Source organism: Hyposmocoma kahamanoa, unplaced genomic scaffold (genome assembly GCF_003589595.1).
Source record: "Hyposmocoma kahamanoa isolate Upper Pololo Valley unplaced genomic scaffold, ASM358959v1 192, whole genome shotgun sequence".
In the NCBI taxonomy this organism is placed as follows: domain Eukaryota; kingdom Metazoa; phylum Arthropoda; class Insecta; order Lepidoptera; family Cosmopterigidae; genus Hyposmocoma; species Hyposmocoma kahamanoa.
The window spans coordinates 2,339,560-2,483,738 of NW_020653719.1; the positions used below are offsets into that span (position 1 = coordinate 2,339,560).

Below are 144,179 nucleotides of genomic sequence, written 5' to 3' on the forward strand. Positions count from 1 at the left end.
TATTCCCTTCAACTTTCTCCCGTGACCTTACGTTTCAGTGCAAAATAATAATATTTATAATAGCGTACTATCTATATTATGTATAGGCGACAATTAGGTGTGCTGTGCACTAATAAATATCTATATTTCACAAAATTCATATTGCTAAAATATATTCTTATATACATAAAATAACATTGTTTATATTATTTATTGAGATTTCTTCACTATTCTTTGGTAATTGACAGGACTTATTCCAAATTATTTCTTATTATAACAAAACTATTCGAAAGTACATAAGGTACTGGAGGTGAGAAGTATAATTTTAACCTTTGAACTTGGATTGGCGTCGTGTCATATTATTCGGTCTTTTTCTTAATTTTCAGATCATCATACTCACCAGTGATATATAGTGGTTATTAAATACGTCAAACTTACTTGTAAGACTTTATAGACGCCAGGGTCAGAACTCCTAACACATATAAGTTGATTGGTCTGTTCTATAACCAGCAACCAACTTTGCTTGGCAATGGATTTGCGAGGGTGAGAAAACAAATGGACAAATGGACGTCGGGTCTAATACAAAAACCACGAAAAAAATGTCCGAAGTTAACCTATACAAACGTAGTGTAATGAAAAATAAAAAACTCTCTCGGTCGGATATCTTTCCATCTGTTGCGCATGCAATGTGTAGAAAAAAGACAGTTAGCTATTTGATTATTTTGTTTGCTTTTGTAATTTATATTTACGATTAATTTAAAATTAAATACTATACGACTGTACAAAATAACACTTTTAAATGATAACTAGATAACACAATATATTCGTTTAGTGAAAATATGACACAAAATCCTGTTTTTACACTTTACTGCAGTAATTTTTACAAGTTATTATTATATAGTACTGCATGACTGACAACCGCACTGTCGGTAGAACAAACGAAGACTGTTGCACGATTGACACTCTGTATGCGATTTTAACGCCCTATAAGCGCGGACACTGTTCACGACACGACTGTGACACGACGTCTATTTGTTGGTAGGTCAATGCCATGCAGCGAATTTTCTAGAAGGTTGCTTTTTATATTGTCCAATAATTTCAATCGCACTAAATTAGTTTTTATAGGCTTCTGCCAATCCTATACATAGTTCGCTCACTAGATGGCGTTGTAACTCATATATTGTGTAAGTATAATATGTGTATTCATACGCCCACTAGAAATGGCGGTGTAACTATCAAAATAATTGTGAAATATTAATAAATGGGTTCACTACTATGACATTATTGGCAGTTAATATGATGATACATTGCTATACATATTACACTCTTTTTTATAGTAATGAATTTTATTACACCTTCAATTGGACTTGAAGGAGTAAAGACTATTTTAATATATTAAATCCATATCAATTACCAAAGAAAATAAGTAACAAATGTAAAAAAGACAAATAAATTTGGCACATAGCTTAAATTAAATTATATATCGTCGGTTAGCAAACAATATCGCTTAAGTAATTTTATAGGAAAGTGAAAATCCTGCATATATTATTGTATACAAGATTTTTTTTACCTATAGTAATAGGTTCATTTATGGATAACAAATAATTGCATGTGTTGGTGACAATATTTTTATTGATATTCGCGTTTTATTTTGACTTGTGTAACGTTCAATAGTAAAAACCGACAATTTTTGACTTAAGCGATGTTGTTTGCTAAGCATTTGCTAAGCAACGATATGTTGATAGCTAAAGCAAATAATTTAATTCCTTATGATATGACCTACACTTAACTTTTTAGGCCTTCATTTCAATTTTACGGACATTCTCTTACACATACATACCTTGCATAATACTAAAAAATGGGCAAGTATGTTGACATTTTTTACAGATGTTTTGGAAAGAGAGAATTGAAATTTTAGGGGCGTATTAAAATGATCACGAACATGTTTTCACCTTCAATGAAACAGTGAACTGAATACATTTTTCAAAAAGTGTAAAACGTAAATTACTTTATATTCTTGATAACAAAGGACCCTTAAAATTATATTTTCACTTTTTTAAAATATCTGTGTAGGACTATCTACCATACAGTATTGTGACATTTTAAACTCGTTTGCACTTTAGTGAGGCAGATGCAATGTTTGCTATTTCTCTGTCACTCCGCCGCCAAGTATCAGGGGGAAATTCATGACAAAAAAATAGCACCAATAGCACCATTGCTACCTAAGGTGCGTACCAGCCTAAACTGTTAGATGGGAAAATACAGACGACAGAATTCCTACTCTAAAAATTAAAGTAAAATTCATTGCCACGAATCGAGGAAACGTACTACTCAAAGATTATTGCATCAACGTGTTATAATTAAACCTTTACAAGCATTTCCTCTTCAATGCTGTCTACATATTCTTACATGACAATTGCTAAACGTACCCACTTCAAGTTTTTAATAAGTTAAAGTTGTTTTTTAGAACAACATTTAGAGGATTTTTCGAAAATCACAAATTCATTAACATATTTTATAGCGACAAACCTGTGATTCGAATAGATCATGACTTTTTGTATCTTATTTATGCGTGTATACGTTTGGCATTATCATATTACCGAAAACATCTGAAGGTAAATGACGTGCTTAAGATTTGAGCAGCTTGTTTGCCCTCTGGTTTGCCACCGCTATGCGCGTCTCGTTGCTCTCGCCCTATTGGACATAACAAATCAAATTGTTACACAAATGTTCACTAATAAAGTTGACTTTGAATTTATTGCAACTTAACATGGAATATTGTACGAATGTTTGAATGGAGCTAAGATTGCGTATAAAGGTCAAATGTAAATACTTCAATTGTCATAGTAGGAAATAAGACTTTTTTTTAATTTCAGCATTTAAAAAAATAAAGAGAAATTAATTTATCTTAAGCCGAGTTTTCACATTACATTACACTCGGTGCGAGCGCGCTCGTACGAGTTATGTCATATAGGAGTGTACTTGGAAAGTAGTTGACACGTTCAATCGAGTATCATTTGTCTCCTTCTATCATTACACCCAACACATCCGTGAACACGCGAATCACGTGTTTATATGATCTGAGTAACAGGTATCCGGAGCAGGTATCTGAGCGAACTCGGTTCGAGCGCGCTCGTAACGTGACAACTGGGCTTAAGTCTAGTGAATATGAACAATGATGATAGAGTCACCAGTTCAGGGTTCAAAATTAACATGTTAGTCTTTAATAGTTAAATCTTTGTTATAAAGTTGCCATAAATCCAAATATCTAAATGTAAAATGTGAGTTTATTTTTTAATGATTTTATATTATGTTATTTGAAGAATAATTAGAGACAGGTTATAAAAAAGTAAATAGAAACCATCACAATGGAATGTAGACATTGAAGACAGAAGTAAAAACAAAATATTCCCAAAAATAAATAATAAAGGAAAAAAAGAAAACAATATTACATAAAGAATAAAGAAAGTCAAAAGAACAAAGAATAAAAAAGACAAAGCAATAAAATAAAAACCCTAATTTAAATATTTACATTTTGTATTTATCAATTAAAGGCTTACAAGTATTGACCCTCGTGAAGTTGCGTTTTTTTGTAAGAAACATCGAATATTGATATAAAAAGTTAATATCGCCGTCATTTCAGGGCGCAAAGAAGCCAGCCTTTAAATGAATTAATTAATTTCGGAACGGAGGAGAACATAGGAACGATTAAATATAAGTTAACTGTAAAAAGTGGCAAAGTGCCGGTTATTATTTATTAGGCCGAAACCTTTTAACACGGGCATTGCTATTATTAAAACTAAACCGCCTCTAAAAAAATCATATTTATTATTTCCCAAACAAATCCCTTAACAGCTATACAGGTTTACTTTTAAAATACTAACAATCTCGCAGTCCTATATTACTAATATCATAAACAACAACTTATATTCCACGACTTTTTACAGAACATAACAAATTGACTAAAAATAAAACTTTTAAGTTTTTGTTGTACTATCTGGCACTTTTTGGATCTGTTTTTTAGCAAACCCTACCTCGTGCTGTCATATCATATTCATAAAAGTAATTTTGGTAGTGGGTCCTTTTTTTTGCTACCGCACAGAATTATCACCGATTAGGGCGAGCTATTTTAATATTTTTGTATGAAAGTAAAATTTGATGAATTGTTAAAAGTGATGGAGCAAAAGTTATTGTTCATGATGTATATATTACTAATACTTCAGCGAAATTGTTAGTGCTTTACAAATTTCCCTGTATGTGGAAAATTTTAGTTTTAAATTTTTTTTTGTTTTAAATTGTAGAAATAAATTTGTTTATTTTAAATATATGAATGCCGTATTTAGAGCTTTGGTTTAATAAAAAATAACTGCTTAAAAGATCTAAGAAGATGTAGGAACGTATTACAATAGAGAATTTGCAAGTTTCAAGGTAAATACGGGGTGGGGCTAACTTATACTTCATCGTAACATATTTTTAAATATAAAATTTCGACTTTGATAAAAAAATCACACTTAAGCTTCGTTTAATAGGCCGGAAGCCGTGCCAAAATATTCAAAGTGTGTTTAGCCAATTATCAAAAACCATTTGAAAGCGAAGTATGTGCGTTAATTATTTTTGCATAGTATCTGCGATATGCGTTCGCTTTACAAGTTGAATAAATTCTCATTTTTGTGGTTAAAAATTGTGAAAGAAATACCTAATCCAGAGTGCAACGTACAATGGATTAGAATAGAACATTTAGTGTATCAACAATCCTTATAATATGATGTTCACCACAAACTAAAAGGTTCACATACCTCGTTACCTAATAGGATTTACAAGATAGTAAGTTCCATAAAAAAAAGTGTTCTATTCACTTCCTAAATGTTTTAGGAAGTATATTGATTGTTTAATGAAACAAAGATACTATAACTTTTAACCACAAAAATGAATTTCCAGTCTTCCGATTTGGACGTCAATAACCCACTTATAAAAAAAAAGCATACTCACGGTTGACGCCGATGTATTGTGTGTTCTGTTAGTGTGGGAGTGTAAGTCTCGTGGTGTGGTATGATGGTATATATGCCATTTTAAACACTGTCTACAGGGACTTACGTCCGCGAGTAAGGGCGACGGAGATTGGTGGAGCCAGGTGGAAGCAGCACATTAATGCCGCGAAATGTAGCAAAAAATGAATGAGGCCGTTCAAACACGTGTCAGTGACATAAATTATCATAATGCAGAAAATGACGTCCCTGTTGTTCTTTTTTAAAACTCTATTTGCTTAGGGGCTTTGAACATTACTGAACACGTCAGCCCCATTAGAACAAACAATACATAAAAAAATAACACCTATAGCCTTCGCAAACTTCGCAATAAATGTATCAATGTATATTAATTTATAATGTGACGCGCGGCGATGCTCCAATATCGCTCAGACGTGACGGGAAGTGGGATAAAAGTAATGAACTAGGTCGGTTTTTAACTGCGGTTTTTATCCAAAGTGCCGAGTTTTAACCCATTTCTTCTTAAATATGTGGGCGGAAATGACAAATACGGAATGTGGTATAAATTCCATACCTATTACAAATTTCGATGTAAAGAATCTTTTTTAGGCGAAAAAGAGGCAACTCAACACAGTACCCACCTTGCAATCCTGTGGATTCTGACCATTAAGGGTGCAGACAACGATTTGATTTTTATGAAGATCGATTGAAGTGTATACGATCTAACGACTTTTTGTATCGATTTATTTCAATATGTCTTTCAATAAAAAGGCAAATCAAATCGTCTAGAACAGAAAGCAATAAACATTTTATGCTAATATCATTAAATTTAAACAAAACTTAACAACAAATTATATATTTAATTGTAAAAGCGTTTGCCGCCGATTTCTGGCGTTAATGAGTATTAACCCGATTTAAACCAAGCGTTAACAAAGCGCCGTTTTAAAACCTGAGCTCTTTTCCCATTTCTCGTCTCAGATTATTGCAATTTATTCCTATGTCAATTGAAATAGGATAAAATATAAACATTGATAAATTTAATGTTTATACCTTTTCGTCCGCCGGTTTGCGCTGGCCCTTTATAGAATCCAAATAAATAAATGAAAATATTACCTAACCAAACATACTGTGTACAAAATCTTCCCGGCACTATTGGCTCTGACGGATTGAAACCACTTAACATCACTAACGTGTATAAAGCACCTCAAAAAGTGTAGCATAGTTTAATTTATTATGGTATTAATATTGTTCAGGAATTACCAATAAAAAACATGTTCTTATCGATCACGTAAAAACCAAATATTTTTTCTAACACGTTTGTTCTTTATCTTCAAGATTATTAATGGAATTAATTTGTTGTTACGTAATAAAGTTTTTTTTTTTGGAAACATAGGTTTCATGTAATGCAATTTTTATTTTAAGTTTACATAATTTTGAGATAATTTACTTTTTGTTACATACAGGTTGTATTCGATGTTGAGTACATGTAGAGAGAGAAATAATATTACTTATCATATTTATTACTTAAAGTATATTTAGTAATTTCACTACTTATTGCATTGTTTTATACATTGCTCTTAATTTGAATATGTAACTCTAATATAAAATACTTTTAATATAAATTATATATTGATTTTTCATACAAAAACGAACATAAAGTTATCACAAGCAGCAATAGGGTAAAGAAAAATTATTATAAAATTAAAATATTTTATTTTCTAAATAAAACGATATAAATAATAAAACTTTATACCTATTATAATAATTAGCTAAGAGTTTATAAATACTCATTATATGCAGACTATTTCATAGAAGCAGATATGTTTATTGTAAAGATATGTGCAATATATATTTAGATGCCATATATAATAGCTATTAGTTACTACGATCGACCTCCTTTTCCAATTTCTGATTTAACACAAGTCCGTAGAACTTTTGGCGTAATTCAAAAACCAATTTAGCTGAGATCTCTATACGACAGATTTGAGGGCATCGGGTCATTTTACTTTTGTCTTTCTTTACAAATTGTTCTTCAGCTGTTGTCTGCGTGTATTATACTTCTATTCCTCATCAAACTGGTTTAAACAAAAGAACTGTTTTAAGCAGTTTCTTATAAATCCTTTAGTCCTAAACAGTATTATAAGGAAGACCTTAAAGACTCCTACAGTTTGAGTAGATGATTTTTATCTATGCAATTTCACGGTCACTTTCACACAGAGTGCGTGAGTCAACCTATATATCATAAATGTTTAAAATAGAATATAGCTTACTTCTAAGGGCATTGAAAAATGTTACTAAGTTTCGACATAAAAAAAGATTATAAATATAGTGATAAATGGTCATAGTATATACGTCCCTTCGTTCAAAAACATAAATGCTCCTATGAAATGTTAAAAATCAACGATGAGCTCTGATGCAATTCAGATTTCAATGTTCTCGTAGATTTGTCAATAGATGACGCTAATCTCTTATTTCCGAACTATTATCACATAATCTTATATCTTTCGCTCCAAGCAAATTCACCATTTATACGTCCTCTTATTATAATACCTATTTCATCGAATAATTAACACCGAATGAGTCGCGCGAAAAGAAAATGTGTGGCATAAATATGCATTTTTTTAAAATGCCTGCAATAACAAATTTGAAAACAATAACACATTATATTATTAAGCAATATATTTTTAACATTTTCGTGTTTTCTAGCAATATTAACAGTTACATTATATTGTTAACAATGGGTAAATGCAATTTCTCAAAATAAACAATCTCATCGCTTTAAACGTCCTATGAATCTAGTTATAAGTAAAAAGTATCAATAAGAGATTAAGAATATTATAATATGAGACGGTTGTCACTAAAAGATATTTTTTGTCACATTTCTACTGCACAAAATGAGCACCAAAGAACTGTCTGGATTTACTTACTTTTTTAATAGAACCTAAGGAATCTTGAGCGATTTTTAGAATTAAAAGAGACAAGGGAAGGTATCTACTCAAGATTTTTCAAAGCATAGTGTTCACTTAATACAGTAGCATGCTTATAGTGTGGTGAAAAGATCTTAAATATACATTTTGAATAAGTATATCTCAAAGTCTATGAGACACTAAGCGAAATACAGGAATTGTTAAAGATATTAAAGATAAATATCTCCGGTTGCGCTGTCCTTATTAGTACAATGATAAGCTAGCATACTGGCTACAAAAGTATGATGCACCTAATCAAACGCAATTGCGTAGTAATGGAAGAGGTTATATGGACATTGCAACCGGTGGACTTTGGAGGGCGCCGGCGATCCCTCGCTAACGTATCTTAATTTCCAACCTGCGTTGCTGGTTTATACATAATGTTTCTAATTGGAAAACGTAATAAAGTAAAACATATAAATTTCTGTACATTAAAATTTGATGTTATACATTATTGATGAAAAGCACCTGTTTTATTTGTAAACTGCTTGTAAAGCTTGATAAAAAAAATTAAGCCACAAAGTTACTAATCAACAAGAAAAGAGAGTGTTCTTCAATGAGTTATTTTTATCCAATTTTTATTAATAGCCGATTGCTAGAGTGATGTTGAATTACAGAAAACTTAACATATAAGAGAGTAATAGGACATCGCAGGAAAGGTCAGTGGGTCCACTGCCGGCGGGCTACCCGCGACCACGAGACCGTGTATGTGTGGTGTGGGTGTGTGTGCCGGAGTCGTTTACTTCAGCAGCTGGTGGGCGCGCTCGTTCGCCTGCTTTATCCTCATATCGTTCGATTCCCCCTAAGATACAGAACACCGATATTGTTTCCTTGTTCAATCCGCAGCGACTGTACAATGTGTGTGAAGTAAGTCAGTACAGACGCTGTCAGTTGAAACGTATGACACATGTTATGCGACAATGGTTGGTCATGTAGGTGATGAACTCAAGAAGGACCCTTAGTCCGATGGATGACATCTATTTTGTCATTCGGTACAGATGACCGTGTTTGTGTACTGGATTGTCAGTGGACATGTATGAAGTTTCAAAGTAGGACAACATTTAGAGGATACAACAATAAATTCTACCCGCATTCACTACAAAGGATAAAGGAAAAGATCATGCGGCTGGAGAGGAGAAAAACTATGGAATATTGAAGGTAAGCAAGTGACCGCGAATCGAAGGCCAGTAAGCAGAAAATAGGACAGTGAGACACATAGAATAAAGAAACAAGGACAATTCTAACACTTCACTGCTAATTTGTCGGGCATAAACCATGGTGGAATGGTAATGAAACAGAATAATATGCCAAAATGTTGATTGGCACAGTCTCCACACAAAATCGACAAATATTGAAATCAAAACTGAGATCAATATTCAAAATTCCAATATCAACATTAATTACTTATATATTGTAAACATAGTCAACATAAAGTGCAGGTCCATTTTGGGTCAAGATACATTGAACTGGAATTTAAAATTTGATCTCAAAGTCTGAAAAACAATCATTAGTTAGTAAATTTTTAAAATCAATCACAAAGCAAGCAAGTCCGTTGACCTACTTTGTTAAATTCCTGCGAATTATTTTATAATTTATTATTCTCATCCAATCTCACTAATGCACAGAAGACCGTTATTCAAGATCAAAGACTTGTTGCCACACTCGCTATTAAGAGAATCAAGCTTTTGTTTGTATGTATTATACCGGTTATTTATACGTACTCGTATGTATAATACCACCGTGTACAATCTGTACAAGTAACTTTGACACTATTTTATCTTTTCTTTGCGATTAATGTCGAGATATAGAAAAGAGCAACGACAAAGCCTCAAGTTCACTTTAACAGGATATACGTATCACTCTTGTTAGTGGATACATATTAATATTTGTACACGTGATGTCAAAAACGAGAATAAACGTGATACGGTCTTTCTTACGCTAACTTAAAGCCCATTCTGGTCTTTGAAGTAGCGAACATATTAAAATTGTAAAGTTCAAAGTCGTTTCTTGAAGACTGCCAAATCAAAACGGGTAAAACTATCCGATAGTCTTTTGTTTGTATTTGTTATTTGGACCAGGGGTCAACGAACTCACGCGCCAATCATCCAAACCTCCTGTATAAATGAGACGTACCTTGCGGTTGATGCGATCGACCTGCCGGTTCTGGTTCTCCAATTCGGAGCCCATGTCCAACGCCATGTTACGCAGATTGCCGATCATCGTGTTCACCTGACCCATGTTCTCTTCCATCTCGTCTTCGCGCGCATCGTTAGTTATTCTGGAAACCAAGTTTGAAACAATGAAAACTAGTGCGTTACAATATCTTTCCTGCAGGAGCACAACGCCTTTGATGTTCTTCGATGCCCCGCCCGTGTAGGTTTTTTTATGATACCTAGTGATGGGACGAACGAGTTGTGCGCCCGGTGGTAAACAACACGCATGTCCATGGCAGGTGCAGTGCCACTAGAGCTTTAAATTGCACACATATGTGGGACAATGCCACTGCGCCCGTCACACTGAGACATAAGTTGAAAGTCCTTTTTTTACTTCTCGCCGGTTGAGTCGGCGCCGTGGGATCGGTGAACATTCACCACGACGAATGGCAGTACTTCCCTGGACGAACTCTTTCCCAAGAAGTTCTAGTGCTACTAAAAACTTGTGTCACATAATCTCAGTACAGAGTACTAAAAAAACCGACCTCCAAAGTTCGTGGAATTACATCTATTTGCCAAGTTTTATAGAAATCGGTTACTAGAAAGTGCGTGAAACCGGATTCATCCTTAGTTTGCCACCTTTAGAGGTGGAAAATTTTTTGTTCAAATTTAAATGGGACCTATACTGATGTACCCACTTTCCAACAAAAAAAATCATCAAAATCAGTTGGCCGAGTTATCGCGTAACATACATAAAAAAGTACAGTCGAATTGAGAATCGTCTCCTTATTTTAAATTGATTAAAGATAGAAAAAAAGTGATTATTATTGTACGGTTAATACCGCACATTAAATATGACACCGCGTTAGTCATTTCTACACATTTGCAATCAAGGCATTGTCATAAACTAAAATGTCAAAAAGATTCTTTACTTGTTAACATCATTATCAGGATAGTTTGTGTAGCAAGATCAAGACGCAAACAATTATTAAAACGTAATCATTCATTAACAATAAGTGACACCTATCAATACTTATTAATATTTAGTAATAAAGTAGTGTTCCACTGCCAAATATTTACGTGAGTCTTTATTTTCAGGCGTTTCCAGTTTCTATTATTCTTAACTGTAATTAGTATATAAACATTGAACAATTATTAGTCATAAAATGGAGGGAACACGAGCATGACCGTGATTTAAAATCTGGTTACAGATCTTTTATATTCGGTTTTTTCAGCTTTTATCGCCGCGTTATAGTCCGTCCAACCCTTAGAGGATGAAAAAAAAGTAAAGGAAAGGAGCTGCCCTATCTACGGAATAAACGTACCTACTCTAAACCAAAATTGGACCACACTTATGGCGGATTTAGTGTTGTACCATAATCATAGATAAGTCAATATCGACATGCAAAAGTATGGCTTGAATGTTGAAACTGTTTTATGTTTGCAAATTTGTATAGTTTACTGTAATCAAAGTATGATTAATGCTAGGCTATTATTACTAGGCAAGTAATGAGGCATTTTAATCAAAATTAAATATAAAGTTATTTACCAATAAATGTAACGATGGAATTGCATTATCATGTAATCTAGTTACATTCAAAGTACTATTAAAATTTGACTCTTCAAAACGGAGCGAACAAACGAAGATGGTATTTGATCCAATGTTTATGTTCGGCATTCCTATAATTTCCAACCATTCTTTCTTTCTTTCTTTTTTTTTCATTTGTAAGTAAACTTTAAAAATAAAAATAATAATAATGAAAAAATAAAAACCTCGCAGTGAATCGTGTTAATAACAGAATGTCGATAATATGTCTGCTTACTAGAACAACACTATCTCAAAAGTTTCGTTATCAACAATCATCAAAATATACTAACAAACAGGCAATGTGAAGTAACCAAAGCAAAATTCGGCAAGACTTATGAATAAACTACTTAAATGAGTCCAATTACATGAGTTATTTGGGCTACTGTATGATGTATAGACAAAAAATAACACATGCAGGCACGTGTAATGTAACATTCGGTTGATTTCCGCTTTTTCTATTGCCGCACCCCTTAATGCTGCAGCGACGCATTTTTATCAATATTTAATTGTTCTCATTGTCATTATTTTTGTCCATTTCATTACCATTCATGGGAATAATTCACTAAAACATTTGACCAAACATTGGTTTTGACATTTGATGTACTTCCCTTTGATAACCGGAAACAGTTATCAAAGGGTACTACAAAATGGCAAAATGAGGACAGTTGGCATTTAAGATGATGTTACGTATTTTCGATTCCCGTGTTTGACATAAATTAATGTAGTGCCATCTCTTTTGGCTTACGATGTCACGCAGTAGTTAAACTGCATGCAACGTCTAAATGCATCATATACATATAAGGTGTGATTTATATATGTCAATATAACATGTCCTTTTGTTTCCATATTCTAAGGTCCAACCATTTATTTAAATTTGACAGCTCGAATTCTAATCAATTAGTGATGTCCTAATGCGTTTCCGATTCGATTTTTTTATAATAATCGATTTTATTTATGAAGAAGTTCTAATTGCGAATGTGAGCGGGTTCCAAAAAGAAGATACTGTCTGATTGGAATCGTGATGTCGCATGTGACAATTTGTGTACTCAAGAATACATAATAATGTTAATGAGGATTCAAGTGATAATTCCCGTTCATATGGAGAAAAATCCGACAATTTATTATAATAAACAAAACAAAATTAATTATAATTATTTATAATTTATTTAATTTCATTATAACTTATTAGACAGGTCACAAAATTTATCAACTTGAATAATCTTCGTTATATAATCTGTTGGCACGATAAATATCAGAGCTAAAGAGCACGTCGCTTCACTAAAATTAAAAAATATAAAAGTCCAAAGGAAGTATTGCATTTTGTTCATGCAATACGCATTTTGTTCGTCCCATCACTTGATATTAAAAAAAAATAATGCCATCGCTGCCGTTGAGATTCAACTGCCATTCCAACTAGATTTTAGCAGAATAACAAATATTATCATAATTGCAATATGATCTCATGTGGGACAAAGCATCATATATTCAAACCATATTTGTATTGCAAAAACGAGCGATTCGTTCTATTTACCGTTTAGGCTCTCGGGTTTCTCTCAGAGAAAAGTTTATGGTTTATCGTATCATGACTGTGGCATCAAAGTACATTTTACTCAAATATTTCATATGCCTGTAAAAATATACATAATTTCAATAAGAAAGGAGATATCTCTAATGTTAACCTTAGAGCTAAGTCCAAACTCATGGTACCACGATTTCGTTTAACCAAGGTAAACGATTCTTTTATGGGGAACAGTATACGTTTTTACAATAAAATTCCTGAGTATATTAAGATTATCATTTCCTAAGTTTAAAAAGTACATTAAAAATATTTTGATATAAAAGTCATATTACAAAATTGAAGACTACGTGTTAGATAAAGATGTATGGAAAGACGACATGGCTCCAAAATCCACACAAATTTGATTCAAATTGTATTTCATTTAAGTTTATTTGAAAAGAGCAATCTCTAGGGTTTCTTGCTCGTTTTTCTCAGGGAAGTCAGCGTAGTGAGTGAGCAGTAGCTTATGTGACGTTTTCAAGTGTAAATTTATTTTACTTATGAAATAAATTATTCTTTGATTTTGATTTAATGCAGTCTTAATAGAATACAACCACCATTGACCTACCAATAAATAGACGTCGGGTTCGCGTTAAAAAGTGTCCGCACCTGTAGGGCGTTAAAATCGCATACAGAGCGTCAATCGCGCAACAGTCTCCGTTTGTTCGACTGACAGCGCGGTTGTCAATCATGCAGTACCATTTAATAATAACTTGTAAAAATTGCAGTAAAGTGTAAAAACAGGATTTTGTATCATATTTTCACTAAACAAATATATTGTGTTATCATAGTTCTCATTTAAGAGTGTTATTTTATTCAGTTTTATAGTATTTAATTTATATGTAAATGACACGTAAATATAAATTACAAAAACACACAAAATAATCAAATAGCTAACTGTCCTTTTTCTACACATTGCATGCGCAAGAGATGGAAAGGGGTCTCTTTCGTCATTACGTCAATTTAAAGAAGCTTATACAAACTTCTTGGTCATTTGATTGAATGATTTTTTTATTAAACGTTAGCAATAACTAACAAAACATTGTTGTACTCGTTTCACGGCTAGCTTTTACTATTACCTATCAGAAGTCAGAAAATACATTTGCCCGAAATAACGTTAGCTCGAGTCTTAGACTATGGAAACTTTCCATCCTCTAAGGCTCGAGTTTTCATAATGTCAAATGTATTTTTTTAGGAATATTAAAAAACAAAAGCTAATTTTGGCTTTGTGAGATGCATCAAAATTACTTCAAAACGTAACGGTTTTATTATAAATCGGTTTTCGGAATTACGGATATTTGAGTTTACGTTTAGTTGGAATATCGGTACATTTGTTATAGTACACGCTTATTTTCACATTTGTAGTAATATTTGTAGCTATGTATCTGCCCAACTCTTTGTTATATCTTTAAGTGAATTTGTACAAAATTCGACATAATAATATATATAATAATTAATTAATATTTAGGAGAAAGGCTACTCCATTACTCTTGTGTTCAAGTAATTTTCAGTCGAAGCTAAATATGGTGCATTTTGTTAAGTTTCCAGGAGAAGCTGTATATGGTGTTTTTGGGCCCTTAAATTGTTGCAAACAAAATTAGGCAGTACTGCAATGACGTTACAATTTAAATTAAATGTTTTAGATTTTTATATTTCCTTACATGTCACTACGTTTATATAGGTTAAATTCGGATATTTTTTTCGTAGTTTTTGTATTAGACCCGATGTCCATTTGTTGGTAGGTCAATGACAACCACCGATGGTTTAAGAAAATTAGCACATTTGGGGTCCTGAAATGTTGTCATTTTGCAGATGTGGCCTTATTACCTACACTAGAGGCGCGAATTATACAATGATACCAACCTGCCAATGTACCCGGCCTGTGGTCCAATGCCGTTACGTTCATCCATCACCCTTTGCGGCTGGTTGTTCACCACTTTGCCGTCATCATTGCCTTTCCATGTCCCATCGTCTTCCTTGAAAGAGGCTCCCCTGGAATAACACGACTTAAATTAAAACCTTTGCCATGATTAGAACCTATATTTAGTTATAGGTTCCAATCAATTAAGCAATTAGACAACCCGATAAAACTAATTAAATAAATATTAGACAATATCACATATGTTACTCCGATCCCAAATAAAGTAGCTAAAGCACTTATGTCATGGAAATCGGAAACAACGACGGTATCACAAGCACCACACTCCGGGTCAATACACAAAAGTTAGTTTTCTACATTGACCGACCGAGGATCGAACCCAGGACCTCAGAGATGGCGACACCATGAAAACCGGTGTGCAAGGCACTCGACTATAGTATATAGTGTAGTTTGAATAATCAAAGGTTTTGTCCGCTTCGTTATACAGAACTTGGAAAACGAATTTTTCTATAACTATAACCATATATTTAGCGGAACACTAATAAAATCCTCAAAGTTATATACACTACACTATACACTATTTTTAGCAGACTTCATAAAAAGGAGTAGGTGCTTAATTCGACTGTTTGTTTTTGTATGTATGTTAGGTTTATGAACCGATTTCGATGATTCTTTTTTGTTGGAAAGGGGTACTAAAATTGAGGTACCAATAGTGGTCCCATTTAAATTTGAAGAAAATATTCCACTTCTAAGGCTGACAAACTATGAGATGAATCTGGTTTCGCCCACTTTCCGGTAATCGATTTCAATAAAACTTGGCTAATAGATGTAATTCCACAAACTTTTGAGGTCGGTTTTTTTAGTACTCTGCACTGAGATTACTAATTTCAAAAGGCTCTGGCCGGTTTTTTTTTTAATTTCAGGTCAGGTCTAATAAAAAATTAATCGACTGGCATTTTTTTCGAGTTGTTCGAGATTGTATTTTGGTTCTTGTAAATTTCGTAAACGTTGGATACAAAAGTTTTTTTTAAGTTTAAGTTTTGATTTAATCAATGTTAAACTGTCACATTTTTCAAAATTTGTTTAAATAAATCTAGACGTTAACATTTTATAACCAAATTTCTTTTTGTTTCGTTAAATGTGACGGAGTGTGTGTATGTACATACATATTGAGTGTGCCGAGTAGTGCTCTCAAAATTAATTTTGTTGCTCTGGTATTTAGTTTGCGATCAGATTGATGATAATTTGGTACATTTATTTATCAAAGTTTGATTTACACCCAGCAGCTGAATTGGTTTATTCCCAGTAGTTCCACGTACTCAGTTCCACATGGAGTAATATTGTAGCCCAAAAGTTCCACGCATGGGACTAGTGGGAACAAATTTAATGTTTTTATCTTTATTCCCATATTTCCATACAATCATGGTTGTTTTTACTATCTCATATGCAATTGAAACACTTTTTAAAAATAATTCACGTTACACCGTATTAAGTGACCGCACTGAGTCCCGAGTTGAGCCTTTCAAATAACAAACACAACAAATGTACACATTTTATTAAAATTCATAATCAAATCTCTCGTTAATTTCGGAATTATTACCAAAAGTTGTAAAAATTTAAATGAAAAATAGTCTAATTTAAAAAATTGCGAATTTTTGTTGTTGTGTTAATTTATGTAAATACTTTTTCACTTCCTTTTTTTTCTAAATATAATTTGAAAAGTTTTAGATCTACAATAAACTTATATACGTCGATGTCTTTATACAAATAACGCAGTATTGCAGAATACGACGATTTTGCACTTAGCATACAGCAACGAGCAGACTTTAATGTGAATGAAGCACCGATTGATTGTAGATGATTGGTGCTTCTTCATATTTTAAAGTTTTACTACATTATAGTATAAAGGCATATTAAGTATGGTTTGAATGCGAAAGAGTCGAAACATAGAGCACGTTTTTATCGATGTAACGGTTTTAACCGTGCACCAGGCAGAGCTCAGTTAGAGCCCAGAAGGTGTAGTACGAAGCATCCATGAATCCTTCGGTATCCGAGCAGTATCCTACACGTTAATTGGCTAATTCAGGTTTGGAATTAGCGAATCGCGATCCAGCTATTCGTACATGTAAACTACTATTTACTTACTTATTGCAGGGCAACACGCAGATGCCGCAGCATTTCTCCATCCCCGACAGATTCTTCTCGGCCTCGCGCATATCCGCGTTGATCTGGTCCATGCCCTCCTCAATCCTGTCCAATTGCTCTGTCCACACACACCAACACACGCTTTACATACGCCCTTTAAAAACCACTAACTCACGTGTATAAGCGCCTACTTTTTGAAATACGCGATTTTTTTTTGTTACTTTATCTTCAAATGTTAATTTACTGTAAATTCTCAACGCTCTCGACAATAACCAGAATAAGTGTAAGACCATTGAAATATCTGTATGATTTACATTTTATTGTAACTAGTTATAGCCCCATGCAAATTCCATTTATAGCTTTCTATCCATAACATCTATTACTCAAAGCGTCTAATGTTTATCTGAATGACGTTACACTAAATGATATCTTTAGTTAAGTCTTACACTTGATCTGGTTGCTTGTAAAAAAATATAATCTTTACCTTTGATTACATGATGTATGTGCAGAGACTAAGTGAGTACAACATTATAAAGATATTCCAAATGACTAACATTTAGATTATTAAAAAAATACAAATATTAAAAATTCATGCGTTAACAGCAAGATTGAAGTAGGTCGTGCACAGCTAGAATGCGTGAGATAAACAAAACAAAAAAGTTACGTGTAAACTCAATGATGTTAGCTGTTGAGATCTCAGTGTCCAATTTCGGTGCGCGAGTAGGACCAGAGAAATCATTTATGCAGTTTATTGTCTAGTTTTAAAATATGATCGTGAACATTTTTACCTTCATTTTTTATCCATTTAAACATACCGTTAGCATATTTCAACCGACATTAAGTTAAAAATCATTGCCATTCCACAAATTGTCACAAGATATCGGGACCGGCATTTCAGACAAAAGCTGTACTAAATGTGAATGATGTATATATAACTACTGGATGCTTACCGCCCTGTTCATCCAGCATGACCAGGGTTTTCATGCCCACCTCGTGACTCTACAACACAATAATGATGTCACTATAGCTCGCCAGGTGCGGTGAGGAGTCGCGAGTGGCATTGCGTGGGGCTAGTGCGCCTCGCGGCTCCCTACTCAACATAACTGAACTTAACTAAAAGGAAACAAAAAGTAAATGAATGATAGCGCGTCGCCAAGGCAGACTCGCTCACACGTTAAATGGATTAAATAAAAACAATTTAGCAAATGAGCGTACCACAAAGCCATTCCTAAATGAAAAGTGATGTAGCAAAATATTGATGTAGACGAAGATAGAAATGAACAAACTAATATGTGTGGCGAGGGGCGAGACCTCGCAGACACAACGCTCGAGCTAACAGTGACAGACCTACGTCTAACATTTAAACGCGCTAGCCATGGAGATGAGGCGTATACTCTATACGTCCAACAAATACACTCGGTAAACGCGCATTCATTTCAATACCGCAATGTCATTAGAGAAGAGAACAGTAGATTGGGAAAGATAAATAAATACACCTATAAAAAGCGTTCCGATCAATAATATCAACGGAAGAACTAAACAGTTGCGCAGCTCATACAAATTAAATCTTCAGCAAAAGATAGAGTGATAGTCTTTTGCGACAATCAGCAACGAACGGCCATCGGGCGCTATTTACACTATGTTTTCAAGTCATCCCCATCGAACATAGAAACACACGCAACATCGATCTCAGATAGGTCTTTATCAAGAGAAACGTCAAAGAAAAACAAAGAGATCAATCGATTAATCAACTGCACATTCAACACAGACGTTCTCACGGCTCGACTACCCACGTGTCAGTTTAACTCTTACCGCCCTGGTGACTCAACATATGAAGCGCTTGCCCCCCGGCGTCCTCGCTCTATACATAAAATACAAATCAAAACAATATATCGTAGGGAGTATCGGGGTGTGGGTGGGGGCGCACCGGCGAGGGTGCGCGGGCGTCGCGTGCGGTGCGCGGGCTGACGTGCGTGCGCGTGCGTGCGGCGGGCACGGGGCCCTATAGGCTGCGTGCAACGCGGTGGCGTGCGAACGAGCGGCGGCCGGCGCCGGCGCCGCCGCCTCATGCTGGCTGGGCTCGGCGCCGGCGCCGCCCGAGCCGCTCGCCGCTAACACACACTACTCGGTCAACAACGACATGCATGCAGTGAAGCTTGCAAGTAAACCAGATTCAGTTTCATCTGTGCTCAGTTTCATATGATTTATGATTTTTCTGTGTGATGTTAGGAGTCGTGCGTTGAGGAGAAGCGTTTCGAATTTACTTCGATCCGAGTAAATTTATTTCATTTCGTTTATATGTGATTAAGTAAAGATGTTAAATTTTAGAGTCGAGTACAGACATCTGAAATGCAAAATGTATAAGTATACGTAGTACGGTGCACTCGATATAATCGTTTGTATGAATCGTCCGACTTGCTTGATGCCGTCGGCTATATCGCTCGCTGTCGAGTTGTGCAAAGTGGTGTATATTAGCTACATAAAGTACAGAATAGATTTACAAAGATGTGGGTTTTCCGTGATCTCGGTGTGTGGAGTTGAAAATATGTCGAGAGTCTTAGAGGACGCCCGCACCTTTGCATTGATCCAGCAGCAGTGAAGAAATTTAAGTACATAATCGACGCTATACCCCCTAGTGTCTTCTACGTCGACAGACCCGTCTTCAGGTCCGCTGAAAACCCTATGCTCTAACAAGTTAATGAAAAGGTGAAATATATAAAATTGTAAATAACGTAGTGTTGCAAATCTTGCATATCACTCACCTCCCTGGTCGTCTAGAGCGACCAGAGTACGAATGCCGGCCTCCTTGCTCTACACCAGCCGCAGAAACAAAAAGTCAGAGAGCATGTTAGTTGTGAGAGATACAGTGGAGTAGTGGAAGGTGTCCGTTGCCGGCGAATGCGACGGGCGAGCACGAAAGCCGCTCGCCGCGCCGCTGTCGCCAGCACGCGACTCTTTGAGTGCATGACGTATTCAGAGTAGGTACATGTCAATCGTATACATTGGTTATTTACAGTGTCACACGAGAGGACATTTCGTTTGAACGCATTTCTAGTTTTATAATAAAAATAAATTACTTCAATGAATTGTCCTCTTGTGAGTAGATCTGTGTTTGGAATGTACGGAGTCTGTAGTGCGTGTCCAATTGGAATATTTGGTGAAGTCATGGTTACATCACTTGCGAAAGATAAGACTGACGTGGAATTCGTTGTTTGTAAAAATTTATGTATAAAACACATCTCGATCACAATAATTGTTGTAAAAATCAAAACTATATGAAATTAAACTAAAAGAATGTCGACGAAAATATAAAATTAAAATAAAACTTAACATAAATTATGTAAATACAGATAATAAATTGGTCTGTATTTGTCGTGAGAGTTTAGATAAGGTGTAGCTCGATATATTTGTTGGAGTTCAGTGGCAGGTACGGGGTGTGTTCACGCCCACATATTGACAGTATTGTGAATGTTCGAGAAGGCATGAAATCATACAACATAATAGATTACAGTCAACAACAGAGAGCAGCCACTACACAGAGACCTACATAGATACAGACAAAGTTAAATAAAACAGAAAAAATATAACGGATATACACTGACCATATTAGATCCAAGACATAAGTATAGTTTGGTGTCAGGGTCTCAGCGAAAGTTATAAATAAAGGAATTGATAGGGCACAACAAAATTGAACATGAGATTAAATTGGAGACAAGAGAGGACTAAACAGCGGAAAGGAAGATTTAAAACGAAAGAGTGCATTAAAGGAAGGCAGCCTTGTAGGCAGACATTAGTTGAGAGAAGAGTTGGCTTCCAAGTCGTACAAGGGTTTATTTCAAGCAAGCCCAAGCACAATGGATAAGACTATCAATTGGACGGAAAAGCGCATATTGGATCGTCAATGCTAAAGGAAACACTAACGTTAGAGAAGTATTCATCGCTATTGTGGGCCTGGAGACGTTCTAATTTAACAGTGGGGTTCATGCTTTGAAACCAAAAACAGCGCATCAGAGCTGATTTGTTGAGGAGCCGACGGTTAATTTTTGAGACAAACATTATTTTTCGGTTCAACTTCATACACAAACTTCATAAAAAACTTGTCACACAAAGTTTTTTGTAAGATAACCTGATTAACCGTCGGCACCATGTTCCGATTCGACCAGTAGATTATCATTATTCACTCAAAATATACAATTACTACAAACAACACAAAGGGCTATAGAGGTCTCTAACACTGTCGGACACAGTAAGGCACGGATCATGCAACACATATATATATATATATATGATTATAACAAAATATATCACATAAATCTGCAGAAGGATGTAAATAAAATAAAAAATAAGGATTCAACAGACGGCTACGAATATACATACATAGACATTGATAGGAGAAACAAAATAAAATGTAGCGACATCGATACACAACAGCCAGGGATAGCGAAGGCTGCGCCCTAAGGGTAACGGGAGACGGGCGTCGGAGACCAAACCGAGCTCGGGGCTATCCAAGACACTTCCGCTACACCCCTCACTCCCTCGCATCGAGAACACCTCTCTCACAGATGATCACAAATAATCATATAACCAACAAAACTAAACATAAACAAACTATGGGGAACATAAATTCCAACAACTGAAACGCGTCTACGAACGAATCCGCACAGTTCTATAGTCTAAATTCTAAGTTAGCATTTATATGGAGACTCCAATTCTCGAACGCTTGCAAAATGAAATTTTATTAACACACATTTGGGTCCAAAACCGAATTAACATATTAATCGATATGCCAAAATCGTTTTGAAAAGGGACAGACAGGGTCCTTTGAAATTCTTATGAAACCATACAATAAGAAGTTGGTAATAAAAATTAAATACATGGGGATATTATCATGATCAAATTGAATATTCTTTATAAAAGAATTTAGGAGGTATTCTCGACATTATTTTTATGTCACTCCCAGTAAGTACAATTAGACATATTTAATTATATATTTAAAATTAAGAACTACCATAATATGCCTTTAGATATATACACCGAATTCGATCTTACGGAAAATCTTAAATCAAGATATGATTTCATAATGAATCATGTTTGTGAGTGCGTCGGTGTAGAGGTAATATGATGGTAGTTAACGATTCTTATAATTAGATCTTAACATGACTAGCGTCATCAGAATGATAATTCGATCTCACCTCCTCGCATAGTTGCATCATACGCCGGGTGGACTCCAGGGACTGAAATGTAAAATAAATCAGTTCATCAGTTCAAATCCAAAATAAAATTGTAAATGCGAAATTAACACTGTTACATTTTCACGGATAAACCGCTGAACCAATATTGATGAAATTTGGTACAGGCCTATTATTACATGTTAGAGAGAAAACTTCTATTACGCATTATTCCAGTTTGCTTTTACCGATTTTTTTAAAAGCCAAACTTATATATATAAATTTCTAGGGTTTTTCAATAGGAACTTTGTTTTGTAAAGCAAAATAAAACAATAAATTTAGATGACAATGATTCAATTTTTTATTGTATGAAATAAAGTAAGGTTTGGCAATTATGAACGAAAAAATATATCTGATAAATGTCCACCACGACCACAATTACAGATGTCGATTCTTTTATCAGTTTTTAATACCTTTTTGACAAAATGGTGGGTCCATTTGGTTAATCACTTCACGATTTTTGAGTTTTAAGGCTACAATCAATTCGATTGGCTCCGTATAGACTATGTCTTTAACATAAAAAGTAATCCAGCGGTGTTAAATCACATGCTCGAGCTGGCCACTTAACGGCTGAATTTCGTGAAATTATGCGATCGGGAAATTTGGTTCGCAATAAATTCACTGTTTCGGTGGCTGTGTCACTATTATATTAATTGTTACGTCAACAGACAAAAACAAAAATTAGTTACGTAAAGTTACAACAGCTAAAATAACTACAACCCTTACGTCAATACTAATGAAGTTTGTTTAACAATTATTTGCCTTCTAATACTCGATAAATAGAGCTAACAAAACCCTCGCAAGTCCCTTAACATAGGGACGCTGTTTACTTTAAGTATACGGATTACAGAGGATAGTCAAACATAATTATGTTCAAGGTTTTATAGATTATCGTTTCCATGTCTTCAGTTAGAATTAATATTCAAAATAAAAGGTTTTTTTGTTCGTTTCCGTCTTTATTATATTTATGAACATAAATTCTGCTCCTCAAATATTTTAAATTCCTTCACAGCCGTGCGATATAAGATTTATAGAATAGCTCTCGTTACCCCTCCGGAACACTGTGCAGATATTGGATATTCCCGTTCTCCGTCTTTAACATTACTGTCAAATAAGTAATACTCGACTCGAATGTCGAACGAGAGTAGATCCACTGGTTTGCGGTAAATGAAGAGCGATGGAACCCACTGCATACGCACAAGAATTACTCTAACCAGTGTACCAAGTCCAATTTATTTCAACAGTTTTAGTCTTTCATACCAAATTCTTAGGTTTTTCGCGATTTTGCAATCGCATTGGAAATAAAACAATTTTTTCCGAATTCGAAATTTCGTATGCTTGTTTATTCAAACAAAGCAATGTTTCGATCTATTTACAGGTCCTTATCTTTCGTGTTAGGGTCAAAGGAAGCCGGCGGACAGGAACGCTCAGGAAATAGAATTTATAAATTTTCTCTCATCAATTATGATATCAAGCAACGGGACGAGCAAGTGGTGCGCTTGGTGGTAAGCGACACGCTATAACAATTGCAGTGCCAATCAGTTTTCAATCGCAAAGATCCGAGGGGCAGTACCGCTGCGCCGGTCACCCTGAGACAAGTTGACAAGTCCCAAGTGCCTGTAATTTCACCAGTACCCCTGTTGGTGAACATGTTAGAGGATACCGTGACGGAAGTTGCCCCCGCTGGTAAGTGACGGATTTTTCGATTCCGTATTAGCTAATGGAACGGAATCAAATCCGAGCGACCGATGGCATGTCAGCGGATGCAGCGGCATTTAAGGGGACTCTGCGGTACACCGGCGGATGCTTGCAGTATCGTAAGGGATATTAGTGTGGTCTCCCCCGCCATCTGCCGTTTGTACCGGGCTTTAGAGTAACTTATATAAAAAGAGAAATGCTTACTTCATCGGTGACCTGTCCAGCTCGCATTTGGAGCTGTTCGAGCTCGCTGCGCGGTGCGCCATTCTCCGTGGGTGGCACTGCTGTAGGCATCCTGCAACAAAAATCAGTGTCTCATTGTCATATCTTGGGTTATTAATTATAAAAAGGTAGTTTCTTAAGGTGAAACTATGATTTCATTTTGAAATAATTACTTCATTTTGACAAAATTTACTTAAGGTTTATTATCTGTTTGAGATTTTAGCCTGAGTGCTATTCCACTTTGAGTAATTATTCAAGGGTTTAAAAAATATATATTGTCATGTTTTCGTGATTTGAGATGAAGGAACTTTCCAGGCGCAATGAATCTGAATTAAATATTTGACAACATCACATACGTTGCTCTGATCCCAAAGTAAGCGTGTCCGTTAGGATGGCTGGCCAAACGAGATATCCAAACGAGATATACAAATCAAACTGTGCTCATTATTTACTACCTATTTTCTACTATTTAGTACCTTTATTGACATATTTTTTACCTTTGCGCTAACGGAAATATTAAAGAATTCAAGTGGCCAGCGATTCTGACGTCAGGTTGGCTGGACCACGTTTCTCGTGGTTCTAGCTGTAATGCCCTCAGAACGAAAAAAGACATAATTGGTGTATAAAGTACGCATAGTTGTGCCTTTTTTCGTTACGAGGGCGGAGTATATAATTTACTTTTTTTTATGTAACTATTTACTACCTAATTTCTACCTAAACATACTTTTTGTACTATTTTAGGAAGCTTCTATAAAAAGTTATTTAAAAAAATAATAAAACGCCTTTGCAAAAGGTATCTTCTAAAAAGACAGTTTATCTTCTCCGTGTAATTGCTAACAATACCTTTGCAGGCGCTTAGAATATGCCAACAATGGTTTCTGGATTATCTTTGCAAGCAATATTCTATAACAATTAATATATTAATTTTATTACTTGTTGAATTCACTATTACAAATTTTAATGTCAATTCCATTTGTAGGTATTAAGGAATGCGAACGAATTATTACATATATATATATATAATCAGTTATTTATAAAGCAATTACACGGAGAAGATAAACTGTTTTTTTTAGAAGATACCTTTGCAAAGGCGTTTTATCTTTTTTAAAAAATAACTTTATATAGAAGCTTCCTAAAATAGTGAAAAAAAAAAGTTTAGGTTGAAATTAGAGATTTGGTAGTAAATAGTTATATTAAAAAAAGTAAATTATACATACACTGCTAGAACCATGAAAAACGTATAGTGGTCCAGCCAACCTGACGTCAGAATGGCTGGCCATTTTATTTCTTTAGTATTTCCGTTAGCGCAAAGGTACAAAATATGTCAATAAAAGTACTAAATAGTAGAAAATAGGTAGTAAATAATGAGCACAGTTTGATTTGTATATCTCGTTTGGTTCAGCCATCCTGATGGACCCAAGTAACTAAAGCACTTACGGAAACCGGAAACAACGCCGGTACCACAAGCACCCAGCCACCCGAGACATACATTGACCCGGCCGGGGATCGAACCCGGGACCTCAGAGATGGCGACACCATGAAAACCGTGTGCAAGCCACTCGACCACGGAGATCGTCAATCAAATCGAAAAAAAAAAACATATTCGTGCTGTCAATCAAATTTTTAAGAGGAGTCGTTAAAGTTTTACTTACGGGGTATTAATTAATCATTCCCTTCCGTGGAATTAAAATTTCGGACGAAAGAGTAAAATGCGCGTGTTGGTAAACAGTTGCGATGTTTTTAAAAATGTTTATTTTTTAGTTTCGGTCAACGCTGAATTTTTATTCGGATCCTATAGCCCTATACCATTGACTTACAAATAAATGGACGACGGGTCTAATACAAAAACCACGAAAAAAATGTCCCAAGTCAACCTATTCGAAATTTAAATTGTAATGTCATCGCAGTATCGCGCTGTCAGTAGAACAAATGAAGACTAAAGCGGAGTGTCGCGCTCTGTATACGATTTTAGCGCCTTACAAGTGCGGACACTTTTTAGCGCGGACCCGACGTCCATATAATTGTAAGTCAATGCCCTATACCCTAAGAATTACATCAAAGTTACGATTTTCGAACAAAAAATTAAGTGCGCCATTTCTGTAGTGTGTAATTCGGGTTGCCTGCAAGGTACGCGACAGAACTGAAGTGTCTTGAGATTGACAAATCAGCTGTTCGGATGGTGTTCAGCGAAGGACAAGGTCCTCTTGGACATTACTGGGGAAGATGGGTGTACCAGAATCTGATGGCACTTAGACAAATTTACATTTGTAGTGGGCAACATTAATTTAGTAAAAAAAATGTACTAGATACTTCACAAAATTTTAATTGACCAGAATTGATCTATCCTGTACGAGGATAGGACGTTTTAAGATCTGTATGAATTTGTGTGAGTAAAACATTTTAAAATTTAATAAAAATATATCACTCACATCGTAGGTGATAGATCTATTTACCTTTGCAGTTTGAAGGATCTCGTATTTACGCCATTTATCTTTTTTTAACAATTATATTATTGTCTACACACTGTAATCTTGCCGACCAGCACCAGTACCAACAAAAAGTACATAACTCACACTTTGATTTGGCTTTATAAAAATTTCAAAGATCAAGTTCATTTCCTCGTATTAAATCGGCAGGATTTGAGGCCCGCTTCTAAATCGTGATTTGTGACTTAGATAGATGCACCTAATTCGTCGCTCATTTTGCAACAAACGTGATTTGAACAATGATTTTTGCTTGAGATTGAAGCGGATTCTCAGCAATTATTGCTACAAAATCGTTATTTTCAAGTGAAAAAAGCTTAGCAGACAGCCATTTCACACAAGTAATATTTTGAATTGACATGTGACAAGTTAACTTGGTCAAGTGAAAGTCGTTTGATTTTTCTAATATTTAATGCCATGAGATTCTGGTACACCTATAAAACCGTCGTGTACAAAAGAATAAGCAACAAAAGTATAAACTTGTCATCAACTACATAGCAATAATAGTCAAACCTTAACACACGCCAAATAGAATTAAGACTTCAGTGGCTCAACGGTTTGCTCTGTGGACGCAGACGAGGAGGTCCGGGATTCGATCTCCGGTAGAACCAATTTGGGAAACTAACTTTCCTCAATGAGTCTTGGGTAGTATTCCATAGTACAGAGAATTCCCGTTTCAAACCTGATTAATTGGTGAGGTTGTCTGGCATCATGTCCTGATAATGGTTGATGGGGATACAAGAACAGAAAACTCGTCTCTCTAATCTCAACAATTTCCAAGAATCGCTAACAAGGAAACGAGTTTTAATTTGTCCGTCTTAGACACGAAACTAGGACAAAATAAAACGCACTATGAAAACAAGTCCAAAACTCAAAACAGATGACATCATACAGTCTGGGAGTTTTTTGCCAAAGACAAAGGGATTCCACATACGACCTTGATACGACCTTACATTTGCAATTAACTAGTCGGCTAGCTGTGGCTTAAGTAACGGTGCCTATCTACGGAATAACAGCAGTATTGAGGTATCCTTACACGCCAAGTGTACAAGTCTACATGTGTTACGCATCCCTAAATTAATTAAACTTTAGTACCGTGCCTTACAAGTTGCAGTCGAAAATGAGAAATTGTCGAATAAGTTCTGAAAGTAATTTAACACAGGCTCTATTAATTACCAAAGTTCGTCGCTCGGGCTGAGCGCAGAGCTTTTGTCGTCATAACAAAGAATCAGCTTTCTTTGTTATGACGACAACAACTCAAAATAATCTGAAAAAAAAAAACAAGTAGCACCTAACACAATTGACAACCGCGGTGGCAAAGTGGCTTGCACACCGGTTTTCACGATGTCGCCATTTCTGAGGTCCCGGGTTCGATCTCCGACGTCAATATAGAAAAATCTTTTTCTGTTTTGTCTCGGATTTGGGTGTTTGTAGTGTTGTCGTTGTTTCCGATTTCCATAACACAAGTGCTTTAGTTACTTACTTTAGGATCAGAGCGACGCTTTATTCTGATTCATTGCGCGCCGTTAAAACTCCTTCGTAAAAACTGACGAAAACAAGACCATATCAGTTTTTGAAACCGAATGATAATTACCGAAAGTAGCATAGTAGGTACTAAGGCAAAAATCTCAAACAGGTTTACGAACCTTAGTAAATTTTGTAAAAGCATGATTTGTTAATGGGCTTTAAGGTTTATCAACCTGAATTTGCTGCATCTCGTGAGCCCATTCACGAAACTTCAACGGAGTTTATATGGTGGCTAGACCATTTCATTGTGCAGTTTACGGCCCGAGAAATCATAAAAGCCGCGGTTAAACTTACGATTTCACAAGTGCCTCCGTTACAATGGAAGGATAGGACATCCAAATATGGGATAGCGTGTTATTGTAGAACACGAGGCCACTACTAGATAAAAATAGTTAAAAATCTGCTTTTCACTTTGATTCCTAGGAAATCAAAGAGTATTAAAATAATGAACTTCAAAAAATGGAGGTATTACTCCGACATTTGTGAACTGAATTCGATGATTCTTGCTTTGTTGAAAAGGAGGTACCTATCTCAATAGTAGTCTCATTCAAATTTGAAGTAAATGTTTCACTTCTAGGGTGACAAATTATTGCATGATTCCGGTTTATTTGATTTCATCCACTTTCCGTAAACAGATTTCAGTAAAACTATATAGCAAATAGATAATAATAGTGACAGACATAACATTAATACGAGGAATAGAAATAAACTAGCTTTTCTTGATAGTCGTCTTCACAAAGTCAAAAAATCATTTAAGGGGCAATGTATACGCTTCTATAACAAGATTCCGGTTGATATACAAAATTTGCCTTTCACGAGGTTTAAAACTATAGTGAAACAAAAACTTTATACTAAAGGTTATTATACAACTTCTGCGTACTTGGATGACAAAAATCCGTGGTAGTAACCCGTTTAGCTCATGGAGGTAGTCTCGATCTCTGATGTTTCAAATAAAAATAAAAAAATATTGTAAATGCTATTTACAAAGAGCAACCCCTAGAGTTTCTTGCTCATTCTTCTCAGGGGAATCTGCCTTACGAATGAGCGGTAGAGTTTAACCATTGTGACGATTTCAAATGTAATAATGCTTACCTATGAAATAAAGATTATTTTGAGTTTGAGTTAATACAAACTTTAGAGGTCGTTTTTCTTAAAATTATAATTACTATTTGAAATTCATATCCGTATATAAAACACAAATGAGTGGAAGGTATTTCATCAATATACGATTTTCCAGGTCTTGCATTAAATGTACAACTATTTCAGCTTTTTATACTTTAGTCCGCCTACACGAATAATACTATGACAACTTTAAGGGAACGAGAAGTGAGAAGAAACTTACAAAAAGTAATACACATTTCTACTACACGAAGTGTGAATTTCATTATTACAAACTTCAAAGTCTCCCTTAAGTATACTACATTTGTATCAGCGCTTTTTCCAATCTCCGAAGCATTTCTGGAACGCCATTTTCGGTATGGTGTTTAGTTCCTTCGGCGATTCTGTCTTTATCTCCACAATATTGCCAAAACGTTGTCCTTTTATGGTTGGTTTTTTTCAGTTTCGGAAATATGAAGAATCACATGGAGCCATGTCTCGTCAATACAGTCGTTGAGGCGTCATTGCGGTGTCATTTTTGGTCAAAAATTAAAGAACAAGCAGTTGATGCGGAAAAAAGTTGTGACAAATTTTGCTGCCACCCGTTTCATACCCAAACATCTGTAAAAATTGTTTGGCATCAGGCAATAAAATATGGACAACAAATATTCCAAGGTCGTCGGTTGTCGATGTGCTGGAACTGCCAGGGCGCTCATCTTCTTCAGTGTCTTAACCACCATCTTTAAAACGTTTGTACCACTTGTAAATACCTATTAATTACTTATTTCATTCAATGAACAGTCCACAAAAGCAATGTTTAACATTTCCAATGCACCACTTAATTCTTAGTCGTCCTAGCGCACAATTTTTGGCAAATTCTTAACTCCATTTGTTTGTTACAAATAAAAAAATTGTCGATTACAGTTAATAATGCTTACTTTTGTCAATATACGTTAGAAACATGTGCACCAATGCACAGAAAAAAAATAATTTGCCGATTGGTAGAGAGGTACACAGCCCGAGAAATCAAAAAAATCCGCGTATTTTTTTATCACACCTTGTACTTTGACATGCTCAAGAAACATTTCATGTTTCAAGAAAATTTTTCATTTCAGTTTGCATTGGGAAAGTTTACATAAAAGGCGATCCGGGTCGTTTTCATTCAGTCGTTTTTCATTGTGCTCTACCTGAGCGTAATATTCGGAAATGTTTGGTCTCTATTTACTGGCTAAGCTTGAATTTCTAATGCCAACCTCGCATTTTCTATGCTAGCTCAAGCGATCTCCTATGGTGTAAATAAAATGAAACGTTCACGAAACTACCAAATCGACCGGCCGTAAGAGTTCTTCTGAAATTAATGTATATATTTTTCAGCAGATACGGGTAACACTGATCACCTGGTTCGTCTTTAATTCGGGTTAACGTGAAATGACGACGACGTGATTATTTCGCCTCCACGGGCGTCGCGTTGCCAAATGGAAAGCCATTTCTCCAAATTTAGACTATTAGTGTTATAAGTGAAAAATATACTTAAAAATGCCAAAGGTCGCCTAAATAATTGAATTTTTCATAAATTGGTAATGTGATTTTTTAATACTATTAAAAATGGAATTAAAAAACTTCCGAGAAATAGGTTGTGAAATTAGATTGCTAGTTGGTAGCTAATTGCTTATAAAATAAAAATTATATTGACCTACGTATGACCTCTAAGTGATGTCTTCATTTAGTATGGTACAGCTTTAAACTTTTTATGAGTGCAAAAAGTTGGAAAATGCCATGCTTAATACCATGTCACTTGACCTCGATTGATTGCTAAGATGGATTCAGATTCTTGACATGACCGTCAAGTCTCGACTGGCGGTGGCTCCGCCTGGAGTTGCTATTTTGTGTCAAAAGTAAGCTTATGGCAAACAATTAAAGCATCCACACATAAGTCGACTTAACTAATGAGACAGGATGCAACAAACACATAGACTGCAAATCAAAATAGGTTAGTATATAATTAGGTAGGTAGGAGAAAAGTTTATTTTTACTGGGTGTCCATTTTCTTAATTTCATTATAACTTTAATTTTAGACAAATGGTGAACAATGAAGTAGTGAATATTATAAATACGTAGGACTAGCGGTGGGCCGACCTTGAACGCAGAACAAAGAAGGGGGCGCCACCCTACACCTCGTTTTAGTGCCCCGACTGTTTGCGGTAGTCTCGACTGTACTTCTACTCTGTAACATGTATCACCATGTGTAAATAAAACTGGAATACTGCGTTAAACAGAACAAAAGGAGAAGAAATATATTGTGAAAAGGAATGGGGGAAAAACCACAATGTTCATTATTTTTTTATAACACACACGCTCGTAACCCCGCACTAGGGAAACCCTATATTGCTGGTGCCATGAACACACAAATAAACATCACAAATTACACCGAAACTGACGAGAGAAACAATAGTAGGCCATATAAATATTTCTCCCGGCCCGGGAATCAAACCCGGTACCTCAACGTGGCCGTCCAGTGTGAAAATTGTAAGGCCACGCAGGCAGTTAATGTGCAACAGGCGGCGTTATTACTATGTAGCAATTTTTCCAGGCCACCTTAGAACTTTGGGATTATGCAAAAGAAACATTTTTTCACTTGAAACATTTTTCATTGTCTCATACGAGTTGTTAGCAACTTTAAGAAGTATCCGTTTTCGATACGAAATTTTAATTTTGTAATATATTACATATGAACTAAAACTGGTAACTTGAGACGATAACACTTGGCAACGTTAAGCCACGACCAGCTGGCAAGCGTCCTGATCAAAACCTCTGACCTAATTCAAGTTCAGCGGTTTGATTTCCGTTCCAATAGTCTGTAAAATTTATTTCTGGACGGGTTGAAACAATAATTTTAATATTTCTTCTGAGGTCAAGTCTCATACAATATCTTAAACAAAGCAAATGTCACTTTTGATCACTAAAATGCCAGAAACTTACGTTGTGATACGAATCTACCAACTAAAACACATCCTTTTCTAAAACTAAAGTTTTTTGTTATAAAGGGTGAAGGGGGAGCGAAGAAAAAGAATTCAATTTTGTCACAGGTGGTGCTACGATAAAAAAAGCCATTAAAACCAAAAACAAAGATCTGCAGCAAGCATATACAGAATTGGTTAGGTCCGTAGCTCAGTTGGGAGAGCGATAGCCCGCGTTAGGCGAAAATGTCGCTGGTTCAAGTTCAGCCGGATTGAAGAAATATTTTTTTTTTTAGTTTGTTCGACCTTTGTATCAATTATAACTCGATACAATCGTTAGAAAAAGTAAGTCAAATGAACATGATCGCCTGATGAAAGCACGAAGTACATTTTATACTTGTTTTTTTTCAAAAATACGGTGGTTTGCATTAATATTAGACATAACTGGTTGATAACTGTACCACCTCGGTCAACCGTGACCACGGGACCTGTAAAGGGTCCGAAACAAACAAACAAACCAACGTTACGGATACACGTTACACATAGGAAATGAAACCATATCCTATGTGTAACGTGTAACAATCGCGAAAACCTAAGAACTCGATATACATTTGTTATTTTATTACTCATACTCGTGTATGTTTGAATTGAAAGTGCGTGCGTGTTGGCGTGTCTACAGATGTGCGTAGACTAGCTGCCCCTTCATGGTCATGTAGGAAATCGATAAAAGTTTGATGACACTACTCGTTTCTTCAATAGTAAACAACAAACACAACTTTAATTAAAGTTGGCTTAAATATTCGTGGTAAATTAAAAATGACTTGGAGCTCGTCCAATATCTAAGACGTAGAAATCTAGAATACTACGTGTGAGACTTGAAAAGATTGAAAGATGAAACAATCACACAATTGATTAAAAAAGTAGGTCATTCTCGATGTTTTTCCAAACCTTATCAAAACCGCAAATTTTATTTCGGAGATTCGTCCAGGCTGTGATTTGTCACAACTTTAGCAAATTATCTCAGGGTAGCAGAGGTGAAATTCCTGAATATAGATGAAATTATGACACTAAATCTTGATTTTCAAAGTACCTATGTGATTTCATTGAGAAATAAATTGTAAATGAACGAATTGGAAAGTGAAATTTCAAGACATTATATAGAACGGTTACGCGAACATGCGATGCCGTGCCGTCTACAGACCCGACCTTGGAATTCTAATGATACCAATTTACTGTACTGTAAATTGCAGAGGTAGGTTTGCTCGTTTTGACAATGAATGATATGCTCTTTCAATATTCTGCTTTGTCGTACTATAAATATTCCTTGCGACTGTGTCAATGAATTTTCGAAATTTATAATCTTAGGCTTGTCCAATATTTGCGTACAAGGTTTAGCGGATTTTCTGTAAAAGATTGACAATATCTTATGTACAGGTCAAGAGCACATCAAGCTTGGCACTTATGATTTAAATTCTACTCTATGCCGCTCGCAATAACAACGGTCCAAAGTGTCAAGCTTGATGTGCTCTTCACTGTACTTATTTGTCAAAGATATGCATGTGGCATAACCAGAAACTGGAACAGGCAGAGTGTATTTACGTAAATTTCGAGTAATACGCATAGCATGGTCAATATTTCTCTCTGAAATTCTGGAACAATTAAAAATAAAAGTATACATAAAAAAAAAAAATAATATTACATATTTTTACTTAAAATTTCAAGACTTTTCTCTAAGTACACTAGCATTAAAGCAATTGCCAGTTAAATATCAAAAATATAGCAATAGTATTATTCACTCTAGGTGTATTACTTCCCTGGAGTTATGGTAAATATTATATTCTATCAATTACGATTTCGAGTCGTGACCTTACTGAAACCAAAATTAAGGCATCATAAAATACGAACACATTTGGTTGAGGCAAGCTTTTTCCGTAAAAATGGAAAGATGTCTAGCTAAATGCCCCTCAAGGAAGCTTCTAATCCTGAATTCCCATCTAATTCAACTCGAGAATCGACTGACAAAGGGTAATTCCCGAAAAATTGCGCATGGCGTTGATCTATTGAACGAAAGTGGACAAGATCTGTATATTATCTATTCAGTATTCATATTAGATACGTGTTTAAGACGCTTTAAAATATTGAAAAGTAACGATTAATAATGTCGAAATATTTTTAAATGAAGCATTCAAAGCAGTTTTTTGAGCTCTGACGTAAGTCTCGAATGAGAATTCTTTTACGATACATGTTTGGAGTAAGACATAGGCATCGATAGAGAGCATAATTTAAGTTTCTCATCTTGCTCGTGTCAGATATTTGACCTCCGATTACTATCGTCTACGTTTGCTCGTTTATTTAAGAAATATCTTCTCATCAAGACAAAGACGCGTATGTCCAACGCATTAGAAAGCAGTTCATGTTTGCCTTCCAGTCTGTAAATAAGGTTTGCCGTTATTTCCGTTGGATACGTATCCCAAAAAGTCCAGTAATCTCTAGCGAAGATATCAGCTCGACGATGTAGCACGTCGCCGCTCGCCGAAAAATCAATAGACGCGCGCAACCCCCCTTGCCCATAGAACGTGGCCCCGCTTGTGTCTACCATCAATGCAACTTTTTACTTGTTTTATGCTTTCATGTGCCTCAATTAAAATCATTATAAAGCTACATTACATATAGACAGGAGATGGCCCGTTACGTTGACAGTATACCGAGTTATTTGCGTAACTGGCTAAGTATGAATTAAACAACAAAACTGACATTCACTACATCGTAATGATTGCAGTACCTTTTTATTGTATTACTTGATACGTATATGGTACGTACATAACAAACACACTTCTAAATCAATTTTATGTAAATGGAATTTGTGTTATCTAAAACCAGTATACTTATAATAGCTGCGGCATCGCATGACAAAGGAAAGCAATTTGTTGGAAGCGCTAAGCACCCGACCCAAGTTACATTATGGCTGTAATCTAGGTATATTCAACATAATTTGGATTCGACACAACTGGGATGCGAGGGTGTTTAACATTTAACATTTTGGGGTAATTAACAAAAAGATAATAGAAAAACATTGACCATATGAAAATTTAAAGGCCAGTATAATTGTCAATGTGGTTTGCATAATTACAACAGAAGTTAATATTAAGATCTTTAACGATTAGCGCTTTTCAAAAACTAGCTGCGAAATTTTGAATTTTGATTAGGGATCTATCCACCAAACTTTTATTAGCTTCGAAATTTTGAGGCCTCGAGAGGATCCATCTACCAATAAAACTTTTATTGGCTTCTGACTTTTCGGGGCTATACAAACGTGACATTAAATGTTTGCAGATGACGGCAAAACTGCCTGTTTGTCTACTTTCGTACAAAAGGGTACTTCAAAATTAGTCGTCTAATGTCTTTCCGTTTGAGATTGCGCAATTTTTTGCTTATTTGATTTGATTTGTGACTATATTATTACTACACTGTATAATTTATGGTTTATTTAAGAAACTTGCAAACTTATTTCCAATGATATCAAGCTCTCGTAAAGCTATTTCATCGGTTCTATCAACACTGGGTATTCCCGGATTATACGTATACATGCTTTGTCCACACACAAAGATTAACTTTTTTGAAATAATAATCTTCGAACATCATGACGTACAGAATAAATAGCCTCATGATGACCTGTAAAATTATTCAGATGATCTTTATGTTTAAGTGCCAACGATAACAAAGTACTTTCGCATGTAATTAATAAGTTTTGCGAAATGAGAATTTTATGAACGAACATGAATCACACGATAAGATAATGACGTCACTCTTGTCGCTCACGAATGACGTTCATGATGTGCTTTGAACGCAATAGGGGTTAATTATACGGTGTTTGACGCGCCACCCGCCATTGCGTCGAATAATTCTAGTCCTGTCTAATCAAGGTCAAGACAAAAACCTTTGACAAGGACAGCGAAAGCAATACTAGATTCCACAGTTATACACAATTTAGGGCCCATCTCAAGGTTTCGACGACTGGAGAATTATATTTACATAATCGCATGTTCGCTTTACGCATACGAGAAGGAAAGCGAACAATACAGTTGGCAAATTTGTGATCAAGACTTTGTTCCACATCCGTTGTATAAGCGTCGGATTATTAAATAGAAGATTATGTAAAAATAACAACAAACTTATATTTTTAGGGCAACAATAGTGGTTCATGCAATGGATGTTGAATTTGTGTAAATAGTATGATTATTATAATTACTCTTGTTTTGAATAAATAACTGATACAAGGTATTTTTATAGGGATCATACTTTTAGATCCCGCTGTCCGAATTGTAATTGAAATCAACGTCATACAAAATGGCTTCCTGAATCACAAGGCGATGCCAAAAAAATCTTAGGAACGTTTCGAAATCGGGAACATTTGAGAAAATTCTGATTTCCGCGGACACGATTTTCTTTCACTGCCAATCATAGCATTCAACTTTTCTAAGATGTTTTGAAATGTTTGTACTCTTTGCAAATAACATAACAAAGCTTAAATAAGAGCGAATGACAGGCATTCTGCCGAATGTTTTATCGCCGATACAATATTATTGTCAGCCAAAGGGATTATTGTCAAGAGCCGCTTTGTGTTCCGCTATTGAGTTTAATACTTTTCAGTTTCTGACAGCATTACACCAGAGTTGGCATAACTTCAGGGATGTTAAATACACTGGCACTCTGTGCCTTGGCACAAAGACACACAGAATGTGTTATAGGATAGTAAAACATTATAAACTTCAAGAGCCGGCTGATAAATTCGCAACCCGAGGTACTTAATTTTATGTTTTTACTTTTCAATACATAGCCACGAGTGAGATACATTTTTCACATCATGTGTACAAACCCATTATTAATAACCCATAACCACTGAAAAGAATATTGTTTGATTTGACTCCAATGTCATCGGAACTCTTCGGCATTGTGACTCCTTTTTCAACTACGAAAAAGGGAAAAAGGGAAAAAATGGAATGTAACTAAGCGCCTGGTCGGTACTCTAGGGTTGATGGTCAATTAATCTGAAAATGCCCAAATAGCCTTTTAAGGGCTATTGGCCTAGCAATACGTGCTGTGACAAATTCTCTTCGCCTGCCTCACGTGACTCAGCAACAAATTTGCGTAGTCTTGGTGATTCAATGTCGTTCCTCTAGGTTCTTCAATTAATAAAATTCCATGACAAGCCCAGAAAATGGTTGCCACGGTCCTGCGCGGCGACTTTTCCACTTTGAATTTCTTCAGTGGCCTCCTTACTTATCCATTGCATTAACACCTGTTCGGACCCCGAATCATTCTGACTACTCTATGTTTCGATTGCCCAGTTCATCAAGTATGCCCAATTACAAATTTCATCCAAATTGTCCTAGGCAATTCCAAAAACTTACCAACTCTTGAGTCGTCCCTGATTGTCGAACGGTGTAAACATTCGCCGTACATAACGCCCACTAATTTTCATATTTCTCATAATCTGTAACTTATCTTTACTTTTCTATTTGTTACAAATTAAATTTTTGAACGTTTTGGGATTTTTTTATGCTACCAACTGACGAGACAAACAAGTCGTTCGCCTGGTGGTGAGCGACACGCCTGTCCATAGCAGTTTGGTGCCACTCTTTAAATCGCAAAGATCTGAGGGGAATTGCTACAGCGCCCACCTGTATCACACTGTGACATAAGTTGACAATTCGAATGTGCCTGTAATTTCATCAGCACCCTTACCCTTCAAAACCGGAACGCAGTAACGCTGACATAATGGCTTGGTTGCAGAAATAGGTAAAGTGGCAGTACTACCCTGTTATCAGTGATGAGATGATGAGTAGTTAAATACCGTAAGCTGCGAATTTAACAATCATCCTTCAGTAGCAAAATTTTTCGTCTAATTAGCCATACTGCCAGATTTTAGAAAGTTATGTTTCATCAATATTTTTGAAATTGTTATATCATTACAGTGGCCATTTTGAAAGTGCTAGGTATAGGCCTTCTCTTAAAAAATATCATCAGCTTATTGCAAGAAGTCATTATTACCATTCAATTTATATGGCAATTAATGACTTCTTGCACTAAGCCTACAATATTTTAGTTTTAAGGTAAATATGTAGCTTTAAGGACAGCTAATTTACATGCAATGATGCCTTTAACTGCATTTTAGATCTATATTTGGAGGAATTAAGATGGGTTCCTAGGACAGAGCTTGCACTACTTAGCACTTTTCCAACCCATGTGTAGTTGATATTAATTTATGCCAATGGAAGGTTTGCTGGTGCTTATAGTACAGGTTTTTTTAAGAACCAGCAGTTATATGTACTGATTCTTTGATACTTACTTACTGTACACTATGCATGTTGTATTATTATTACAGCAAATAAAAAAAATATAATTATATATTATTATTAATATTTACTCTAGTAGCATTGATGAAATCTACACATTGGAGAAGGTCCACTTAACTTTTATCTCCAATAAAAACTGGATATTGAGGTAACTATTTACAATGTGCCACAAAAACATATCATATAGTTACTGTTTCAAACATTACGAATTTTATTACCATTTTTCTTTTCAGACACTAGGAAGACCCTGTATCACGAGTGCCAATGGACACACACATAGACAAATTACACTAACCACATGGGAGATATAAACGGACGCCAAACAAATGTTTCTCCCAGCCCGGGAATTGAACCCGGGACCTCTGTGTGGCTATCCAGCATGATAACTGTTTGACCGTTTGTAATAAAATTTATATTACATAGAACAGTAAGTACAATTTACATTAAGGGCCAGGCTGCGTTCGATAGGAAAAATATAAGAAAAGAACTTTACAAATTTGTTCTGGTTTGAATATCCTGGGTAGTGCCTCCAAATGCATTCTGTAACTCCGGTGCTCATAACACTGAAAATTCTCTAGTTTGAGACAAGGACCAATTGGTCACATTATTATATAAATAAATCTCTATTACATTATTATATTCTAAAACATTGCATATTTTAGAGCATAATCAAAATAATGTAACAAATGGATAAGTATCTGAGTGGCCCTTATCAGATTAGTTGTATTTATCATGGGAAAATCACACAACTAAATTTAGGACACTAAGCACCTACTCTTTTAACTAGAGAATTGAGTACCTATGGGAGTTTTACCCAGAAGAACAACCTATAAGAAAACTATATGTAACAGAAAGCTATATGACCCTATCTTGCACAGTCGAAAGAGAATAAAATATGTAAATCTACCCAGTTGGCATCACCACGTATGACATCACGAACGATGATGAATCAACAAAGAAAGTTGTTCCGCTATACTTACACACTTACTTACTTTGAATAAAAATACACCATATATCTTAATAAGATAATGAAGAAAGTACTCGACGTGACAAATGAGGTTTTTAAACCACTTCAGTGAGAAATTGTTGACAATAACAAATAAAATATCTCTTACCTGAAATATTGTTTTAACTAGCACCTAAACAAATTGAAGTGCTCGAAGACACTTAGCACACCACTATAGGCACAAATACAGCACAATGAGGAAAAGGCTTTCGCACTGACAGAGCTTCGTCGCAGTCAGGACTCGCAGGTCGATCGACTCGGATGAGGTTAGGCGAGCGAAATGCGCAATGTTTTGACTATGCGCATTGACCTTCGAAGAAATGGTCATGCGCAATAATAAAATAGATATTATTGCGAAATAACATCAAACTTTTTTACAATTATTTTGTATTTTTATTCATAAGTTTATTAAAAAATTATATCACATTAACCAGTAGCGGATTGGTATTTCTAAATGTCAAACGCCAATAGGAATCGAATTTGGTTAATAACGCCATCTAGTAACGAATAGCGCATTGAGAACTAATGAAATGATATAGTTTATCTATTCGACAATAGATGGTGCTAAACGTTATCTAAGTAGCAAAGTATAAACCAAAGAATTAAACGTAAAATTTGTAGTTTATGAATTATATTTATTAGTAGTATAGTTTTCTTTTTTAGTCTTCTTCTTTATAATATTATTGCTCCATCGATACAATCGATGATTAAGGAAGGCACGCGTTTTTTACTCAGACTTTGGCCGGTGAATTTCGATAGAATCCGCTGAGAGGAAAATCTTTAATACAACTAATAATATTACAAAATTTTAAAGAAACGTAAGGTTCCTGAATAAATTATGTGTATACCAGTACTCGATCGAAATTAATTATAAATTATGATTAAGTATTTATAAACATATAACCAAAAACGGAACATTTTGAAATGCTGCCTTTTAGGAAAGCTCAGACCGGAATATAGCTAGAGTAAGAATATAAAAAAGCTTGTTTTTTTTAAAGCTTCATTTTGGTTTTTTGTTACAAGTTTCCGGTTTATAGACACATCAATAGTGACCATACCAATCAATATTTTTATTAGTGATTTAAACCTTGAGCTTATCATACCAAAATATGATAAAATTATGTAGGCATTAAAATTTGAATTTTCAAATGAACAATTGTCACGTTTCAATTATTTTATCGACACTGATTACAACTATAAATTGAGATATTAATTTAATAGCTATTATTACAATGTAATAAACCGTTTATCGTTGTCGTTTTACCGATCTTCATATGGCATATCCTATATACATATACGAATATTATTATTTATAACATAATTAATCACACATTACGGCGGTGCGCCATTTTTATGGTTCCCTAGCTAAATTTACATTAATTAACTTTTAAATTGGCTTCGTCTTATCTACCAGTACTATGTCAGAGGCCTTTTACCACCTTTTAAATCTTCGCGTATATTCATTGACCTACCATATATTGTTTAAACAAAGCCAAAAAAAGAAATGATAGCAATTTTTTTCGTTCTTCGGGACTGGATAAGAGCGTTTGCTCACTGCGTCCGATCCGAGTCCGAACGCGGCGGGACGGTCCTGCGCGGACGGATGTAGGGAGTTAAAAATGTACACACCATTCAGTGATAACTATAAATGAAATATCTAGTAAAAATATATAGTAAAAGCGATATTCGTATTTACCCGGATTCAACTCGGACTTAGTGCACATGCGACATCCAAAATCTGTTTCGGATTCGGAACGTTTACGGATCGGAGGCAGTGCGCAAACAAGACAAAGCGTGTAATTAACCGTCATTAGCCATACTACCAGATCTTACATTTAAATTTTTCTTCAGTGATTTAATTTTCTGACATTTTCGCAGGAAAAATACATAAGAAAGACTTACTAAAAAATACTTACAATCGTTATTTCTTTACGGTGGCCACTTACGAATTGAGTAGGGGGTTTCAGAATTCGTCACTTAAAATTACTATTTACTTTTAATTTCCTAGTCTTGACGAAAACCATATAGGTGCAAGCATAGATTTAGTATATATATAGATTTTGCAAGTGCCTATTTACGGTTCTTGTGAGTATGATTTGAAAAATCACCTCTAGATGACGCATGACTCACGTACTCCATTGTTTTCATTGTTTTCCTATATATTATGTGAATCATTGCGGTTGCACCGATATTCCACAAATCTGTCAGTTGATAAATATGTTCATATAATGGAACCTGTTAAGAGTCGCGTCTTAATAAAGGAAATTAAAATATTTATTATTTTTTTATATTCATTTATTATTTATTGAAAATGCTTTATTGGTGCAGAGCACGCCTAATTATACTCTCCTGTACATTTTTGCTTGGATATACTTCCTTGGTTTTCCGTATCTCACATTTCTCGAATTTCCTATGTTTAAGTTCTCACCATCAAGTTATTTTTAACATTAATCTGGCATAATAGCGATTGCTGTTAATGATTTTTAAGAGTCGATACTACCTTAGCTCGAATTTAAATATTTCCCGTACTAAAGAGGTTATATTGCGCGCGTCGAGCGGCAGTGACACTCACTGGCTTTATTTCAGATATTATTTTTTTACAAACGAAATTAAAGCCGTTTGAAAAATGTATATCGTATACTATACGTGTCCTATTTACTTTAGTTGCTACTTATAAAAAAAACTTTGGTATATGTAAAGTACCTACTGAATACAGCGGTTTTCTCGTAAAATTTCAAGTTATGTTTGTGTATTTTTGCCTGAAAATATTTAGGAATCGTGTTTTCACACCGCACACTATCAGTGTCATATTCTCAATTTTACTACATATTTTTTTTTCAAAGTGATTGATTTAACACTTTCACTGCCATACGGAATCAACCAAAGCCATTTGAGATTGTACCGACTCTTAAATGTATTTGTGATTTTGTAAAATCGACATCAATAACAGCCAGTCAATGTACTGAATGCCAGCAACTTTTGCTTTCCTTTTTTGTTATAAAATATAAGTGAGCATTTGACCTCACATTATGGAAAGTCGACGATGAAGCATGCACAACTAAATAATGCCTATTTTCTTTCACCTTGAATAGGTCCAAGCTATAGCGTTCACGGAATAAGTCTACTGGTATGGAATTCCACTCCATAGCCGTACGCCATATAAATGAGGAAGCATGACACTTCGTGCAAATCTTTGGAACACCCACTACGTCTCCTCTATAAAAATATATAATCTAGTCTATAGGTACAATCCAATCTATCTATGTAATAATGCCTCTTACTAAACATGTCTATTGGTAAGTATATTTAACTGTTTACACATTTACCAAATTCATTATTATATCTCCGTTTTTATTTACTAAAAAAACTTATCTTGAAAATGTCAATTGATAAGAAACCAACATTGTCGTAATGCAATTAATTTTGCAGTTTTAAAGTAGTTACGCAAATCGGTTCAAAAAAGGACGTAAATCCCACACTGCATTTTTTAAAAGACGAGTGAATATGTATATCAGTTCATACCTTTTTAATACAAAACCCGCTTAAGTATGTACCAATGCCCTACCTATTTGCCGTCCAGCGGAGCATCAAATTGTGCCTGGTTTGTATGCAATACAAAAAAAAAATATTTGACTTTTTTTTCGTATGACTATACGACTACTTACCGTTCTTACAAACTCAATAACCAACTACATGGACGTTTATTTAATGTGAAAAGGATGTGCACACTTAGAAATCTTATCATGTCTACCTAACAACAGGCAATTAATTATATTGTTTGCTATTAAAGAGGTCCCGATATAACGTCGTTTTGGAACGTACACAGGTATTGACTGATAACACATGGATAACACTAACAGGTACTTTCCTTATAGTTTAAATTACATTTTTTACCAAGAAAAGCTGTTAATTCCAGGCCGAGAAAGAATATAAATAGGTACGTACGAGTAGGTAATTCATGTGCCAGACAACCACACTAATTACCTGTAGGGCGAACAAATGGGCGCGACATACGTGAGAGCGACATAAAGCGAGAGATCTCTATGCGAGAATAGCAGTCTAAACGCTCTATGTCGTTCACGCACAAGTCGCGGCTTATCATGCTAGCCCTACTGGTGTCAACCTAGGAATTCCCTGTGCCATGAGTACCAGAGCAACGGAATTCAATCTAGGATACTACCCATGACACTCAGACTAGAATCAAAATAAAAAACTTGTTTTCCAAATTGGTCGTGCCTAGAATTGAACCCAGGACTTGCTCATCCAGTACCCCTCAGCGCAAACTGGGTAGCCACCAAGGTCGTTAAGCAACATAGTACCTATACTATTCCTAAGTATTAATTAATTTGTACATTTACAATTTTAATAGCAGTAGAGCTCATTGTGAAAGATTTCGTCCGGAAAGTGCCCACCTTAAGTAGCCACCTTATCTATTTCTTAATGTGAGCATTATTGAGTTCCTAAAACCTAAGAACTCGATACAAATCATTGACCTACCAACGGTATACAAATGGTCTTATTAGTAACCAAAAAGCCACAGGTCACCTGAAGGCATTTGAGAGAGGTTTGCTCAATTTTTTAACGATGTACAAAAACTACGACGTCGATTGATTGTTGTTTATAAATTTAGTCGTTTTGTTTGTATGTGATCAAACAAAACGACTAAAATGTGGATCGTTAAAAAATCGATCAAATCTGTAGACACCTTAAACGCGAATTATAATTCGTTCGAGTTTCTTCCCAATATTTTAATAAAACAAACTGTTTGAAAATTCTTCCATAATATTTTAATTATATTATTTTCGTACCGCTTTACGACAATAATTGCGGAATTTAGTAGTTTATCTGATAAAGGGATTATAAATCAAGCGTCAAGATACAAGGATAAAAGGCGTTATCTTGGTTGATAACGTCGTTACTCGTGTAACGAGTTCGTATAGCGGCCGTTATCGTTACCTCACGCCGCTATCGCGAAATATTATGATAAGTATAACCTTGGCGAATAATCAAGTACTACTATTGGCCTAACTAGGCCCCATGTATAATGTTCACGTGTTCTATGTATATATGAGCGTGATCGTCTGTAGCGCAAAAATGTAAATAAGACTTTGGGAATTTCATACGACTCGATATTGATCGCTAGGTTGGCTAATGAATATTTAAAATCTTGAAATCGAATTTTGTCATCACACCGCACACCCTTCTTTCTACTGCTTTTTCAAACCGCATGTTTCTCAGATTTGACAGTTTAACTTGCGTACGTAATATACGTATATATTTTCTAATACTCAGTGTTTGCAATTGTTAGTCAAATATTTTCTGATTTAATCTTGTTTACATACGAGTGTAGAAAATGAACTACTGAACAAGTCATACACTTACACAACAACGACAATTATCGACTTAATAATTAATGCATTTCACAGAAAGTTTGTTATTGTAGGACCCACAGTTTTTATCTCTAAACGGTCTCTAAACGGCATATTCCACTAGTCCCTACCAGCTGTCCCCCTGGTAGGGACTGGCCACATGGATTTTGTTTTTCCACTCTTCCCTACGACACCGTCACTAAATTGTGTTCTCGCCCAACATCAAGTCCTGCAAAGTAAAAATCCATTACTGTCTGCTGCTTAAAAAAAAAAGAAAAGGCGGTAAAATAAACTAAAGCACTATGGTACTCTATTCTGTTTTTTCGTCTTTTTTTGTATTTTCGTCGCGAAAATGAGTTCCAATGAGAAGAGCGATAAAGAAAATACAGTAATGGATACTCGAGTTCTGACGTCAATGTTGCTTGTTTTTTTAAAAAATTGATAAAGGATTTTTCAGATGGACCGTTTAGATTACGATTTTGAGACTTAGTTTTGTTTGTAGAGCCAAGTACATTTATTACCGAATTTTCATAGACAGTTTCATATAATGTTACCATTCATACCACAATATATGAAAACAAAGTTTTTTCAGGCAGTGCGTTACCCGTTATTGGCCGTGACGTGGACACTCGCGATACGACTAGTCCACCAGTTAAAAGGCAATAAGATGATCAAAGTCGTACTGTGAGCAGAATACAAATATAACATTAAAAAAATAAAGTACTGTATTTTTTAAGTAAATAAATAAATAAATAGATTGTTCAGCAATTCATGATCGTACTACCATAATCGAGTCACTACTGCTGGTATTAAAATATCAATACCTAGGTACTGCATTTAACAAAGGTTGTTTCTTTACATCACGAGAATACTGTGATGAACTCCTTAATTTTTTCAAATTACATTTACAACCTGTAGGTAAAGTTAAAATAATAATGTGACAACCCTGCGCACCAAGCGAAGTGTAGACATTGATGCGCCGAACAGGCCTTACTGGTTCCACAAAGCGGGATTCCTGGACAAAATTATGAAAAAGATTGCTACTCAATGTCAATGAACCTTAATTTACTGACATTTCGGGAAACGATGATGGTCGTTAAAGGAGCAAGAGAGAGAGAGAGAGAGAGAGAGAGAGTATACACGATAGAGAAAGCAAAATAACACGCTTCATTTTAGTACTTTTGTCAATTAAAATTTAATGTCTTATAGTGCCATGTGGTGTAGTACAACTATTTTGATAACATCTCTAGGCAATTTTCGTGTTTCGGCTGTCAGTTTACTTATCCACTCAAGTGTATAGATTAGTTACTTCATGTTTACTTTATATTAAATATCATTTAATGTATACATAGTACAACTTTATACTAAATGTTATTTAATTTATATTTAGTACAAACTTAGCTGTTCTCTGACCGTTATTAGCCAGAGCCTCATCTTGAAGTACGAATATTGACAGTAAAATGCATATATAATTCATTTTCCTAAGCTGAAATATAACATTTTATGGTACTATAGAAGCCGTAACTCAGATTGCATTGCGTAGAGGTACTTTTATAAGAAAACTCAATAAATATAATTGCAACATGTATTCAATTTGGAATCTAGTTTCGAATTGCCAAGATCTTCTTATCTTTTTTCTATTATTTTTTTAAATACATTCTAAATCCAAACCTATATTCATTCAGCCAGTATTTCTACTCACAGAATAGATCCTATACTACAGTACCTACTATGTTTAGGAATTAATCTTTAGAATGGACCCTTCCGATCGGCATCATTAAGTTATAATATACAGGAGGTGTTTTTACATTTAGTCGGCTCGATTCCCAGATGAAGCAAACAACTTTTTAAAAGCCTTAATTTTAAAAGTCGTAATAAAGTATTAAGTACTTACATTAAAATAAAATAATAGTTAATTGTTACTATTGATAGTAATTTAGTTGGAACATATAGTTTCTGTGAATGTTCTTGTCTATAGATTGAAGCCATGTTTTTTACAAAATAAATAATTTTATCGGGATTGATAATGCCGGGTTTTTAAAGTTACGAGTACAGTTTTTACAAATTTTTTTTTATTTTAAGTAAGTATAATAAGAAGACAAAACGAAGAAAGAAATAGTGATGAATAAATTTAGAACTATATTCCTCATTTTAAACCAAATTACAAAAAACTTTATCCTGAAAATTCCACTAATTACGAATTCAAAGTTTTTATTCAAAGTGATAGAAGATAATGTGATTTAAGTGAAAGGTAAAACGTAAATATCGACTTCCGCCGTTTTAAAGACTATTTAAAAAACCCAACTAAGTAAACTAGTTATTTAAGAGAAAGTGAAAACATAAGTATTAGAATTAGAACTACAATGGAAAATATTACTGAGGATCCCGATAATTAAACGACGACATGGCTCAAATGACTTGTATCCAAGCCAAAACTATTCATAAAAAAATAATTTAATCAAAATCAAAACACAAGTTAAGTAATTCTTTTTTCAAATTAGATGTTCTGGTATATGTGGCCAGTGATTAATATCAACATTGTTATCGTAATTCAACCTTTTTTGCTTTTCCTCTAAAATAATTATGTTCATGAGTGTAATTAAAGTTAATTTTATAATATTGGGCTACATTTGTAAAAAAGTATGTATTTCAATGACTATTTACGATCAAGAATTCTAGGGTCAGCATACTAAAGCACATAAGTCAAAATCCAACATCATTCATTCATTTAACTTAATACATCTACCGGCCTAAGCACATAAGCCAAATTAATTTGTTACTTCTTAAATTTGTAACTGTATTCTAGAGGCGTCTTTTTCAAATTTATCATTCTCTTCACATCTTCCAACACTATAAACAACACAAAAAATATGTATAAATATTAACAAATGAAGCACTTTTTTGACTTATGTGCTTTAGTCCGCCGACCCTAGAATTAATCCCCTGATATCAATGTATATCAAGTACATCTAGCTACGAGTATTCGTAGCTAGATGTGCTTGATCTTGCTGTATAGATGATCGTAGTATCTACATAAACTTTTGAAGCAAACAATTTCCCATTCATCATATTTCTCAAATAATTTTCCTTAAGCTCGACGTTCCCGGAATCAGAAACATTTTTTGTTCAGTTTTTATGTTACCTGACTCATAATTGACTGACTGATTTAAAACCGGTATTTAAGTAATTACTGATTAAAACATAAAGCCTTTTTTTTCATATTGCATTCAAATTATAACGAAATGTTATCTAAGGCTTTTGGTATTAGACTAATGACGTACTTACTTATAGCGATATTCGATAAATATCTATTAAGATACAGAAGGCGGACACATCATAATTTAAAATAATAGGATTTGTGTGAAAATAAAATTGGACATATTTTTATATGGAATCACTGGCAACTTATACCAGAACGTTTAATCAAAATTAAAAGACGATGGAAGTCATTAAATTATTAATTTTAATTTTTAATTGTATTTTCAGATTTAATTTGAAGTCATTCTAAAAACGTGCCGGTTTAAAGTCCAGTAATTCATATACACTTTGTTATCATAATTCGACTTTTCTATCATTCATAAATGCTAGTGTATTTTTAATAAACAGCTTTTATCGCTAGGGAATATTGCTGATCGTCATGGTCACATCCCAAGAAAAATAACTCGTACTTTTTTAATGTCGAGTGCTATTTTATAAGGTACCTTTAAAATACTGCCGTACATAAGCTAAAAGAGGGTTATCCCCAACGAGTCAATTTTGAGATATCGTCAAAATACGTGGGAATTTACGCCTTTAAAAAACTATGCAAGATGGAGTTAGCTTACTTAGAGACAAAATTAGCTAATATTCTAGGCTACCCTACAGAATAATTTCCATGTTAAAATATTGTAATTTTTATAGCTAAAACTTGTTTATTTTAATTATGCTAAGCATTATCTTTGTAAATAAAGACTAATTACAGCGCTAAAACAGGGCTAACCACCACTTAACTGGTTTTTTAGCTTAGTAATTCCGGGTTACTTTTACTATTAATAATTCACTTCAAAGTTATTTAGCAATGCTTAGCTTTAGAGCAGCTAAGCTGCTTAACTTATTTATAACTAAGGCCATTATATAAAAAAGAGCATCTTAATACTAAATAACAGAAGGGTAAAGGTATGTTAAACTTGATTTAGCTAAGTAAATAAAATATTATATTTTTTATTGCATATTTTTACGGAATATTGCTTAGCTAAAACAAAGTTATAAATAAGTCACTCGTGGTTAACCCCGTTATAGCTTAGCAATTATGTAGGTATTTTGGTTGAGTAAAAGAAAAATGTATATTAAAATTGTGTATTAAATAAAATGCAAATTGAAATTTCCACATAAAAAAGCCCTCTTTGGACAAATAAAATAAAAAAGTTCTTAATATAACTCGTGTGTCGCAACAAAACTTTTTAGACTGTAAATAAATAAATAACAATTCACATGTTATTGTCGTGGGTTCTTTACAAACTAAATAGGAATGAGATCAATTATATTACACAAACACACAATTTTTGTGTTTAGGTTTGTTTGTAGGTCAGGTAAGTCTTGTTTACATTGGCCTAATACTATATTATTATAACATATACCTACAAGTAATAAAATAAGTTGCTTAAGGTAAGTTTAAACTATTTCAATACTATTAATATAACAGTCTTCAAAAAATTTGTGATGTATCTTATACGCATGAACACTAAAACTACTAAAAATAAATCACAGTCTCATAATAAACAGTCTTATTATCTAATTAACTATCGTATTAGGCACTTCGGCAGTCTTTCTGGTAGATAGTTTTTACTCTTAAAATAGGTTCATTACATTGATATCAATATAGGGTTTCTTAGGCATTATTGCTGAAATTGAAAAAACAATGTAAGAGACAATCATTCAGAGGATGGCAAATTTTGCCAAAATAGTTGTTTGTGTTTGGGAATAATAGAAGACAATTTTTGGAGGATATTTAATTTACGTTCCTTTTCAATACCTTTTGGCTGTGTTTTGAATAACCAACCGAGCTGAGGGTTCTTCAAATATTTATCTTTCAAAAATTTTAATGATTGATAAGCTTCAGAAAAATCATTTTTGTATTGTAAGTCATAGCTGGATCTTATGAAACAAATTTCTGTTATATTTCTCAAGTACACTCTTGGACTACAAGTTTGGATTCGACGGTTTGATACTATGTTGGGCAAATCAATGAAATCGACTGCTTGTAGGGCTTTCACAAAAACTCTTCCGTTGTTTGCTGAAGACACAGCTTCTTCGAAATCATGGAAGTCATAGATTTTCCCTTTTTTTTTCATTGATAACTCAACCTGGTGGTGAAACTGGTCGCAACTCATAAAGGTGTGGCCAGGCTCGAAATAACAAAGTGTTATAGTTTCTGTTGCCGTGACATCGCTATTAATAAGTTGCACTAAGAATGAAAATAACAACCAATTTTTGTTTTGGGAGGTGCAATTATCCATCCACACATTTATGTGCTTCACATCGCGGTACCGTATAAAAAATGTGTAATAAGCACTGATGATATCTTGCTGCTTACGTCCGGCAATACCATCATGCCAGATCACTGCCAGAGGCTTGTAGTTCTTTGTTATTTTGCCAACTGGTGCAAAGGTTTGGTTAAATGCTGTCAATCTAGGGCAAAATATAACCGCCTTAAAGGTGTCCAGTCTAGGAAGCATTATGACTTTTTCCAAGTCGCTACTAAAATGTATGTGCTCTTCATTCTGCTCAATGTTCTTGTGGGAATCATAAAGCATTCTAGCTTTTTTATATCTTTCGTGATGTTTTGACCACTCAGTGCAAATATCGCAATCTAACACAAATTGTTTCTCCACGTCATGATTTGTGTCTTTACTGTGTAGTTTATAGGATTCACAAACCTCACATTCTTCATTACCAAGGCGAGCAAACGAAATATTCAGTAATTTTAAATGGGCGCGGTACAACTCGTAGGATACTTTGTTTTCGGGAAATTTCGAACAAAAATCTTTGTGCATAAACTTTATGTTTATCTCGCTGGGCAAATAGCGACGGTTGGGCGCATGTTCACGACGATAGTGAGGTGCACATGGCTGAAACGATTCAATATGTTCGCTTAGTAAATGTCGGTCGAAACCTGGAACTTTAGTGTGCTTGCCACGTTTATCGAGGTCATTTTGGGGGTTGAGGGAGTGGTTCAAAATCCCATCATTACTTTTATTATACCCTAAGGTGGTTAAAAAAAAAATTTTGCAAACAGACACTTTAGTGCCGTCACTTTTCTGCAGTGTAAATGTTCGTTTTGGATTCCTTCTAGGTTCAGTCGTGTATTTACGTTTAGGTATTGCGACACTATAGTTTTCTCTAATGAACAACCTCTTTTTTGCATGATTTAAATTCTGATATGCTTTGTTTGTGGCGTCTCTTTCTTCGGAAGAAAACTGTGTAGAACATTTTTTAATGCATTTATCGTTACATCCTGCTTTCACGTTAAACTGACTTTGTTTTAATTGTTTTTTTTCCAGCTCTCTTTGTTTTAGGCTAGTATTGAATCTTTTTCTTTTTTTAGCTGGGTCATCTAATGTGTTTTCGTTTTTATCATTAGATGGTTGAATACCTACAGAATCAAAAGTAGATCGTCTCTTTTTTGAAATAGAGTTTTGGATTTCATGTCGCATGGTTTCTAACGAATGACGGCGCTGTTTCAGAGGTTTTCTAATAGGAAAGATGGAATCTACATTTATTGTTTGTACTTTGGAGCTCTTAGTGTTTGTCACAGTCGGATTATTTTGCTCATCGTCACTTGTATCGTCACTAGAATCATCATTTGGTTTGTAGTCTTTGTCCATTACGGAGTCATCTGAATCAAAATCATAGTCAACTGGTGAAAGATAACGGTTCGATAATGGCATTGATTCAAAACAAAGTAATTCTGATATATTATGTGGGGCAGGTTGTACACTCGTAGATGGACCAGGTTGAGGGCTCATAGATGGACCGGGTGGTGGCTTCGTAGATGGATTAGGTTGTGGACTTGTAGATGCGCCTGGGTGTGCACTTGTGGATGGGCCCTGCTTTGGACTCGTTAGTGGACCGGGCTGTGAACTTGTTGATGGGCTGGGTTGTGGACTCGTATTCAGGCCGGCTTGTAGACTTGTACATGGGCGGGCTTGTGGACTTGTACGTAGGCCGGGTTTAAGACTTGTAGGTGAGGCAGGTTCTAAGTGACTATCAATTTGAGTTTCTGGGAAAGCTTTTTTCAATCTATTTAGATTATTCGGCAGGTTACTCGCGTGATAAGAGTTATAAGAAATCTGTGTCTCGCAAAAAGTATTGAAGACTGACGATGTCATCGAATACTCTCTGGCATACAACTCTTTAACGAGAACCTCTTCAGTTTCAGACTTTGAGCTTACCTCGCCTTGATCCTTTTCGTTTTCAACTAGTGCGATAATTTTTTTTATTCTCTGTGGTACACTAGTACGTCTGGAAAGAAAAATCAGAGGACACAATAAATTAAGAACATAATTATAATCTCTTATAAACATTGCTAGTTTAGACTTCACGCTTAAGAGTCACGCTTCCACCAGTGCAAATGTTACCAAAAAGGTACTAAGTAGTAAGTCGTTTTTAGTTCTCGTGACACCAGATCAATGCATATAATGTTGACTCACGTGGACTTAAGTTTTTTCCCCACCGAATTTCATTTAAACTTGCAACTCCTATTTCACCCTCTTAGAGGTTGAATGTCTAAAAGTCCTTTTTTAGTATTCACTAACATCATTAAAGGAACCCTCGTACTTAATTTCAAGATTCTAGCTACGGTAGTTTCGGCTGTGCGTTACTATTCAAGTCAGTCAGTTTCGCTTTTTATATTTAAAGAAGATAGATAGACAAATATATAGTAAAAATAATACATGACATTCAGGTAAATTAAGAACCTCATCTTTGATTACTTAGCCTATCTTAGGTCTAACTGAGTTAGTAAAAGAAACCAAGCCAACAATTCATTACAAGAGTAAAATTAAAATCATATTATTATTATTTGAAATTCTAGCATCCATCCAACCTAAAAATGGTGTCAAATTCGTCAAGTATACAAAATTAAATACTATGAAACGCAAAAAAATTATGAAATGACATAACCTTCAAGCTTACCTTTTCATATTACGAGGCATGGCTGGCTGTGTTTTGGCGCGAACGCGACGAAATTCGCGTCCGTCTCTTGCGGGCTCTCCAGCCGAATAGAATAGAACTAAAAACTCGCGCATCCGCGTCAAAAATCGACTGCGGATAACTGTGTTTTAGCTTTGTAATGCGGCTTAACTGTTTTCAAACTAAGGAAGACTGCGAAAAGTTTTATTTTTTTTGGTATTAAAAGACAGTGATTGGTTGTTTAGGATTTCTATTGTTTATAAAAATATTTCGTTATACTTGGCTTAAAAAGGGTTAAAGGATCTTAGCTGATTTATAAGTAAGTTTTTGAGGTTAACTTTTTTATAGTTAAGGTTTGTTCAAAAATTTGCTTGAATATTGCTACCCTTTTGTAGAGTTATAGAACTTTAACTTAATTTAAGTCTAGCATAAATGCATAACTTCACTTTAGCTAAGCAAATTATACAAAAAGTTTCCAGTTTTCCTGAAGTTAAGATACTTTTGCCCTCTTGTAGGCTAGTCTTGTGGGTTAACTGACTTTTAATTATGTAAAACCTAGAAACATATGCCACTTAACTGTTACCGACAATCTGTAACTCTGTAATAAATATAGATACAGGTATGGTACCTAGACCAAAATGTAGAGAATTTAATGTTATGTTACTTTGCATCATTAACTCAGAAATGACAAAATGAGGGTTAACCCTTTTTTAGCTTATGTACGGCAGAATAGATGTTGTCAGGTTTGCAAAAAGATTTTTCTACTTTTGAAACAAATTGACCCATCAATTGAATGTTCTTTCTATGGCGTAAATAAAAAACACTCTATATAGGTGAAGGATTTGATATTACAATAATTGCAAGCTATTTCAAGGATTCAAAGACTTTGTTTTGCTAAATGGTTTGCGTGACCACATCTAGTTACTGATGTTAGGTTCAATAAAGAATTGATTCTATTCATGAACACGTTTCTGTGAGTAACTGAATAGATGCCGTTAAATCAATAAAGATAATCGGCTTTGGTATATAAAGGTGAAAATTGTAAGTTACTGCTCCCCCTTTTCGGTATTTGAAACAAATTATATCAAACAAACAACAATAAGACACTAAAATAATCATAACTATATAATAAAAAATGTCCTCAAAAGGTTGCGGAATTACATTACACATGAAACAAAATACTGTCGTAACTCAAATATGACGGAATTGAGAATAAAACGATTAAAAAATTCCTGAATGGATCCAATAAATGTATATTCTTTATGTGGCTAGTTAACATAGTAAAAGTTAAAATTAAAAGTAATCACATTATTCTCAATGAGATTCTATTTGTGTTTTCTCAATTCCATCATTTTTTAGTTTCTGTTAGACATTGAATGACTATGGTTTAAGAGCTCTATGACTTCAAAACATCTTTTTTTTTTTCAATCTGACTGCGACTGTTATGGACAGGCGTCTAGCTTAATACCAGGCACCCGACTTGTTCGTCCCATCATTAGGTATGATAAAAAAAACCCTTAAAGGTAGAACTAGCACTTACTTGGTCTGTGGGTAGAATATGTCCTACAAATTTAAATAGGACCACCATTGAGGTACCCCCGTTCCAGCAAAAAAGAATCATCGAAATCAAAGTAATCGAGTAAAATACACACAAAAATTTAGTCGAATTGAGAATCTTCTCCTGTTTTAATTAATCAATAGTATTATGTTATACCAAAAACAGGTTAAGAAGCACACCACGCCGTAGCGAGCGATGAGCGAACGTTCCGAGCCTCGAAAATATTTATTTGCAATTCTCAATGAAATGGAACTGTACTGATCACAAGCCGGAACTGGAACTTGTTCAGGCGACAGTCGCCTTGAGCAGGTAGAATCTAACAAGCAATGTATATAAAATTAAAATCTTAACAAATTATCATTCATCAATAGCAATGGATGTTTTTATAATTTATTGGCTACAGTAGGTTAATCACGGCTTACTACGAGTTTTATTTTACATTACAAAAATTCCTTTCAGTGGATGATCACTTTATTAGGACTCACGGTAGATACACACCTAACTTGGAAGAACCAAATCGAAAATGTAAAAGGCAAACACTCACAGTTCACGTATGCACTATCCATCTTAAAAATGAACACTAATTTCAAATCTTCATTAACAGCATATTATGATTATGCATATGCATGGATGAGATATGGAATATTGTTATGGGGAAATAGTATGGACGCGCATGATATTTTCGTGTTATAAAAAAAGTGAATTCGAATTCTGGAAAATATAGGACCAAGACTTAGCTGCAAACCGTACTTTACAAAAGAAAAAATTTTATCGTTCCCCTCCATTTACATTTTTGAATCAGCGCTATTCGTAAGGAAAAACATCGACGAATTTAAATATTACACCAGCGCTAGGCGCAACAGACAACTACAAACTTCGCCCATAAAAATGCAAATAATTAAAAACAGTACAGCCAATAAACAATATAGCCATACAAATGTATAATAAAATACCTGACACAATGAAAGAGGAAACAAGGGATAAATCTTTTTGCCGCCTACTTAAAAATTTACTATTGTCAAAGTGCTACTACTCTGTAGGTGAGTTCTTGAATGAATGACGATTGTAAATAATTAATATAATATAACGTAACAAATCGTAATACAAATCCAGTCATATTTGGAATTATAAATTAAATATAAATAATATTATGTATAACAATGAATAAATAAATATATGTATGAATAGTAATAAAATAAATGTTAATCAATTATGTTCTAATCTAAAATGTATCTTAATTTAATTCTAATCTTAATTATAAGTGTAATTTGCTATACCCTTACGGGGTATCACTTGAATGTACCTACTAAACTAGTCCTAAGGTTATAAATCTGTACCACCCATCCATGTGAAATGCAAAAAAAATAAATAAATAAGTAATAATAAAACCGGATTTACTTCTAAGAAAAGTTGTAAATATGTAGTACTTAAGTAGATTGAATTGAATTACTGGGTATAGGTAGGTATGTATTATACCATATAGAACAGAATATGTATAATCTAATTTTAACAATACAAAAGAACAGCAAACAGCCATAGCACTGATGAAATCTTTGTAATAATACGTTGATTTCGAATCGCAGCCCTCATGGAAGAACAATATAATCCACATCCACTCCAATTCTATTAACTCTATCTACAATGTTAGTCGATAAAGTGATCAGAATTGGAGAGCATGTGTGTTATATAGAAAAATTTCTAAAAAAATTTAATGGGTCAATAAAAGTTTTTGACGTAACTCCACTTCTGCCATTTTTCCATGAGGGGTGCGATAAATATAATTTGTTTCTTTATGAAAAAACATAGTATGAATTTTAATACGTAACGCCGCATAGTCACATACTAGGGAAACCCTTTTTTTTGACGGGCGGGAAATCTTTATAGATACCCCTGAGCCCAGGGAGACTCAGAGGTTATGTGGGGACCCTCCCTCCAGACTGGAGGGGCACTAGGGAAACCCTGTGTTGCGGGTGCCATGGACACACACATAGACAACCACAAAGTACACCCAAACTCGCGAGAGTAATAAATGCAAGCCATACAAATATTTTTCCCGGCCGGGGAATCGAAATTGGGACCCCTGTGTGGCAATCCGGCTTGGTAACCGTTCGGCCACAGAAGCAGTTTTATAGACAAATTTAAAACGTAGTGATATGATAATAATACCAATTAATAGAATCTAATTCCTTAACCCCGGTCGACTGTGGCAGTATAGTTCCTTGTGAGTTCGTCCAGAGAAGTACTATCACCTTACCTATTTCTGCCACCAAGCAGTAATGTGAGGATTACTGCGTTCCAGTTTTCAAATTACAGACACATGGAACTTATCAACTTATGTCTCAAGGTAACAGACGCAGAAGCTGTGACCCTCAGATCTTTGTGATTTAAATAGCAATAAATAGCCGAACTGGTTCCATTTGAGCCATCATCGGCCCATTATTCGTCCAACTGCTGAGCACAGGTTATTAATTTTTGTAGGTACATACATACACTGCATATGAAGTTTAAGAACTATGTAGAACTATTTATAAAGTTTTTAATTTTATTTATTTATTAAGGTTCGTCAACAATTGTTACAACAAAACTTTATGATTGGTTACTATTGCAAGGGTAAGTATTGTACTAATTGCACAATTTTTTACAGACGAACACAGCATGCAAGTAAATAAGTGGACACAATTAAGTAGTAGTAATTTTTTTTTCTCGTTTTCATCGTTTGGTGATTAATCATTGTAAACTTCTATAACCTGCTATCGTATGAACGTATTCGTTGCACTACGCCCTCTGAGAACTTGATTTTAATTCAATATTAATAATATATTATTAATATTGAACACAGCACATGCACACAGCGTATTTTATACGCGCCGACGACGCGCGTAAACGAGCGTATTAGCGCCGTGAACGCGCGTCATCTGCGCGTTTTCACTGCCTCCGTAGCCGAACGGTTACCATACCGGACTGCCACGCAGAGGTCCCCGGGTTCAATTGCCGGGCCGGGAGAAATATTTGTATAGCCTACATTTATTTCTCTCGTGAGTTTGGGTGTAATTTGTGGTTGTCTATGTATGTGTCCATGGCACACGCGACACAGGGTTTCCCTAGTGCGGGGCTATGTTGAGTGTGTGCGTTATTATTATTATTATTATATGTATCGCGCATTTTCATGAAAGATATGTAGTTTAAATTCTAGTTTTGTTTGTTAATTTCAGTTAGTTTTTTGAAATGAAGCAACTACATGCAATTCAAAGTGGAATATATAAGCTTCTTTCTTGCATGCAACGCGATGTTTTCGTGCTTTTAAATCGATTCACTACAGCTCGTCTGCAACGCGTACACGCGCGTTTACGGCGCGTATAAAATACGCTGTGTGCAAAGGCTCTTAATCCACCTTTTCTTAATAAAATGTATATGAACAAAAATTTATTTCAAACTAATATGCCAAAATAAGAATGAAGAAGGCAATACGCAATTAGTATACATCAGAACATCGTAAGTAAATTCATAATAAAGGCATTTATGAAAAAATGTACCTTATTTTACAATCTATCAATAAAACTGTCAACAACAAGTACACTATTTAAAAGTTTCATGAAAATTAAGAAAGAAAAGTGAAAGAGTAATAAGTAGAGTAAAGAATCTGTTTTTCCAGATTTAAATCGCGTATACTTGTTTTTTCAAACAAACCGACGACGTTTCGGGCCCTTTACAGGTCCCATGGTCACGGTTGATGGGACCGAAACGTCGGTTTGTTTGAAAAAACATATATACGCGAGTGGAATCCGGAAAAATAGTTTCATTTCCTATGTGTAACAATCGCGAAAACCTAAGAATTCGATAAGAGTAAAGAATGTAAAGAGTAGTAAGTAGCAACTTATTATATACCTAACTTAACTGCTATACAGATATTTTGCTGTTGTAGTGTACAATTCATTTTTTACCCCAAATTATGATTGAAAACGTTGTCAGTCGGATTTGTACTTTTTTTCTGTTGCTAAAAAATGCTTGTATGACAGTCATAAAATGAAGAAAAATTAAAAAAGAAGCACCCACGCGGATTTTAGTCCGATTAGAGCAAATTTTGTTCGGCCGCCATCGAAAATGTATGGCTGCATGTATGGCGGCCATATTTAAGAAAGGGGAAAAACTAAGCTGCCTATTCACTCTCGCCTTGAAAAGGCCCAAGTTATAGCGTTCAGGTGTGCAGACTTGGAATTCCACTCCGTAGCCGTTTGCCTTATAAATGTGGAATCGTAACGCTTCGTACGAAACCTTGGAAAATACCACGAAAGAAATGTGGTCTGTGGAATCTAAACAACATAAGGGTGGAATTACAGACGTATATCGAAACAAGCAAGTGTACCTACTTCGCATGGCCAATGTAAGCTATAAACGCTTTTTTGCCGCTGCCATACTTCAGAAGGCGCCGCCGCCCGGTCGTTATGGTAGTTAAACATCAGTCGAAATTGCGAAAATAGCCTAATTGTGCCATTAGGAACTGGAAAAACACCACAGCTATGAATCGATGAATCAACAGGGACGTTTCCTTCCAGAGTAATTTTGTAATCAGAACATGCATAATTTATTTTAAAATCACTTATTTTCATTTTGAATGAATTTAGACATAATAAATATGCAAAGTAGTGTATGCCACATGATTCGTTTCGATCCACATTGCGGTTTTTACTTGGTGCGATACACTGGTCCTTCTTTAGTAGGCCATGAATATCGAACTTATATTTAATATTACATTATACTTTCGTATAATGCATTCAGTTTCGTAGTACAGCCGCTTCGTCATATTTTTAGTCAAGTTTTACGATTAGAGATATTCACTTGATACAACACAGTATGGCGGTTTGTAAGGCGGCCATCTTGTTTGTTGAATTTCGAACTTTTTAACTTTGCAGAAACTGGCTAAGTTGTACCTCATAAAAGTGCACAAATATCCTTCAACTGCCTCCGTGGCCGAGCGGTTAACACCACGATGGGCTGCCACGCAAAGATCTCGGGTTCGATTCCCGGATCGGGAGAAATATTTGTTAGGCCTACATCTATTTCTCTCGTGAGTTTGGGTGTAATTTGTGGTTGTTTATGTGTGTGTCCATGGCGCCCGCTACAAAGAGTTTCCCTAGTGCGGGGCTAATAAAAGGGATGACAATTCTTAAGCCTTAGAAAATGTTACCTATAAAAATATTCCAAAAAGTTAATTGTTGTTTTATATTTGAGTTTTCCGGAGCAATTTTTTTTCCGAAAGACATGTTAATAATACCAGAAAATCCTTTATTGACTTATTTATCTTATTCTGGTATTATTTTAGTAACAAATACTGGAAACATCATTATTCTAAATACGTGCTGCGTCCTCGTCATCGATTTAATCAATCGCTTAAAAGCTGAAGGAGGTTCCCCATCGTGGAACGTCATCGAAGGTATAAAAAAGTGGCACGCTTAGTTTTCATGCAGATCGCGGTACTTGCGCATCTATTTAGAAATATGTCTGTGGATGGAACCCAAGGAAGGCAGACCCAAATCGTGTAATTCCAACGCACACTCTCCGTGATAATTCTATCCTGTAGAATACTGATAAGCAGCCCACTTTATGGCAGATTCAAAGTTCAGCAGCTTTATATTTGAAAAATGTGGAGCTGTACCCTCAACCAATTAAGACAGCACCTATTCGTAAGGAGATGTATAAATTTGTGTCTTTACAATGAACACTAAAATTTAATTATTTTCACAATATAATATCATTTGGCTTCATCGGCCAGAACTAATGTGAACTGACAGATGAGTAAATCAGTCATACTATACATATTTAAAAAAAAAAAACAATAGGTGGCACCATAATTGTTGAGTTTAGTCGTAAGTTTAACGCTAGAGTTTAGCAAATCTTTTGTTAATAAATTACGACACTTACAGGGTGCTTTATTTTTGTAGATATGATATGTACCTATATATTTGAGTTAGTTATAGCATACCGGATAGTAGAGAGTTAAAGGGGAAAGGATATTATTGTTAATTAATTAAATTGAATGTACTGAAATTCTCGCTCAAGTGGATTCATGAGGATTAAGTGACGATTTCAAATTCAGCTCTTTAAGCTCTTTTTTAATATTACTACACTGCTGCCCTAGTTAGTTTGCTAGTTGCGAAACAGTTTGGAATAATTGTAATGGTAACACTGCGAGACTGGTTGACGATGTGGTGTGCAAAAAACCTTAGGATGAATGAAGTTATAGGGTTGGCATATATGCGATAATATCATTTTTTTATGAACTAGTGACCCAACCAGGTAAATGATGATTAACAGAAAGAGTTGATCAAGTTATTTATTTCATTGATAATTGTTAGATATTTATCAGATAATTAACTTCGCAGATTCATTTTTTTGTTTAATTTTTGACTAAAAATAAGTAACAGTGTAAAAACTAAGTAAACACGGAATAATATATTTGGGAAAACGATTTGGTATATGACGATGTTTTTAGTTTGACATTTGACAAGTTTAGACATATTAGACGTATCTAAACGTGACAAAGTGATAATTATCATTGATAAATATTACTCTGAACCGTGGCAGAAAGTATATCAACCTGTATTAAGCTGTATAAGTGTTTCACGTATAATGGTAGCAATGAAAAAAGCTTTTAAGAATTTTCGTTTGAAATTTTTTTCTTTAAATCTATTGTCATTATGTGTAACGTAATGTTGAAAATTTACTCTGCAATATGAATATAAAAAAGAACAAGTAAGACGGACTAATACAAGGAGCATTATAAGTAGTAGATTTGCATATTTATGCTAAACAAATTCACCATTATCTTACGACCCATTATATGTCTACTGAGGGGCACAGGTTTGCTCTAAGGAGTGGTTTATGTCGACCACAAAGTGGTTTATGTCGACCCTCAGGTGTTCACTACAACCTATGAGGGGTCCATACCAACCTAAAATTAGGGCGTGTATGAGACGTTAATAGGGGTCCACGAGAATGGAACCCATTTAGGCCAGATCGTTACCAAAATTTTTTGCTATTCATAAATGGAATAATCCATATTACACAGATAATATACATATAAATCCAAACTAATACAATGAATGCGAAAGTAACTACCTATATCTGTCATGTTTTCACGCCTAACCCGCTGAGCCAACTATGATGAATTTTGGTACAGAGATAGATGAGACCTAGGAGAATACATAGGCTACTTTTTGTCACAAAATTAACTTTAAAGAAGGTGAAATATAAGTATGAAAATTATTCTAGTACAGTAGGCTCAAGGCGTCTTGTTATGAAGGGCAAAGTAGAGAGAGTTAGACTGCGCGAATGATCAGCAATGCGATGGAAAGACTGCGATGCAAATAAAGTCTAGTAAAGCAGTGGGCGCTCCTTTGAATGAGTGCAAGAGGAAGTCCACTAACAGAGTGAAATGACGAGAGATCGTGAGGCGCGCTACACCAACCCCTACCAAACATATAGTAGCAGTAGAGCTCCTTGTGAAATAGTACGTTTAGGTTAGTACTGCCACCTTAATGATTTCTGCCTCCAAGCCGGTAATGCCGGAACCGGCAAATAATCACATTACTGCAGTCCGGTTTTGAAGGGTAAGGGAATTGGTGAAATAACAGGCACATGTGACATGTCAACTTATGTCTCAAGGTGCACCAGCTAGTTACCTATAAAGTTCTTGAAGCATTTCACAGCGAACAAGATATTAGGTTAGATCTAAAGGATGTACCTAGTTCTAATGCAGAACTAAATTTTTATGTAATTTAGGTTTAGGTAGGTTTTGTAGGGGAAATTGGCATATAAGAATAAAACAAGTAAATGCACCTACTCATTTTTCAATAACTCTGTTCACCTTTAACACTTACTTTCTTTTCGATCATTTTTCCTTTGCTCCAGATATTATACGTATTCATGAGAAGTACTGAAAAGTTTGTATAGCCGAGGATAGACCTTGTTGATAGGGGGCGCCACCAGCGTAAAAGAACGAAACGTCATTGTTGTTAACAGATTAGGATTGGAAACAAAACTTGGTATAATATATATAGCACATTCTTCGCTTCAAATTTGTTAACGACACTGACGTTTCGTTCTTTTACGCTAGTGTCGCCCCTTATCAACTCGGTTTGACCTCGGCTTTACAAACTTTTCAGTACTTCATAAGAATATATAACAGTTGCCACTCAGAGCTTTAAAACGCAAAGATCTTATTTTAGGGGTTTATTCTGTGTCTTTCACAAACAAAACTTTTCTCTTTACAATATATGAAATTCATTCCCTCTTTTTACACATCGTACTGGACAACTGACTTGGTATTATCTCAAAAATTGCGTTGTATTTTATTTTATCTCAAAATTGCGTTATATTAATAACTTATCTCCAAAATTTCGCTATATTGATGTGTCATTCATATGCGATTTAATTTCAAAGTGACAGGACAACACTGTCGCTTTGAAAGTAAATAGGTAATATTAATATAACTTAAAGCCATTTTGAGATAATACTATGTTAGATGTGATGCGCGACATAGTCATAATCAAATTCTATTATCCTCGGTTTTGGTGTTGCCTAATACTTATATTAGTTTTATATAATAATACACAATAATACTCGAAGGTTGAACTTACTCGAAACAAAAGTCTGTTATGGTTAGGTGTACGCGAATTTTGAATTTGTATAAACATTGATATAGATTCAATTGAACATAAAGTTGTTTATACTGTACCGATTTTTAAGTATAACCAAATTCAGTCAACCAAAGAGGCAGAAGAGAAACATGTAGAATTACGCAACTTTCTTACATTAGTCTTGAAAGTGGCTCGATAAATGTTATATGTCTATATGTTATATATCTATGTATGTATGTGATGAAAGCGTAGAAGTGAGAAATTTTATGAAAATTAATTATTTGATGTAGACATATAAATGATGAATGTTGAATGACAGATAACTGTCATCAACAGTTGTATTTCAATTCACGTTTAATTATAATAGATCTATTACAATGCTATGTATTATAATAATTATACGTATTCTTATGAAGTACTGAAAAGTTTGTAAAGCCGAGGTCAAACCGAGTTGATAGGGGGCGACACTAGCGTAAAAGAACGAAACGTCAGTGTCGTTAACAAAGAAGCGAAGAATGTGCTATATATATAATACCAAGTTTTGTTTCCAATCCTAATCTGTTAACAACAATGACGTTTCGTTCTTTTACGCTGGTGGCGCCCCCTATCAACTCGGTCTATCCTGATCGAAAAGGAAGTAAGTGTTAAACGTGAACAGAGTTATTGAAAAATGAGTAGGTGCATTTACTTGTTTTATTCTTATATGCCAACTTCCCCCTACAAAACCTACCTAAACCTAAATTACATAAAAATTTAGTTCTGCAATGCAGATGCAATCGCCTACAAATCGCAAGTGTGGCGATGCAATCACGCGTTTAGCGAACACGCGTTTGTATCGCTGCTAAAAGTCGCCAGGTCTAACCACTCTAGCTGTTTTTAATGATGCATAGCTAAAATATCATTCATCATCATCATCATATCAGCCGGAAGACGCACACTGCTGAACACTCGCCAAAAACATCGTTACATAGTTTGAATATTGTAAAACTGGGTTATGATTTTTTATGATATCACAAAAAAACATTTTTGTCACAATGCCGCATTTTAGTTAGCGGATAACAAATTAATGATTACAAATGCTGACTTTCCTTAAGCAAACAAACATAATCACTATCGAAACCTCTTTTGGTAATTTTTCATTAAACTCATGACTGTAATCTTCGATTATACCTGTGCGGCGGATTGCTAGAAGAGTTTCAATAATCGTGTTTTGCTTTTGCCACTATGTTGATTTAGACCCTCAAATTATCCTTCTCTTTTGCTATTACTGAAACAAAGACAAGTTGTATCAGTTTTTTTTTTAAGTAACGGCAAAAGGTAAGGACTACTTGATACAAAATATTTATTTATTTGCAAACTTTACAGAATCCAACACAAAGTTAACTACATCAAACAGAAACTTCATATCTGATAACAGACGCCTATCCTCGAGTGAATCCAGCTGGAAAAAGTTGAGTCTATCGGGGTAGTCGTCGTACCTTTTGAGGCGGTAGTTCAATCTACGTGTGAAACAACGCTGCACGGACTCACATAAGATGGAGACCATGTAGGGGAGGCGTACTCCACCACACTCCTGACATAAGCAAAGTAAAGCTTTTTTAAAGATTCTGTCTGCCGAAAACATTTGGCACTTCTATGAAGAAATCCAAGCATTCTATGAGATCTCTGAGTAAAAAAATGGAAATGCGACGTGTACAAGAGCTTATGATCTAGCATTACACCTAGATCGCAGACGAGTTTAACGCTAGAAATAGAAGTGCTATTGAAATGGTATTTGTGAGAGATAAAAGTACGCTTTCGGGTGAATGAAATTATTTGGCATTTTCTGACATTTAAGTCGAAGTCCGTTAATCTATCTTTTGAGTAGGTACTTGAAGCATGTCTCTATATCATGTAGGTATATGTTGAACAGCAACGGATATATGCATGTATCCTTTTAAACCCCCTCAATATTAAAAATGAAATAAATAATAAAACTCTCTTGGTTAAATTAAAAAAATACTTAATTGAAAAGTGCTACCTATTATTCTATGCATGAATTCTTTAATGACAAATAAAAATTTATTCGATTTTTAAACATTGAGACATTGACTTCATTTTGCGATCTTATCTACTATGTGATTTATAAAAGTAAAAATAAAAGTAATAATATGTATTCTTATATAGTCATTATTAATATTCCAATTTTAAAATTAAATTATGTATAAAATAAGGCCTATATGCCTAAATGAAATACTTGCTCTTATAATTATTACTTTTATAATATTTTAATATGTAATTTATAAATGTAATTGCAATGCCCCAACAGGGCTTATGTACATATTGGCATTGTGTTGTTTTTAAGATCTTTCTCACCAAAATTGTACATACTGCAGAAATAAATAAATAAATAAATAAATAAATAAAAACGTCAATGTCAGCGTTTGACTCTCGGTCACATTGACTGCAGTCGACCCTTGTAGACGAAATTTCGGCTGCAAGCAAGTTGATCACGACTGCACGCACGTTAACTGCAGACATGCCGTCTACCTATACATGTGGCAACCTATGTCATGTGCCTTAGGGTGCACACATAGACATAAAACTCGAAGGTCACTACTGATGATTTCGGCCAAAGTGTGTGCTATACAAGATAAAATGACATCACAAACCCTTGCTTCCCTATTGTGTCTAGTAGGCCAAAAAATTTAAATGTTAATTCAAATTTCAATGCCATCTAGCGGTATAACTGGATTAGTTTTAGCGACATTCCAAATTTAAACACCTAATAAACATTTTAGACATGTAAAGTTTTCCACCATATATCGCACTCCACAGAAATCTAGATAAATTTGCCTATTTATATCGATTTTTGTGTTGTACTCTCAGTGGTAAATTGAATGAAGGAGATAAAGTGAAGGAATAAACTACTTTGATTTTAAACGGATTATATAACACAATATTTCAGTATACATATATTTATTACATTTATACATACATATATAGCATGCATTTATTCATAATTATTTATGTATTTTTAAGATTTTTGCGTGTGTTAAAAGTAATTTTGACGTACGATCACGTGTGGCTTTTTTACGATTATACTATTGTACGATTTATCCGTATATATTTACTGGTAAAAGTTTATTTGTAAGTAACGTCTAAATATTGCAAATTTGAAATGAAAAGGAAATTATTTTATCACTTAACTGTAACTGCCTCCGAGGCCGAACGGTTGCCACACTGGACTGCCACGCAGAGGTCCCCGGATACGATTCCCGGGGTAGGAGAAATATTTATAAGGGTTACAATTATTTCTCTAGTGAGTTTGGATATAATTTCCTAGTGCGGGGCTTTAAAACATACAAGAACACATAACCTACATACAGTGGCGGATTTGCAGTCTTGGCCGCCCTAGGCTCCAGGACATGTAGTCAGTACCAGCCGCCCCTTTCTCAGCACTCAACATATATTGGTAAACTACATAATGAATTCACTATATTGCCAACTTTTATCGAAATCGATTCAGAAATTTAGTTAACTATAACAGCTGCTAGTTTTTAATATTTTCGTAGGTTTCAGATTTATATAAAACATTTAAAGCCGTTTTTTCACGATTGGCCGCCTCTAAAATCTGGCGGCCCTAGATCCGGGCCTACCGGGACTTAAGACAAATCCGCCACAACGTAATATAAATACAAAAAAACATACAGTCGAATCGATGTCCTCCTTTTTTGAAGTCAGTTAAAAATCAGGTTTTTGTGATCCAATTTTGGTGATTCTTTTTTGTTGAAAAGAGGGTACCTCAGCAGTGGTCTCATTTAAATTTGAATAAAATGTTGTGAATTTAGGGGATGAATCCTGTTTCGCGTCCAATCCGGTAACCGATTTCAATAAAACTTGGCAAATAGATGTAATTCCACGCACTTTGGAGGTCGGTTTTTTTATGGACTAAATATTTGGCAATCAAAATTTATTATTTGTTATTATTATTTCGAAGTAGATAAAAACTAATGGTTTTATATTGAACAACCCAATATCAATAATTAAAATACATGATTTAGATTAGGTTGAATGGTTTAATTTACGAGGCGTGTTTTTTAAATAAGTGCCGTTTTGAAATACAAAAAGATAGGTCAACTATTCGTAACAATTTTAATATTATACATGAACCGGCACATAATTTCCGTCAATACTAAGGCACTTATCGTATTGTACACACGCCAGCACATCAAGCTACACATTGACGTATCTTGTTCCGTTGCACTGGAGGCGATTTTCGAACAAAAATGTGTAGTCTGATGTGCCGTTGTCCGTACAACCAGCTTTTGAAACCCGTCATCATAGACGTCTGCGACCCGATTTGACCACCACCGCAACACGACCGTTTTGACACCATCATCGTCATCGTGGCATGACCACGTGATTGTCACTGTACGTTAGATCTGAACAATATGGAGGGTGATCAAGTTGTCCGTTTCAACGATCATTCCATCGCTTATAAAGTTTTGTCCATACACTTCACAGATCTGACATTGACTTTCAATTGCTTTCACACCTCACTGCGCTGCAGTGGCCGAATTTGAAAATGGCACTTACTTTAAAAACACGCCTGACATAATATTATTTTGGAATGACAAACATATCATGACCTACATAGAATATAAAATGGACATAATGACGTTCTGTACGTCATATCTCTGTTACATCCATTTGTTTAAATAACTGATATAATCATTTATTGCGCATCAATTAAGCGAACGTACTTTAAGGCTTTGGAGAGCGTGCAGGCTGCGCGGGAGTGAAACGGACTGGGGCAGCGACGCGATCATAATCCCCGTGTCGCTCTTCGTCAACGCACGCGCACTTGATACCGCGGCCGGTATAAAAACCCACGCGCCCTTGCGCTGTGCCATTTCAGTTACAAACTTTATACAAATAACTTAAAAAAATGGACGTCATTCTAAGGCACGAGCATGACACGAGCGAAGTTCTTGTCGCGAAAGGAGTGGCCATGGCGGTCCTTTTCGTCTCCTCTTTGATTTGCGGCATAATCCCCATGCTGCTCGCGAAGAAATTTAAATGGGTACAACCTGATGATGCGACCGATCTCAAGACCAAAAATAAAGTGATAATAACCTTACTATCCTTCGGAGGAGGTGTCCTGCTCTCTGTCACCTTCATGCATCTGATACCCGAAGTCACTAAGAATGTGGAGTCCTTGGAATGTGAGTCTTTTTTATTACTTCTTTTTGTAGTGTTCTTGGTAAATTTACTACCTTTATTAACAAACCTTCAATAGTCTAATTAATAACTAAAATAATGCTTGAAATAAAATTACTATTAAATGCACGTATTACTCGATCACAAAACTATTCCAACTATTTACATTACGGAATTTATATTGCGAAAACAAACATTATTTTTTGCTCTATTCGTTACAGTAAACATTGCTTAATTGGTGGGTGACAACGTTATTTATATTGTTAGCAAACGAGCAGTAGTCACAGAAATTGACAATTTTTGTTTTTACACGGCACCAATTTATATTCCTTAGAATAAACTAGTTCGTGTAGTAATGTACATACATAAATTGGCATGTTCACCTTCGACTCTACTTGGTTAAGGTTCCGGAGATAGAATTTCTGTCTTGTAATTAGTGTTAACTACACACTTGCTTTTGCTGTTAAAGATTCCTGAACTCAAGTGTACTTTATATTTATTAAATTATATAAAAATCGACGAAAACTTGTCGGTATATAAAGTAACATACATACCAAGGAATGTGCATTTCACTTTTTTTGTGTGAAACGAATCAACGAATCAATGACAACCAGTTGTTACTGAAACGGTCATACAATTTAGTAGATAGATCGATAGATACATTCAATAAACTTTATAAAACTGATATTACATCGTAAATTGACCGGTTAATATTTTATTTACTAAAGTCATTAGACATAATTCATTGTTACTGATAATGATACTGTAATTTCCGGGAAAATAGCTGAAAATTAAGGTTACAGTGATACCATAACTATTGTTGTTTATTTATTTTATATAGATAGAATAGACAGAAAAAAACACAAACCCGCCAGTTGCAAAATCCGTAAATGTTGTGTTGTAAATAGATATCGTTGGTTGTGAAGCGATTATTTTTCCTGCATTTATCTTTGTATTAATTTCCTCGCAAATGTTATGGAAAACAATATGTAACACGGGCGGTACAGAAATTTCTAATAGACTCGTTCGTAATTCCTTATGTACCGCCTTTAATACACTATGTATTAAAAATCTCTACACGTAAGAGTATTACTTTCTATTTAGTTACATTGAAATGTTTGTCACATTGCTTCAAATTAAAAAGTGCCTGTATTCTAAAAGTAAAGGGTTTGTCCTTCACAGTCCTTCTATATATGTATATATGAAGACTTTGATGGCAGAATGGTTAGCACTATGGGCGCTAGATAAGGAGATCCCGGGTTCAAGTCCCGGTAGGAGAAACGAGCTTTTCTAAATCGGTCCCAGTTTGGCTGTTCTGGGATAACTTAATTTCGTAGCTCGTGTAATCGTGTACTCAACATCGAATCTATTAATTACGTTGGTGCTAATTATTATTTTGGGTGACAACATTACATTCTCGCTTGTTCCACAGCCTAAAAGATTCAATTACATAAAATGTGATGATTTTTATACAATGTCAAATGGCTTTGATAGATTCCGCACAACAGTGAAAGTGTTGAATCCACCATTCACAAAAGTATATAGTAAAATTGAAGATCACTGATCACTGTACGATGTGAAATACGATTCCTAAAGATTTTCACGATACAAAAAAAACACAAACTTACCTCGAAGTTTTACAAGAAAACCGCTATATTCAATAGGTACATCACATATATTTATAATTTTTTTTTTGTTATATGTATTTTTTTAATTTAATTTTTATATAACTGAGCTAAATTGAACACGTCTATTATACGATATACATTTTTCAAGTGGCTTTAATTTCGATTGTAAATAAATAAATTGTGAAATAAAGCCAGCGTCCCTGCCACTCGACCCGTGCAGTAGAATCAATTCAGTATCGACTCTTAAGTGTATTGTGTGAAAATTTGAAAATTGTTACCGACTTCAAAAAAGGAAGAGGTTCTCAATGCGACTGTATTTTTTTTAATGTGTGTTTACACAGTTACTCAGACAGTCGTTGGAAAGGGTACCTTAGTCCCATACAAACTTGAAGAAAATAATCCACCTCCATGGGTGGCAATTAGGGGATAAATCTGGTTTATTGGATTTCACCCACTTTCCGTAAACGTCAATAAAACTTGGTAAATAGTGTGAATTTCAAATTGTTAAGGAAAAAAATATTCCACCTCTAAGCGTGGCAAACTAGGGGATGAATGACTTTTGAGGTCGGTTTTTTAGTACTCTGTACTGAGATTATTCTGAATTCTCCTTTTTTGAAGCCGGTTAAAAATAGGGCATATACACAAACAAGTTAACCAGTCTATTGGCCGATATCTACTCTTCTGTGCCTTAAATGATTATACTTAAGATAAAGCAATTAAGCTTTGAGAATTCGTTATAGGTATTTTGTCAAATGCTAATACACCGATAATATATTTATACATAGTATATATTATAATATTATAAGTGGATAATCATTTATGAATTATCAGGCGGTATTAGCCAAGTTATTATCGCCCAATCGTTATATGTAATATATAAATACCTAAGTTTATTCTCCTAAGCCATATTTAGCTGGTTTACGCGAATATATTTATGGGCAAAAAAGGAAGAAGTTCTAGAGATTTTAATAATGTTTCAAATAATCTAATATTTTATTAAATAATTAATAAAGTTTTACAAATTAATAATGTTTTATAACTTAATAACGTTTCAAATTTAATTTCATTCTGTAACGAAGCTTAGTGCGGGGTCTGCTGTCAACTTGTGCCGTTTGTGCTTTGTAAGAAAAAAAAATCGACTGTGTTTTGTTTTAATATATGTTACCATTGACTTACAATTATATGTTACGCGATAACTCCGGCGGCATTTGTGAACCGCATTTGATGATTTTTTTTTTTTGTTGAAAAGAGGGTACCGCAGTATTGGTCCCATTTAAATTTGAAGAAAATATTCCACCTCTAAGGGTGGCAAACTAGCGGATGAATTCGGTTTCGCGCACTTTCCGGTAACCGATTTCAAGAAAACTTGGCAAATAGATAAAACTCCACGAAATTTCTAGGTCGGTTTTTTTAGTACTCTATAGTGAGATTATGGACTTTATATTATACTAGCGTATTTAGCACGCGCTAAATTTTATTGTGAATAAGACACTGAGTTTCCGATTGGTTAATCTAATCGGTTAATGAAATTGGCCGGTGCACGATTCGTCGCCTTTGTGCGCTAGAGACGCCTTAATTTTAACCGACTTCAAAAAAAAGTGGAGGTTCGCAATTCGACAAAATTTTTTTTGTGCATGTTACGCCATTACTCCGACATTTGTGAACCGATTTCGATGAATTTATTTTTTTGTTGGAAAGGGGTATCCCCTTTCCCTCAATAGTGATATCATTCAAACTTGAAGAAAATATTCTACCTCTAAGGGTAGCAAATTGGGGGATGAAACCAGTTTATTGGACTTACCCACCTTCCGTTAACCGAATTTAATAAAACTTGGCAAATAATTTCGCTCACTTTTAAGGTGGATTCTTTTATTATAAAAAGTTATTAATCAACTTCTTTACATATTAAGGCGGCTTTCCATGGTCCATGATTTTACCGATCACTTCGCATGAACCCATGCAGCATGAGAATAGACTCGTTTATGATAACGCGGAGATCAATTTGTAGCGAAAAATTGGTGATGAGTTGCAAAGAATTGTCCTTCTGTATTGGTTAAATTATTAATATAAAATGAGCCAGATTTCGTTCCGTTGTTTGGCTGTTGGTGGTCGTCGGCCATGTGAGGAAATCTGTAAAATCACGGTCCGTGAGAGACAGTCTTCATGCATTTTTAAAATCGGCTGTTATTCCAGAAAACTATTGATATGATATACTTATTTCAAAGTAGAGATATTCATGCACTTAAAGCCAGCTCTACTAATATGATTTTGACTATAAATTTTCCACAAGCCTTCAAAAACTTTAGTAGACATATTATGTATAGGTCGTGTATCAATCTGCTTAAATGTAAAGTCCAGCGGCCGTAGCATGGCAGTATATCGCATGCTATATTATATTTATTTCAGTTGATACAGCTAGCAACATGCCATTTTTTTATAGGTAAGATACCGCACTAAAGTCGTTCGCTCTTTTGTTTATTTGGTAATGAACTATTGTTATACATTTTGAAGTACAAGGATAACGGTATGAAATTTCGTATATCTTTATGGTTTAATCATCGCCGCGACAATGATGAAACTACAAAATTTTTAGTAAGCCGGGTTTTTGTTTAGTTGCGTGCATGCGCCGCAAAAAAATGTGACGTCCCGGTGCTCGTCATGTTAACTATTGTGATAAAGTTTTAAAATGTCGGTCTTATCACCCAAATTTGACAGCTAAATATGGATATAACAGTTTTATCGCGGTGGCATGCTACAGGGCCTGATGGTGTCACGAAATCCAGCATTGAAATGAATTGCAATATAATGGACTCTATATAGTCCACAGTAACTTACATAGTACCTTCTACGTTATCTTGCGTGTAATATAGAGATTTGTATCGTACATAAACATTAGAACGCGTAGCATGCTTTTTCAAGGTTGGGTTTTGTTACTCCGGATCTCCGCTCATACACGGCATTGTAAGGAACACGTTCTTTAGAACATCTAAACACGTATTAATTAATCAAAATATTTCACAAACAAACATTGAGGTTAGAGCTTAACAGGTTTATTTACAGGTACCATGGTCACGGCTGACTGTGGAACCTATAAGAAGTCAGGAACGTAGAAAAAAAAATGTACGCGATAAAAATTCCAAAAATAGTTTCATTTTAAATGTACAGCAATCGCAATAACCTAAGACCTCGATAATATTCAAAACTTGAGATGAAAAATCAAGATGAAAGTGTTCTAGATACAAGAATATTCGAAACTTCTTATTATCATATTTGAAGCTCTGAACATTTAAATAATTTAAAATATGAGAAACGTATACCAACGGACTCCTACGTATTTTTTTACTATACAAACTTTTATGAACAACAATTCTTTTATAAATACTTTCTTAAAATGGATGCCAGGCATCCTTGGACAACCTCGCACTGTTGCCCTTTTGTGTCTATAGATACAACAACATTAAGTTTCAAGGTGCGATTTCGGTGCTCCGATTTAAAGCGAGCGAGCGAGCGGCCGCGTGGTCTCTATACAAAGTCATTATCTAACAAACGGTTGCGCAAGTGCACCGGCCGGCTGAACGAGAGTGTGCCAGTGTCCGACTTCGGCACAGCCTCGCACATCTGTCTTTGTTTGCTTTAGATATTGTCGGATATCGATGCGACACAAACAGCTGTTCAAAATTGTGTTACAAAATTGACTCATTTATTTATGAAACGTATTTACTTATCATGTATTTGAACACGTGCCTAATAATGATAATATTTCTAGCACTAAATTACTTAGTAGCAGTAACAGTATACAGCTCCTTGTTCCCCAGAGTTCGTTCACGGCCACCTTACCTATTTCTGCCACCTACCAGCAATGTTAGCATTACTGCGTTCCATTTTTGGAGGATAAGAGTGCTGGTGAAATTACAGGCACATGGGACTTTTCAACGTCTCAGGTTGACGGGCACAGTGGCAGTGCCCTTCAGATCTTTACGAAGGAAGTTTTTAAAGGTCTGAGCGGCACTGCAACCCATAGACAGGCGTGTCGCTTACGACTAGGCGCACGACTTGTTCCTCCAGCCTCTTTGCACCATTGTAAAAAACTGTCGAGTACATTTTCCAAAAATCCATTAAGGGTCTATCACAGACATATATCTAGGGGTGTATACTACCTAAGCTCGATTTAAAAATTTTCCCGTACTAATACGGTTCATTTTGCTCTGGTCGAACGGCACAGACACAAACGAAATTAAAGCCATTTGAAAAACGTGTATCGTATACTAAACGTGTTCTATTTCATTCACTTAATATAAAGTGTTATTGTATGTGTTTTTTTTTCTATCATGAAAATTAGGAAACGTATTGTCACACCGTATATGTATCAGTGCATATCCTCAATTGTACTTTATATTTTTTCCAAACACATTGATTCAACACTTTCGCTGTTATGTGGAATCAATCAAAGCCGTTTGAGGTTCTATAGACTCTTAATTCAAAGTTATCTTTTCACATTGATTAACTTATCGCACCAATGGTTGGAGTTTTGTTGCTATCGCCGAAATGGCTGAACGGATTGTTATGAAGATGAATAAATAGTGTTTATCCTAACACTCATAAGGCACTTTTTACTCTGTAAGATAAAAAGTCTCAGGCAGACTACATTATGAAGTACGTAGAGTTCATCGACAAAAAATTTAAAATTAGCACCTACATCTACTTTTATGTACTTTAGATATCCGTTGTCCGCGTTTGAGGTGAATGAATCATACAGCGAAGGTGAATTCTATTTATATTGATTCGGAAATACGTTTTTTACGAAAGTAAAAGTACTTATTTATTGCCTACAAAATCGTTACGCAACATTTTCAGACAGCAAGAGCAAAAAGAAAACAATGAAGATAGGATATTACGTTTTAACAAAATAAATCGCATAGGATTTTCCAAGCAAATATTAACTTTGTTAAATTGCAATGTAAACAGAATTCCTAATAGTAAACTCTGTACACATAACAACGAAAGTAGTAAATAAAACAACTTCTTCATAAACTTAATTTGTGTTTATCCGACCAGATCCGGATGGTCGGGCGACCGGACGTGCAGACATGCGGTGTGGATACAACAGTCATTAACTAACTGATTATTAATTCAATGAAGTGCAACAGTAGCGCGTACGCGTTCCAACGCAAAGTATACACTCGTTAAGAGTAGTGAATTATTAGTATAAAAATACAATAAAATCTTACAAACTAAAGCTAGGACAAAATTTAATTAACATAATTAGATCCCCTGTGACAGGGTGCCAAACAGACAACTTTCCCTTTTATTAAACTAAGCTAATACGTTGGGCCTAAGCTAAGCTAATAAGGTAGCCTTGGGGGTCTCGGATGGTATGGTAATTTTCTGAATATTAAATGAAACAATTTTTTTCGGCTCATGCTCAGTCAGCCGTGACCATAGGACCTGTAAAGTGCCCGAAGCGTTTGTTTGTTTGAAAAAACAAATATACTCGATATAGATACGAAAAAATTGTTTCATTTTTGGATAAGACTTTTTTATCGATAACATAACGCAAGCCCCGTGTGCCCGTAATTAGCACTGTAAACAGCCGTTACCCTTCAAAGCCGAAATACAGTAATGCTCACATTACTACTTGGCGACTGAAATAGGTAAAGTGGCACTTTCCAGGACGAAATCGTTCACAAGAAGCTCTACTGCTACTATAATGATTTTGTAACAGGAAAAGTCACTGAAACCCCACGTTCAACAGTTTCGAATTCGAACAGCACAGTGTTTTATAAGCACCAATTTTGTGACATGCCCTTTTTCATGTGTGGCTGAATACCCGTAATAAGTGATAAATGGAAAGATTTTAAATATTGAGAGAGTTTTTTATAAAGATTTAAGTTAAAATATCGGATATTGCAAGCGACATAGTCAGTTCGATTTTTTAAGTATTGTGTTACTTATGTTTTGTGGAAAAATAAGTCTTTTTATTTATTTAATAATCACATTAAAAATTTTACGTAATACAAAGTGTTGTAAGGGTTCAAAACGAAGCCCTCTCGACAGTCTACTCTAGCCTAACTACTATTATTGAATTCATTTACGAGTATCTTTACACTGCGGTTAATATGTTCCCTCCATTCAATAGGATGCATTCCTAGCAGTTGCTATGAGGAAAAAGTAGAAATTAAGCGGGCGATTCCTCTACATGTACTATCTGATGGCGCATGGGAATATCCGTGTACAAGATAGGTATATCAGTATTTATGTGGTCTGTGGGTATACCTACTGGTAAATTCTGGCACATTAATATTTCACAGTTTTTCATCGAAGTTTGCGACGCGTCTGAACACTTATAAATACTGTTTTACTTTAAAAATATCGATACATGATTAACAATCAGCTGAATATAGAGTGGAAAGTTTACCAATTTGTTAACCGACTTTAAAAAAGGAGGAGGTTCTCAATTCGACTGTCTTTTTGTGCTTATGTCACGCGATGACTCCCACATTTGTGAACGGATTTCGATGGTTCTTTTTTGTTGTAAAGAAAATAAATATTCCACATCTAAGGCTTAAAAATTTGGTAATAAATAAACTGGTTATTGGGATTCATCCACTTTTCGCTAACCGATTTCAAAACCTTGGCAAATAGATGTAGAACCCCAAACTATTGAGTCGATTTTTTAAATAAAAATGTTATAATTGTTTTATGTCTTTAGTCAACTCGCTTAAATATACATGCCGAAAATGAATCTGAAACTCGTTTTTCCATATCGCAGTGATGTTAATGGTTAAAACGTTGTGAAGGGATGCTTCTCTTTTCATTAAAACCAATTATAAGTAAGTACCTTGTATGAAGTATTGCCGTTTCTTTGCAATTTTCGATTTTTTAATACTATTTTTTTTATTTTGTTTTCACGTATGATAACACTATGGCTAAGACTTATAAAACGAACTCAGTCTGTCTTCGCCAAAACTGAAATTGTAACTAAGCAAATTTTGCATATTTTTAAAACGACCTTGCTTATATTTTAGCAAGAAATTACGAAGTAAACTCAATTTTAAATTGAATTGTCACTTAAACTGAGGCAAAGTTCGTTTTGTAAATACGAAAAACTTGCTTATCTTAGCTTAGTCGAAGTCAAAGTTCGTTTTATAAATCTTAGCCTACGTTACAAATTCTCAAATAGTAACCTTTTAAAACAATATTATTTTAACCTTACACTGACTTTTCGTACCATGTCGCGCTTAAAGTAAGCTTATTATAATGTTAAAACTATGATGTTTTATTGGCAGCTTTGTGACTATTCTTTCACTCAGTTCGTTCTATGACGCGACTTTAACTTTTTACCATGTCAAATTTAGCATTCCCAAAAAAAAAGTTATTCCGACGCTATGGAAACAATATTATTTTCGAATTTATTGTCTAAGTACTTATTTTAAGTTATGTTGAACTTATTTATTTAGATAAATCTCTTCAATATTTCGTTTATTTTTTTATGTAATAGTACGTAGGAAATAATTTTCGTTAAATAAAAATACGCGGTGTTTATTTCGTAAAATTATAATAGCGACAACTATACCCTCCTTGGCGACACTAACAGGTGACACTAGACTATAATTCCGAATTCACAACGCAACTATCAAGACCCAGCTTGTTTTATTTATTTTTCTTCATGAAAATGCGGAAAAATAATTATAAACAACGTAATTTTAATAGATTTTATCATTACATACTTTTGTTTTTTTAACAGTTAATATTCCCTGAATGTAAATAACATTAAGTACTTAAACATTATACTACGTTAAGACGATTCGGAACATCAAAAAAAGAAAGAGACGGCGTCATATAGTTCATATAGCGTTATTTCTTTCCTATTATTAGTAAGGAATAGACAATATTGGCAAATCGTTAATTCTTTCAATCACTTTAGCAATAATATTAGGGGTTAAAGTATGAAATTGCCGTTTTATTGCAATAGGTTCCTTGAATTTTCATAGAATCTTCATGATTTGAGGTTTTCGAATGAAACTTTTTTCAAATGGTTTCTGTAATTTTTTTTTATTTTTATTTGAAACATTTGAATATCGACTTTCAATTGTTTTTGTTATTCAATTTAGACAAGAAAGATGGATACTGCGAAAATTCGAGTGATTTTTGAATATGAGTTCCGACGCGGAACTAACGCGGCAGAAACAGCCCGCAATATCAATGCTGCGTTTGGAGAGGGGTCTACTAATGAACGCACCGTGCGATTTTGGTTTAAACGCTTTCGTGATGGAAATTTCGACTTAAAGAACGAGTCACGAGGAAGACCGCCCACACAGGTGAATAACGATGAATTAAGAGAGATAGTGGAAGCCGATCCTAGTCAAACTACCCAGGAATTAGCGGCATGGTTTAACGTTACCTTACCCACAATATTGAGTCACTTGCGTCAAATCAATAAAATAAAAAAATACGAAAAATGGGTGCCTCATGATTTGACTGATCTGCAGAAAGAAACGCGTGTTGAAACTTGTGTTGCCTTGTTGAACCGGTACAGAAATGAAGGAATATTGGATCGAATTGTAACATGTGATGAAAAGTGGATTCTTCATGATAACCAGAAAAGAAAAATGCAATGGCTGACCCCAGGTCAAATGCCACAACAGTGTCCTAAAGCAAAACTTACCAATAAAAAGGTAATGGTAACTGTTTGGTGGTCTCAGCATGGTGTTATTCACTATAGTTTTCTCCGATCTGGTCAAGCAATAACGGCAGATGTCTATTGTGCCGAACTCCGAACCATGTTGACAAAACTAGCAGTAAAACAGCCCCGACTCATGAATCGATCTTCACCATTATTGCTCCACGACAACGCGAGACCTCACACAGCACGAGAAACCATTTTGACCCTTCAGGAACTGCAGTTAGAAACCATTCGTCATCCTCCGTATTCACCAGACCTTGCTCCAACGGACTACCATTTTTTTCGTGATTTGGACAATTATCTACGTGACAAGAAGTTTTCTTCCCAGGAGGCAGTACAAAATGCTTTCACACAGTTTGTGCAGTCTAGATCGTCGGAGTTCTATCGCAAAGGCGTTAATAACCTTCCCATTAGATGGCAGCAATGTATAGATAATAATGGCAACTATTTTGATTAAATAAATTTGTTAAAAATTTAAAAAATAAACAATTTAGATTTTCAGTACAAATCGGCAATTTCATACTTTAACCCCTATTACATTACTTGATTGACAGGTTTGTCATGGTACGAATATGAGTAATGTTATAATAAGCTTATTTTAAAATTACATTGAAATAAGATTGTTTTTTATAAAGGTTATGGTAGACCCCCTGTTTATAGTTTGACGGTATAGGTTTATGTTTAATTGAGCAACAAGTATGTATCTACAAAAGAGTAGTAATACCGTTGAAACTTTGCTTTTGTGGCAGGGTATTTACGTAGCTGTAGTAGTATTTACACAATCTCGCAAAATTACCCATTTCACTTAAAATGTATAATAGATGACTACAGTAACTTGAATGAAAACTTTGCCCAGTCATAAATATATAGATTTATATGTACAACTACCTATGAATGTAGTTATATTTACTGGCAATTATACGTTTATTTGTTACATAGTACGAACTAGACATTGTTTTAATAAACAATGTGTAGTTCATTACGTGAAATGAATAAGTATTATAAATATGAATGAATATACCTGTTTAGGTAGGTGTGTAACTTAAACTCAGAAATGAAGTCATAAAAAGAGAATGTCGCTCTGAAGTATAGCATGTATTTCTACAAGTGAATGTAAGTGACAAAATATAGTTACATATTCCTCCATCAAACTCGTATCGGTTTCTTTTTATTTGCATGAATTAATTACTTTTATTTTATGACATTACTGCGTTCTGGTTTTGAAGAGCGCGTTTGCATCCGATTCGTATTGCAAATCTAGAAACCGAGGGTCTACTTCGAATGTGGTTTGTACAGTACACTAAGTCCGTTTCGAACCCGAGAATACGAACATCTCTTGTACACTTGTGTAGAGATAAAATGATCCGTGTGACATTGCGGATCGTTATTTCTCGAATTCGGAACTGACTGTACCTACTACGCAAACGCTCTAAATCCGTTTCGAATCCGAGAAAATACGAATATGGCACCTAGAGATAAAATGACTCTTCGGACACCTGTGACATATCGGACCGTCATTTCTTGGATTCGGAACTGGGCGTCTACTCTTGATCTCCGTCCGACATCCGTCCGAAACAATTACTGTCAAACAAGTAATATTCGACAAAATTAAAAGACAAGTATCAAGTATGAAGCTCCATTCGCATCACGCGTCTTTTCATTTGGTCAAGTATTCCTTATTTGGCAGTAATTGTTTCGGACGGATGTAGGACGGAGATCGAGAGTAGACTCCCTGATACGAATCGAATGTAGTGCGCAAACGCTCTGTTGTGAAACTATAGGTTCATGGGACTTGTTAATTTTATGTCTCACAGTAACGGATGCATTAGCAGCGCCCCTCGGGTCTTAGGGTCGTATTCCAGAATTCTACTTAATCAAGTCAGGACTTGAGTATTGCTGTGAGCACTGAAAATCATGCTCAAGTCCTTGCCCTTAGGGTCGTATTTCCAGTGCTTGAAATCATACTCAAGTCTGCTCAAATCCTGACTTGATCATTGAGTAGAGTTCTGGAATACGACCCTTAGCGATTTAAAACTCTGTGTGGCATTGCAACGTACTTGTAGACGTGCCGCTTACCACCAGGAACGTGACCCATTCGTCCCGTCACTTAATATTATAAAAAAATATATTTGTACATTAAATTTATAGTGAAATTACTTCTAGTTTTTTAAATTTTTATTGAATTGACATTCAATTATTTTTTTGTGAAATTATTCCACTAGTTTGTTATAATTGTTAATACAAAGATCGAACACTCAGAAAAAATTCCTTCCAGTACCAGACGCTATACCAACTAAACCACGGAACGAACCAGCGGACCTCACGAATTTTTCTATGTGCTTTTTGCAGATCTTTGGTTATGGTTTTAAATGTATGAAAAAAATTTAAATTCATCGACTGCAACATCAATGTGCGTACCAAATCTATAATTTTTAGGTTAGTCAGCCAACGACCTCACGCGAATGAAAGAATATTTACAATGAATCATAATGGCGTGATAAACTCAACGTCCACATGTACGTAGTTTTCATATTACATAGATAATGCTTCGACCAAGATTTTATGAATTTAATTGTACAATTGTCCTGTTGTCTATAAGAAAAATATTTTCATCATGTAAACCATAGTTTCACAAACTTTTATTTTATATAATATCAAGTCACGGGATGAACAAGTCGTGCGCCTGATCGTAAGCTACACGCCTTTGGCTCACCTTTGGCCAAGCTGCCTTATAAATTAATTCCTCTACTCGACAACCTAATGCCCAGATGCATTGCAATTTTGGCACCAGTTAGTAATCCATTAAGGACCAATTTTTAATCAAATTTACTTAAAAGCGTAACTCCTTGTGAAAGAGTTCTTCCATGGAAGGCCACCGTACCTATTTCTGCCGCCAAGCAGTAATGTGAGCATTAAGTATTTATGTACTATGCTTTTATTTCGCTTTATTTGGTAATTGTTTATGTAAACGTATTCTTTTGCCTTACGCCCATTTTTCTTACGTATGCTTAAAGGTAGAAGCGTGAGTGCCAGGGATCCCGAGTTCAACTTGCAACAAAATCAATTTGTAACTGCCTTTAGTACCAAACGGTCACCGTGCTGGTCTGCCACGCAGAGGTCCAAAGTTCGACTACTAAGCGAAATACTTGTATGGCCTACATTTATTTATCTCGAAAGTTTGGGTGTAATTTGTGCGTGTGGCCTTGGCACCCGCGATACGGGTTTTCCCTAGTACAGGGCTGTGTGTGCGTTATTATTATTATTATATTATTACTGCTAATGAAACACATCTCAATTAATATTGGTTACAAAAGAAAATCTAAATTAAATAATGTATATTATTGTAACTTTTTCTCTGATCTGTGTGTTCTGTCTGTGCAGTGGTTTTTTTTTTCCTCTGGTACTCATAGTACAGGGAATTCCCTACTTTGAGACCGTATTTATTATTGCAGTGCATGAATTAACTTCGAATATGGTCTGTTACGTCGATGCTAATGCGATACATTACTCACCAGCGCGGGCGCATCCGTGACGAGGAAACGCAACAAGGGGCGTGGGAATTACCGCACATTGTTCATTAATATAATACTTTTAGTCTTGTACTAATGACTGGAGAAGCTGTGCCACGGCCCTAATGTAAATAAAAAAGTGGGGATCTTCTTTCTTTCTTCTCAGCTACGATACACTGTCATACATATATTTCAAAATATGCGGTTATTATATATATACTTAGTCTTTTTGTTTCTTATATCGTCATTAACACTTCACTTTGGCGCATATAAATGAGAGGTAACTACTCAGGAGAACGTCAAAACGTAGTCAACTTGCTAATAAATACGTATGAAATTTGCGCATACGCATAGCATTTAAGTGTTGAACGAATGTAATAGTCGTATAGTTGGACTGTTTAAGAACATACAACAGACACCGACATTCTGAATTATTGTCATAGAAAAACTTGAACTTTTGATACTATATCATATTACAGCTCTATAAATCATGCATGTATCTATAAATCATGCTATATATAATCAGGCATGATTATGATTTATGACTAATCGATGCGATACAGAGTGATTATTCAGGAGATGGCAAACTTTCTAATTATTTTAAATTTCTAATCAGGGTGTTATTTGGATGCATTACTTTAAGAATAGGTAAAAGCTAGTGGGTGAATATGAAGAAATGTGATGTGAAATCAGGCTGCAAAATTTATACATACAATTCAATTTTTGCATTTCAGTAACTTTGTGCTTTAAAATGCGAGTCTGAGAAAGTAAGACGACGTAATGATAGATATACAACTCATGCGGAAAACAAAATACTCAAACGTCAGCTACGATATGGAGAAGGTGGTGGTTCGAATCCAGCCGGATGGAATGAAGTTTTCTTTGTGTTCGATCTTTATCTTAGTAATTTAAATTTCCAACATTAAGTTTCTTTAATGTTTTCTTTTAATCAAAGTCACCATTCACATCAATACACATAGGGCGCACTATAAATTTCCGGAACTGGCTACTTACATAAACAATACTTAAAAAGTAATTACAACATTTGAAAATGGAACTCTTTGGCTGTAGAATACAGTTTCTTTCATCTGACTGTCACTTGTTTTTACATTGTGGCGTCATTTTAGAAATTCGTTTTCTACATCGCCATGGATTTAACTCGTGAAAATTTTCGTAGTATGATTTTCTACGACTTTAAGTGTAATTTAACAGCTCAGCGGAGCTTCTCTCGGCTTCAAACTTTTGGCGATGAAGCAACATGCAAGACGACTATTTATAGCTGGTTTGCAGAATTCAAACGCGGTCGTGTGAATCTCAGTGACGAATTTCGTGATGGTCGCCCGTCCACTGCTGTGAACAACAAAAACATGGATGCTGTGCGCCGTAAGATCAAAACAGACAGGCATGTGACATACTATGAGATTCGGGCATCTTTAGGCATAGGCATGAGTCAAATACAATCAATACTACACAAAGATTTAGGTGTGAAAAAGCTGTGCTCTGGGTGGATCCCACACAATTTGACTGAGGCTCAAAAAACGGATCGCGACATTTGGTGCAATGCCATGCTTGCCAGATTCAACGACGGGGTGTCAAATTTGATGTGGGACATAGTAACAGGTGACAAAACATGGTTTTATAGTTACGATCCCAAAACAAGAATAATATTTTGAGAAACAATAAATTCATTTCTGACCATTTAGTGCGCCCCAAGTATATCGATGAATCGCCTCTATACTAAAGATATGAAAGTCACGATACAAAAGCATAAATCGCATTTCAGAAAAAAAAATTTTCCATTTCGTTAGTGTACCGTCAGAGCGTCTCCTCAAAAACAGAATGTGTTCACATCACGTCATAATATGTATGTGTGTGAAGTATATAATATCTCGTAAAATCGCGTTATCCATCTTACCGAAAACGAAAAGTTGACCGTCAGATCTATGCCGTAAAAAGTCAAACTATTTAATAATCACGGCACATTACACTTGACAATATCTATTAGAAAACACGCTCCCGTACGCCAACGCCGTACCTTGCAACCCAATGCCCATGTCCATGAAATAAAATTTCTCAACCTCTAACAGATCTCTATAAAGAAACTTTCTAGCGGGCGGTGAGGTCAAATAGGCTTTCTATTGTTTTAATTACGTAAAAACATGGTGAGGTATCATTAGACAACATCTAAAACGTGACAATGTTAAACAATAAAATATTTTCCATTTCACGACAGACGTTAAGTGATAAAGCGGCTTAAGTTCGTAAGAAGGTCAAGAAATTAGAGAAACTAACCTCTCAAACAAAATTCTGATCTATCAGATACCGTCCTATGTAAAGTCTCTTACAAATGAAAATATGTCGCAGGAAAATAAAATACAAAAACGGAATGTGACTGTTTCCGCCCGGGATCGAACCGGGGACCTTGTGCGTGTGAAGCACACGTGATAACCGCTACACTACGGAAACTTAATAGTCTCCACTGAAATAGTGGTTCTATTAGTTAGGGCTGTCATTTAATTTAGTTATGCGGCATTGACTTACAATTTATGCGGGTAAATGATATTTCACTCACGCTTATTATGACGACTGCGTTTTTTTAATGTCCAAACTTCGGGGCTGTTCGAAATTTACGGAAGGTGACGATTGCATATCTAACTTATTTCGTTGTAATGTATTATTATCATGCTCAACAGTTAACTACTGTAATTATAATCTCAGTACAGAGTACTAAAAAAACCGACCTCAAAAGTCATTCATCCCCTAGTTTACCACCTTTTGAGGGTGGAATAATTTATGGGATCACAACCGAGGTACCCCCTTTCCAACAAAAAAAGAATCTTCAAAATCGGTTCACAAAGGCCGGAGTTATCGCGCAACGTAACAAAATAAACATACAGTCGAATTAAGAGCCTCCTCCTTTTTTGAAGTCCGTTAAAATTTAAATTAAAACAACTAAAGAATTAATAGTTCACTCACGAATTTTTATTGATATGTATGTGTACCTAAGTACACGCAAATGTTTTTCACTTAGCGTTGGTATTTACATTTTACAATATAGTAATGGTGAACTTATGTTAAAATTTTCCTGCTATTCGTGTTGCTCGAGACGTTACGAGTAAGGAATAGAAAATGAACTGCTGTTCAAGAGACTACGTAACTAGAAAGTCAATTGAACAATATCTTTCTTATATGTACATGAACTTGCAAGAAGAATATTAAGAGAACAATACAAGATATAGATACATTGACAAAGCTATAAATACTTGCTGGATCTAGACTCCAGGTTTTGTTATGAAAAAACTTAAAATTTCAACTCTCAGATAATATAATTTTAAGAGGTAAAAAAAATCCTTTGTTTATTTTGCATTGTTTTATTTTTTTTATTATGCAGATCACTAATAATGTGAATAACAAATTTAACTATACATATTTATTGCATAATACTCCGCGTCACGTCGAAAGATTTTTTCGCTAAATCATAATATTATATATTTAGATTCTAAGAGTTTCGTGGTTAATCACTACATGATTATCACTAACTACAGATTTCTTACTACGGCACAAGTTTTTTTTAATTTTCCCGGAATGGTCACTCGCTCCGTAGTCACGGGTTGAACTCATATCGTGGTAAGAAACCTGTAATTAGTGATAATATATTTAGCTTTTATGTACCACACAAATGGAATTATAAGAATAAAGAACCCCGATTACAAATCGATTGTCTATTAATTGGATATATCTGTGCGGTTTTGTGGTCAAATACTAATTAAATAAAATTAAACTTTTGACTTAATTAGACTCAATTTCTAAGAGACTCCACGAGAAAACATGGGTCTCTTTTATCGTAATCAATAAAATTGCGAAACTCCACCGTTACGCGACGGCCATTGACCAAGTAAGCAATGTTGTAGGTGTAAATTTACCTACTGATGAACCACAATCAGGAAGTCGGCACACAGACCTACTCACCACACTTTGTGTTAGTTTTGTTTGGTCGGAAGTGGCTCGGAAGTCGTGGCGAATTGGTTCACAAACAGTCACGGTCACTGACAATCTTACGTAACAGTTTACTATAGTGATTGTAAACTCCGAGTTGTTGAACTGAGATTTGAACGTTTTAAACAGTTGATTTCACGGTTATTTTCAATGTAGAGAGGAAAGTAGAGTAAATCGACTTTGTTTTAGTAGCAAAATTTAACTGCCTCTGTGGCCGAACGATTACCATGTCGGACTGCCACGCAGAGATCCTAGGTTCGATTCCTAGGCCGGGAGAAATATTGTATGACCTACATTCATTTATCTCGTATGGGTGTAATTTGTGATTGTCTATGTGTGTGTCCATGACGCGACACAGGGTTTCCCTAGTGCGGGGCTACGTTGAGTGTGAGCGTTATTAACATTTTGGCATATCGCACTGCTAATACAATAGTGTATTAACTCAATATATGAATTTATTCAGTATAGCTGAAAAACAAATTACTCAGTTCCCGTGAAAGATTATTATAATTTATGTGAAGGTTAAAATTTATTAGACGTCTGCACAATTTCCTACTTGCAAATTGCAAATAGAAGTATAGTATAAAAAATAAGTGAAATTTTTTTTTTATATTTTTGAGTAAGGAATGTTTTGTCCTGAAGTAGCTCACAAAACGTTTGTTTTGTTCTGGTTTAAGTAGATATATTTTAATGGTTTCTTACAATATTGTAATGACAATTTTATTGACATGTAGAGAAACAAATTTTACGTCCAGAAATGGTATAATCTTATGGTATAATTTCACAAATTTTAAGTTACAACACTATAGTAACAGTAGTCGCGATATATGAAGTTAGAAATAACAAGAAGCTATAAAAATCTTTTAAATAAATACCTACAAGTTTAGATGGCATAGCGCTGACAGAGTTTGCTAGGAGACGTCGGTCAAATCCGGCCGGATCGAAGGAATTTTTTCTAAGTGTTCGATCTTTGTATGAATAATGTCAATGATTAACAATTATAAAAAAGAACTAGTGGAGTAATTTCACAAAAAAATAATTGAATATCATGGTGGTGAAATATTCTGACATTCAATAAAAATGTAAGAACCTACTAGTCTATCATTTTTGTTTGTAGTCTATCATTTTTGTTTGGACCTATGGTCCCACGACCATAGGGCGTAGGCGTCCTCCAGTAATTAAGTGGGTTGGGGCTGTAGTTCTCACGCGGTCTCAATCCGGATCGGGAATTTTACACTCATCATTAAATAGTTGTGCACATGTGTGCAGATTTCCTCACCATGTTTTCCTTTACCGAAAAGCTCACGATAAATTTCAAATTAAATTTCGCGCATAAATTCTAAAAAACTCAGAAGTGGCAAGCCCGGACGCGATCCCACGGCCCTCTGCTTGAGAGGCGATAGGTCAAACCATTTGGCTACCACGACTCTATATTAAATAAACAGAATGTATTCATAAAAGAGAAAAATTATAATTGCAATTTTTATTTAAATTTTACCATTATATTTTTCGATGTGGTCGCTAATGTCAAACTAAATATATTAAAATAAAAGAAATTCCATGTAAATTAATACTAATTGATCCGAATTGTTAGAATCGAAATGAGTGGGCACGACAGTAGTGATGGGTTTCCACGACGCAGAGCTTTAAATCACAAAAATCTCAGAGACTCTGCCACTACCGCGCCCGTCTTTGCTTACTTACAATAAATCTAACTGTCTCCGTGGCCGAACGGTTACCATACCGGACTGCCACACAGAGGTCCCAGGTTCGATTCCCGGGCCAGGAGAAATATTTGTATAGCCTACATTTGTTTCTCTCATGAGTTTGGGTGTAATTTGTGGTTGTCTATATGTGTGCATTATTGTTAAAAAAAATCAAAGTAAATACTTCTAAGACCATGTAAGACTGTAAACGAATAATGGCGCGAGTTCAAGGACCAATCAAACCTGTTCTTGCTCAGGTGTTAATCTAACAATAATTGTGATAGGTATAGCCATTAACTATGTACAATATACCTATGTAATTATTTCGTAGGGTTGCCGTAGCATCTACATACGATGTATTGTATCGATGTATTTAATATATCGATATAGACATAGGTTCCCAAAGATTTTGGCTCACCGCCTACTTAGGCAAGATAAAAAAATTTCAACGCCTACCACCACAAAAAATAATTGAAAACACGTATTTATTATATTAATACAAAATATCAAAAGGTATACATAACATTAAGTAGTGTAGTATATACTATAGATAATTCAGTTTTTTTTTTTCAAATGATGTAGTACTCCCTGGACACCATCAGTGCCCCCCAATTGCTTCCGAGGTCCCTACCGCACTCCTCGTACTCTTCAGCGCCCACTGGGGGACGGTAGGGATCACTTTAGGAAACTATGATATAGACGATATGAAAACGTGACTTTCACTAAATAGTATCGTTGAGTACGGAATGCTATTTACTTTTTAATTCTCACGCTCTAAAAGTACGTCAATAGAACCGTACGTAGCGGGAGTAAAGTGCATCATTTAATCCCTCGGGAGTGAAAATACCTAGTTTTTTAATTTATTTCTAGTGACTTAGACAGAACCCAAACTATACTGTACAGTACTCGCTCTAGTTTGTACCAAAATGTAAAAGTTCAATAAGTGAAACAATATAATTACAACTAAAACAACACTTAAAGATAATCACATAAGCAATAAAGGATAATTGTAATTTAACATTATAGTAATTAACAAAAATAAATAAATCTACAGTTTTACGGAGAAAGCTGCGCTGCGGAAATTCAGTAAAAAAGTGTTTGTGTGTCGTTACGAAAATGTTACGTGTTATGATTGAATTTTTTTTTCTCGCATACGAAGTGACAAGTAAAGTTTTCACGTCATGACTCAAAGCCTATCCCGCCTATCCCATTTATAAATTCAAAATTTATCATCTAGGCCAACAATACGTGAGATTCTAAAATAAATATCCGATAATAATATAATAATTATAATAACTATCCTAGAAAACATTTACAATACAACACGCAGGCTCTACGACTGCGTCAAACTTACTGACAGGACAATTCACTTTATAGGCCAGATATAACTCTACAGGAAAAATAAATAAAGTTACTTACCTAATAGATATTGCAAAAAAAAAACTGAAACAAGATCAAGTAATTATTATTTGTAAATCAAAATAAAATAAAAGTTTTGAAAGTTAAGCAAACTAAAGTGAAATAATTACTTTTGTCGTGTCATAAATTTAAACTATAAACTTGACATACCTTTTTTGTCTCATTGTACAAAATTATTTATTGGAACTGAAGTAAATAAAGGGTATTTTTCGTGCCAATTTTCGCATGTGCTTTAATCATGCCTAATAATTTAGTCGAATATGCGGCTACTAGGTTACGCTCCTGGCCGAATATACTATTCGTTGCAACACTAATAATATTGTATCAGACAACCACACCAAGTAACTAATCTCTAATTACCATGTCTTACGAGCACTAGAGCAACTGAATTCACTCTAGGGTACCATCCGGAACAAACCGGGATTGTGCTATATTAAATGAAAGGAGTAGCCCTACTTCGATCAGTGACACGATCCCTATGAATATTAATAACATACTCCTAGCAACACATTACCTTAATGTATTCTACACGTGAATGACTAACGTAAAAAAAATATATTACTGTCAGAACATCGATTTATATTATATAAAACTTAATGGGCTATAAAACTCGAAAGTCGGTTTGACCATTCACGTTTCTTGGTTTTTCCTTATTAATAATGCTGAGTAATTTTGTGGTTTTGTTTCGTAGGTAACAATAGAATATTACAATTCATTATACTTTATGTATATTAGAGTAATAGGTGTAATAAAACATGTAATGTACAACATCTCTTATATAAAGAATCGTAAGCCCAAATTCCCAACCTATAAGCATATTATGTGCGATGAAATTTGATATATAAGTAAGTCGTTATTTATCTTTTGTTTTATAATATTTAGTGTAATTTCATGCTGTAATAATTGTAATGCTAAAGGTAAAATACACAAAATAAAGTAATTTATGAAAAAAACGAACCTAACCTATTCTTGTATCTACGATTACGTAGGAGAGACCGACATACGTCGTAACGGTGGCCATGAAACGCTTCAGAAGAGTAGGACTGAGACAAATACAGGTCAAAGACACTATAATAGCGCGTGTCACTCGCTGGCCCTTCACGGTTTAGGAACTTCATATATCTTTTAACGGTTGAACCTTCTCAGATCTGTTTTTTTTTCCTTTTTTTTATATGATACTAAGAGACGTCGCGAAGTCGTGCGCCTGATAGTAAACGACACTTCAAATCGTAAAAATCTGTGGGACACTATCTCTGCGCCCGTTATCCTGAGACATACATTGCCAAGTCTCACATGCCTGTTGCATCACCAGCACCCATACCCTTCAAAACTGGAACGCAGTAATTACATTACTGCTTGGCGGCAGGTTCAATAATAATAATATTTTGTATATTTTGCTTTGTGTTTCCCGGCTAGAAATTACCTGTACCATGGTTAGCTAAATAACATGTTATAAACACCAGTTCACGTGCATCACCCTATATTTTTAACTTGCAGCGTCTTTATTCTCCAAACCCGTTTGCAAAGCGGGGCGATCATGCAATAAGTTTATTGTTAATTCTATTTTTTTTAAGTTCCAGCAGACAAACAAGGAAACTTTCCATGTGATGGAAAGTGATAGCCGCCGCCTCTAGACATTATCACCAGTAGATTATTCAAGGTTAAGTTATAAATCGTACCCTTAGTGTCGCAGTTAAATGTATCATACGATAAAAGTACTTCTATCACATAAAAATCATAAAAATAATACGAACTACATGAAACTAATCATGTATAAGTGACATTATAGAATAAAAAAGTAATCGACTAATTTCGTTCATATAATCTTTAAACCTCTCTCTTGCAAAGTTGGCATTCCGCAGATGTGCGCTTATTACACCCAAAGTGCGAAATAAAAAAATAAAATTATATTAGTTACATTACACACCTATTATATGGAAAACCAAAAGCGTAGAAAGTTTGATGATATGATTCAAAATAGTCTCGTTATTATGTGTGGCGCATGCGCAAGCGTGCGGCACGTAGCTTTGTCGGGGCATTTAACGGCACTGCACTTTCTTTGCATAAACATCACATAAAAATACAAACTGTCAACGTGGTAAGAAAGTCCAAACAATAAAATTGTGTAGGACCGATTGAATCACTTTTTTTCAGTTTATTTTCCTGTTCTTTAGTATCCTGCTGACGAGCATCTTTGATGAGCACTTAAATATTATAATACTATTGAGTTCTTAGGTTTTCGCCATTGTTACACATAGGAAATGAAACTGTTTTTCCGTATTTAAATCGCGTATATTTGGTTTTTCAAACAAACCGACGTTTCGGGCCCTTTACAGGTCCCATGGTCACGGTTGACTTATAAAACTATTTCAATTTTATGGTTGTAAATACTATTTCAATCATTTTTGCATCCTCAATGGAAAAATGTGTAATACGTTATGTGTATCTGTTTTACCACATACATTTAGTTTTAAAATAGTCGTTATAACAATTTTTTGCAGTTAAGTCTATGTATCACCGGAGGTGTAATGATAGAGTAATATGTACTTCTATGTACAGCATCGAATACATTATATTGAGAACAGTCCATGCCTGGTCAGTTCAGCGTAATTCCTGGGGATCAAAGAAGCTAGAAAACATGGATATCGTTGCGGAGGGGCCGTTAAATTGTAAAACTAGAAATTTTTTTCCAAATTTTTTGCAGAAAAAAGTACAACCGTAGGAAAAATTTGGAAAATACATTCAGAAAAATATTATAGGTCGAAACCAAAGACTCCAAAGTATATAGATATCGTTGTTCGAAACTCTTTAAAGTGGTTTCTGCTTTGGTCGAGACTGGCATCAACGCACACGTTATCTTCAAAGAAAACCGCTTAGACTATTTTTTCCATCCTCTAAGGAAAACAGAGACCCAAATGTCACACAGACGCGGTCTCTATTGCGACCTTAAAGGATGGAAAAAAAATAAAGGAAATTGAAACTGTCAGTTAGCCTTTGGCTACAATTTTTTTTTTATATGGTGTCGTACTCCTACCTCTCTGGGTTTTTTCCCTAGGAATTTGCCAATAACCATTAGCCAAATGGTACTTTAACCTTTTCTTGATGATGTTTAAAGATACGCTTATACCTATTTAAAATAAAATTATAAATATTCTAGACTATAGCACCAAATAGTCTGTTACTTATTCAAGTCACGACTCGTTAAAGCTGTTTAAAAGCAGTGTTTGCCAATTGTGTTTATTAGTAAGCTAGATAAGTACAAAAACTTCGTTGATATGCTGGCTGTATAGCATCAACTAAAATGCAATAAAATGTGACATTATACGTCTTTTAAAGATATAAGTTGGGCAAAGTAAGTACCTTTATTGGAATTAAGATATTTTTCAATGAATGTACGAATATCAATCAGAACAAGCTCTCAAGTGTCACGCGATGTATCTAAAGGTGCCTACAGATTTGCTCGATTTTTATGACGATCGACACGTATCGATTTGCAAAAATACTTTTTTTTTAAAGCAAATAAGTGCACATTTGACCTCATCGTCGCTCATCGATGAGGTCGACGATGTAGCATACACGCTTAAATAGTGCCTTTTCACTCTTGCCTTGAAAAGGCCCAAGTTATAGCGTTCGGAGAACGAGTCTGCAGGCAGGAAATTCCACACCTTTGCCGTTCGCCATATAAATGTGGAAGCGAACCGCTTCGTGCGATACTTTGGTATGTCCACGAGATAGGCGTGGAACCCCATCCCACGTCTAGTCCCACGATGATGGAATGGGGAAAGCGCAGTTAAATCATGCATTTCCATCGCACACTCTCCGTGATATATCCTGTAGAATACTGATAAGCATGCGACTTTACGGCGGTGTTCAAGGCTCTGCAGCTTTGCCTCTTGCCTATCGAGTCACCTATAGGCCATTAGTCAACCTTTTCTAGTTAATCCAGAATCATACGACAACGATAGTCTGCTTCTTATATATTTACTCGATTTTGTCTGTTCAATCACACTTGTTGATCGACAAAAAATGTATGTCCATGGTCTGTTGCCGACTTTACTCGTTTGATCACAAATCGAGCAAATCAGTAGGCATGTTTAGTCGATATGTGCTCCAGAGAAGACAAGAAAAATAATTCATGAGAGATATTTTATGTCCTCCATGACTCAATATATGAAAAGGGCTTTCAGTTGTAAAAAAACGTAGTGATGAAAAGCACGTGTATGCTTGTGTCGTAACTTTTGTCTAAACTTACACATTTTGATGCTACATTACGGAAATTATAAACAAAATTTGTTTTATTGATTTTGGGGTTATATGAAAATACACCTAAAAGATATTGTATGATGAAATATTGTCTCATTGCCTTCAGGCACTCTATTATAATAAAAAAAATCAATATCAAGCAACGCTTTTGTATTTTGACATGAGTCAAATAAAAACAAGAACAAGCGCATGCACAAATACACCCGCGGAAGTAGATTTCCGCTGCAATCGTTACCTAATTGGAAATTTGATTTCACACTTTTTGTTGTGTTTTTGTTTAGTTCCACTTTTTGTTGTGTAGTTGCATCATGCCTGGCGGTGGTTGCCCCGGCTGGTCTTGTCCTTGCTTTTTGGCCTAAGATTATCATTACAATTACCAACATTTTTAAAGAAGTGAACTTCAACGGTCATGGTCAGTGCACTTTGCAAGACAATGGCTAAGTCATTGTCGTTCACAAAAGTTTTGTGTAAACGACAAGTTGCTGGTATTATTCTACGTAGTTTATAAACAAATGGCCGTGTAAACGGTACCAGTTGACCTAGTAAATCTAGAAAATAGGGTAAACGAATGTTCTTTGCAACAAATATATCTGAAGAATTTTTTCATTGTCAACATTATGTAACTACTAGTACTTGTAATGTAACGTTTTACAAAGACTTTCCGGGAACACTAAAGAACAATAAAGTAAAAAATTATGTTTATGTCTCTTCAAATATACAACGTAGAGGTGTTCAGGGTCAGAAAAATCTTTAAACAGTCGATCATCATCTCTAACAATATGTAGACAAAGGTTGATTTGCATAAAATGTTGACCAGCCTTCGTTGGAGTGTCCACTATTTTTGGCATTACATTTAGCATAAAGCATATGTGCCTACGTCACTTGTATGTTTAATTTGGTTCCGTATAGGTTCTATTAAAATTGTTACAATAAAATAAACGTTACATAAACAATGAATTAATGAAACAATTTTTTTCCGAACTTACAATAGCGTAAGTGGATTTGTTTTTTAAACAAACGGTTTCGGACTCTTTGTAAGTCCCATGTACACACCTGACTGAAATTGTACAAGTCATTAATATTAAAGTAAAGTAAGTCGTCTAATATTAAAGTAAACCACCCTATTTTGAACTAAAACAATTAATTTTAACAACCTTATTTTGAATATCGGAGAGAGTGCGATGGAATTACACCATTTATTCCGCCTTCCTCTTTCCATCACCGGGGGACTAGGCGTAGGCTTGGATTCCACACCTATGTTGTGGATATTCCAAAGATTCGCACAAAACGTTACGTTGCCACATTCATATGGCGAACGGTTATGGGTAGGAATTCCCTGCCTGCAGACTTGTTACCTGAAAGGTATTACTTGGACCTCTTTAAAGTTCAATTTATTATTTAGGCATTATTTAGGTGTGCATGCTTCATCGTCGACCTCATCGTCTCTTTCCATCAGGTGAGATCTCCATCTCCATCTCCTCCATGACCTCCGTCAAACGCGCACTTACATTTTTATAAAAAAATGTTTCATTTACACATTAGAAATCGCAAAAATCTTAGAATTAGAAACATTATTAATGTTGAGGTTTTAACGTAGGTTTAAGTTATTAACCAATTAGAATGATAAAACATCAAAAGAAAAACGAATAGATTTAAGTATACTATTCGAATTTCTTGTGACAAAAATTGTTTTTATGCTGTCAATGATCTTACATACTTGTATACCGTACATAAGTTTAGAACATTGAAGCCTGCGACCCTTTTTTTACGTATCCTATAACTATTATGAATAAATAGTTATAGGATATTTTGACGTGTATTCTATTTTCTCTAACACTAAAAGCAATTGTTTTTATTTTTAACAAAGTTCAAAAAAAGCGGAGGTTCTTAATTCGATTGTATTTTTTGTGTGTCTGTTACGCGATTATTTAACGTTTGTGAACCGATTTTGATGATTCTTTTTTTATTGGAAAGGGGGTATTTCAGTCTATTGCTCCCATTTAATTTTAAGAAAACGTTCTACCTCGAAGTTTTTAGAACATTAGCCGGTTTTAATAAAACTTGGCACATAGGTCTAATTCCAACGAAAATATGTGTATGGCAGACAAATGAGAGCAACTCCTGAACATGTGTCGCAGCTACCCAGTTCGGACTCATATGACTCGTTTTGACAAACTTTCATATGCGTTTCAATCGTTGTTAAGGGGCTGCACCAATGAATATAGCGAAAGCGAATAAATAAAGTTTTGAAGTTGGTCTCTTCAAATAAAATTATAATTATATTTTTTTTTGTAGAAATGTCTACATCAGGATGTGCTGTAATTTATGCGTCAAATCTTTTTTCTTTTTTTATGATATGTAAGTGCGCAATTGACTTCCATCTCACCTGATGGAAAGTGACGACGAAGTCGACAATGTAAGATGCATACCTAAATAATGCCTATTGACTCTCGCTTAAAAAATGCCTGAGTTGTACCGTTCAGGGAACAAGTCTGCAGGCAGGGAATTCCACTCCATAGTCATTCGCTATACAAATGTGGAAGGAAAACACTTCGTTGGAATATCCACAACATAGGGATGGAACCCGAGCATACGTCTGATCCCACGATGATGTAAATGGGAAAGCGCAATTAAATCGTACAATCTCCTCGCACACTCTCCGGGAGATATCCTGTAAAATACCGATAAGCAGGCAACTTCACAGCGGTGTTCAAGGGCTTGCAACTTCACCTCTACCAATTCTGAGTCACCTATAAGCCTCTTGGCTGAACTGAATCTTATAACCCATCTTATAGGTAGCACTCCATATATAACCGGACTTATGCCTGGTACAGTTGAAGCAACTGTCCTAGTATGAAGTAACGCCTCTCCCTGGAAAGGATGCCAAGCTTCCTGGCTGCATTTTTGGCCATGGATTCTATGTAGCTGCCGAAGTTCAAATCGGACGACAGGTCCATTCCATGTAGCTGGAAACGGTCGGCTATTGGTATGGATATATCACGAAAAAAGGACTCCGTTTTGTGGAGAATAGATACGCTAGCGTTTTGGTAGTGTCAAATTTGACAAAATTGGCATCGACCCAATCGGAAACTGTCTTAAGTGTCAAATTCAAAGGACTAACCATGGACTCTCGACAAGATTGGATCTCTTCTCCACTAACTCTTGCATTGGACAAGTACCTGTATACAACTACGTAATAAAATATAAGTTGTATACTTTGTAATTAATATTTGTATGCCAATTGCTGCTACTTTGATCTTTAATATGTTTTCTGTGTTAACCGTGTATGCTTACAAATAAATATATAACTTAATAGAATATCATAACTTCACAAAGTTTACCCCATACTCTCATCACACTACATAAGAAAAATTCATGAAAAGAAATTCATAGTACCTAAAATTCAATAACTATTATAGAAAAAGAAATTGGAAATATTTGTTACCTGCATTAATGGACAAAATGAGTGAGGGATTTATATGTAATTATCAACACAACAACAAACATTTTTTGAAAACTGAAGATATAAACTTTATTTTATAAATTGCTTGATTGTTATTAAATGCTATTTATATGCACATGCAAGTGAGCATGTTTTTGTACCGGTCTAGAAGTAATTAAGTTAGTTTTTAAGATTTTTTGCTCTATTATATTATGTCGTTACTTAAATAGACCGAATTCCTTCGCCGTGGATAAAGCCGGAAGGGCTTTTCTGTGCGAAGCTTGTAATTAGTAAATAAGTATTTTTCCTGTATTTTGGTCAATAAAAAAATATCTCTATGTCAAAAATCAAGTGTAGAGTCGTTATATGTAACAACATCTGTAAACTGAACAAAATCAACAAACAATATTTGTAGGCAGGGATTTCTATTTAGTTATAGAACCAAATAGAAATCCCTACTTGGATTTATAATAGAAAGCAAAGGTACCTTTTATATTAATAAACCAAAGGCCGAAGCGACGTGATGAAACTCAATACAATTAAAACAACGACAATAGTTATATTGTGAAATCACAGAAATAAAGACGGTGTTATTAATGTAATGTTTATCAATGTAGCTATCAATTTTTTATCTATGTTACAATGTTAAATATTTCTTCAAGGTATTGGGAAAGCCACTGGAAAATATCAACAAAACATCTGTGTCGTATAATATCTTTGTTTGGTTTATAAATCGCACTGTTAACACAATGGTGTACTAATTTAAAAAGAGTATTTTTACAGAATCGATAAAAAACGAATTACTCACTTCCCGTGAAAGATTATTAAAATTTATGTACAGGTTAAAGTTTATTACAGACATCTGAACAATTTCCTACTTGCCAAATATATTTAAAAATTAAACGGAAAAAGCAATTTCATATTTTTGAATAGGGATTATTTTGGCCAGAATCAGCTCACATAAAGTTTGTCTAACTTTCAATTAAGTAGTGTTTAAAGATGTAAATTTAATTTAAAAATATCTACTGTTCTTTTGCGGTAACTTCATACCTTATCCACCTAAGAAAAAATAGAAATCTAACTCATGTCTGTCTGTCACTACAGATCGTGCTTCTTTTACTGATCACGGCAGTAACCATACCAATTTTTTTTTAAATGTCACATTTTAAGTAACGGCTGGAGATATATCTAACGAACAGTTTTATTGATGTGTAGAGAATGTAATTTTACGTTCAGCAATATTAAAATTTTGAATGTCACATATTTTGAGTTACAGCACTATTGTAATAGCAGTGCGAAATGTACTGTGGATTACAAGAAATTCAATTGGATAATTAGTATCATTGCGCTTAAAAGTTCATGCAAATTTTTGCATACTTGTAGTACAAGCATGTCCGCATTGAAGGTTCTATAACCACTGTTGTAAAAATCGCCTGTTTTTTCTATTTAATCAGCTTCCTTATCATAAACAAAAAGTTATTTTTTCCGAAAGTCGAAAAGAAAGGATTCTAATTAATTATTGTCACCTTGTAAAGTTACTTGACATAATTAAGATGATTGTAACAAAATGTAAAATACGAAGGAAAGTAAAAAGAAAGAAACTAAGAAAATTTTCTTATTACATGGGTAAGCAGAACTTTGTCTAATGATCTGCCAACTTTCTTAACTTTCTTATTGCTGTGGTTAATTGAAAATAAAATGGGAAAAACTAAAATAAAGCATCAAAAAGCAGCAAAAATTATTTAATCAAAACATATCCTTCACTTATACAATCAAACAAATAATTATCATAAAGAACCTTTACAAATACTATAGCGTGTTATATTAATGTATTTGTAACAATGCTAAATACAGTTTTATACACAAACAATAGATACTAATTGAGTTTATTTTATTATTATGGTGAAGTCGACTGCGGTTTAGAGCGGACTGCGTTGGAAAATTCTATGAAAGTTTTCTTTGTAACCTAAACAGAATTTACACTACCTTTTCTTTAGAGTTTTATTCATAGATTCTGATCGTCGCTTTACACAATAACACCGTATTCTGCAATATTATTATTATTACTAACAGATTTAAAGTAAATATACTTATGCAGTTACTATTTTGATTAATGCTATGTGGAATTATGTTTTTTAAGATTATTCAATTAAATAAAAGGTAAGTATAAATATACGAACGAAAGGATAAGTATACGAACTGTACTTCCATGTTTATTATTTTTGTTACATTTAAAACTCTGTACACACTTTTCATAATTCAAGTTTAAGCTGATGGTTCAACCAGAGCCTCAATAAATTAAAAAAAAGAGCGCCCTCGCGAGGTCCGCATTTTTTTTTTGACTGTAGTAAATATTGTGAAGTTGTCATCACGAGAAAAAACTAAAAATATAGTAGAAGTTTTTATCGCGTTTTCAAGACTGACATCATGTACTGAGTTAACTTTGGTTTAATTTAATTTTTTTTAAAGTTTCTACTTATCGGTTAAGAATGCTTATTCTTGTAAATTCTCGATATAACTAAATCGCTTTCGAAGTAATAAATTGAATCCATTGTAAGTTGGCACTACGTTATTATATTTTTTTGATATAGAAATAACTGACTGGTTATTACTCTAGTTATCTACATATATGTAACAAATATGTTACGGTTGATTCTCCAAGTAGAAAAAATCCATGGTATATAAATAATTTCATTATTAATCATTATAAATAATTTTACTCAGGATACTTTTCTGAGAAACGAAAAAAAACTACGTTTTAAAATCTTTTGTCTTTGGCGCCTTCAATATTATACGATGTAATTTACCATTGTTGACCTAATGGTATTTATGTAATTGTTGTGTATAATTATGTCACACGACAAGCAATATTGTCTTATGTATTTATTAGGAATAGGTCTTACGCTCCCACCGCCGACAATAGGACGTTAATAAGAAAGTCCTTTGTTTTAAATCGTTCATGTATGAAATTGGACTCGTGCTTGCGTAAGTTATTGTGTGTCTACTTAAACCATTTAGAACTAACATTATGTGTGAAGTGAAAAGCATATTCGCATTTAGTAATAATCATAATTGAACATACCAAGTAAAGACCGGGACTTACATTTAGGTACCTAATTGAGACGCATAATACATAATGTATGTCCAAATATCCTACGTACTTAGTATAGTTAAGAAATATTATTTCATAACGTCCTATTAAAATAAAAAATAGGAAAAGACACTATTTTTTTGCGGATTTAAATCGCGTTGATATTTTTGTTTCTTTTTAAAAAAAAACAACGTTTCGCGCACTTTACAGGTCCCATGGTCACGGCTAACTGAGACGGTAAAGTCAACTAAGTCAGTCTAATAGATATTTCATTTCCCATGTGTCAAGCAAGAATCGCAAAAATGTAAGAACTCGATGAAAATCACAGACGCGAATTCTCGACTGTGATTAAAAATAAATAATATTCAATCTCAAGAATAAAGATGCAGTAATTTTATATTCAAGACGACTAGTGCGCTTCGTTACCATACAAATATACAAACTTCGGGCGCTTGTTGTAATAAGGCCACATCTCTGACAATTTTTCAAGGGCGAGGTTTAAAGATTCTATTATTATTGTTATTTTTTAACTTTGATATAATATTTATTTTTGTTAGATACTTATACATATGTATTACATTTAAGTATATTATCTCCCTAGTATGTAGCTTAGTGTTCCGTCGCATGAACCCAGTATGTCAAGGTCGCCAAAGTGTTGTAACTTGCCTGCACGCTTCATGTGTTCCTCGTGCAAAAACTCGCTTGCAGGTTCTAGCAGAGGTTATTTACCTGCAGAGCAACGTATTTTTTACTTCTCTGTGAATTAGCTCTCATATATACGTCTTATAACTAGGCTCGTGTGACATGTGTGTGACAATGGTACCCGCGACACAGGGTATTCATAGTGCGGGACTATGTTGAGTGTGTGCGTTATTATTATTATCTATTTTAGACTCATGCCGCTCCCAAGGCCTAAAAGATTAATTTTGAATTTTTAAATGGGAGAGGCGGTATTATTATTTCTTTACTTTTCTCAGCTTTTTTTGTAGCTGGTTTGAACCCCATTTGCGGACCGAAATCAAGCAATGCAGCATTATTATTATTATTAATTTCCTGTATTAATTATTAATTTGATGTGTATGTTTGGTATTATGCTTTTTAAATTACTTATTTAATATTCGAATTGATTACTTAGGTACTTCGTCCAATTGTGTCTAGTTATTTTAATTTTGATTTTTGTTTTGTACGTAACACGTAACATACACATTATTTCAATTGTGGTGTTCCATATTATGACAGACCATGACAGAATAACAACGAGGACTATGTAATTCGCATAGTTCTCAGAGGCTGAGTCATGGAGCCTTTTGACATGCTTTTATTCTATTTTAATTAAATTTATTTTTATTAATTTTGTGTTGTTTTGTTTGTAATTTATGCATGTTAAATAAAGCCTATTTGACTTTTTATTTTATTAAGTACCACAAAAATCATAAACAATCATAAACAGTACATGAAAATCTAGGCATTGCAATAAAAAGTTCAATCTAGCTTTGTTCCTATTACCTGTTAAAGTGCAAACAAGAAAAACCTTGGGAAATCAAATAGTATCTCAGTTGAAAAGTAGAAATATGTTTGTTGCTTCATATGTTGTATGAAAAAAGTTGTGTGTATTAGAAAAATTGTCTACAGTTTTTCAAATAAACTTTTGACTATGGTCAGGTGAGGTAAGAGAAACACAGGGGAAAGAGGGAGTTGAAGCCTTAACTCATAAGCTAAAAAATTTAGGATTAAAGCATTGACTTACAATTATAATTAAAGTCTCTCAGTACTCAGTACTACTAATTTATATGTTTTATCAAACATATAAATTAGTTTGAACTATTTTAAAGAGATGTCGCTACGACGGTCCAAACCCAAAAGGCAGAAAAAACGAGTTTGACATTTTTTAAATCTTGAGAACAAGAGGTACACATTACCTTCATAAAAATAATAATGACTGTTATGATTTACCCCATATTTTGGAGAATAGAAACGTTAGCACAATTCATCACAACATCGTAAAAGTATTGAATTTACCATAGTGATTGTTAAAACATTTAAAGTTGATAAACAAAGGCAAGTTTTTATAAGATATTACCTGTTCCTCATAGAGCAGGATTTCTTAACCTTATTTTAATCATGGACCCCTCTCAAAATTTTAAAGAGCCCACTGACTCTTTCCAAAAAGATGAAGAAGAAGAAAGGCTCGCAGATTGCATTGACGCGAGTGTTCCTCGCTTCAGTATCGGATGGCCGTCGGAAGGGCGTGAAAATTCAAAAACGTCACGCGCTCAGTACCTATTTTGTATATGTATTGACTCAAAATAAAGTACGTTCCTCTTACCCCACCTAAATATATATACCATGAAAAAAAATTCAGACATATTTCTGTATAAAATTAACCAAAACGCAATAAAAAGTAACATATCCAGTTTTAGTTCGTCTAGTTTTTGGAATTAAAAATTAGTAAAATTACCTTTACAGAAGTTAAACAAACATCGAACAAAATGTTTTCTCTTTTTTGAAAAAAAGTTTCTAGATCATTATCGTAAAAACCCGAAAATGTGAAAATCATTTCCTTTTATACAAAACTTTCAGTTGCGAAGAAATGGTACAAGGAGACTGATGGTTTCCAGTGTTATACTAAAAGACGCAGATGTCATGACAATAACTTTTCTAATCAGTTAATTGCTTAAAGGATGGAAAAAAATTAGTCTAAGGTTAATTGACATTGGTAATAGACAGGATGTCACCATTTTGGAAGCAAGCTAATCTACGTTATTCATCGAAAGAACAGCAAAGTGTGTATAGTTACCAATTTCCGTTGTACTAAGTACATAAAACTACAAAAAACGACAGATGTTGCGTAGTTCTTTTACGAAGGTTAATTTATCTACATGGTATGTGAGCTATTTATGGATCTATTATTATCTAGCACCAATTTTGTTACTTAACTTCAATCTTTCGATGTTTTTTGTCTTCGAGGTTTTAAGTTGAAAATGACTAAACGATGTTGCCTAACTTCTCACAGAGTTATTTCGTCCTTAAAGTGAGTGCCGGTAATCGAATGAACAATTTAATAAATAAAAAAGTCCGATTGCGTATATAAACTCAATTTAATCAACGGAAACAAAATTTTTCGCTATTATTGTTGAATTCGAATAAAATATAGTCACACGTTCAAATTTTGTTTTTCATCTGTACAAATACGATTCAACAATCGCAACAAAAGCCTAACATAATTGATGATCATACATTAAATAAGCTTTATTTCATTGACTCAACTGTTTTCCTTGTATTATAATATATTATTTACAAAGTTATTACGCGTTTAAAGTTACTGTTAACGCTTGCCTACGGCAAAATGCTAAGAAATAGAAAAATAATTGTCTTAACCTCTATTGTACACATTTACTTATTTATTGAAAACCAACAGCTGTATAATAATCGGTAACATCTACGATGGAATATTACGTTTCCGCTTGTAGCACAAGAACAAATAAATACAAACACTTCATATAAACGTACAATACTCAAACACATATTATGGTATAAAAGCACGTCCGCGCGAAAGACACTTTCACATGCTCGATGATTCGATCCCGACTTGTAAACGATCACATCAGAGAACCTCCACAGGACACCGTTTATCATGATTCGTCCTACACGTCCCTAAATTTCTAACTCTCCGCAGCTTACACATCTGAAAAACTAGATTTTTCTATCTTTTTCTGTCCCGTTTTATCAGAATATGAAATTACCCTTTGAACGATTGCTCCTGGTTTCAAGCCTCAGTGAACGTTTAGTAGCAGTATAGTTCCTTGTGAAATAGTTTGTCCAGGGGAGTACTTGCCGCCTTACCTATTATTGCCGTCAAAAAGTAATGTGAGCATTACTGCATTGTTCCGGTTTTGAACTGTACCTAAGGGTGCTGGAGAAATTACGAGCACATGAGACGTGTCAACTTATGTCGCGGGGTGACGGGCGCTTTGGCAGTGCCCCTCAGATTATTGCGATTTAAAGCTCTGAGCGGCACTGCAACTGTTATGGACAGGCGTGTCGCTTAACTACCAGGCGCACGTCTTGTTCATCTCGTCCCTTGGTCGGTATAATAATAACAATAGAAAACTAGCAGTCAGGAAAATTACTAGGATTGCACTCCAGTCTCTCTGTCTTCAGTACACAGCACGCACACTCTCTAAGTTAGCAGCATTATTAACCTGGCTTTGAGTTCCGTTGAGCTAATGTATCTGCTGGGCCGAAACCAGAAGCCTCTAAGCGTCCAAGTAGTCCAGTACTGATGCCCCGTCATTACCCAACATCAAAGTCGATGAGACGAACCACTGTGCGTGAGCGTTCAGAAAGAATTTTATTTCAAACAGGATTTTATTTCAAAAAGTATTTTATTTAATTCGCCTTCTCCTTTCCATCACCGGGGGACTAGTCCCCTTCCTGTGTCCAGGCTTGGGTTCCACCCCTATGTTGTGGATATTCCAAAGATTCGCACGAAGCGTTACGCCTTCACCATATAAATTATGGCGAACGGCTATGGAGTAGAATTCCCTGCCTGCAGACTTGTTCCCTGAACGGTGCAACTAGGGCCTTTCAAGGCGAGAGTGAATAAGCATTATGTAGGTGTGCTTGCTCCATCGTCGACTTCATCATCACTTTCGATCAGGTGACATGGAAGTCAAATGCGCACTTACACTCAATAAAATAAAGGAACGCATAGTCTAACAGTAACACTCATCACATTCGTCTCATCGATATCTGCGAAAAGAAGTTCGGCACTACCTTTAACCAGCGCTGACACCCTACTAGCGGACCTTTTTCTCTCGCTAGGCTCTAAAGGCTAACTACATACTTCTGTCAAATATAAGTTTAGCGATCAGAAACTCGATAAATATCCTTTATTTTTTTATATACATTAAGCATAAATTGTGTATTATTTCCATTATATAATGCCATGTAAACGGGTGTGTAATTATCGATATAACAACAAAATTTTTTTTCGCTTGGTACGAAAATAAGTAAGATATTTGATATAATATCAAAGAAATAAATTAATAAGCGGTTATAATAACACAAAACATTATTTCATTGTGTTATAATCATAATTGCCTCTGTGGCTGAACGGTTACCATGCTGGTCTAGCACTCAGAGGTCCGAGTTCGATTGCGGAGCCGGGAGCAATATTTGTATTGCCTATATTTATTTCTCTCGAAAGTTTGTTTAAGGTGTAAGTTGTGGTTATCTATGTGTGTCCAAGGCAACCGCGACATAGGGTTTCCCTAGTATATGGCCTAGTAATATAGCCGGACTATGAGCGTGTGCGTTAAAAAAAACAAAAAAAATGATTATCTAGCATAATTATGTTTATAATAAATATGTTTATTATAATACATACGTAAGGAAAAAAGTCAATAAAAGCTTAAATACTAGAAAGTAAAACCAGGATTTTAAAGTTATACGAATAAAATTGGGTCCCCGCGGCTTAAATAATTAATTAATGGTATAAATATAACCAGTATTATGTATTAATAATAACAATATTATAATAGTATCAGTTCTATTAAATAAATTTTTAATGTGCTTTTGAGAGGATTATTGGACTCCTCCTCGCTGCGCTTATAAATTTGAGTCTGGGATAATATTCGGAAATGTTTGTATAAAATGTACATTATACCACCTGTTTATTAGATCGAAAGTTGTTATATGAATCGTTTATTATACCCAGTGATAGTTTATATCATGCCAGACCATGTTATATACGTTGAGCGTAATTTCGCTCATAAATATATTATGTCATACGTTGTTATGTCGAATGAACCGTACCCCATGTAAACACTAGTTATTAAATTACATGTCACAAGCCCTTGGTACAATACAATTGCCCAAAAATATGTAGCAATGGACATGAACCTAAGGTATGTCCCAAGAGACTAGTTTAGGTACACAACAAAAATCTAAATTTACGATTCAGTGTATGCGCTGGCAGCTACTTTGTCCAACTACATAGCCATACAAGGAGAACTGGTGCAGCATTCATGACACCTCTCTCAAGTACTCAATTTCATCAATTTAAAGACCTACTCCTAATATTCAAGCTTTTAAAATATGTTTAACATTTTTTAAGATGTAGAGACTTGAATAGTATAATTGCCGACCAATTACTATGGGACCTTAAAATGGCGGGTGGTTTAGTAGATACGTATTGACAGATTGATCAATTTTCGCATCAATGTACGCTTTAGTACATTCTTTGCAATTCCGCAATACAGGCAAACTTTATCTTGTCAGCCTTTGCTAATTTAACGATGTAATTTGATTTGACTTATCGTGTATTTGTTAAGATAATAATCCTGTGATAACTATAAACTGATAAACGACTTTCGAGTCTCCGTTGTTCGTTGATAACGATACGAAAATACAAAGTAACGAAAAATGATAAAGGTGCTGTTTACTGTACTTGTTTTAATTTTATTTATATAACCATAGGAAATGAAACTATTTTTCCAGATTTAAATCGTGTATATTTGTTTTTTCAATCAAACCTTCATTTCCTATGTGTAACAATCGCGAAAACCTAAGAACTCGATATATAACCATAATTTTTAAAATATCTTTTTTTATTCTTTTTACAATTATTCAATAGGCCAACTGCAATTAAAATATGCACTGTTGAATGTTCAACATTAGTGCGTAAATAGTAACAAAGACACACAAAAGACTGATAAAAAGAGGGAATGAGCAACTGCATCGCGATGTTGCGTTCGCGATGAGTTAATTACCTGGGACCGACCGAGGCCGTCCACTTACGATTTTTTACTTTTTTGTGCAAAGCTTCGTACACAGCTTACCTTTTTATGTCATTTACATATAAACCAAGTGGTTTTAATTCAGTTTTTGTAGTAAAATGTACATTCAATTACCAAAACGAAGGAGCCAATGGAAATTTGTTTTTTTCTTTGGTAACTTCATCTTTTATTCAAAGTTGCTATGGTGACACATTAACAGTAGGTACTGTAATTAATAGTACGTAAGAAAATAAAGAATTGAAGATTCCCCTCTTTTACCCTACTAAATAAACTATTATACTATTATTTTTAATCATCGATAATCATTTACATTAAACATCGTCACTCAGGATCAAACAGATTAAGTAAAACAACATTTTGCGCAATACAATGCTAATGTAAGCTATTTTATTTGCTACTGTAATTTAAAATTCACTTTACGACTTCAGTTATAGGGTTAATAATCGGTTAAAATTATGCAGTGACGTTTTAAATTGATCAGATTTTTGTTTGTTTAATTGCACATGTCTATTTATTTACGTCGGCCTTGTGTCTTAAGTTTTTTGATACTGATTTTTCATATCCATTGTGTTCTATTCTCTTTTTTAAGGAAACTAATATCATTTTAAAGCATTTATTTCAACATTATGCACGTGAATAAGGCACATACTAAACCATGTCTTTGTATTCTACAGTTGAGATGGTAATCATGCTGTTTAAATCTGACAGATTAATAGAAAGAAATGCTACTTAGAACTAATTCGAAATAACTTAGTGTAGGTACTTAGAGTAGGTAAGTTTTTGTAAATTTAATTTAAACTTAGTGTAGGTAATTAGTAATCATTAACATACATATAAAAAATTTTCTTTTTCTTAAAAAACTGTACGGCAATAACTATAGGAGTAACAAGATGAGTAGGTAAGTCAAAAGGAATAACGACATAGAAGGTTTTTTGGTTATCATTGATTCCACTAATTCCTATTATGAGTTACCTATAATTTAAAGTACCTACGTGTGCATCCCTAAGGCGAATTTAGGCGAATTTCAACAAATTGTGTATGTAGAGTCTCTACAAATTCATCAGAATGCTTTTAAAATTTGACAGAAACATTATGATCCAATGTAAGTTTAGTTCATACGATCACGATCACGGGCTTATAACCATATCACTCAACCTGTTTATTCTTTTTCTCGCAGGTGATGGAGTAATTCGAGAGCTAACTTTCTCTCTAACACCACTACTGACATGCTGTGGTTTCTTCACCATGTATTTAATAGAGGAATTAGTGCACCTCTATATCCATCGGAGAGAGAAGAACAACAAAGCTGCGGATCCACTGGTACGCAATTTAAGCATCCGACGAAGCAAACGGAGCATCGACGAGAACGGCATAAAAAGCGTTACCAATTCTACTGCTGATTTGGTTGATAACGGATATAAGAAGGTAAGAAGCCATGGAACTTAAATTACTAATTAGTCATCTAAATATTCCAGTGGTATAAGAGTAAATAAATGGTGGATTTGCTGTTATAAACGATATAGAACTTTTATAAAATTTACACGATTCAACAAAATCACTAAAATTTGCCTTCTTGTAAATTTATGCGGTGGGCGTCGTATGGCTGGATGATGAAATTTGTAAATCAATATATTTTTTGTTTCATTTACAGGATGCGGAACATCAACACGCACACCACAGTCACATGCCGGTCGAAGCAGGCGACAACATCACCTCCGCTTTACGTGGTCTCCTCATTGTCCTGGCTTTGTCAATCCATGAGTTATTCGAAGGCTTGGCTGTAGGCTTGGAGTCAGGTGCTCATCATGTCTGGTAAGTTTACAAAAAAAATAAAATCCAAAATAGTTTCTTTCAGTGTGCAATATTTAAGGAATACAAGCACCAGTTTATATTAACCAACTAGCGCCATCTGTCATCGACTAGAAATACTGTCATTCATGAAATTTTCAATCAAAATTCTGCTACTCGATAATAGATATCTCTATTAAATTTAATATTATATAATTCTATATAACGCTAGTGGTAAGTCGCTTGATATTTTATTTCTTTTATCTATGTACACACATATCATAACTCTCTATTAATATAAGTATAATGTGTTCAAAAACAGCAAATTACGAACAGCATAAAAGTAAACTGTTTTGTTGGAACAAATTTCTTATCTGTGAAAATGTTATTATTGCTTCATAATAACATCGAATTCAATGTTATTATTACATTCAAATTTCGAACAGGCTCTGAAAAACAAAACAATTTGATTTGACCTCAATTCTAATATCAGCCGAGATGAAGTTTTATTTGAAATGAAATGTCAATAGCAAACAATTTTGACAATTTCACACGTTACTTGATATCGAACGATATGATAGTTGAGCCCGATTCTAGTTTGTCTATGAATTAAAATAAAAAGTACGGTTGTGCGACATGCGCGAGAAAATTTTTATTTGCCGCCATTTCGCCAGTCGTACTTAACATGCGGTTCCTGAACACATCATAGGGAGCTTATATTATATGTGTAGATAAAGCAGTGTGGTATGTAACTGTAAACAATTAGGCATTAAAACACTCGTGAGATGTTTATGAAAATCGGCTGTCGGCCCGTTTCATAAACCCACACTCGTGTTTTAATGTCTTTCATTATGTAACAGTCACATACACTACTATTACTCGTAGAATTTAAAAAAAAGACGAACATCAATTTTAGTAATATTATTAAGTGAAGGATGTAACATAATTTTTAAAGTTGTCCATTTTTTATTTAGTTTCAAGCTGATGGTCTCATAGCCAACGCTCAATGAAAAAAAAAATTAAAATTTGTTAAAGGTTAGCGAAACTGTTTGGACCAATCGATAATCAAAAGGCGGAAAATTTAAATACTAAAAATAGTACCTACCTAATTTTAAAACAAGTTTTGTTTAATATTTCTCTTGTTTCAGGTACATGTTAGGCGCAATAGCTGCACATAAGTTGGTTATTTCATTCTGTATTGGTGTAGAATTGATAGCCACTCGTACTAAGACTTGGTTGTCCATTATCTATATCACAACATTTGCCTTGATAACATCTTTGGGTATTGGAATTGGTATTTTGCTGGTGGGAGGAGAGGGCGCCACTGCAGCGGGTCTCACTTCAGTAATTCTCCAAGGACTAGCGTCGGGCACCCTACTCTATGTAATCTTCTTTGAAATTTGGAAGTCTGATCGGTCTGGAATGTTGCAATACTTAGCGGCTCTCGTCGGCTTTGGACTTATGTTTGGAATTCAATTAGCTGGTAAGTTAACACAGTAGTGGTTGCTCACTGTGGGCCTCATAAGGCTCAAGGTCAATCAAAGGTCAATGGAAAGGGCTATTCTCGGAGTTTCGTTGCGAGATCGACTCAGTAATGAGGATATCCGCAAGGGAACCAGAGTAACCGACTTAGCCCTAAGAATTGCAAAACTTAAGTGGCAATGGGCAGGGCACGTTGTTCGCAGAACAGATGGCCGACGGGGCCAAAGAGTTCTTGAATTACGACCGCGTACCGGTAGACGCGGTGTGGGCAGACCACCCATAAGGTGAACTGATGATCTGGTGAAGGCTGCGGGAATCCGCTGGATGCAAGCGGCGCAGGATAGATCGTCGTAGCATTCTTTGGCGTCCTATGTTCAGCAATGAACGTCTTTTGGCGTAAATGAGGATGATGAAACACAAAAAACAACTTAATTATTTCTCGTAAATACCTCGTTTGCTATCGTTTGTTATCCTTGTACTATCTGAATCCAGGACTCAGCGAAGAAGCGACTCCCTGATTCTATTTAAATTGCATTTTCACCGCCAGCTGCATATATCTATCCCGGTTGACGATTTTTTTATAAATTTTATTTAAAAAATATTATATGTTACCTATTGTTTCAGAACGTTCGATATTTACTTTACATTTGGACCATTCTCGTCATGATCCAAAACTTGATAACAAGTTCTTTTACTGATAAATTCAACTAATATAAAGTTAAAAGTGCTTTCTCCACCATTTCATGGTCTGAATAATTGATTCAAATTCATTCCAACATATGTGTCTAAGATTCATTTTCGGTCTTCGTAATGTAAAATGTCACCTAACTTCGTGCACAACTTAAATGGCTGCCCATCCACCGGCGTAGAGATCTTCATATTCTTTCCCTTCTTTACTCAATTCTATTCTGTCTTATCTCAAAGATAGCTTTACTTTCCACTGTTGTTCACTCTGCCATCCCCTTCGCTCCTCTGATACTCTCTAACTAAACATGCCCTCTAATTTTTATTCCAACTTTTTTACTGTTCTGAGTTCTCTCCTTGAATCGATTCAATGTTCCCCTTCTCTTGATTCATTCAAACAACGTGTCAAGGATCGCTTGCTCAATTCCTAAGTTTCATCTTTTCTCCACTATCCTTTCATTTATATCCTATACTTTTACTTTATTTTTCGTTTTTCTTTAAAAGTATATAAGCATTTTATTAAATGCTTATATACTTTTTAATTTTTCATTATTTATGTATTATTATGTATTAATAATATTTGTATGGATATTTCTATCTACGTACTTGTATGAGTTTATTAATAATTACTAAGTAGTGTACTTATAATGAATGATATTCTTTGGTTGCACCCCTTTTGCTTATCCCAAATTTCTATCCTGAGGCCGCCTGTTGCACATTAACTTACTATCTGTAGACCTAACTTACTGTATTGTATTTTTACAGTAATTTTAAAGAATATTTCATTCATTCATTTATTCTCAGACCAATTAGTCATATTTGTTAGTAACAATCTTATGAATTAATTTAGTACAAATAAGGAGAACAATTGCAATACATTAAATTAAATTACATTATTATTATAAATACATTATTATATATCCACGTGTAACACGGTGAACAACCGAGTCTTCTTCCTGCTATCATCCTCAGGATACCATTGGTGCTCCCACGCAATGGCAACATCTGTGATCACTTTTTGATGCATGATTGCGCAAAAATCATCTACACACACATCCGCAAACATACCAGAAGCGCTGCAAAAGCGAGGAAGCCTCAACAGAAGCCTAAAGACGTTGATGTAGTACATTACACGCAAGGCGTTGTACGCTCGTTGTGTGATTAAAGGATTAAAATGAAACTTATATATAATGTTTTGTTTCAGCTGGACATGTCCATAGTCACAGCCACGGTTGTGACCGCGACCATGACCACGATCACAGCCACGAAAGCCACGAGCACTGATATCGCTCAATCAACAGTCTTGAAGCGTAACCTTATTACTGTTATAAAACAAGCAATGGTTGTGATTTAATATACATATAATATATATATATATATTTAGTAAAAGATTTTGTAAAATGTAAGCAACATCAGTTGGGACATATTTTAATGACTGTTTCACATTTCTGAATGGTAATAATATTTTATACTCAGTTTACAAAACAATGGGCATACGCAACAAACGATGTGAAGCCACTTTTCATTTCTTGTGTGCGTGACAACTAGGAAGGGCTAGAGGTGGGCGTTTAAACGAAAAGCACTTAAAAAAGTTTGCTTTTTAAAATAAGCGCATAAGCACGCTTTTAATTTTAAGCGTAAGCGTTGGTCACTGGTCAGTTCTATACTCAACAATTTCATTTTTTACATCTGGCACCACCGCTATCTATATTTACATAAAGAAAACAGTAAAATAAATTATAAGTTTTTCTACTTTCAGTGCGTTTTCGAAGATTCTTTTGAACATAAAGAAAAAATATAATATAAGTGTGAGTAAAAGAGAAATGCTGTATGAAGTAGGTACCTATAAAGTTTTATTTACAGAACAAAGTCGCTTAAGGTTAAAATAACATAGCCAACCGTTAGCCGCGACGACGTAACGGCGACGCGACGTTTTAAAACTGATTACACTCTCTAGTCAATTGAATAACTCTTGATAGTTCAGTTTTATGTAACAATTTCATAACAATTTGCATAAAATCTTATGCGTACGTTTTGAAATAAATCATTGATTAAAAATATGTTGCTGTAAAATTACATATTTCATATTGACACAGTCTTTACATCATGTAAGTAGGTAATGCATATTATAAGCATGCAAAGTTATCGACCACAAATAATTTACTTAGATATTTTGCAGAATATTATTTATTAGCATATTAGCATTTTTCAATGTTTTCGTAAATTTACTAATTAGATAATTAAGGTAGTATACCTTCATGTAAAAGCGTTACATTAACTGTTTGCGACAGTAGTATAATATCATTGGTTTGCGACCTGTGAAAAAGTTTTCAATTTTAAATTATTATGTAGTGCATTTTAATGTGATATTTTCGACAATAATGCAGTTGGATTTTTATAAAAAAAGTCCCACCGTCTGAATTGAAAACTATTTTCTAGATATTGCAGTTCTGACAAACTTAATCAGTTCATTTTTATTTTTTGCTATTGGATAAATCATTTGATTATTTGAATTACTGTAGAACCGCTAAAGGTGCTAATGGGGATAACATAAGCAAGATAGTTTAATCAATTTATTAAATTGTAATTTGTATAGTTAGTGTTTTCTACGAAGAATTTACTGTTTGGTACATTTTTACCGTATTAACGTGCGTTAGTAAGTATTGTTACACTTGTCTGTGATATTGTATGAAAAAGAAGCAGGTGGACCGAAATACAGTAAACTGTGCGTACTGTGTATTCTTAGGTCTGATTTCGCTCGTTAGCGCTCGATTCGTGACGTTGAAGTACAAACTTCTAGCAATGTATACTTTGTACTTTTGTAGAACTTCGTAATTAAGATATAACTTTTATTATTCTTTGTAAATACCAAATTAAAGAGTTTCAAATACAAATAGCTGTCTTTTTATTCGAATCACGATTAGATTGTGATTAAAATATATATCGAATGACTTTATATTTAAACACAATATTAATACAATAGTTTTTAAAATCGGAACCTGATCCTTGTATAAAAGAAAGGAAGAAAGATATTTTTCACTTCTCATGCTCTTAAATAATAATGGGATAAAAGGAAGGATAAGGAGGAATAAAAATAGGATTTTATGCTCTAGTGCATAAAATAAAAAAATCTTAACATAAAATATGTCTAATTGTTGTAATTTTACATTCAATTTTAATTAAATAATCGTTAATTTTTAATATTGCTGTTTAATTTCCTCGCAATCGTAATGAAAAGTTGAGTGTATAACTAGTTCATAAAACCCATTTTACCTCCTCTGTATCATCGGGTATATTCGTCTCGGGTAAAATGAAGCGTTTTATGCACTTGTTATATATACAATGTACTATATTTCATTACTACGCCACAGAAGAAAAAAAAACTCGGTCGGTTCGGCGACCTTCGAAGCACGCTCGACTCGCGAGCGATGGGCGAGTCGAGTTATTTAACTCGAGTTCTCCCGCAACGAGTCAACTCCAGCTACATTTTATGAACTATTAACTATATTTTATGTCGAATACTTCATTCATACAGCGCGTCCGCTATTTGTTCTCACTCGGTCGGTTCGGCGACCTTCGGAGCACGCTCGAGTCGCGGTCGGCCGGCCGATCGTGCCCAACTCAGTGAATCGTCGCATCGGTTCGAGTTCTGCTCGCGACTCGCGGTTGCTCTGTTAGACTCTGATGGTCGTATTCCAGAACTGTACTCAATGCTCAAGTCAGGATTTGAGCAGACTTGAGTATGATTTCAAGCATTGGAAATACGACCCTAATGGCAAGGACTTGAGTACGATTTATAGTGATTTGAATCATACTCAAGTCCTGACTTGAGCATTGAGTAGAGTTCTGGAATACGAACCTGAGTCGAGTTGCAACTCGAGTTAGCAGTCATGTCAACTGGACTTTCGCGACTTAACACAAAAAAATACAACTCGTTCCATAGCTAGCAGAAATAGGTAGGGTGGCAGTACGCACAAATTATACAGAGATACTGGCAGTATTTCCCTGGATAAACTCTTTCACAACGAGCTTTACTGCATAGCGTACATAATACCATAAGAAAAGGGGAAATTAAATTATAAGACAGACAAGATACTACAATTTATCCACAAGCCTTGAATGAAAGTCAGTAACTACACGCTCGATCTCTGCAAATTCCAAAACTGCATGTTATTATATAGTTCGAACCCTGGCCGTCGTAATATGGCAATACTAAGTCCAACCCTACCTTCCCGGATCCCGGATAGAGATAGTAAAAATTGCTTATTTTTTAAACGTTTAAACGTTATACTTTTTTAAAAAAGCGTGCTTTTTTAAACGCTTTTTCACTTAGACGATTTTTAGTTTGAAGCTAATAAAATTGTTTTGAAAACGTTTAAGCGCATAGACTTTTACGTTAAAAAGCTTGCAACGTTGTATTGATAGCAAAGAGCAAAACTGGACCACTAAAGGTTTTAAGATAAGTAAGTTTTTTTGTAAAAAACGAGTAATATTTTTATTTATGTCATAACATTTTTATAATAACATTTTGTTCATTTGCATTCAAAAACATAACTTGTTTAACTTTGTAGTTGTTAACCGTTGAAATGGAAAAAAACTGCTTATTTTTTTAACGTTAAAACGTACGTTTAAGAAGCGTGTTTGTAAAAGCGCTATTCACACGCTTTTTAGTTTGACGCGTAAAAAGTCGTTTAGAAAAACGTTTAAGCGCATAGACCAACGCTTACGCTTAAAATGAAAAGCGTGCTCTATGCGCTTATTTTAAAAAGCAGACTTTTTCAAGTGCTTTTCGTTTAAACGCCCACCTCTAATCCCGGACTAAACTGACTTTTGTTTTGTTAGTCTATGGTTACGTTTATCGTCACTCGTTCGTTGTACGCGAATTTAAAGAAAGAAGTAGCATTTTTGTGCCCCGATAACTTAACCTGACATTAATTAAATTCTAGTTCATTGAGAAACAAGTGCACCAAACGTTTTGCTGGCCAAAACTTGATCTCAGTAATAAATTTACTAACTCATTTTCAGAGTGTTAAGGTAAGCGAAACTTGTTTTTATTTTTGTTAATGTTTGTTGTGCAACATTACTTAAAATGATATGCCTCCTAATCGTCATAAAATGTTAATTTTACGTGAAAGTGAAGTTTACGTGTGTCGCGTGTGGTGTGATATAATAAAGTTGAGAGGTGAAATTATGGGAGGTAGTTAACCTTGGGGCCTTACGTTCGCTATAGAAAGTTAATCAGTCGCAGTTTCTCTGTAACTGCCGCGCTTGATAGTTGTTAGAGAATTTAAGACTTTTTGTTGGTTCATCATGAGTCTCCTTTTGGGTACTACTGTCTGTTTGTCAGCTGCTGAGGGTAAGTTGATACTGTTACATTAAATACAACGTATGATTTTGATGACAGTAGGTCTACTTGTTGTAGGTAGTTGGTAACTCTGGTACTGGTACATTGACTATGTCCAGGTTTTTGTTTAAAATAAATATTCAACTTTCAACCTCAAAGATAGCACCAGTAAGTCAGTGTAACGTTATACAGAGGTTTATTATATATCATATCATTAGGTTTCATTGTATAATATTAGGTTTAATTATAATCAATTTAGTACTAGTAGAGCTTCTTGTGAAAAAGTTTATCTAGGAAAGTACTACCACCTTCACCTATTTCTGCGGCCAAGCATTGATGTAAGCATTTCGGTTTCGAGGGAGTATGGGTGCTGGTGAAATTACAGGTATTTGGGACTTTTCAAGTTGAAAAGGGCAACCATCAGGGTGCAATGACTGTACCCATCAGATCTTTGCGATTTAAAGCTCTAAGCAGCAAAGACCAGGTGCACAACTTGTTCGTCCTGTCACTTAGCATCATAAAGATAAACAAAATCATAAGACTCATTAATAGCCATTCTAAAATTCCATTTACTGAATGTATTTTTAATTATGCCCGTTAGTCATGCTCTTGTGGTGTTCATTTCAGGGGAACGTAGATCATTTGCTCGCAGAATGTCTGCACCAGGTTTAACGTCAGAGGCACAGCTACGCTACCTCCTTCAGTGGTTTGGGGAGTTCAGTGAGTTGCAACGCGAAGATTTCCTTCCGATTCTCGCTGCTGCTCGTGCTGATAAGCCGGACATTCTTGCTGCAAGTCTTGCCAGACTCTCATGTCAAGATAAGCCTGTCAGTTTATTCCAATGCAGAGTAAGTATACTATTAAATCAACATTCAATTCAATCCAATCAATTAATTCATTTATAGAGTTTATGTTAAACAATAATATGGTTTCAGTATGACTTAGGCCTTTTCTAGGCGAGAGTGAATTGAACAGGCATTAGTTAGGTATACATGCTCTGTCATCGACCTCATTGTCACTTTCCACCAGGTGAGATGGAGGTCAAATGTGTACTTATTTTTCTAATAATTAAAATTTTTTACAAAGAAGACAACTGTTCTCAGCTATTATAATGTTTAAGTTTTATGTTAAAAGTTTTATTATAGAAACCTTACATTCTATTTATTAAATTGGCAATCATCCCTTAATTTAATTTGAACCTTTTTTGTTTCAACATGTTTTAAATCATGTAAGATGTAATTATGCATGTATAAAATTTGTTGGCATGCCTATGTGTGTTAGATGTGTGCAATCTCTACTTGTTTATAATAATGATACTGTTTAATATCATAATCAAACATGTGGATTGTGGTGAGGTCACTTATTATTGCCATTTTGTATTGAAAACTTGTAGCAATAACAATTCAATGATATTGTTTGCACTAGAGCTTACCTCATTAACATACAACGGCTGAGAACACAAAGGCAGCCCAGCTGTAACTTGTATTATTCTTTCGTTATTACCATTTCTATTACCTATTTTAGTCCACTTTGGGCAAGATCTATTTAAAATTGCGCCTATTGTACCAAGCATCCTACAGGAGAACTTCTTTTTTCAGTGTTTATTCTCCAATCCTTGACTACCTAAAAAAGTTCTACTTTTTAAAATTTCACTACAATTACTGATGCCATATACCTGAATTGCACTTATAACGTGGATGTAAACAATAGGATGATATTGCACTAAAACTAAAATACAAAATTAGGTATAGAGAAATGTAATCATACAACCATACAAACATACCTACTATGACACACATGTACTAAGAATACTATTTAACAATATTTTTAACCATATTCTTTGATATCTAGTAAAAACAACAGCAGCAGCCATAGGACCTCTAGCATTTATTTTATTCAAAAATATTTGTTATAATTATTTCTTTTTCTATCAAAAATATTTATTTTTTCGTTAAATCCTCCTATAAGGACTTGGTCAATCATAGTTGTGTTACAATTTTTGATCCATGCCTTCCACATTCGCCCACTGCCAGCTACCTCAGATGATTCATCAAATTAGCTAAAGGGCATCTCACTTTTCATTTGCTTCTATGCATATTCTTTATTACAGATCAAATTGTTCAATGAGTGGTACCCAACATGGTCGGAAGAGGAGCAGGATAGATTAGCGAAAGGAGTAACAGAGATGGATCCTGATTTTGGCACAAAGTTGATGGAGGCCATCTTCAATGGCCCTCAAGTTAACGGAGATACAAATGGTACGGATGTGGTGTTAGGTTCATCTGAGAATGGATGTCAGGAAGTTGATGAACCTCAAAGTAATGGTGAGGCATCAGAAAGTGTACCTGAAGAACCCGTTGATGCTCCTGTAGTACAGGGTAATATTCCTGTAGAAATTGTAGCAGCCTCCTAACATGATGAGAATGGGAATTATGTTACCCCACACCCACATATTTTTTATTCAATTTACATGCTTACTGAATCTCTTCGACTTTTTTAGCATTTGTTATAATAATTTTATTATTATAATTAATTAATATACTTATGTTTATGTAAATTAAGTCAAACATCTTGCCTCAAGGCATTTGAAGTCAATTATCGGCAACTTTGTATACACGCATCTATTTTCTCCTTTTGGTATAATTATATTTTATTTTTCTAAGTCATTCGTAAGAAAATATATACATTCCGTAAGTTTTACAATGAGTATTTATCTTTTATAAAAGATATCTAAGTTTATGGAAGAAAATTTCCAATTTTATATATAAACCTTCAAACACAACTCTGGACGATAAACATTACTGTATGTTTACATTGCAAATGCAATTAAAAGACTTAATCTGTAAACATTCCAAATTTACAACATTGTCATTCCACTTGTATGTATTCTATACACAATTTGTGTGTGGTGTAATGTTGCCTGCAAGTAAAAAGAACTCCTTATCTATAACTATATGTAACAAGTTTAACACTGTTTTAATTAACAAATAAATATATAATTATATAAATGTTACATAATATACATGTTTGTGTGATATGTGATAAATAAAAACAGCATTGCTGTTTCGTAGTGAAGGCGTGCTTTTAATCAGCCAACTGTTTGTCTTAACACTGCATCTATGTATTTGAAATGTATTCTGCACATATACTATCACGAAATATGTTAGGATTAATAATTAACCCAAAATATCGTAACACATTTATCTGGGAGATAAGTTTCAAGAAAACATTCTTAAACTATAGTCACATTTATGAAATTTGTGTTAAGAAGAATAGTCATTTTTTCATGAAAAGTAGATATAGATATTACATCAACACGAAGAATAAAAATAAACTGGTTGTAGACAGTCCTTTACAAATTCATTTAAGAGGCTTTGTATGTTTTTTTATCTATAATAAGATTCCACTTGGTATTTAAAATTTACCATTTATGATTTAGAACCATAGTGAAACAAAATTGTTGTACTAAAGGTCTTCGATCTTTATTAGAGATTCGTTTAGCTCTTTCTTCTATCTTATGTTACAAATAGCAACCCCTAAAGTTTCTTACTCACTCTTCTCTTCTGCCTTACGAATGAGTAGTTGAATTAATGTGACGATCTTTAGAATTTCCTCAATGGCTATCATTGAGAAGGAAAATTTTTGCTTTAAATACGATTTTATTGTTTATTTAAATCAGATAGGTATACGATTTTATTATTTACATTGGCTGATGCGAAATAGAATGGAAAGTGGATTTTTTGGACTACTATTGAAACTTACGTAAAATTGTTGGTTGTAATGATAAAATGTGAGGCTTTGGGCTAATTCAAAGTAACTCAATACTATATATTGTAAATTAATATAAAAAAACGTATTCTAATATTCACACTGAATGTATCTGGACTGATAGTAAAAAAAATATGTTCCTAGGATAATAGCATAGTGAAGTACAAAATGGAATCTGTGCCAAGGTCAACTAGAATAGTTTTTATTATTTTTCATTTTCATTACAAATGGTTTCACGGAATCTGGGCCCCCAAGTCTGCTAATTTTAAATCATTGTGTGTGGATAGCGTGTCAATAACAGACTTTTGTACTTTTGGTATTCTGCTAAAAAATAGAGTGGTGGCTGGTCAGTGATTAGCCATCGATCTCCTATTCAACTGCCATACCATTTTTTTGGTAATCTGCTGTTCGATGGCGTATATAGCTAATATTACATTTAATTTGAAGATTAAAGTGCTGATTTAACTAGAGAAAAATTAAGATATGCATCGTAATTTCAATGGGAGTTTTAATAAAGCGACATCGTCGAGTATATAATTAGAAATAAAGACGAAATAAGGGCCATCCATCCCTGGCAACTCATCAGGTAAATGGGCCTTATATCACTTTTAAATATCAACTATCGTTTGCGCTGAAATCATAAATTAGAAAATTGAAATAGTACAGCGCCAACATCTGGAGGTCTACTCTCGATCTCCATCCGACATCCGTCCGAAACAATTACTGCCAAATGCAATACTTGGCAAAACGAAAAAACGCGTGATGCGAATAAAGCTTCATACTGGATACTTGTCTTTTAATTTTGTCGAATATTACTTATTTGACAGTAATTGTTTCGGACGGATGTCGGACGGAGATCGAGAGTAGACCCCCTGACCCGTGTGTACGTCTGCGTATATTCCAAAAATTTTCTGTATTTATTGTAATGAAGATAATATCTCTAACAATGGGGCCTGTTCCACTCTCAAGTTAAACTGGTCGGTTTGTAATGAAACAATTGATGACACCCGTCAATTGTTTCGAATTCGGGCTGGCCAATCAGAGCGCAGTTGTCAGAGTAATGATTTGGCAGAATAATTTTCAATCAAATCAATAATAAATAATAACAACGCACACACTCAACATAGCCCCGCACTAGATAAACCCAATGTCGCGGGTGCCATGGACACACATATAGACAACCACAAATTACACCCAAACTCACGAGAGAAATAAATGTAGACCATACAAATATTTCTCCCGGCCCGGGAATCGAACCTGGGACCTCTGCGTGGCAGTCCGGCATTGTACCCTTTCGGCCACGGAGGCAGTTAAATTAAATGATATTATGTCCCTATTTCTGGTTATATACTCGATCTGCGACATTAATCGTTAGTGATTGAATAAATAAATGCCATCACTGCCATTCCACTGACACTATTGAGACTCAACTGCCATTGCAACTATATTTGAGCAGAATGACAAATATTATCATAACCGCAATATAATCTCTACGGAGTCTCAATGGAATTACAGTGACCAATGGGTTCAAGAAAATTAACAAAATTGGGGCCCTGTTCATCTATAAATTAGTAGGCAATGACAAGAAGGCCCGATAGACGGACCGGTATCATAATGACTATACATTTATATTATATGTGTGTGTATCTGTGTAGTATATATGTGTATGTAAGAAATCTACTCCGTCATCATCATTAAATTTTAGCTCACCGAGTTTGAAATCGATACGTAATTTCGACTTTCAAAAAGCCTTTCACCCGTTTATGCAGTTAATGGACAATTTTAATAGTAATAGTTGTGCATTTTAAATTTTATTACCAAAATGTCAATATTCTGTAAATTGTCCGGGTAATTTTCAGGTGAGTTTTCTCTACCTAATTTCAGTAGCAATTTTTATAATATTATTCATGTACATTATCGTGAATTGTTAAATAATAATTTAAGATACTACACTCGAATATTAAATAACACTTCATAATAATATTCTAGAATATTTAAATAATAAAAATTAAGATCAGAATTAGATGGAGAAAAGTAATCTGAATATTACCAATCTGTTTCATTCGGGTGAACATGACGAAAGGTTGCTTCAGGTTATTGTACTCCATGATATTTTACTATATTTTTACTTAAATTTTGATTACAACATAGCAATATGTCGTAAGAATTTTTTTTTTTTTCATATATAATTTTTTACACTTATTCTTATAAAGTGAACACTATCTCTTTTGCAAATAATAAAATAATATATAAATGTCGAAATATTGCGGAATTTTAAAGAACCATATTATTATACCGACAACACTGAAACCGATGTTAAAAAATCAACACTAGCGCTACGGTCACGTGCAAAAGTAATTCGTCAATCTGAAGATAATATGGACACTGCATGATAAAATCGTTTACGAGTGAGTATATGAGAGTGATAGAACGGTGCTGAGGTGGAGGAAGGTTGAAAAGTTTGGATGCCATTCATGTAATTAATATCGTTTAATTTAACATAATTGCTATAAAATAACTTTATTAAATAAAATGTTATAAGGTAAATAGATTTACGCATTTTTATTTTTAGACAGCTATAATTCTACGATGTTTTGAAGTTAGATACTTAGTCAGCGGCAGGAACACTGTCTAGGAAAAGGAAAAAAAATAATTTATCGAGTTATAGGACACTTACTTGTGCTTAAAACTAAATAACCGCCATTTTATTAAATGTAAAATCAGGAAATTATTACCATTTATTTAAAAATCTTAAATTAATGAAATAACAATAGAATTTATTAAATTAGTCTTCTTTTACTCGATCATCTATTAATGCAATGACTAACCATTGAAATAATAATGTGCCAGGCAAACCACACCAATTGCATTGGTCTCAAACTAGGTACTTGGTACTTGGTGCAACGGGCTGGTTTCCGCAACTCGACGACAAAGCGCCTATTTAGGTAATTCCCTATACTATAAATACCAGAGCAACTGTATTCATTCCGGGAATCGAACTCGGGACCTCCTTATCCAGTGTCCACAGTGAAAAACGTTTGGCCAACAAGGTTTTCAAATCAAACAAAACAAAAACTTGCGTTTGAATTGGATGTGCTATTGAAATGTTAAATAATAACAACCAGTGTTTTACGAAAGAAAGAATAAACATTAATAAAATGAATAAAAACGCACCGATAAAAATGTATTTTTTGTGCCAATATATTTTTTTAAACCATTAAACTGTCCACTACGAAAGATTACAAATTATTTATTTAAGATAAAATTAAATATTTAGCTTTAGCTAAATATTCAATTTTCTAAAATTATGCACTTTACTAAATCCCAACCACAGCGACATCTTAACATAATTACTTACTCCAAAATCTTGTATTTACTTGTACAGCTCTTATATAATATTACTTCCTAGCCAAGTGTCGTCTAATCAATCTGATACAGAACCTTTATTTGTTGATTCTAATCTTTGTACTAACACCTTTGGTATCCTGTTTAACACATCTAGAAGTACAAATGACCACAGTCTCCTACCATATACATTGTTATAATTTGGAAGTTTAAATGTACGATTGCTATGCAATATTCTTAGTCTTGATGGTCTTTTTTCCTTCTCCAAAAATTAACTTTTTCTTGGTAGGTACTCACTCATATACAATTGCTAAATTTACTTTATTATAAACATTTAATATTATATTGCAATAGTTTATCATAATTGTCTTTATATTTGTATATACATATTACAACTCGAGAGATTATGTTAACTTTTACGTATAATGAATGAATATGCATTACTTTTGTTTTGGTGTAATTTATGGATAAACCCACGTCATGTGCCCACCCACATAATGTATTAAATTCTATTTGTATCATATTTTGTGCAACCTCGTATATCTTTGTGCGCTGTAATCATACATGTATCGTCAGCATATTGGTATACAGAGTCGTATTGGAGTCATACAGCAGATATTCAGTTGGGCCTAGTATTGATCCTTGAGCATATCCGTGGAGAGTCGGTTTTAGGTTGCTGTGCTCCCCAGCTATGCTGACAGTGGTTGTATCTTTGTTTGTGGTAGTTCTTAAACCACTCCAATGGTGTACCATTTTGCTCCATTTTTCTATATAGTGTTTCAGAATTTAAAGTATCAAAGGCTTTGACGAAGTCGATCATTATAGCTAATACATGTTATCTGTTATTTAGGTTTTGCTTACTTCATCTGTATACAATGTTAACAGAACTGTGTTGTAATTTTGTTTTGCTTTTCGTGAATGACCCCATTACTTGATAAAAATCTATTTATATCTTGACCATAATACCTTTCAATGATTTTGTCTATACATGATAATACATATAGTAATAGGTCTATAGTTATTATTATAAGTCAGTGTAGTTTCCTATTTTGTGAATTGATCTTACCGTTCCAATTTTTAATTATCTGGATATGTACGTACTTGTAACAATCCACTGATTAATCAAATGGGTTAAAACGGAAGTTATGTTATTGGCAATATATTTCATGATGATTTTGTATTTCTCCAACTCGAGCCCAAGATCGATATCAATACCTACGCGGAAAATGTCATTAGGGCGTGTCGTCACGTGTAGGTATACATATTTCTATCGGTCCGGTTTATTCTTCGATGGTATTAAATGTCGTTTTCTTGATAAGAAACTAAAATGTATAAGTACCTATTCAGCGTAGAGTTATTTTGCATGCACATCTCGGCAAACGCTGAGTGGATGCCATTTTTGATCTCAATGTTCTATAGTATGATCACTTCTCATAAGATAATGAGACCAAATAAAAATGTAAAAGTTGATATTTTAAATCCACTTCAATAGATTGTTCAATAGATGTTTGACGTAGATCGGATGTCCGAGATTCATATACGATGCTGGCCTAGTATAGGACCTTGGTAATCATAAAATTATTGTTATCAGTCTTAAATAGTTTTTTTTATTATCAAAGAAAATTACGACAAATCAAACGGCTCGGAATTTTCAAAACCTAGAGAACCAGCTGTATATTATGGACCATGGATCTAAGACAGTAAACTGAGCATTTCCGTGGTTTATTATTTTTCATAATTGAATACTTTGATTTTTTACAACTTTCAATTGCATTTCTTAAAGTGAATAAGGGAATAAAAGAAAACATAAGAAAGTTCATTAAATATTTTATTCATAACTTAAGTGATATGTGATGGCACTTAACGAGTAGATTGGTGTTGCAAACATTTCAGTCAATATTCTGCTTATTCGATGAACACCTAAGGTCAACAATTAATTGCTCGAATTCGGCGATTCATCGTGCACAATTTTCAACGTACTAAATAGAATAATCTCAGTTATATGGCCAATTTGGTACCTAATGCCAAATGTTGTCTTCAAAACGCAGTCAACGGAGTACAAATTTCTTTCTTAAGTTCTTACATAAGTTTTCTTACACAGCCAGCATTATATAAGATAGTATGTAAATGCCTGTCCAGGTCACCTGTCCAGTACTAGCCCGAAGATTAAGCTAATTAAGGTCGTAATTTAGACAATATCCAGTCAACATAAGCTCCAACACGCGTATAAACACCAGGCCATCCAGGAGTACCACAAGGGGAGGGTCCGTAAGACACTACTCCCACAGCGTACCAGTTATCAGAGACTCCTAATTGTTCTCCCATAAGCGCGCCACCAGAGTCTCCTCTGCACGAGTCCTCGCCAGCATTGCCTCCTGCACACATTTGCTTATTGGTAATCTCACGGCTTACTCGGTTGAATACCTTTGCACATTCACTTCTGCTGACCACTGGAACCCTCACTTTTAGTTTTACGTTGGATTCCGTACCTGGAAAAAAGGAGAACTTTTCTTTAGTACCTAAAGCAACAATGTGAGCATTACCATATCTACTGCGTTCCGGTTTTGAGAACTATGGATGCTGGTGAAATTGCGGGCACATGGAACTTGTCAACTTTATATCTCAGGTTTACGGGCGCAATGGCAGTGCCCCTCAGGTCTTTTTAAAGTTTATGACAACTGTGTTGGATGTTATTTAGCGGTGAGTTGTTGATATTATCATTACAACAAGTTCACAGATCGTCGGTAGTTTGCGTCCAATAATCTAGTGGGTTGTTGATATGGTTGGTGGTATATTTAGTAGCAGTACAAGAGCTCCTAGTACATGAGGCGCGCTATAAGTTTCCGGAATGAATAAGAAAAAAATACTATAAATGGTCAGAAATGAATTTATTGTTTCTTAAAATATTCTCCGCTAGCGTTATGCATATTGCATATGCAGGCGTAATGCACTTTTTCATACGAATGAACCAATTGATGATTTTCTTGGTCACAGCAGTGCACGGGCGATCATCACAAAATTCGTCACTGAGATTCACACGACCGCGTTTGAATTTTGAACACCAGCTATAAAAAGGTCGTCTTGAATGGTGCTTCATCGCCAAAAGCAGTTTGAAGCCGAGCGAAGCTCCGCTGAGCTGTTTAATTACACTTAAAGTCGTAGAAAATCATACTACGAAAATTTTCACGAGTTAAATCCATGGTGATGTCGACAACCATTTTCTAAAATGACGCTACAATGTAAAAACTAGTGACAGTCAGATAAAACAATGAAATATTTGGCTACAAACATTTGTTCGTGATTATTCGATATTATGCTTTGAAAATGTAAATTTTAAAGGGTTTGTGAGACTGGGGGATTTGTTACTACTGCCCCCTACCCCGGTACAAAAGTAACACCATTTGAAAAAATAAAACGCAACGTAAATATAGAAAAGTACAAAATGTTTTTATTATTAAAAGGAACCTCATTTCAGTCTTGTTTTAATGAGATATAACACTATTAATTATACTGACATTCAAAAACATGTAAAAACAAACAAAAATAGTAGTCTTAATTTGAATGGCAATGCTTTTTATGGCCAGGAATGCAGAATCAACTTAAATGCAAAATTTTGTACTCGAAAATTAGTTTTTAGTTTGAACGAGATGTTGTTTGTGACAACTGCCCCCTCTGTTACAATTACCCCTAGAGCATAATATTAAATTATCTGTTATTAATCACAGATTACAATATAATAATTTTTGCAGACTATGTTCTAAGGAAGGGCTTGTCCGTAAACCTGTGCTTTTTATTCTTAGCACTTCTCCTCTGCCTGCGGTGCAAATGAAGTTGCGATCAGAAGGTATCTACTCGTATTAATGATACTAGAGCATTTTCACAATGTCCAAGTTAATTAACATTTTTTTTAAATAATATGCTGTAATTAAAAGGTGTGATTTCTTTACGTTTGTGCTGTGGAAAGAACTGTTTAATAAGTAAATAAACAATTGATTTGTTATACATGTTATCATATTAAGATTTGGTCGATTTATAAAACAATAAAACCTTAGAATAATAACGCATAGAAACCTAGCCCGCACACGCTAAGTGAGGCAAGTTAGAGGGTTCCAAACGCGTCACAGGAGCGCGCGGGCTGTTAGTGCTCAAGGTCATATTGCACCGCGAACAGCTCCAAAATTTTTTGCTAAAAATGACGAAATGTGCGGTAAATGGGTGTAAAAATACAACAGACAAACAAAATAGACACTAACATCGCATTCCACAAGTAAGTAATGCGTTTCAACTCATATTTTTATGTAAATATTCACTAAAACAGAAAAATAATTTCGCGGCAACAAGATACGAAAGTGTTGCAAAGTAACGAATTTTTTTTCTCCCCATTTTGCTATTCTGTATCAAAATAATTATATTACGTAAATTTTAGTGGTGCCTGTAATTTCGATTTATTTGCGCATTTTGAACTAATATTTACTCGAATAAACATTAAATGTTTTCGTTAACTCCTGTAAGTGATTGGGACACTTAATTATTTTATAATACTTTTAACGGCTCTGCGTTCATGCTTTATTGAATAATTATTTATATTTTATTTGAATTGGAGCACATATTGCAACAAATTTACAGTATATATTTGTTTCTACTATAGTGTTGGCACCACCAGTACAACTTTGATAGCTTATTATATGTCTTTCTTTTCGTAACTCAAGCGAAATATTTTATATTAAAATATTTTATTTTCTTAAAAGGGGAGCATTCTTAAGCGATTTTTTAATCTATTTTAACAGTTATTTTCTTTAATGTTTGCTTATGGCATTTTCGGTTTTAGGTTTCGAATATGGCACTTATTTCTAAATCCAAGATGGCGGGCGCGATTTTTCGAATAATGGCAAGTTGGGTATCGTTTTCGAGATGTTTGGGAATGTTCAATACAAATATGGGACTCATTTCTAAATCCAAGATGGCAAACACGACAGTTCAAACAAAAGCAATATTCGTAATGAGCACCCCCAAATACCTCGAAAACGATACCCAACTTGCCATTATTTGAAAAATCGTGCCCGCCATCTTGGATTTACAAATAGTGCCATATTCACATTGAGCATCCCCAAATACCTCGAAAATGATACCCACATAGCATTTTTTTGAAAAAAATCGTGCCCGCCATCTTGGATTTACAAATGAGTGCCATATTCGTAATGAGCACCCCCAAGTACCTCGAAAATGATACCCATATTGCATTTATTTGAAAACTCGTGTCCGCCATCTTGGATTTAGAAATGAGTGCCATATTCGTAATGAGCATCCCCAAATACCTCGAAAAGGATACCCATATAGCATATTTTGAAAAATCGTGTCCGCCATCTTGGATTTACAAATAAGTGCTATATTCGTTTTTCATCGACAAAACCGAGCATATCTGTAGGCACCTGATCGACAATGTCGGGCAAATCTGTAGGCACCTTTAACTTAATGATGAGTTAAGCAAGATACAATTTCCCCACTTTTGAGGGAAATGTTATTCCATGGCATCATTATTTGTATATTTGTGTGCGTGCCGACGAGCGTAGTTACAAGTTGCTTACGCCTACATGAATTTGGTTTTTGCCTCACTTGCGACAGTTCGTTTGATATGAAACTATCATTCTATGCGTTATTATTCTAAGAATAAAACATATTATTTTTAAAATGTATCAGTGGGTCAATTGCAACGTCACAATTGCCTCCGGAACATGCGTTACAACTGCACCAGTGGACGTATTAGAGAAGAATATTTATTATCTTCAAAACTACTGTAAAATACATACACATAATAATATGACCACAATCTTTGATGCTTTAGAAATCTAGTTATCATCTAACACACGTAAATTCTTTGTTAAAAGTCCAATAATTTGTGTCTAAAAATCAATATATTCGTACTTTGAAGACATGGAAATACAAAACGACCTATAACAGTGGATCGCACCCATTGACCTACCAACAAATGGACATCGGGTCTAATACAAAAACCACGAAAAAAATGTCCGAACTTAACCTATATAAACGGAGTGACATGTAACGAAATATAGAAAACTAAAACATTTAATTTAAATTGTAACGTCATTGCAGTACTGCCTAATTTTGCTTGCAACAATTTTGGGCCCAAAAACACCATATTCAGCTTCTACTGGAAACTTAACAAAATGCACCATATTTAACTTCGACTGAAAATTACTTGAACACAAGAGTAATGGAGTAGCCTTTCTCCTAATATTAATTAATTTTTATATATATTATTATGTTGAATTTTGTACAAATTCACTTAAAGATAAAACAAAGAGTTTGGCAGATACATACATACAAATATTACTACAAATGTGAAAATAAGCGTTTATTATAAGAAATGTACCGATATTCCAACTAAATGTAAACTCAAATATCCGTAATTCCGAAAACCGATTTATAATAAACCCATTACCGAGTAATTTTGATGCTTTTCGCAAAGATAAAATTCGCTTTTGTTTTGTAATCTTCCTAAAAAATACATTTGCATTATGAAAATTCGAGCTAACGTTATTTCGGGCAAATGTATTTTCTGACTTCTGATAAGTAATCCCTAGCCGTAAAACGAGTACAACAATGTTTTGTTAGTTATTGCTAACGTTTAATAAAAAGTCACTTTAAAAATAAGATCAAAATCAACACGACTCTATAGTTTCTTTGTTCCAAATATTTCAATCGCTTATGGTTCGAACAATTGAAAATGACCAAGAAGTTTACATAAGCTTCTTGAAATTGACGTAATCTTCTCTTTCCATCTTTTGCGCATGCAATGTGTAGAAAGAGGACAGTTAGCTATTTGATTATTTTGTGTGCTTTTGTAATTTATATTTATGATTCATTTATATATAAATTAAATACCATAAAACTGAACAAAATAACACTTTTAAATGAGAACTATGATAACACAATATATTTGTTTAGTGAAAATATGATACAAAATCCTGTTTTTACACTTTACTGCAGTAATTTTTACAAGTTATTATTAAATGGTACTGCATGATTGACAACCGCGCCGTCAGTCGAACAAACGAAGACTGTTGCGCGACTGACGCTCTGTATGCGATTTTAACGCCCTACAGGTGCGGACACATTTTAACGCGAACCCGACGTCCATTTATTGGTAGGTCAGTGATCGTACCCATAGACATCGCACCACGCGCTGCCGGCAGTCGACTAAATACGAGACGGAACGTGTCTGAGGAGTAAGTACAAGCACACACGCGTAAAAACGAGTGACCGTTTTCGAAATATAGACAATGTTTCAATTGCCCCCTGTTACTTTTGCCTCCGGTCTACCCTAAGAGAATTCATCTAGAGCAGCGTTTAGGTATTTCTGCTGCAGTAATTGGAACATTACAAAGAGTAAGAGTACTGGTAAAATTTATTACGCCTCAGAGTGACTGGTGCACTGGCAGTGCCCCTCAGATCTTTGCGATTTAAAGTTCTGAGTCACAGACCACATAAATACTAGTAAGTCGCACTGCAACTATTATGAGTAGGCGTGTCGTTTACCACCAGGCGCACAATTTACTACTCGTCACTTCACTTGATATCATAAAAAAGTACCTAACCATTCTGCACACCAAAAATGAAGTACCTGAATATACGTAATTGCCCAAAGCCATTGCCAATGTGTAGTGTGCGTACAAATAAGTAACAATTGTTCATTGAATTACTCTAATACGGGTTATTCATAGTATTTTACTTACGAGATTCAGTTCTACCCCATCCTGCAACTTCCATAGTGAGTCCTTCGAAGGAGCTTCTCTTGAGTTCAGAGCTTAAAGGCAAGCAAATTGGCTTCACGAAATCTGAAATTGAGAAATTTGTCAATTTATGTACTTTATCTTACATTGTTAGTTTTTAGTTGCTTGTATTGTATTTATATTATTACGACGGCCTCCGTGGTCGAGTGGCTTGCACACCGGTTTTCATCTCTGACGTCCCGAATTCGATCCCCGGCCAGGGCCCTGATTTTAATTCAAATCGGAATCTATCCGATCGGGTAGCCCATCCGAAATATTATACGCCTCGACTCGGAAAAGACGCAGTTTTCGATCGGGAGAGGCAATCGAAATCCAGCCGGTCAGTGTGGAAAACACTAACTTTTCAATATTGTCTCGGGTGTTTGTGGTACCGTCGTCGTCGTTGTTTCCGATTACCATAACACAAGTGCTTTAATTAAGTTTGTTGAATCTAAGGATGTTTCCACCACCATGATATTCATTGCTAGGCAATGCCAGTTGTACAATGATCACAACGCAACGATTGATTTACAGTACATCTCTGCAGTAAGAACCAAGCGCGAAATGTCGTCACCTTCCTAAAACTCTGTCAACTAACTTTTTTTGTATGCTTTCACTTAGTCTTAAGATATTAACACTATTTGTTTTTATAAATGATCTATATAGTTAAATTAATGTTTACACTTTTTTTTGTGAGTTTATTTTTACTGTGCAATAATTTATTGTGCATGTAGTGTCGGTCTATAAATAGATTGTGCACTTAGTTTTAAGTTTTTTTGCATGTACGTTTTCTGATCTTTTATTGGTGCAACAATTGTTGATATAATAAATAAAAAAAAATTTAAATTACTCCACTAGTTTACTATATAATTATTAATACAAAGATCAAATACTTAGAAAAAATCCTTCGATCCGGTTAATTGACATAGCGTCACGGTTTGCTAGAAGAGAATCCAGCCGGATTAAAGGATTTTTTTTCTAAGGGTTTGATCTTTGTATATTAATAAAATCAAAATCAAAATAATCTTTATTTCATGGGTAAGCATTATTACATTTGAAATCGTCACATTGGTTAAACTCTACCGCTCATTCGTATGGCAGATTCCCCTGAGAAGAATGAGCAACAAACTCTAGGGTTTGCTCTTTGTAAATAACATTTGTACACATTCAACATTTACAACATATTTTTTTTTGCTTTGAACCATCAGAGATCGAGACTACCTCCATGAGCTAAACGGGTTACTACCACGGATTTTTTTCATCCAAGTACGCAGAAGTTGTATAATAAACCTTTAGTATAAAGTTTATGTTTCACTATAGTTTTAAACCTCATGAATGGCAAATTTTATATATCAACCGGAATCTTGTTATAGAAGCGTATAGACTGCCCCTTAAATGAATTTGTGACTATGTGAAGACGACTATTAAGAACAGCTAGTTTATTTTTATTCTCTCTCTGTCACTATTTTTCATAAAGAAATTACTATTCCTCTTAACATAAATTACATTTTCATAAATGTTCTGTGACACTAGTGTAAGAATGTTAATTTCCTTAGTCTATTATATCTGGATACTCTGGGGCCCAGATTGTAAATTGCCCTAATCGCACTTTTCTGCAGGACAAAGATTCTATTGATATCGGTGACATTACCTTAAAGCAAAATGCCGTATAAATAATAATAATTATTATAACAAGTGCTTTAGTAGTTGTATGTGATGTTGCCTAATATTTTATATTCATGATCCATGTTCATTGACTTACTATATAGTAAATCATTGTACAACCAACGGCACGTCAACTATTAACACTTTTTTCGAACATCGCTTCAAGAGCACCGGAACAAGATCCGTCATAGTAACTCGACATGCTACCGTCCATAGTCATACATTTGATGAACGTATTTTTTTTTCGATAACTTTATACTAAAGGTTAGCTATTATACAGCTATTACACAACCTCTCAGAGGAATCTGTCTTACGAATGAGTAGTACAGTTTAATCAATATAACGATTTCAATTGTAATTTGCTTAGGTAAAGAGGATTTGACTTTGGTGTAAAATATTCTTTCTTATAATGTAATTTTGTGCCCTTAGTGTTGTCAAATTAATATTCACACATTTTAGACACAGAAACATTATATACAAGGTCTGTCCCGTAAGTATCCCACCTTCGTCTGTTGTTCCGCGCTGGGTCTATTAATCATCATACGGCTCGTGGCATCCTTGAAAATAGTCTCCATTCGACTGAACAACACGCTCCCACCGGTGTTTCCATATCCTGAAGCAGTTTTGGAAGTTTGTTTACGAAATAGCCTTCAGCGCACTCATCGCATTTTTTTAAATCATCTCAGTGTCGTCAAATCGACGCCCTTTTAGCGAAATTTTTAATCTTGGGAACGTAGTAAACCATAAATATGCCCCAAGAGGTCAGACGATCTACAAAGATTTTTTTTAAATAAAATTAAGTGACGGAATGAACAAGTCTGATGATAAACTACACGCCTATCCATAACAGTTGCAGTGCCGCTCAGACCTTTAAATCGTAAAGCTCTGCATTGCCACTGCGCCCGTCACCCTTAAGTTGACAAGTCCCATGTGCCTGTAATTTCACCAGCATCAGCACCCTTACCCTTCAAAACTGGAACACTGTAATGCTGACATTATTGCTTGGCGGCAGTAATAGGTAAGATGACAGTACTACCCTGGATGAACTCTTTCACAAGGAGCTCTACTGCTACAAAACGGTGAAGTTTTGAAAAGATTGCCTGACGCAGTGCGAAGAAAACGGTCACCTTTTTGGGCGAGTGGCGATTGCTCGACTTTTTGACCACTACAATGCGCCAGCGCATTCATCGAACCTTGTACAACAGTTTTTGGAAAAATAAGGTTATTCAACTTCGCCAACGTCCGTACAGTCCCGATGTAGCCCTATGCGATGTTTGACGACATAGAGACGATTAAAAAGACGACGAGTGCACCGAAAGCTATTCGGAAAACTAACTTCCACAACGGCTTGTGGAAGCGTGTTATTCAGTCGAATGGAGATCACTTTCAAGGATGCCACGAGCCAGATGTTGATTGATGGACTCAGCGCTGAATAACGGACGACAATCGGATACTTTTGGGACAGACCTCATATACCTTACCTGTGATCCTTGCATTTTGGGCCAATCGCAAAAGTGCAATGTCGTTATGCTGATTTGCGTCCTTAGGGTCGTAGTCCTCATGAGGTATGATCTGCTCCACGGGGATGTCCTGGACTGGACCCGCGCAATCGTCTGCCAGGCAGTCATTTGTGCTTGAAGTATTCCATTCGCCTAGTCGCACTTGCGACCTAACATTTAGAAAGAGTAGGTAGTTATTGTGTATGGTCATACGTATCATACGACTTAATAAAATTGTTTATTATTTTGTGTTATAATACCAAGTGACGGGACAAACAAGTCGTGCGCACTAAGAGCTTTATATCACAAAGATCTAAGGGGCACTGCCACAGCGCCCGTCACCTTGAGACATCGAGTATATAATCAGAAATAGAGATGAAATAAGGGCCATCCATCCGTCAAAAGATACTGATATCACTTTTAAATATCAACTCTTGTTTGTGCTGCAATCACAAATTACAAAGCTGAATTTATTTTTTTCCATGCTCTAAGGAAATACGTACAGCGCCAACAACTGACCTGTGTGTATACGTCTTCGTATATTCCAAAAATATTCTGTATTTATTGTAATTAAGATAGTATCTCCAACTATGGGGGGCTGTTCTATTTGGTGGTTGGTGGTGTGGGAAAAACAACAAAACATCTAAATACAAAACAAACAGTCACATTTCATTACGGTAATTAAATATTAAACTATGTAATTTTTGAATTTTCGTCCATTATAGCAAAGCTCAAATAAAACTGGTCGATTTGAAATGAAATAATTGACGACGCCCGTCAATTGTTTCGAATTCGGGCTGGGCAATCGGAGCGCAGTTTGATGTGGCAGAATAATTTTCAAACAAATTAAATGGCATTTCGTCTCTATTTCTGGTTAAATACTCGATGCCTTGAGACATAAGTTGACAAGTCCCATGAGCCTGTAATTTTACCAGCACCTTTACCCTTCGAAACCGAAACGTAGTAAGTAATGTTCACATTACTGCTTGGCGCAGAAATTGTTAAAGTGGCAGCATTTCCCTAGACGAACTCTCACAAGGAGCTTCAGATTGTTGCCTCATTTAAACACGTAAATGTCGTTATATGTACGGTTATTTGTAAAATACTAACAAACTCGCGGGACTATATTTACTAACATCTTAAACAACAATATTTGTTCCATCATTGCTGATGGCACAGCTGAGTCTTTTTTAATTATATTTAGTTTACTAATTATTACCTAGATGTACGTAAAATCCAATCAACATTTTTTTCCATTACTTGAAAATTATAAACATATTTTATTTATTTTATTATTGCATTTGGTATGAATTAATGAACAACTAATATGTTAGTTTAGGCCGAAAATATAAATTGTGAATTGCCAAAAGTCACTGTGAACACTCATATCCTATTGTAACATAATGTTTTATATATGTATATGTATATTAAGTATGTTTATGTTATATTTTATATCATAAAAATTAACTATCAAATAACAAAGAAATAGATATTTTCAATAAACTTTTTTATGTTACATTTATATGTTATTTTTGTTTTAATTCATGTATTTATTTCGGGCATCTAATAGCTTACAATACATTAACAACTTGAAAGGTAAACAATCCATACAACTACACCAAGTACAGGATACCTCAAATATTTTATTAAAATTACAAATTACCGCTAATAATAAATTTTGACATGTTTATACTCTAAAAACTTGCTATATAAGTATTTATATGACTGTGAAATTTGCATTAGTATTTTTTGATTCCTTGTGTAGATTATATTATTGAAATTAGTATATGGATAAGTTTGAGTGAACAGGTGTTGTTTGTGTGTGAGCGAGTGTGTGTGTATGTGTTTGCGCGTGCGCATGAAAAAGTAAATTAAATTAATTTTAATTAATTAATGTAACTTAACTTCAATTCAAATGTCTATTTATTTAATTTTATAAGAATTTTATTTTTGAAAGCCATTTTTGAGTTCGCACAAATATCAATGTCGCTATGGGTGGTATTATAAAGGCTAGCGATGCGTGAAATTAGTTCACTCAGGCCATAGATTGTGCGACTGGCAGGAACACAGAAAACTTTATTAATGAGGAAACGAGGGGTTTCGGGTTTCGAGGGGAGTCGAGGCGACTGTTGACCACGTCACTAAGAAAAGTCATGTCCAGCAGAATTCTACGATCTTCAAAGGTATTCATGCAATGATATTTGCATGCTTCTACGTACGACAAAAACTGTTTTTTGTTCTATAGTTTAGATGTGCGAGAGATAAATACCTTCTGAACGCGTTCAATACTATTTATGTAAGTGCTATATTATTATTTAGGGGTCAATATAACACTACCAAATTCAAGTAAGCTTTATTTATTGCATTATACACCATTTTAATGCAACATGTACCTATTTTCGAAATGTTTGCACACTCTCATAACGAAACCCAGGCTCCTACAGACTTTATCAATAATAGAGTCAATGTGTTTATCAAATAACAGTTTACTATCAAGCGTTACAACTAAATCACGGACTTGATTTACCCTATGCACCTGTTTACCGTTGGTCGTGTAGCAGAACGAAATTGGTTTTACTTGGCGAGTAAATGTGATTTGTACACATTTATCTGTGTTTACGTTGATACGGTTTCGCATATAATATTCCGAAAGTCTATTTAAATCAGCTTGTATATGGTAGCAATCGGTAATTGAATTCACCTTAACCATAACCTAAACCATTTGATCTAGCAAAACATGTTTTCCCGCTTCTCCTTCGGTGACTCGTCTTAAGTGTAGCAGCAACCTTTATTTTCTATTTCTTCGTCATTTGTAGGTATATGGTATTGAGTGAAAAAGTTTAAATACTTTAAAATAAAGTCCTATAGTATTATTGCACCTTTTTAGTTACGCCCTGCAATATCTTCATTTAATCTAAGCACTCTTCATCCTTATTGTAATTTACATTATTATAAATATTGCTGAATACGTACAATTTCCAGTTAGTAGGTAGTTCATCTCCTTTAACGCAGTGAGCAGCAGTCAATACGTATCTCAAAGATATTAACACCCCGCCGCAGTAAAAGCCCCAGCCGTACGCTGTAAAATATCGTGTAGGTATACATTCATACCAATGTACACACATAGAACGTATAATAATAAAGATCAAATTAAACAAAATTATGTAAATAGGTCTCGTCTGAAAAACAAAATTTAATAAGAAGAATTTCTCATGTTACGTTTGTCATATCTCAGCAGAGCCATCCAAGGGTGCTCGTCCAAGTCCGCTTGTGTGCCACCAACAATTCTGTCTTTATTTTGTATGCCACAGTCGTGATTATTCGGCAGGAGACTCGTCGCATCAAATCCTGCTCTTTGGTCTCCATCGCCGCCGTTGTTCGGATTATGAAATTCCGGTGGGCAGCATATCTGACAACCAAGGAAACTTAATTTCAATAGTTATTTCCAATAACCTGATTGCTAATAATTGTAATTAGACATCCGGTTTTGTTTAGTAATAAACAGTGAACTTTTTGACGTTTGTGTTTCTACTTTTTGGAATTTGTAAGTAAATGTGTAAGACCAACCAAAGGATTGCCATACTGGAAACCGCAATGGAGACTCCTGAGCAACGCAGTAAGCTGCGGTGTGGTCCCGCGTTGCAATTGATTGTAGAGATGTGTGCATTCGTTTAGTGTCACACACGGCGCTCCTCCATTACAGCGCTCTGAAAACCACGTTTTAACATATTTATTAGTTCTTCCAAGTGACTGCTCAAATTTAATGATAGGTACTTAACTGTTTCTTGAGTTGCGATATGTAGGTGTTGTAAGCGGTAAAGCAACATTTGCATTTTGGCGGCGTGCAGGTGGGTTACGTTTAAATGATTTGTTTGTGAACCTCGCCGTTTTTGTCGGAGTCGTCCTGGTTGTTGATCTTATTACAGATCTGACAGTTGACCTACTATTATACATCGTTTTGGGCTTACCACGGCGGTAGCTAGGAGGGGGAGTGCGTGCACTAGAAGGCATGGTGTGATAATGAGGATAGTTGTAGTAAGCAGGCGATGCGGTTGTAGGCCGTTGATATGACAAGCCGCTATTACCATAGCCATACGATGGCGTGTGGTATCCAGCATTATAATTCATCATACCTGAAGCATGCATAATTGTCAGTATGATAGTCTTATAAAAAATATTAAACAGGTATGAAAGCTAGTAGTAGGTACCTAATCTTTGTGAGTTAGTATTATAATAAGCAATATACTATTGAAAGACGTTAAATTAGTCCGATTAGTTTTTATATAAGTATATATAGGTGGTGGTAAATGCTTCTAAATTTTCTTAAACGGTTTTCCTGTTTGTCATCGTTATGATATTATGTCTCTAAAAGGAGTATTCTGTGTATTTTAAATATTATTACATAACATTTAACACGTCCATTAAGATACGATTTATTAGATTGATACTCTAACGATGTTGGTTTCGCATACCTACATAATGTCGAATATTAACAGTACAACAATTTCAATACTAACATACCTACTCACTATTTATGTAAGATTAAGAGCATATCATACACCAATAATCTTTCTATGACATGCTACTAAAATCATTTTATAATAAAATTATCTTTTGCATGCGAGCTCGACATGTTTACGTCCTTAGTTAATAACATAACAAGTCGTTTACACAAAAACAGTTATCCATAACTGTTTTAATAGGGGTCAAAGCATTTTTGTTTAGTTAAAATTACATATCTACTAAAACGTAGAATGATGTACTTCTAGGTCAACCTGGTTATCATTTAATACGGAAAACAAAGGAATAGGTAGGTACGTTGGGAATAATGTCCGAGGTAATAAATGCAAAATGGTACTTACGTCCGGCTGCAATAGATAATGATACCACGAGCACCGACGTAGTGACGAAGGCCCGACACAGCGTCTTCATTTTACAATATTTGTTTAGGCTATAACAACATTTAAATATATAATTCTAGTAGTTGTTCTTAGCAGAGACCGCGTACGACTGAAGTGATGCCTCAAACAAAACCGGCCCTCGTTGCGGCCGTCCACCAAAGGTTATCAACACAACAGCGAAATATACTTTTATTTTTGAAAACGTAACGCGTCAGCTCTCAATCTGTGAGTATTAATTAATACCTACTGCTCATCGCACGGGATTTTCCTCAGAGCGAGTTCTTGTCAATAGCTCGCTCAATTACGCTGACGTGATCTTTTTTTATGTCACTTGTGTCTTCATACTTATTTACCTATTACGAAAATAATTAAAATATCACTCTAATATTGATATTGTATATTACAGGAATTTTCTTCAAATTCTTGTGGTCCATACTTTGCAATAGTAAATATCATTTATTACGTTTTCCAAATGGATTTTATTGTTTGCTTATAAAAATTGGAACGGCAATTTCTTCACAACCAGCATCTATGTATAAACATGAACAATGCTATGAAGGTATGGGTCGTAGTCTAGAACTCTACTCAATGCTCAAGTCAGGACTTGAGTATGATTCAAAGCACTAGAAATCATACTCAATTCCTTGCCATTAAGGTCGTATTTCCAGTGCTTGAAATCATATTCAAGTCTGCTCAAATCCTGACTTCAGTATTGAGTAGAGTTCTGGAATACTACCCTATGACTGCTGTAAGACACAACGATATTATAGACATAACCGTCCCACAACTAATCATGGGTTTTCAAAGAGACGGATGGAAGAGAATGTGTGGTTATTTTACATTAATTTTTTCTATCCTTAACACTACTTCATTACCAACATTCTTATATTTTTATAAAATAAAACCAATTTTGTAATGTAAACCAAGTTGTATATTGTAGACAACACTTAATTGGAATTTTCGTTATTAGGTAAATAAAACTGTTACTTCTTCCGAAATCTTTATAGGCCGTATCTTTTCCTTGCTGCGCAGATTTTAGTTTGATCATGACATTGCGTCTTGAAATGGTTGCTAGCGTCGTAGTAAAATTTTAATCCACAGGTGAAAAGGATCAGACTCTTCGCAATACTCCAGTAATATTCATCGCTGTACACTTTAATAATGAACTTTGTAATCTTTTGAAAGAATAGCGAGTCCCAGATGCTCTGTATGGAGAAAATAGATATTTAAAAGTCTTACTTGTATCTAATTGTCAGTTTTTATTTGTGGCAAGTACCAGTACCAGAGCCATATTTCAAAAGTGAAATGACAAAGGCTGAGATGTATAAAACGAACTTTGATTTCGACTAAATCAAGATGGCGAGCTAAGCAAGTTTTTCGTACTTACGAAACGAAGTTTACTCAAGCAAGAAATTATGTAGTAAAATGAAATATTTCTTATTCACACAATAAATAAATATTTATTTTGCAAAAAAGGACCATTCGCACTATGGTACGGGTTCCGCCGTGGAAATCATGCCAACATCATTTCAAAGAGTTTGGTATACCTTACCTATTTTTGACGCCAAGCAATAATATAAGCATTGCTTGCTGCAATGTGCAATGTGCTGCAGAAATTACAGGCACATGGGACTTCCAACTTATTTCTCAGGGTGACAGGCAGAGTGGCAGTGCCCCTCAAATCATTGCGATAAAGCTGCAGAGCGGTACTGAAACTGTTACGGACAGGCGTGTCGCTTACCACCAGGCGCACGACTTGTTCGTCCCGTCACTCATCGTCGTCATAAAAAAAACTCACTGTGCCAAGCTTATACACAGAGGTAGATATATCATAATATTGCTGACAGTAGGGCTAGCACGATAGGGTATGACTAGCGCGAGAGCGACACATAACGCGCGAGATACTGCTGTACTCGCATACAGATCTCACGCCAGTCGCGCCCTGTCGTGCTCGCCCTACAGGTCTTTTAAAGAGGAAAAGGAACTTTGAGTCAAACAAACGACAAATTATAAGAGAGGCTACTACTTAGTAGGAATAAGTTATTAAAAAATGTGATCGCTCCTAAATGCAATAGGCGATTAGGCGAACGGAATGGAAGCGAATTTTTGTAACGATATACGAGCTAAAATCTTTCGCGGAATTTTAGCGCATGCTCGAAAATGCTCGCGCATTCCGCGGAACGTTTTGGCTCATATCTAGTTTGTACGTTACACAATTGTCCATAAAGTTCATTATGCTATGAACTATATCGTTACAAAAATTCACTTACATTCCTTTCCGCCCAAATACAAACTGCGCCATATGGTGACATATTGTCCCCAACATCAGTCCGTGAAACTATTTAATAAGTTAAGTATGTAATAAGTTATCCGCCTATCCAGTCTACATGCTCACCGGATATCCAGTATCCGGCCAAATCACTATCCGTTTCATCTCTAATTCATATTGAAACGTGCAATGACGTCCACCGGACCAACATTGGGCTGTCCTAGTGGTTCGCAAACACGCTCAGGATGCGGTTGTTGAATATTGCAACAGTCATTTGGTAAATACGAAAAACTTGCCTATTTCGCCATTTTTGCTTGTTGAAATCAAGGTTCGTTTTCTAAATCTCAACAGGGCTTATTTAAAGGCGGCTTCCCACGGTCCGTTTTTAAACGCTCCGCGGCGCGCCCTGCCGCGCACTGGTCAAAATTGAGACCGGCCGCCCCGTACATAGGAATTTAAACAATAAATTATTTTTGTAATCATAAAAATAAGTACATTAACTTCACAAAATAAAGTCGTCGAATATTACTTTTTTTACTAAACCATATCCTTTGTAAGGGGACGCGCGGGTTCAAGGTCAAATAGATCATGGTCATATGGAGCCACTATTGACCTAGTAAAAATATCTTATAAGCCTTAACTCTATAACTGCACAGCTTAACAGTAATGAAATATTTTAAAAGACATTCTGGTTTTCTTACATTTAAAAATGTTCAAGGCCACTTTTCGTTGCGATGAGCGGTGAAATAGATTTAATTAAACTGTTCGGTTTATGTTATTTTAAGATATATTTCACAGGTTGTAGAAAGAAAAACAGCACTTCATTTTTTTAAATTCCTTTGTAAGGGCAGGTCTCAATCCCGACCAGTGTGCACAGCGCCAATTTGAATGGAACAGAGCTTGCGCCACGGGCAAGTTCGGGCGACATGGCGCCGACACACGCGGGGCGGCGCGCATTCTGGAGTCAAGAGCTTTGTCTGTATTTTTTTAACATTTTATAATATCAAATGACGGGACGAACAAGCCGTGCCTACAAGTTACACGCGTAAGCTTCACGTCTGTCTATAACACTTGCAGTGCCTCTCAGGGCTTTAAACCGCAAAGATCTGAGGAACACTGCCACTGCGCCTGTTACCTTGAGACGTAAGTTGACAAATCACATGTGCCTGTAATTTCACCAATTTTGTCTGGTTTGAGCTACCATTGCTATGTTGCCAATTTTTTTTTCTATTGCGAATACTGAATCGGTAATATAGTCATTCGTTCTTCCGTTTATTTGGTAATGAACTATTGTTATACATTTTCAAGAACTAAGAAAAATGCCCGGGTTTTCGTAGTTTCAGTTTTTACATATAAATTAGTTATTAGTTACGTATTTCTAACTACTCTCATGTATTGAACTCTATTAAAAATGTTATCTTCATCTTTTTTCAATAATTTTTATATATCAATTTGTTTTGTTTTTATTATTTGTTTTTATCTCGTTTGTCACGCCCAATTTTCATAAAATTACTGTGCAGAACTATCAAAGTGTTTTAAAATCAGTTGTGACCTTGTGGCCATGTTTGGCACCCCGATATTCTTTTGCAGCCATTGGTCGCAGCGCTCGCCATGTTAGCCATTGTGATAAAATTTTAAAATGCCGATTTATCTCTCGAATTTGACAGCTAAATGTGGATATAATAGCTTTATCGCGGTGGCATGCTACGGGGCCTGCAGCAACTTTTGTATAATGCAGTGGCTACAACATACTTGATTTAAAAAAGCAAAAGAAACGACTCTAGTGGATGTCATCATTCAATAAGAGCATTTTATTGAATTGAATATTATCGAACTTAGTTTGTTTTATGGATTCATACTATACGTTAATAATTTTAATTACCTGAACGCCTGTCAAACACCGAATGAGTGCAAAAAAGCCACAGGCTGCAATGCACCACCACGCGCGCCTTCGCGCCGCGTCTTAAAGTTCCCGACTCGCGGCGGATTCGAACAGGCCGCCACGGGCGAGCATAAGGCATGCGCTACCGCTCTCGCGTTCGGGCTGCCTTCTTCCCACGGAGGCGCGCGCGGTGGCGCGAGTTCGTTTCCCACGGCGTAGGCCCAAATTGATAATTCTTGGACATAGGAATAACTTGCGGAGTATCGAGCTATTTTTTTTTTAGTGATAGGTAATAACATTTCTAACAACTTTTATTTTTGTATAATTTCTTGAAAAGTTGATAGTTTCAGAAAAAAAAAATTTTTTTTAATGGAAAAATTAACATTTTATTTTTTAGCGATGTCGCCAAGGAATGCGTGATTAAATTTTTCCGTACAATATTGCTTAGTTGTGAATTTGTGTA

At 34.8% G+C, this 144,179-nt stretch overlaps 4 protein-coding genes, 1 long non-coding RNA gene and 1 other non-coding gene across 10 annotated transcripts in view; 2 read left to right on the forward strand and 4 right to left on the reverse strand.

The window, feature by feature from the left end:
* Positions 1 to 2,268: 2,268 nt before the first annotated feature.
* On the reverse strand, positions 2,269 to 40,120 carry LOC113226716 (synaptosomal-associated protein 25-like). 3 transcript variants are annotated; one of them, XM_026459445.1, is made up of 8 exons: positions 39,938 to 40,120; positions 24,384 to 24,474; positions 22,446 to 22,487; positions 18,204 to 18,252; positions 17,254 to 17,371; positions 15,093 to 15,221; positions 10,064 to 10,208; positions 2,269 to 2,673 (listed from the first exon to the last, which is right to left on the reverse strand). In XM_026459445.1, the coding sequence occupies exons 2-8, from the start codon at positions 24,471 to 24,473 to the stop codon at positions 2,608 to 2,610; spliced, it is 639 nt and encodes a 212-aa protein (XP_026315230.1). In that variant the 5' UTR covers position 24,474; positions 39,938 to 40,120; the 3' UTR covers positions 2,269 to 2,607. The 3 variants fall into 3 exon arrangements, with proteins under 3 accessions (XP_026315230.1, XP_026315228.1, XP_026315229.1); XM_026459444.1 differs by lacking the exons at positions 2,269 to 2,673; positions 18,204 to 18,252 and adding exons at positions 6,701 to 8,732; positions 20,016 to 20,064 and having other exon boundaries at positions 39,938 to 40,117; XM_026459443.1 differs by lacking the exons at positions 2,269 to 2,673; positions 39,938 to 40,120 and adding an exon at positions 6,700 to 8,732 and having other exon boundaries at positions 24,384 to 24,473.
* A 28,250-nt stretch (positions 40,121 to 68,370) lies between these two features.
* On the forward strand, positions 68,371 to 114,120 carry LOC113226539 (zinc transporter ZIP1-like). The gene is made up of 5 exons (XM_026459193.1): positions 68,371 to 68,767; positions 108,477 to 108,724; positions 108,951 to 109,111; positions 110,236 to 110,570; positions 112,458 to 114,120. The coding sequence occupies exons 1-5, from the start codon at positions 68,491 to 68,493 to the stop codon at positions 112,535 to 112,537; spliced, it is 1,101 nt and encodes a 366-aa protein (XP_026314978.1). The 5' UTR covers positions 68,371 to 68,490; the 3' UTR covers positions 112,538 to 114,120.
* On the reverse strand, positions 84,976 to 85,048 carry Trnav-cac. The gene has a single exon. It is a non-coding gene; the product is annotated as a tRNA-Val (tRNA).
* A 1,935-nt stretch (positions 114,121 to 116,055) lies between the features above and the next one.
* LOC113226554 (uncharacterized protein C14orf119) lies at positions 116,056 to 120,856 on the forward strand. The gene is made up of 3 exons (XM_026459223.1): positions 116,056 to 116,287; positions 117,225 to 117,445; positions 118,708 to 120,856. Exons 2-3 carry the CDS (start codon positions 117,251 to 117,253, stop codon positions 119,008 to 119,010), a joined length of 498 nt encoding a protein of 165 aa, XP_026315008.1. The 5' UTR covers positions 116,056 to 116,287; positions 117,225 to 117,250; the 3' UTR covers positions 119,011 to 120,856.
* Positions 120,857 to 125,535: 4,679 nt separating this feature from the next.
* LOC113226595 (CLIP domain-containing serine protease 2-like) lies at positions 125,536 to 139,731 on the reverse strand. Of its 3 annotated transcripts, XM_026459295.1 has the most exons (8): positions 139,527 to 139,731; positions 138,633 to 138,797; positions 138,232 to 138,371; positions 137,884 to 138,073; positions 137,638 to 137,743; positions 134,647 to 134,834; positions 131,465 to 131,566; positions 125,536 to 126,199 (listed from the first exon to the last, which is right to left on the reverse strand). In XM_026459295.1, the coding sequence occupies exons 1-8, from the start codon at positions 139,594 to 139,596 to the stop codon at positions 125,886 to 125,888; spliced, it is 1,275 nt and encodes a 424-aa protein (XP_026315080.1). In that variant the 5' UTR covers positions 139,597 to 139,731; the 3' UTR covers positions 125,536 to 125,885. The 3 variants fall into 3 exon arrangements, with proteins under 3 accessions (XP_026315080.1, XP_026315081.1, XP_026315082.1); XM_026459296.1 differs by lacking the exons at positions 138,633 to 138,797; positions 139,527 to 139,731 and adding an exon at positions 138,444 to 138,624; XM_026459297.1 differs by lacking the exon at positions 138,633 to 138,797 and having other exon boundaries at positions 125,538 to 126,199; positions 139,527 to 139,729.
* Positions 139,732 to 140,571: 840 nt separating this feature from the next.
* The window catches only part of LOC113226597, a 5,420-nt gene continuing 1,812 nt past the window's right edge, over positions 140,572 to 144,179 (reverse strand). The window contains exon 2 of the long non-coding RNA XR_003310120.1: positions 140,572 to 140,770. This is a non-coding gene — a long non-coding RNA (uncharacterized LOC113226597). The remainder of the gene's footprint in view (positions 140,771 to 144,179) is intronic.

Bases quoted from the DNA above. Each gene is read 5' to 3' on its own strand.
- LOC113226716 (XM_026459445.1), bottom strand. From the start codon at position 24,473: ATGCCTACAGCAGTGCCACCCACGGAGAATGGCGCACCGCGCAGCGAG. The intron at 17,372-18,203 runs GTAAGCATCCAG...GTGTGTGGACAG, and splicing joins CATGCTGGATGAACAGGGCG to AGCAATTGGACAGGATTGAG. The intron at 15,222-17,253 runs GTAAGTAAATAG...GTGTTATTCCAG, and splicing joins TGCGTGTTGCCCTGCAATAA to GGGAGCCTCTTTCAAGGAAG.
- LOC113226539 (XM_026459193.1), top strand. From the start codon at position 68,491: ATGGACGTCATTCTAAGGCACGAGCATGACACGAGCGAAGTTCTTGTC. The intron at 109,112-110,235 runs GTAAGTTTACAA...CTCTTGTTTCAG, and splicing joins TCAGGTGCTCATCATGTCTG to GTACATGTTAGGCGCAATAG. The intron at 110,571-112,457 runs GTAAGTTAACAC...GTTTTGTTTCAG, and splicing joins GTTTGGAATTCAATTAGCTG to CTGGACATGTCCATAGTCAC.
- LOC113226554 (XM_026459223.1), top strand. From the start codon at position 117,251: ATGTCTGCACCAGGTTTAACGTCAGAGGCACAGCTACGCTACCTCCTT. The intron at 117,446-118,707 runs GTAAGTATACTA...TCTTTATTACAG, and splicing joins TCAGTTTATTCCAATGCAGA to ATCAAATTGTTCAATGAGTG.
- LOC113226595 (XM_026459295.1), bottom strand. From the start codon at position 139,596: ATGAAGACGCTGTGTCGGGCCTTCGTCACTACGTCGGTGCTCGTGGTA. The intron at 138,074-138,231 runs GTTGGTCTTACA...CTTGGTTGTCAG, and splicing joins TCCAGTATGGCAATCCTTTG to ATATGCTGCCCACCGGAATT. The intron at 131,567-134,646 runs GTAAGGTATATG...TCTCAATTTCAG, and splicing joins CCAAAATGCAAGGATCACAG to ATTTCGTGAAGCCAATTTGC.